Here is a 144,179-nt window from a genome sequence, read left to right on the forward strand (position 1 = left end):
ATATCTAGTTATCAAAATGAGAGTGCAAATAAGTGAGAAACCTCTTTATTGATCTCTTATTAATAACCAGTATTTTTAAGTATTCATCATAATGCAATAAAAAAGAGCAATTCAAGAACTTACCCGCTCTCCGCGTTGATGAAGGCCTTCAGCAATTTGGAAACTAGATAATGTAGTTAACATTTAGATGTGTGGTGCGTATTAATTTCTCTCATGCGATAACATTTACATTTAACCTTTAAAATGGGGAAATAATGAATTTTATAATCTAATTTTAAAAGGTAGTTAATTTCGATATACAATTTCCTTCCATAATTAATTATTCGTTTGATAAAATATCTTTGCAAATAAACATTTTACATCAATTTGAAATATTTTAAATTCCAGAAATATAACAATTTATGAAAATTCGACAAAAAAAAGTTTAATTATGGAAAGAATTGTTATGATATATCGTGTTCGCCATACTTAACCTATGAATAGATACTTATTCAATTTTCGATTTTTTTTTATAATTTAAATAATTTTGGATTAAAGGTTCATAACGTGCGTCGTAAATATTGCTTGTTGTTGGATGTATCCAAAAGCAGACTCAATTCATTAGGATGTAGATTTACTTCAAGTATGATATGTGATGTTCTGATTAATGATGATGTAACCTCATGAAACTGCTATATAGAAATGGTGATCATAATTTATGGCATGTGTAGAATCGGAGTTCTCAAGCAAAGTTAAGGTTATGGGCTATATTGCAACTTTTTGGCATCATAGATATCCTTGCTTCTTTTCAAATTTCTGGTTGGTTTAATTGTATATGGCGATGAGTTTCATGGTTCAAGATTGCGCAGTGCAGGTTAGGTTGTCACCATTAGCTCGCAATACTGGGTTCTTTGGTATATATTACATATTTCAGGTTATGAGGATCACAAGTGGATATGGGGATCCAATACTACCCTGTGGGTAGTATGGTCCGTGTTCTGGTATGTTTTTGGAACCAGATATAAATGTATGTTTTGGGAACCATATATTAATGGCAGCAGCTTAGTATTTGGATTCCGGACTACCCTATGGGTAGCGACGTATGTTATTTTGGAGAAAGTATTCGGAGGTAACAAAAAATATGTTATTTCCTCGTAAATTTTCGAAACAATTAGTTTTTTCCTAGAAAATCACTTTTTGTTACACACAATTTTCATTTTTTACAATAAATGGAATATTTACCTCCAAAATGTAGGTACAAAGTATCAAATTGTGTAGTTGTAAGCACAGTATATTATTCAAAATTTCAATATATTTATTGATTAAATAGATTTATAAAGATATTTTAAGATGCTGATGATGTTATCACTTCAATAGTTTTAATTAAAAAGAAAGATTAATTTTTCGACTTCAGTCAAGCTTAAGTTAGTTGCAGAAAAAATATGATCAAAATGAAATGGAAAAATAACTAAAGACAAATGTAGGTCATAATCCCGTTGCCAACTTTATATATCATATTGCTATCAATTCCCTTTGAATGCTATATCCATATATAATTTTTTTAAATACATGAAATATATATAATTAATGCCGTACAATTTCGTAATTATAATTAATTTTTTAATTTGATGGGTTTTGATGGTTTAATTATCATTAAAACAATGAGAATTAATACAAGTGATTCTACCCAAGACATCAACCACTACTATACGGTGGTGAATATAGTATGTGATAGATCGATCAATGGAGGAACAGAAGAATGAAATGTCACTAAAGAGAATAGTAACAAAAACAAAACTGTAGATAACCTCACGGAGAAGGAGAATTATTTCATTCATAAATATAATTAAATGGAAATTTTAGTGAATTGCAAGTGAGTGAAAGTGAAATATAATTGATTCTCTCTCTTTAGTGATGTTTTGTTTTATTGTAGTTGCAGAAAAATATATAAATGGAAAGAATACTGACTTGCTGATTAGTGCTTGTTGGGGTTCGGTAAACACAACAGTGGTACCCATATATGACGAACCAATGTTTACATTTATTGTTGTGTCCAAGTACGAAATTATTATTATGAGCGGTGTGATATTATTTTAATTTAGTTTGTTAATAAGTATATCGAATATACAAGAATAAAATATTTGGTGTATTCATCAAGAGCAGAAATTTTTTATAGGGTATGGAATATCCACAAGAGGAAAAAAGTAGTACATACGTTTATAATTTCTGTATCCAATTTTGCCACTGCCTATGTCTAGAAATTTGTGACTAAGTCCAAAATTTGAAAAATTGGGAAATATTTATATTATATTTCGTATGGTAAATAAATATGGGGTATTTAAGACCAAAACGTCCACCACATTTTATAATATTTGGGATAGGAAAGATCACAACAATTCTATGGGTTGATCCAAATGAAGACCAAACTAAGCAAATGCTAACGCTAATTGGAATTTCGCGGTAATTATATTTTGTGTTGCACAGTGTTATTATAGGGGAGAAGAGGGTACTTTGAACACTTTTTGCTTTCAAGCCTCATATAATTTTTTATTTTATTTTTGGGATAGGAAAGATCACAACAATTCTATGGGTTGACCCAAATGAAGACCAAACTAAGCAAATGCTAACGCTAAAAAAATAAACAAACTGATTGGTATTCTTACGGGACACCTAAGCCTGAAGGCACATCTCCTCAAAATTGGTTGCGAGCATAGCAGCAGGTGCAGAGCGTGAGGGGAAGAAAGCTAAAAGCTAGAACATTTCCTGTGCCACTGCCCAGCATTTACATGCTTTCAAAACAATTATTGGGATACGACACTATTCACGGTCTAACCGATCCGAGGGGATGTGAATGGAGAAGACTGAAGGAATTCTCAAAAAAATACAGAATTCCTAGAATAATAGGGGGAACAAACCCAAGATGCCTAATCAAATTTTTCACTAATTCCAACTTTCTTTTCAGGCCTCAACTGGTTTAAGTGTATGTCCTTCTTTTTGTCGGACATGTGGTGATATTATTCACATATTGGTGCTGTAAAAAAGATTGCCATATAAAAAAATTGGTAGCGGGTCGGAAAATTTTTAAACCGAGATTTTATGAGCGTCGTTCAAAGGTGCCCCCATCTCCCTAAGTTAAAACCTGCCCTTACCATGACGATTCCTTAACCGTGCTTCACATTACGCCTTTGAAGTAGTTTTCATTAGCAATAATGCTTATCGTCGGAGTGCAAATGGTTGAATTTTGATTCGTCGGACCCGATCTGACGTTTTCAGTCGATCACTGTTCAACATTTGGGCTCGTTGAAAACAATTAAACCCCACTATTAGTTAGGGTTTAAAATGCAGCATAAAAAATTATTATCATTAGCTTTACACAGCTACTGCTAAAAAATACTGACATTATGACTTAATCAAAATGTTGCAGAATATTTTTAGTAAACGGTATTTAAATAATTTTAAAAATGTATTTTCTTTAAAAAAAAACTAAGAACCCAACAAAGATTTTAAAAAATGTATTTTTTGATGAACTTTTTTACGTTATTCAAAAAATTGAGTCGTGTTTTCGGGGTTTCTTGGAGCTTATTGGCTATTTTTGAACATTGAGCATTGAACATTTTTTGAATATAATACTTATATAAATTTCGATGTTTCAATTTTTAATTTTAATTTTTTCGTTAAATATAACCTCGAAATATTAAATTAAAAAAGTTCCGAAAATACCAAAAGCATTGGCTAATAATGATACCCCAAAGCATATACTTTTATTGTAAAAGATGCCTAAATTCCCCAAATTAACGAAACGTAGGAGGTATAGTTATAATTTTTAATACGAACCCAAAATATCAAATTCAAACCAATTTGAGTAGATTGAATTTTATTATTATCAATAACGTATATGGGCAATATTGCCAATTTTTTAACATAGCTAAAGCGAAGGTTCAACCCTTTATAACTCGGGAATTACTTAATTGTATGAAAAAAGTGAATAGTTTTGGGTTAATTGATCTGTCGTTGCAAACTGCTCATGATATTGACCTCAAACCTTTATTTTGGTGGAAGCTGTGTCTACTTTAATGTACAAAATGTGTAAAAACAGGTTGAGGCGAACCAGTTTTTTATGTTCTCTATCGATTTGTGACTAAGCCACGCATTTCACGGTCTTCGTGTCAAAGTAAAACTAGAAGCCAACAAAATGGGGACTACGCCACTTATGTATCATTTTTCAAAATTTTAACTGCATCTACCTTTAAATGATGCTGAAATTTTGAAGCTCGATTTTGAGTGTTTTTTGAATTTTGCTTCTAGCTTTAATACGCAAACAGGAATTTTTAAAAATCGATTATAAGATTATTGTAGTCGCACAGCTTCAGAGAATACTCATCCGATGCTGAAAATTTTGTGCGATAAAATTTCTAAAAAACCTATTTTTCGGGCCAAATTTTTAGATCTGTTAACTGAATTATAGGTACCCGCGATCAATAAAATTTTTTACGTTTCGGGTGATATAAAATCTTCTTCGTGAAAATCCATCTACTAGAACGGCGGTAACTGGCCTTCCAAAAACACGAAATTTGGCAAAAAATGTTTTTGAAAATATCGTTGATTTATTTGCGTTTTCTGTGGATAATTTCCGCTTTAATAAATGACCTCATACGGATTTTGATCTTTTTTCGAAAAGAGAACTTTAAAAACTTCAACCGAAAGAGAGATGTACTAAATTTATCTCAAAAATAGTGTCCTCAATATCTTGTTTTGTTGTCGCTGTGATTTATAAACCGCTACACGGACTTGTGTGATTTTGATATCATTTGGTTCATGGTGTTTTAATTAAATTATTAATTTAAATATATCTAAATTAATTTTTAATGTGTATGTCATTAATATAATGAAAATATTGATGTAATTTGCTATATTTGTTTATTTTTCTCATATTTCGCGAAGATGTGCAACTTTATTGTGATTATTATAATATATACATATTCTTATTTTACGAAGGAAGATCTATATCAACGTTTTTGGTCAATATAACAAACGGCGTAATTTTTTGCGTGCATCAACCAAAAATTTGATTGCGAACGGTTTCAGAGTCAGAACATTTTTCTCTATACACGTGTACCAAAAAGCTGATTTTTTGAAAATGGAATATTAACAAATTTGCAATATTGCCCATATACTTTATGGGATCTCTGGCGAATATTTCGAGGTTTTGCAAACCTCGTTCTATTCGTTCTATTTCGTTTTGCTCAGTATTAAACCAATGTGGTATGAATGCTGTTATCATTGGTCTTTAAACATCAATAAAGAAATATCTCTTCGAAAAAAAAACATAATTTGCGTATACCATTTGCATTGATACATTTATTGAGGTCATATCCTCATTTCATTCCGACGGTTCAGTGTATTGGTATTTAAGATTCTCAGTGGGATCACCTTTGTCTGCACAAGCAACCAATAATTTATTAATTCATAGCGCAGTTCAAAGCTCTTATAACAGTGTCTTCTACACATTGTTTTTTTTATTAATTAATAGAAATAAAAAATAATAGTTAATATGTAATAGTAGATAATATTGGAGTTTTGCCCTTCTAAATTATATTATTATTCTCATTATTCCATTTCCAGGTAAATTGAAACAAAAATCACAACTCTACTGAAAATGTTAGTATATGTGTATTCTACCGAACACAGAAACGTACAAAACTTTTCAAATTTATAAATGAAAAGGATCAAATTTATAAATGAAAATGATCATAGTAATTAATTGAAAAAATATAATTAAATCCTGAGAAATTCAAAATAACTAGCTAATCTACTCATAACTCACATTTACTTTAAAAAAATCTCTCAAAACCTCAACATTTTATATTTTTTAACACAGTCTGCACTTAAAAGATTGCAATGGAAATTGTTTTTCTTTATTCTAAACATTTCTTATTTTAAGTGCACAATAAAATAAGTTAAGCTGATTATATGATAAAAACAACAACAACAACAACCGCCACGAAAACAAAGTTCCATAAATACTCAACTCAATTGTATGCAAATTCCACTTTATGAACTCCTTCAGATGGAGAGTGCCGCCATGATTTTTAATTTGCAATCCCAATATTTTGATGAGTCGTCGGGGTAGGCAAACAAACCTCTTCATGGAGTTAGTTTAGTGGTAGTAGTATTTGTGGAAATTTATCCGATTAGAAACACTTCAAGGGATTCTTTTTTCTGTGGGAATCGGTGTGTGTTTGTGGCAAATAAGTTGATGTTCTATTTTCGATGCGGTGGGAAATTGGGACATTAATGAGTTTTGTGTGGCATAAGTAGATTAGAATATTCCAAAGGATGTCATTAATAGAATATGTGTACATCCTGTTTTATAAGTTGGTCGTATAACATAAAATCATAGGAAGGGAAATATATCTCATATGTTATGAGTTAAATATGTAAAACTTATAGTTTGTGTAATTTCCATTGCAGTTTTAGTAAACACTCTAACATAAGATAAAGTTTAAAAAATATGGGCCATATCCCGAGAGTACTTTACTACCAAAGTTATAGGGATAATGAGAAGCAACAAAAATGTGTCTCATCAGGTTAGACCTCAAGTTTCTTTGTCCGTTGCAGACAATTTTGAGTCAATTTAGAAATTTTAATCCGTCTGCTTGACTAAATATTGTGCACCCTCGAGGGCAGTAATCGATTTGATCTAAACATAGCATATTGTAAAATTTATTTCAAACATAAATTAAGATCGAAGATGGAGTCCTTCTGGTACCTCACACACAAAAGGATCCAAAAAATTGGGAACCCAAAATGCCAAATCATTCTATACATCTTATAGACCTCAGAGGGTTTGCAGAGTTGCGTCACTATATGCGGAAAATAAAAAAACCGAATATTTAATGTTTTCGAATGTTTGCTAAGAAACCCTTGCCTTCTCATTTCAAACGAGTGGTGTGATTATACAAACAGGCTTCAACGCAACACCACAGGACTAACAATGACAAAAGCTATGCAATATTTCAGCTCAGCTACGCATTAACGACATAAATACACAAACACTGAAAACAGCTTCATGGCCAGGCCCATACTCAGAGCTTAATTATTCTCTTTGGAATTTAAAATGAGGTTGGTGGTCAAGCAGAGTTGTCGCAGTTAAATAAATGTTTTCATGAATAATAAAAAAGTGGAAAAGAATAAATAACAAAAACACTTTGAAACCGAACGGAGGATGGTGGTATGAAAGATTCCTTTTGAGGTTGAAAACCCTAGGCGGGTGTAGTAAGAACCAGAAAGGACAAACTCAGACTAGTAGGTATGGCGTGATTATAGTTTTGCTCAAGATCCTGTTGTTCATGTGTTGTCGCAATACTCATACGACTCTATGATCATCGGGGAAACTATTTTATAATGCAATTTATTAGAATTGGGAATTGTATATTGACTGGAAGTAGCTATACGTGCCAAACCTATTAAACAAGCTCGCTATGTTCTGACATATTCCCCATATAAAGTGGCCCAACCATTTTATCCGAGATATCAAAAATTTTTAACCAAAGTCTGTAATTCAGGTTTTTGGCATTCTCTACCGATTAAGGTATTTGATGGACCTGACCAGATTTAACGACATTTTTAGTTGCTGTACGCAAACCCTTTTTGTAGGATGTCAAGTAGTAGCCAAAGCGTATGTGTTGTGGCAATACGCATATGCCCCTTTGTCCAACAGTAAAACTATTTAGACATATTTCCTATTTATTGATCCTTGCCGATTTTTTCAACCTAAATGTGTAATTAAGTATTTCGTTTTCTCGGCTGATTTTAAGTATTTCGATTACCCAACTAATGGAGGAGTGTATAAATGTTCGATAACGACAGACGAGGAGTGTATAGAAGTCCGTCATGACGCATGAGTTGTGACAATACTCATACGCATATTTGGCCAAACTGAAAAACAATTTTGCAATGCAATCGATTATTGAAAAGGAATGCGATGACATCCCAGGTCCTGTGTGTTCCCAAGCTAGACCCCTGCGTTTTTGTAGTTCCAAATAATTGACGATACGATTGAGAATATAAAATAAAAAGTTTTCATTTTCATAAAGGAGATAAAGAATTATATATGGTCTTTTATCTGCTGGTTTATATTTTATTCGCCAGAGACCCCATTACATATATGTTCATGATTGGAATAAAAAATCAAAATATTTAAGATAGAGCTTTGCATATACATTCCTATACTTCTAGGATGTTTTGTAATAAAAAAGGGATAAATCGGTCCACCCTGTATTTTTGGTTCGCATAAGGTATAATCCTACACAAAGTTATCAATATTGGTTCATTTGTAGGACAGCATCCCTAAAACTGTACCTCCCAAAAAGCATGATTATGTGAAGTTTGGACACGATTTTAAAGATTTTGGTTCTCAGTTTCTTCCTACCAAAAACTATCAGGTTTTGTTGTAGCCCTCATATAATGGAATCGCTGTTTTCAACCGTCACTCGACATTTTTGCTATGATGAAGACCTTCTTTTTTTTGGAAAAAATCTAATTTTGTTGTTTTCATTGCGGACATAATTTTCGATCACTGGAACATCCGATTCAAAAAATTCCAAAGGCATTTGAAAAAGCACATGTCTTGTTCTGGTATAAATTAGGATTATTAACATCGTACAGAATAATGTGTTAAAATTTGGGGCCAATTGAATTAATAGGTTTCGTTTAAACGCGTTTTATGTTTGAAAAACACGTTTGCCTTCGCTTGTTGCTGACATAATAACATGACATTTAAAACCAAAATTCTATTTTTCCAAAGCGAGGATGTCCTTAAATTGTTAGATCACCTTCGGCTTTTTGCTAAAATAACTGCAGGTCCTTCCTAAGAACCTCTCCGAGCCTTTATAAAAAAAATTGGCCTATATGAAAATTGGCCATTGTAAAAAATTGGCCTTCTGTAAAAAAGCTATCTCTTGCAGAATATGTTGGAATTCTATGGGAAGTTCAATTAGTTTTCTATGGGATAACCTTCTGTTCATTTATTACATTTTTTTGACCTTCTCTATGAAAATATTTTTCTTATTGGTATCTTTGGTGAAGATCGCTTAGTTTTCCTTGATAAGCCTTTTCGATATCTATGAAAATACCAATACTATACACTTGCCTTATAGCGCTCATTTGTCTGTAAGACCTGCGTAAATCAAAAATTTTAATTTTTGGGTCATGTTCTGTATAAAATTCATATCAATATGTCTTACACACTCTGATTTAAAAGCTGTAAGATTTTCTGTGGTACACAAAACTTAAAACGCATTTTCCGCAAAAGCAATTTTTATTGGTTCATGCAGTTGTTGTAGCAAATGACCTATATGTGTTTAATATGCTTTCAGCGATTTTCTTTTTGTGAATCCTCCAGCATATAAATCGTAAATCTCCAATATCACGTTTTAAGTTTATGTAAAGTAATCGTGAATTAAAAAAAACATGACCTCGTTGTTGGTGCCTTGAAAATTATTATTTTGTAACCTACAGCCAAAATTTACAGTTACAAATTGACAAAAATATTGTCTATGTGGGCATTGGGTGGACATAGACCTAGCAACCGACCAAATGTACTACAACCATTTCAGTTTTCGGCCAATGCTGAAAGCAATTTCTTTCTATTCATAACTCATTGTGGTTTTGCGTATAATCATATCCGAATTCGAAAGCATTCTGCCTCAAAGGATGAAGGCAGTAGGCACAGCAAAATAGCAACTACCATGGTGACGACGAGACAACGAATACAATGTACAACTACAAAAATACAATAACAACAGAAATCATTGCAAATTATGCCCACTATTATACAAGCCCACCAAAAAAAGAGAGAGAAACAAACAAACAAACAGACGGGCTTAACATTGACAACACTTCAAACGCATTTCTCACCCACAAATGAACAGACACAACGGCAAACAAACAATTGAAGTCCTTGTGGCTTGCTGTTTTTACTTTGTCAGTGTTTGTGCAAAAGTCTCTGTGTGTGTATGGGTGTGTGCGTGAGCAAGAGCGAACGAGAGGCAGCAAATGTGTGAAAATATAAATTGAACGCAATATGCTTTAAAATGATAACAAACCGCAGGAACGTCGCTGCAGCGCACAGTGGGAAAAAATACCGATCTAGCGCGCAGAAAATCAAAAAATGAAGTTGAAGGAAACTTTATAACATTAATGCAGTTTTAAAGTAGAGTGTTGAGAGTACTTAAGTCCGTATAAAATAATCCGAATTAATAAGCTAGAACGGAATAACGGTACATTTAAAATAGAAAATTTTTCCAATGTTAAAAATGGCATTTTTTAGCTATAAAATTGCGATGGTCGTGTTCATTCTGTGAATATATTATTATAAAATTTTGTCCATTTTTGATATATAGTATTGGTATTTAATTAAATTGTATAGTTATATAACCCATAAGTTATTTTAATTTAGGTGTTCCGGGCTAAATATATGTAAGGTCCGTTTTTTTAAATTCCTTCAATTAAAATAGGGGTTTAGTATGGAGTGCAGTCGAGTTCAGCTTTGATTTTTGTTTTATTTTTCTTGTGTGTCTGTCTAGAACATCATACTAAATTTTTTCCTGCGACTTCCTGCGATTCTCGGATTTATGGCAATTTTTTTGAAAAAATGCCAATTTGGTGTAGGAAGCTTTTTTAAGGTTTCCTTTAAATAAAATTAAAAATTTGTGAATTTTTTTGATATAATTCATCAAATATGACTTGGAATAGATCACAGCATAGCAGATAAGAAAAAAACAAGTTCAAAATGTCCATCCTAAGGTTCCAGAGTACTGGGTGTGAGTAGGAAAATGAGGGTATTTAAGTAAGCTGCTCCAAACGTTGATTTTAAACTCATGCCCTGAATATACATTTATTCCAAATGTCTTTCTAAATAAAAATTGAAATTACAACGAAATCGGTTGTAAGAGTCTTCTAAAATACCGCAGGTAAAGGGTCCACATTATGAACCCTGGAAAAATATCATTGGTGTAACATTCATATATACACTGTTTTACCTATATTTATGATTTTCGTGGAGGTGGAGTTTATGGACTTTTATTATACCTGTTATGGAGTTTCCAATGACTGACATGACTTCGGATGACTTTATTTCTTTGTCATACGAATTTCGTTAGGGTCGGATACAGGTATCAGTTAATTATGAATGCAAAAATACATATTATTTATAGACTTTTCTACCTATGAATGAAAAATCCGCATTTAACAAATGTTCATTCATAGATTTTTCTCATTCAATAAGTGTCAAAGAACGGGATTATACAAGTTATAAACAAGTGAATGGCGATTTATTTTAGTTCTTAAACAAGTGAAGTGGAAAAATGTCAATTTTGTACAGAGAGCTCTTTGGCTAAAATCTAAAAATGGCTCTGATGTAAAGGAATATGCATTAAATAGACTTGGAGTTAATGCAACCGATTATGCAAACGCTAAAGGGATTTGTCGAACAGTTACCACGCTATGTACGCGATTTAAAACGAAATGTATGGCCGCCAGAAGGAACAAAAAACAAATGGAGCGTCAGCATGGAAATTGGCTGATATAATTAAATGTGCAGCTTTGCCCATAGGTATGTTGTCTGAAGAAGCCATGGAATCCAGAAATAAGGACTTTCGAAACCACAGGGAACTGTACACCAGACAAATTAGTCGTGAGGAAACAATGAGGGATCTTTTTAATAGGTTGCTATTTTCTTCTGATCCAAAAATATCAAGTTTGTCTCGTAGTACATCTCTTAATCATCGATATAGTGAGCCACTATCTGAAGAAGTCCTTAAACTACTGGTTGATCCAATGCTACCAACTAATTCAGATCAAAAATCGGATTCTGAATGTGATTAGTATTTAATAAGTAACGCCTAAATTTTGTAAAATATATATAGTTTAATGTTTTAGATATGTAATATTAATAATAATAAAGATATATATAATAACAATAGTGTTTGCCCTTAACCCACTTTTTACCCTCCAAATGTTTCGGAATTTTTAAAAGAAACTCCCATTTAAGTGTACTATTAGTTATAACGAAAAATGTTGCTTATAAAAAAAATCCAAAATGGTAATTTTCACCTAAAAATTTAAGTTTTTAAAAAAAAAAAAAAAAAATCGGCGCTTAATGGGTTAATAAAAAAAAATTGCCAAATTTTTTCATAAAATAATTAAAATTGTCCATCTAAATCTATTCTTATCCAAAATATCGATAAACATACAGTAAAACATCTACTTTGATTTTCTGCGCGCTAGATCTGCATTTTTTCCCACTGTGCAGCGCATTGACAAAAGCTGCACAGCAACAACGACAACCAAACAACACAAATGAGAAACATTTATCTTCAATGCATTTGCAGCTGGGCATCAATGACAAATGTATTCAGAGCCCTTGGCATATTGAAATTATACCCATACATTGTATGGAGGAGACCTGCCTCCTCCTTCTCCGCCCCCACACAACAAGGATACACTTTTGACGACGCCAAACCAAGCAAAATAAATGAAACACTCAAATGTATTTTGAAAGAAAGAAACAAACTGAGAAAAAAAAGAATCGAATTATTCATTCATCCAAAAAGGACAATAAAGAAATGTCTGAATTACAATTGAATTATGTATATGACGTTGTTTCATTGTTCATTTATTCTGCACCAGTGCAGTCTTTGTTATACACTCAACAATAGAGAATCAATTGTCAGCTTATACCTTGACCAATTAATTGTTCAATCGAGGTCCAGTCGCTGTTCAATTGCATCCATGTCCAATGAAAATGATTTCAAATTGTAATTTTTTTGGTTTATAGTTTATTTGTCTATTGTCCTGAATTGAAATTGTTATTATTTACCACATGATTATGTTATACAAATTAGACAAAAGTTTGTGATTTTACTAAAAAAAAAATAAAAAAACATGAAGTCCGTATTTAAAATAACTAAAATTAATCGGTATATTTATATGTGACCTTTTATGATCTAAGAAAACGAAATATCAAATACAAAAAATTGTCTAAATTTTATGGATACAACTATATTCATTTTGGTTATGTAGAAAAATGTACCTATACTGAAAATTCTCCGGGAAGGGGGTTTTAACCTTTTAAAGAACACGGAATCCCAAATTACAAAAAAAAAAAAAATCGAATGAGGGGGGACCCTTTATGCCAAAACATATTCCTATATGTTTTATCCCTTAAGACACCAGTCATATTACAACCACTTCCTTTGAAATGTGCAAAACATTGCAAGTACCGAAAATAGGGCGAAATCTCCGGATGATCGCTTTTAAATTCCCACAATGGGGGCTCTAGAAAACTCGGACTAATATATTTTTATTAGCAAATTGTCAAAGCTCTATCATAAATATTGCACTTTATATCGTGATTTTATCAAACAGACATACCGTAATGCAAAGTCTAGATAGCATTTTATTCGGATCAAGAATACGTATATTTACTTTATGGGTTCGAAGACGAATTTTTCTAATATACAATAACGAATCTGAACAAGAAATTATAGTTAATATCAAGTTTGGTATGTTACGTACATCGTAACATACCAATTTCATCGATTTCTTTGTGTGTTTGTAATAGGTAAAAAGTAACGATGTAGACCCATGGTTCCTTTTGCCAATATGCACAGGATCACTTCTGAGTCGATTAATGACTGTCCGTCTGTCCATGTTAAATTGTAAACTAAGTACAAGTCGCCTTCATGATCCGAACGAGGTGAAATTTGGTACAACCTACTTATTTAGGACAAGGACGAATTCTATTGAATTTTGTGAAGATCGGTTCAGATTTAGATATAGCTCTCGATTTGTTTGACCGGTTTTGTACAGTGTATTGAATTAAGTACAAATTATTGTTTGTAAAATTTCGTTGAAATCTGTGCAGATTAAGATATAGCTCCCATATATATTTTCGTCCGCTTTTATGAAAATGATGCAACAAACATCCAAGATTTGTCCGATGGAGACAACATTTTGTACAGCGTACTGAATTAAGCTCAGATAGACATATGCGAAGTTTAATTGAAGTCTGTTAAAACTCTCAAGGTTCGTGCGATTGAGACGAAATTTTACATATCGTATTGAGATGAATAAAAAAAAGAGCCCAAGTCTGCACGATTGTCATAACATTTTGCATACAATGGCATGTTTATGGGTTGAATAAAATTAGTATATATCTATGCAAATCACATATTTAATTTAGTACGATTCCATATAGATGGTCCTCTAAAGATGCTATGTCTATTCTATCGATAGGATATTGTACCCCTGAGCATGTCTGTATGTATCCAAATTGGTCGTATAGTCGTTCCCGTCCGACTTTTGAACTTTTCTTACTAGTTTTTCTTTGTTATGTTGGTGCTAATGTCTTGTAATATAAGCCATTTGAATTCACACATATTTATCAACAAAACGCAAAGACATTTGAAATTTGGTGTGACCACTATGAGCAGAACTCATACTCAGTATAACAAAGCCTGAGAAGACAAATGTCAATGGCGATGCTCGAGAATGCCAATGAATCTGTGAAAAAACTTTGTTTGAAAAACTCACCAAAAGTCAAAAAATATTAAAATTTGGGAGTACCGTTATACGGGACTGCCGTTAAAATTGGCCAACACTGATAATTGTTTAAAGGAAGATTTGCTACATATACTAAATTCCCGTTAATTCGGTTGAAAATATGCCGAAATTCTTAAAATACCGAATTTTGAGTGGTACCGCTATACCAAAACGTGGACCGATACATCATATTTACAGTACCAAACATCCTAGGAGTAGTAGCAATGTGTGTGCAAAATTTCGAAGCTCTATCTTAAATATTGTCATTTCCATACGGTAACAGAAAAGGTAATATTTACCCGTAATTTCAAAAAGTTGCCGAGGTCACTATCAGGCATCTTTCTAAGAAAACACAATCGTGTTCCGCATTGTTTCCCATTAGTTATAGCCCACTAAATTGAAATTGGTTGAAGTTGGTTTACCGTTGGTTACAATAAGGATGCTAATAATAATCTTTTTGTATATACCCGTCCAAATTTAGTATTTTCCTTAATGTTTTTTGTCAACTAACCAGATTGGCATTATTATATAACTTCGAACTTTGAAATTTCTCTTTATTATAGCGCATTCATTTTCATTTTCAATCTGAACAACATCAAACTATCGTGTGGAATATATCACATAATTTAACCCACATTTATATTATAAATTTCATAGTGCACAATTATTCTCCCCGTTATAACACATCTTCTTCAAATAGTCAAATAGACATTGTGGCTAAAATAGAAATTCAAAAGTTCTTTCATATTCATTCAACATTTTGCAATCATTTTTGATGCCATATCAACTTATTAATTATAATTACAAACTTGAGTTTGCATGGCAACCGAATGAATAACTCAGAAATGATTTTTTGTGTAGAGCAAAAAGAAAAAAGGAAAATGTTTTACAAAGTTCAACTGACATGTATTTTTAATTTATCTAAGGTCTGTCATGCTGGACAGCAAAGGGACGAAATAAAATTAAACTCACACTCCTTTCAAACTTCTTAAATATGCCAAGTCATTTACATGTACATGGCTTTGGAAGGCTTAATGTCTTCCTTCATTTGTGGAGCATCCGGAACGCCAGCAAACCAAATTCAAGTCAAGCCAACTCAATAACCCCCATCTCACCCCGAAAAAAACAGAGGCCATTGAAATTAAAATGAAATTTGAATGCATGTTTCCAAGCAGATGAACACTAAATGGGTGGAGAGTGGGGTGGAGGTTGAGGCTGGCCAAATGTTTAGGTAAGCAACCGCTCATCTGTGCCCACAATGAACTATTGTACGGTCGTAAAGGTGTACGATATCTATCTACATGCATATATCAATGCGACCTATAGACCTAACCACCCCATCTGCCCACAATTCAAGTGGCGTGTACATCTTTTCACAAGTACATAAATAGACACACGACACTCACTCATACAGAATCACATCAGAATCAAGACACACACACACACTTCTTCCATGGACAATGTTCAGGAGTCAAAAATGACTGGGTATTTTCGGCCTATTCCACCTCCAAGTATCACACACAGTACGGTACATGTTAGTCACTTTTATCAAATTTCTGGCCTGGTCTTGGGCTTTAAATGGGGTGGGGAGATTTTTGGTTGGTTGGTTGGCTGTTCGTTCATTCGGTTGGTTCGTACGCAAGATTGCCAAAAGAGGTGAAGGCTATTTCAATTTGGTTAAATTAACATTTAAAATGTCTCGAGGGTGAACATGGCTATTCAAACGAACAAAATGTTACGGAAAGTCATGACACAAATACGGCTAGCTATGAGTGTTTGTGCGTTTGTTTGTATGTATGTATGCGGCAGTGTAATTCATTCATAAGCACCTCTGTTCAAGAGGAAATCTGCATAAATGAAAGGAAGTGAATAATCATCAGTGGAAAAACTAATTTTCATTTTATTTTACTTTTTGTGTGTGATAGAACATCACAGTGTTATTTACACAAGAAATATTATTTCGTATTTCTATCATTAAAAATTGAATTTTAACATAAAACCCAAGAATTCTATATAACATGAAATATTAGGAAATTTTCAATCAATGTGACTGTGGTATACATATTTGGCCAAATCTATTCCATGCACACATGGATTTTTAGGCAAATACAATCCATTATGGAGATTCCCAGTCATCTTTAAGTTTACCAAATCTAACTGCAACATCGGCCCATAGCTATATCTCACCTACTTTGCTGGCTCGAGACAGAACATATGTCCCATACGACGAACTTAAAAAAGATTTTGTGGCGCATCGATCTTGTGCGCAGTTTTTCCAGTTTGAATGACCATGCTTTGTTATGTCAACCTCCACTTGATCTTTCTATTAAATTCGTGGCCTTCCCCTTCAGCCACCACCAGTTGGCTCGATTTTATATACCTTTTAAGCTGGGACATCCTCATGCATTCTCCTGGTCTACCCTCTGTAGTCGCTGTACCTCGATACGCCTGACTATGTCCATGTCCGTATATATATATATATATGATATATCTGGCATTTCGATATTCACCTTCGACGCAGATTGACCCGTATATCTTTCGGAGAATTTTTTTTTATAAACACCCCAAGAGCTGCCTACACGGCTTGCGAAACCAGAACGGGTAATATAAGCGTCATGTAGAGTGTATGTTTGGTCTGGCGAGAGGTGATCATGTTTCGAAATTGCTTACTTAGACCATAGTAGCAACTGTTGGCTAGCACTATTGTTCTCCGGATTTCAAAGCTGGTTTTTGTTATGGCGGTACCGAGGTATATAAAATTGTTCACTACCTCGAAATTGTTGTTATCAAGTTACACTGTTGGTTCGAGTCAACTGAACGTCTTCCGCGAGGATAACACCAGCTTAGTCTTTTCGCCATTTACTGTCAGACCCACTTTGGCAGACTCCTTCCCAATTCGTTCAAAGATGACTGTTACCGCTCTCAATGTTCGACCCATTATGTCGATGTCGTCGGCGTAGGCGAGTAACATATGCTGTTTGGTGTACAGAGTGCCACATTTGCATCTCGTATGACCTTTTTCAGCAGGATATTAAACAGGTCTCACGAAAAACCTGTGAACCTTGTCTGAATCCGCGTTCTGTATTGAAGTGATTCGAGAGGTGCTTTCCAACTTTAACTTCTGACCTTGTACCAGTTAGAGGTATCATAGCCGTATTCACTTTGCAAGGATGCCGAACGCAAACATGACCTTAAACGTGAGCGGATTGGGCTGTCAAATACGCTGGGCTGTCGAATGTAGAATGTGTCGATGTGTGGGTCTACTCCAGGATGCAGTGTAAAAGTCTGCTTTATGGTGGATTTACCAAGTCTGAAGCCTATAACGAGTGGTTTTAACTAAGGCTATGGTGGATTTACCAAGTCGTTACAAGCCGCATCGGTATGTTCCAATAATGTCATTGTTCACACAGTACGCTAGGTAGAAAATTCCAATCATTGGGCATGCCTTCCTCTAGCATAATTGTCCTGTCCATCTCGATTTGCTCACGCTTACACTTTTCTTGTTCATTGTTTTTGTTCTTGTTTTTTAATAGGGTTCTCAACTCAGTAGCATTATGAACTCCTGCTCGTATCTTGAGTTTCTAGATGGTGATCTCTGGTAACCAATTGTTGCTTTTGCTGCAGTTTGTAGGGAGTGGACAATGCATTGTCATTGTGCTTCTATATTATTAACGGGACAAGGAGTGCTTTTGTTAAGCAGGTGGGTAAGTTGAGCGGAGTAGGCTTCTGCTACCTGTTGTGTTTGCAGCTTGTCGACGTCAAGTTACCATGTTGTGGTAGATCACATTTTTGCTGTTATATTAAGACGTGCTGTTATATTAAGACGTGTGTTTAGACTTCTTGGGTTCCTAAAGTGTTTAAAACATTTTAGAATATGTGTGTTTTTATTTTTTTGGATAGTAACCTTTTAGTATTCCACTCTGCTGTTGATTTTGGACCTTTGTTTGAGTTCGGAGTCTGAGTTCCTGCAACTAGGATGTGCCAATATTGGCATTTCCTCATATTTCTTATCCTCATTTCCCACATATTTGTCCATTGACAGAGTACAATGTAAGGAGCCATTTTCCCAAAGACCTCTTGGTTACCGATATTAACGCCTATAAACTAAATAAAAGCCTGTTGGAAACATTCCCATGTATACTTAATCCAGGCGAAATTTTTTGTGAATGTCCGTTATAAAGTTCATCGATCTATGCTCTATTCTTCTTTGTCAGTTTTCATGACAAGCATGCATTTATTTAAATATATATGTTCAAATAAATATTCAATTCAGCGACTAGTCAGTCGCACGGCAAACAAATGACCTGGCGAACATTTAGTCATTTGACCCGAACAAATCACAAATCATTTGGGACAAATGGACAAAGTTGACAAATTGCAAACGATTAAACGTCAATTGTGTATTTTAATTTAGCCTACGGTTGTTGCTGTTCTCGTTGCCATTCGGGTTTCGGTGTTGCTTTGGGTATTTTTATGAATTTCCTAATTACTATGTCGCTTGTCGTTGTTGTCGTTTATTTTTGCTGACAATTAACTAAATGTTTGAATGACTAAATTGTATTCATCCGGTTGATGTCCCACATACCCTTTCTATTGCCGACCAAATATTTTGCCCCATTTGCAAATTCCAAATGTTGACAATAGTCGTTCAATGGACACCGTTCGAGGGAAGGGTACGATGGTGGTGATTTGTTGACATTTGCATGACAAGAGTTATTGTTTGTCAAATATTGTTGGCAGTTTATTTTATTAAACGTTTCATTATTATTATTATTATTATTGGAAAATGTTGCAATAGATTAAAGTGTTCAAAGGCAGGTGGGTGAATTTCTAAAGACATGATAGCATAAAAGGGGGATTTATGCGCAATAGTTTTGAGACCTGATTTTTTATTTAATTTGAATAATAATAAATTGATACTGGACTTTATGCCAATATTCAAAATTTATATTTTAAACAATATTAACAATATTATTTTTGAAAAAATACCCAACAAACTAATAATTATTTATACCCATTTTTCAGGTAGAGTTATCTGAGTAATTTTATATAGGGTCCATCTATATTGTAGAAAAAAACAACCCATCTTTTTCATTCGTTGATGGAAGCAAAAGTCTTGTAATGACCCGTATAATCCAAGGGGTTTCAATATAATAATATGTGGAACTCCATAGTTTAGCAGTTGAGCAACTATATATATATCAATATCAGTAGTATTCCCAACTACTCCTTGGTACTAGTATAATTATTCTAAAGCTATCAACCGTGCCCTGAACATATCTATGACACAGCTACTTCATTCTTGTTCATATTAAAAAATTAATTTTTAACCCTCTGTGGTGAGGTACTAGAATTAGTTGCTCCACAGACCCCATATTCGGATGTAATGCAGTTTTGGTATTTGGTATTCGATGTGCAATCAATGGATGATACAATTTTGCTAGAGGAATGCATGTCCAATGATAGGAACCTCCGCGTCCTGTGCCCCGTGCATAAAAGGGAGACAACGCGATATGTGTCACCTACATATAGAGAAATAAGTCTCCTTCCCATCGGATATTCAGAGTACTGCGTGACCGACTGTGAAGCCAACGATCAATGACACTACTGGACCATAAAAATGCGGCTTCATGCCTGGCAAATCCGCGATTGACCAGATTTTCACTCTGCGCCATCACATTTAACATTTTCGTCGACTTTAAAGCCGCATTCGTTAGCCCTATTCGCTCTAAGGTGTTTAAAGCCGTGTCTGTGTTCGGCATTCCTGCAAAATTAATACGGCTATACAAGATAACTTTTAACTGGCACAAGGTCAGCAGTAAAAGTCGGAAAATACCTCTCACTTCCGAACGAGGGCTCAGACAAGGTGATATCCCCTATTATCAACGCGCAAGACGTCCAGTAGACTCGGACCAACTGTGGATATTGAAAACTACAGCTTCGAGGTAGTCAAAGATTTTATGTACCTCGGTACCGCCATAAATAAAATTAATGACATCAGCTTTAAAATTCGGAGAAGGAATCTGTCAAAGTGGGTCTATGTTCAGTACAATGGAAACAAGCCCACATCTCGCCAGACCAAACTCACACTCTACAATACACTGCGATCATCGGCGTCGAATGAATACACGGACATCGACATAGTCAGTCGTATCGAGCTGCAGCGACTGTTGGTTCACGCAGAAGGGAAGGCCACGATTTCGATGGAAAAATCAAGTTTGGGAGAATATATCTTTTAAATTAAAAAAAATGTGTGCAAGATCGACGTTTTATAGGAATATTATAAAGAACAGAAATATTCTCCATAACATTTTAGTATAAAAGTTAGTTTAGACAACACCTTTTATTTTGATAAATCTCGATTTCATTGCCAAATCGTGCTCAATTTACCTCAATTTATCATACAAAATGGACATCATCATATATCTCAATTTGCAGCGACAATGGTCCATGTTTCTAAATGAGGATATCAAAAGCCGAATAAAAGCAACCCTGCATTTGCACCAAAAAAAAGTAGATATATCTGTATAAAACTGTGTGTATAATTTTAATACTAGTCGTAAAGAAATATTATCCATTTACAAATTTTAGCATAAAGGTTAGTCCAAACGCGCCTTAAACCACTATATACCGAATATACGAATATATACTAAATTTCAATTTAGGGCAAAAAAACTACAATCTTTTTCAAAAAAATTTCCCAGTTCTTTTTTTCAACAAAAGAATGCTCTCAGCAACAAATGTTCGCGAAAGAACGAAACGAAGACGATTGCAGCGGAATTTTATTGATCGTGAATTTTAATACTATGCGTAACAGCTGAGATGTCGAGAGATTACAAATGCTTGTTAAAATTCATTGTAACTTTATCATTCGCGATAAATTGATAACTCTGCACCCTGAATTTCATACTTTTTTCGAAATAAATTGGAAACTATCCCAAATATGTATACCATTCTTCTAAAACAACATCTAGAGGAAACAACTTTTACAAATACGAAATAAGATCGGTTTTAAGGCTAAAATAAACATTAATGTTTTTAAAATTTTTGACGTTTAGACTGATTTCGCGTTTTGGTATATTCTGAGATTTATAGTAAAACTTTATGGCGAATATTTTTGTATAATATTCTGACCTACTAAAACCCCTTTTTAAGTGAGTTTTCAAAATTTCTGGAAAGGGGGCCGAAAGACCTCTTCAGAGGTTCAACTGAGGGTTAACGTATAAGATAAAAATATTCCTCACATTTATATCCGTAATATTGTCAAAGACACCATATTCCTGAAATGAAAGGATTTCGAGAAATCATAATCCCAATAAATCATAATCCCAATGTCTTGGAAACAAGTTAGGTTAGCTCTCGGCATAAACTTTTAAAATGCCGATACACGTGTCTTCTATTTTTAGCCTCTCTATTATAATTTTTTGGAATTTCCCTATAATTATATGTCGAAATTACAGTTCTTTCCTAATGGGAGGCAAAGTGAATTCTGAAATTCCGGATTACAAATTACGAATTTGTCATTATACTATCGCGTAGCAATAGTACCACAATAGTCCCTTTACTAACCAGCACTCGAGTACTATTGCATTCTGTCAGAAAATGCCATTGAATGAAAACATCATTTTAAGTGCTGTCATTTTGATTTATTTAGCGATTTGTCACAACATTTTGTGCAGATTTAAGCGTAACGAACGAACGGAAAAAGCATTGGAAATGGCTTGAATATGGCAATTTTTAGCAGGAACAATTGTCTCCAGCCATGCAAAACAGTGGCAACATTCGCCCATTTTTCCAATTTATATTCAACAAAAAAAATATGAATTCATATTCACAACAAATACGTGTTCATAAACATACATACATGTATTTGGTGTGTATGTTTTTTTTTGGCGGGTAATAATAACAACAGCAAAACGAATTGGCAAATGACAGCAATAAAAAAACGAGTTAAATGTTTTCTAGATGACAATGACAATAAAAATATAAATTATTTCGTTTTATGGAATTTTAATATCCGGTTGCACACAAAACTCATTGGTAAGAGAGGACGACGTATGGTGGTGGAAGGGAAGGTGGAGGAACAGGAATCTGGTGAATAGTGGCAGGCCTGCTGTGGCAGCCATATTCAAATTATGTGCCATGACAAATGACAATCTAAATAACATTTGATTTGTGGCAACATTCTGGCGAAAATCCTAGTCAATTGCTTGCAGGACAATGGAATAGCAATGGGAAATTCAAGTGAAATTAGCCAAGCCATTAGCCTGTGGCCATGAAAATAAATTTCATTTTTAATGTGACAGTTTTTTCTGTGAGAAGAAATTATGGCGAAATCGATTAACTGCAATCCATGAAAATATAAAAATAATATATGAATGTATGTGTATTTGTATGCATTTTATTTTATTAAGTTCTGGCATGTGAAAAATTTGTTGCGAAATTGCTGAAATGATTTCTGGTTTATAAATTTAGTTGTGTGGTTCGGTTCGTTAATCGTTTAGCAGTTGTCATAAAATTGACGTAGTGTATAAATTCGTAAGGGAATTCATTTTTATTTCGTTTTTATTCACTGATACGTGAATTAGACAAATTTAATTACAAATGTGACAAATCGTTGAAATTGAATGTTGTAACTGTATTTGCAAACATATCAAAAAAAATCTTTAATTTACGTTATTTAAAAATATTAATCAATTATTCGAAAACATTTATTCAATATACATACTCCGGATCCAGAATACATACTTCGTTGAGAATTTTGAGATGTTGTGAATGGAGAAAACACACACCATCCATGGAATACGTTGAGTGTTCTGTGAAAATGTTGTTTACCCACCAGAGTCCCGGAATGACAAATTACAGCCAGCTAATAATGCTAAAATATTGTCACTTGCGTCGGAGACCATCTAAATACATATAAAGGGCTATACTAAAAAAATTACAGATATCTATAGATATTACTTAATTACTTACTTAGCTGGCTTGTAACAGATTTTTCGCAGTTTTTTTTTTCAATTTTTTTCCATATTCGGCAATGTTGTCTTCCACTTGGTCTTTCCATCTTATTTGTGGCCTTCTGCGTGAACCATCATCTGGTTCGCTTTTATATGCCTTCTGGGCTGGGGCATCTTCATCCATTCTCATAACATGACCTAGCCAACGTAGTCGCTACAGCTCAATACGTCTAACAATACCAATTTCCAAGAATATCAGGTACAACTCATGATTCATTCGACGGCGATATTCACCGTCAACGCAGATCGGCCCATAGATTTTTTGTCTGATGTTTCATAATGGAGGCTGAATTTTCCGACAATCATGGCCAGGGGCACGGTCATATGCTGTTTCTAGGCGCTCGTAAAATATGTCTTTGGTCTGTTCATCTTTATCTTCGGTCGGACCATGGCGCAAATGAGACTGATGCTTTTATACGGATTATAGCAATTCGCTCATCTACTGTAAGGCAATAATATCGGCTTCGTACATCTGGAGTACATCCGCCAAAGCGAACACTGCGCCTATTCTGTACAACGTGCGCACATTCCAAGTGCAGATTCGCAGATCGTGGTCCTTTATACGTTTGCAGGGGTCGTCAACATTAGGTGGATTTGGTTTTCTTTTTCTTTACTTTTTCATAGTATGTTCGGTTTTCCGAGTGTGGGCAACTAACCCGACGCCTCAACCCATTTTTTATAGTTCTTATGGGTGAACTCGCGGCACATATTAGCTCACTATTTCATCGGGTGATGAAAATAGCTACCCCAGAGCCGTTGCTTGGTATCTATCCATCTATAAATATTGGTAGGAGGTTATTCACTTAATGAGATCTCAAAATATTAACCACCGTACAAAGGGGGATACCATAATATGGGAGCTACCCCGAATCTTGGTTCAATATAGATCATTTTAAAGAGAGGAGGGATTTTCTACCCAATGATAATTCCAAATTCTAAATATTACTGGGGGAACTCTTACTGAAGCTCTATCTTAAATATTGCGAGCTCTATCGTGTTTTTTAAACAGACGTGCTTGTCTAAATCGATATACATAGGGTATAAATCAGGGACGGTTCGTGTGATGAATTTCTGGGTTTTGACTGTCAAAAAGGTGTAAACGTCGAAAACGTCATATACATGTATAAAATGTAATAAATGCAGTAAACGTCATTTATTTGAACATTATTACCATTTGAATGTGAATACTATTTGAATATTATTATTACCAGTTATTTTCAAGAATATATATTATTTTTACATATAACTGACTATTCCTTACCGATAAAAAATTTCAAACTTTTTGGAGAAGAAAATTTATATGGAGAAGAAAATGTTGTAAACGTAATTTTCAAATTGATTAATGGAAATAGCTATTTTGTCAAAAACCTAATAGTTTTGGGTGGGTGGCCGAATTTTCTGACGTATGTATTATATGTCGAAAATCTATGTCATTTACGTCACAGTTTCTGACGGACCATCTCTGGTGTAAATAAAGATACCTCGTTTGGAAAAAAATATTAATATATATTCTTTAGATAATTTGGTTGAAACACTTCGTTTGGAAAATACGGCTAAGACCTTCAAACACTTAAAATTCTTCCGCAATTTTAGAACCTTATGTTAGGCCTATATCAAAATATGAATATATAATCTTTAGATAATGTGGTCGAATCTTTAAAATACCGTTCTACACAAGCAAAATGCGACATGTGGCATTTTTTAATGCCACGTTTTTTATGAGGAAGAACAAAAAGGACTTCCATGTTCTCCTTGTTTTAATCCCCACCAAAATAAGACAATGGCGGCGTTTCCCTAAAACAAATATGAAAGAAGGAAAAAAGTGAATAAAGTCTGACCACAAGTCACACTCTATCGCTATCTTATGGTAGGGAGCAAATACAGATGTGTAGGAGAAAGCAAACATACAATTGTGCGAGTGGAGGTGAGTGTAAGAACTACAGGGAAGATCAATTTATGCACAACCTTACGAGAATTTTCACTTCGACTCCCCGATCACTGCACGATACTTTTTATATAGGATCGAGCTGTAACTGAGTGTCTGAACTGGTCTAGAAGGAATCATATGTGTACCGGCAAGTAGAAAGCCATTTACTTGTCAGAAGTGCTGCAGATCTAAACACTATAGCTGTGAAAAAAGTCAATCCTTTAAGAGCAACATGTCTCCAACTAAGGTCATGGGTGGAAGAGAGACCTGAACAAGTTCTATTAAAAATGTATTAATACCAAAAAAGAAGCGGAACTTTTATGTGCTGTTATATAAAAACTTGGACAGCACAAATGTGTATACAGCCTTCCAGAACCCTTTAACACTAGAAAGACAGAAGTTTTGTATATACCTACATTGCCCCAAATCGGTCAAAATGACCCCTTTGCAAAAGGATTAATAATGTGTAACGAATTACTTCAAAATAGATTTTATTATTTCTTGCATTGTTTATAGTAATGTATATTGTTATCAGTATGTACTAAAATATGTAGGAAGATTTAACACCACATAAGAATTTAATAAATCAAATTAGAGCGAATTCGGTTGAAAACATGCCCAAATCCCCCAAAGTACCGAATTTCTGTACTATTATATGGGGGCAACCCGGAAAATTGGGATAGTATTGATTATTTTTTACTCAATGGGAATCAAAAATATAAAATTACAGCTAATAAGGTTGAAGCACATGTCTATCCAAAATACCAAAATTTGGAATGCACCGTTGTATGGGAAATTCCCTAAACAATTTGACACCCTCTGAGACATCTCTAAATAGACCCAAATCTATTATATGAGGGTTACCCAGAAATATGGACCAGTGTTGATAAATTTTGGTAGGGACATTTTCTAATCAAAATATTAAATTGCTCCATAATTGGTTGAAAGACGTGCTCAAGCTCTCCAAAATACAGATATTTGGGGTGTTGCGTTATATGGGGACTCATCTAAAAGGTGGACCAATATTTGACAGTTTTTAGTAAGAAGATTTACTACCATAACACAACCCAAAATGACAAATTACAATCGACCACAAGTAGAAACATGTGCCCAAAATCATCAAAATACCGAATATTGGGGTACTGTTATATTAGGGTTACCCCGAAACATAAGTCAATACTAATAATTTTTCGTAGGCAAATCAGATAGCCAGAATCGAAATCGAAAATACTAAATAACAACCAGTCATACAGACTTTTATTCTCACTATAACCCAGTTTACAAATATATTTGCAAATTTAGTAATTCCTTTGTATTATGGTGGAGAGTATTATTTTAATAATTCATTATATATTAACCAATAGACCTTTCAAACCTGAAAAACTTTCTAAACAGTTCTGAAAATATAACCAATTTTATTCCCATATTTCCAACGAAATTATTTATAATGAAGCAACGTGTCAATATATTAACCTATTGCTTTTTTATTTCCAGTAACGCTCAAAACCCCAATTTAAGGAGCACCCACATTATAAAGCATCACCAGCGCCATTTCGTAACAACAACATCATCATCATCATCGGCAACAACAACAAAACGCGCAGCTAAAACATGGGAACCGGTAATTTTTTCTGGGTGATATTTTACTTTGCCAGTTTATGTAGCGCCTCACTGTAAGTACTTTTGAAGCCACCAATTACAACAATTCTTTTTGTCACAATTTTGCTCTTCTTTCGTCAAAACCAAAATAAAAAAAAAATGTACAGACATTTAATGTTTATTTTTCGTATTTAAGAAAACGATAACAAAAACTAAATAACTGTTTTGCACAGGATAACTGTTGTCAACACCGCTGTAAATAAACGAAATGTATTTCAGAGATTCTACAAATTTTTCAAATGCTTAATTTGTTAATTTTATATGAAATTAATTTAGTTAATTTTTTTAATTTTTGTCGGATTAGACATTTTGGAATTATTGCAAAAATTTTATTGAAATGAAATACTTGGAATTAAGCATATCTTTGATTACACACACACACATGCTTACAACAAAAACATCTTACGACTGGACGACTGGCACTCACATTCACAAACACACACTGAAACACAAGGATACACTACACTATGTAGCTGACACTTTTCAGTTCATCACTTAAGCTTTTGTATCACCGAACCACCTACACCATAGCTGCAACACTCACTTTACACGGAAGGCATGAAATCACACCTCTAAACAAAAACCACGACTCATGACCAACCGTCACCACCAATACACGGACACTGAAGATATGCTTAAATTTGTATGATATGTGCGGCTGTATAATATTCCAATAATAACAAAAATATTTTTTTCCTTAAAAAAAAACATCACTGTTATAATTGGATTGTCTGTTTTTTGTAACTTCCATGGCTTTTTTTGTTAATATTCGCAAATTTGTAAAAATTTTATTATTTTCACTCTATGTGTGTGTGCGTGCTATATTCAGTTTGCATAAAAAACTCTGTGCTATTTGTTGGTAGTTTTAGGGGCGGACTTAGCCATTATATGCTGATACAATTGTGGTCCAAAGCCATACTTTTGGGAGGTGACCAAAAACCTAAAAATACACGGAACTAGAAAGAATATCTCTTGACTTTATAGTCCTCATCTTGTTTAAAGTAAAGGCCGCTTGACTATCGACATATATTGTCACAGGCTCTATGTCACTAATCCATAGTTTATTGTAGTAGGATATACAATCATTGCAAATGTGTGGGATTCCAAATTTCCTTGAGTCTAATTGCCCATTTTTTTTAATAAACAGCTTATTTTACCAAGGGCCTGTCATCAGACAGGATGATGAACACAACTGTATTGTAATTCTTAAGGCTTCCTATGTTTTTGATATATGGCCTCTATTTTTACGCTCGTCCCGAGGCACAAAGCTGCCAGCCAGAGCTTATTCGCCCAAAATACGTACAATGAACTTTGGCATTTTCTTGGAGAGCGAGCAGTTTTCTTGAATGGCGGGAATAAATAGACGGCATTCGGTAACAGGGGCTGAACGACAGATGACCCATCAATTTGACGTTTTGGCCAGTTAAAAAGGCGCTTGTTTGGGGAGTTCGCATTCCCAGGCAAACAAATTGTGGTAATCACTCAGAATTGACGTCAGCTGTTGATCAAGCGGAATAGTCGTCATCTTTCCATCGAATTCGTGGCCTTCCCCTTCTACGGGCCAAATCAGTTGGCTCACTTTTATATGTCTTTTGAGCTGGGGCTTCCTCATCCATTCTCACAACATGACAAGCCACCATAGTCGATGCAGTTCGATACGTCTATGCTGCCAGACCCAGTTTGGCAGATTCATGCTCGATTTGTTCAAGAGAGGCTGTTATAGATCGCAATGTTCGATCAATTATGTCGATGTCATCGACGTAGGCGAGTAACATGTGTTGTTTTGTGTACAGAGGCCATTTCTGTTCACCTTTGTATATCGTATGATCTTTTCACAGTAGGATGTTATAAAGGTCACACGACAAACTGTCAACTTGTCTGAATCCTCTTTCGGTATTAAAGGGTTCCTGGAGGTCTTTCCCGACCTTGTGCAAGTTAAATTTTTACTGCATATCCCTATAAATTTTGCAGTAATGCCAAACGCAGACAAGACTTTAAACATCTCAGAGCGGATTGGGATGTCGAAGGCGGATTTTTCGTCGACGAATATGTAGAATGTGTCAATCTGTTTGTCGTGCGCAGTTTAAAAATCTGGTTTATAGTCGATTTGCCAGGTCTGAAGCCACATTGATACGATCCAATAATATCATTGACCCTTAGCTTTAGTCGCCCACAAAATAGCTCTTTATATGAGATGGGAAGGAGACTAATTCCTCTACACTGCGTTTTTCACCTCAGTAGCATTACGACACTTCTGATCGTACCATAGGTTTCTTGAGGGCAATTCTGCTTCTATATTATAATCGGGGTAAGAAGTTTTTTCTACTAGCAAGTTGGTAAGTTGAGCGAAGTAGGCTTCTGCTACCAGTTGTGTTTGCAGCTTTTCGACGTCGAATTTCCGTGTTGTGTTATATCGCGCCTTTGCGCGATTCGATATTCGCTCTTCGGATCAATCGAACGTCTAAAACACTGGATAATTGCCTTCCGTTAATCACAAAATGATCAATTTGATTTATCGTTGTTTGATCGAGAGATGGCCAGGTGGCCTTATGCCATGTTTTTTGCTGCCGCTAAGTCAATGAACCTTATGCCGTTGTTAGGCTGCATTCAGATAAGGCTACATTCTCCGACGGTGGGGGCCCAAAATATGTTCCCTTCCGATTTTTGCCTTAAAATCTCCTTGCAGAATTTTAATGTCATGGCCGAGCAGCGATCATACGCTGTCTCTAGGAGTTCGTAAAATATGTCTTTGGTCTGCTCGTGTTTGTCTTCCGTCGGAGCATGTGCGCAAATAAGACCGATGTACAAAAACTTCACTTTTATACGGATTATAACAACGCTCATCTACTGGAGTGAATCTGGAGACACTAAATCCGCAGCCATGTCTCGTTTCATGACAGCTATAATACTTTTCTGCCGCATTTCCTATAAGAGAAAAATATCGGCTTTGTACTTCTTGAGTACATCCGCCAAAGCGAAAACTTCGCCTGTTCTGCTTAACGTGCGCACATTCCAAGTGCAAAATCGCAGATGATGGTCCTCTATACGTTTGCGGGGGTCGTCAACATTTGAGGAAATTTGGTCCCTCTTTCTTTTGAAATGAAAAATGGGCCGACTTCGGAAATCGAGAATTGCACCAGAGCGACCATTCTTGGAGAGTGTAACATGGATTTTTTTATATAATCATAGAATATTCTATCAAAATTAGGATTACTTTGTCACTACTTCACATCCTCTATTAGCTGAGAGAGAAAAGTTCATGCAAATTGAATATAAACAACAAACACACACACATTAATCGTCACTTTTTTCCAATTTCTTCTCTACAAAACCAAAAATTTTGTTCTTCACTAAATTTTTTTATCACTCAAAATTAAATAAACAAAAAAAAACACTTATTATACGTTCGTACCTATCATAATTTCAGAGCTAATAATGCCAAAATAAATTTCCGAGAAAAGGAGAAAAAAGTCTTAGATCAAATTTTAGGTGCAGGCAAATACGATGCAAGAATACGACCATCTGGTATCAATGGAACGGGTAAGAACAACTTTTTTCCACCATACCACAAATACTACTGATCTTTATTTTTATATAAAGATATTAATATTTTTTCTTATAAAAAAAACTACACAATGAAAACTAAAACAAAATCAGGGAGTTTGATTTATAATTTTAATTTTATATATTTTTTAAATTATTATTTCAAAAATTATAAATTTTATAAAAAAATATTGGTTGTAAGTTTTAGTTAAAGTGAATAAAACAAAACTACATTAGAAAATAGGTCAAGATCAGGATTTATATACAATATTATAAAAGAAGCACTAAAACTAAAATTGCCGTATGCCACAAACTACTACTATTTAATAAACATAATTTACTATTTATTTATATATTTACAAGAATTTTATGATTTTAATTTTTTTATTTTTTATATTTTATTTGCATAATGAAATACAAACAAATATATATCTTTTAGATAACATTATTTTTATAATTATTATTATCATTATTATTACAAAACAACCAAGCCAAGAACATTTTATATAACCATATATATATTTATGCAGTATTGTATTTTATACTATATCCCAAAATTCAAATCATAAAATTGAAATAACCAAAAACAAAAAAATCAAATCAACCAACCTAGTTAAACCTTTCTACTAATCCAATAATTTCTCTCTATATTACTTACTTACCCACTTTATTTGTATTGATGATCAATCAAATAATTGTTAAATTGAAACAAAAAAAAAAAATCAAAAACAAAAACAAAAAACATTGTATCCATACTCTACCTCTACTACCTTATAAAACCAAACCAACCAATCAAACCAAACCAAACAAAAAAAAACGTCATACTGTACTGTTGTAAACCGAAACCAAAACAAAAAAACAAAAATACTTGTGAATCTGTCAAACTGATCAAAATGCAATGCAAATGCTAAATGAAAATGCAAAATCCAATATATACATCCAACAACAATGTATATATGTGTGTACAACTATTAAAATCTAACATACAGATGGTCCCGCCATAGTCAGAATCAATCTGTTTGTTCGAAGTATTATGACGATTAGTGACATTAAAATGGTAAGTCCTCACCAACAACCTGGCAAAACCCAAGAAAAAAAAAATCAAAAACCAAAAACCAAATCCATCAAAATAAAAGACACAATGAATTGTTTTGTTTGTGAAATCAAGCAGACAAACAATTTGTGTGTTTTTTAATTATTTGAAAATGCGAAAAGCAAAAAATCCTCCCCCCTGCCAAGTAATAACAACAGCATAAATATCGAAAATTATTGTCCCCTGCCCTCTTGACCAAATGCAACAGCAACAACTACAACCTAAATAGTTACAAAATCTCAAAGAAAACTAATCCTCCTCCATTTGAAAAATAAAAGTAATTAACATAGTTTCTCACTGCTCCTCCTCTGCCTCTTAATATGAAATTTGTGAATGTCTAACCTTGCCACCCAATCAATCAACCAACCACCTAATTAACTATCCACGTACATTATTAAATTAAGAAGTATAGATGCATTTGATCTAATAAAAAAGTATTCGAAACATAAATTATAAATTCACATATTCCATATACAATTAAGTTTCGAAAATTTCCAAGGCAAAACCAAACAAATCATTAAGCATCCCTATCTGTCTATCTCTCTTCAAAAGTTAGTTGCAATTTCCAATCTATTTGTAACGAATTTCGCCCCTCCCATCATAAATTAAATCAAAATCAGAAAAAATAGACCAACTTCAAATTGATCGAAAAAGAAACCACCTAACATCAGTACAAAGACCTTTAACACCACTATCACATGTAATTTCAAAATCAAATTATTTGAAAAGTATATAATTATTTTATGATAATTTCAAATTGCCGTACCGACCGATATTTGTATACCCTACACCTCAAGGAACAATAAAGTGAGCTACATAAAAATATACAGATATAAATAAAATTGACAACATTGCGGTATTTTATCCTATATCAAACAGAGATTTCAAATGTCAAACACTGTGGTTGGAGTGAAGTATGCAGGAACTTGGAACCTTTGTATGGAACATACCAAAAAGTTAACCATACCGACAATTGTACCAAGCGTTTGTTGTAGACCATAATTCACACGAAATATAAATTTGAGGAATTATTAATGGGGATTTTTCATAACATCTCAAAATCCCAAATGGTGGTCCGATATTGATAACGCATTGTATAGTTCAACATGTGTGTAAAATCCTCGAAATACTGCAATTAAGAGGCCAAATTTATATATGGGACTATAGCTAAAAGTTGACCAATATCGATTACATCATGTAGGAATTACCGAGATTTGGGAGTTATCATTATATGAGAAGATATGCCTATTTCAGGGCCAATATTTTCGTTTCGAATCCAACATTTTCGTTTTGTATCACAATACCTTCCATCACCCAAAATAGTAAATCGGTAGGTATTATTACATAGGGACTAGGCCTAAATGAGGGCCGATACAGTTATTGTCGAAGTTGTATCTCAATATTATCTAAAGTTAGAATGATTAAAACGGACTGTCAAATCGACTAGATCGTCTTAGAATTCCATACTTTGTACGATTACAGAATATCATCCCTACTATGGCGGAATACGGTTATATGGGGAAAACCCCAAAACGCGGAACAAATCAGTTAACTATTTTAATACAAAAAATGGGGATCAACATGGGGGACTAACTTCAAACGGGCGGTACCGAAAAAGTGGACCGAAATTTATAATTTTAAGTGGACCAAACTACAGCGAATTTGGTCGAAAACGCGCACAGTAACTCCAAAATATGGAAAATTGGGAAGTACCGTTATATGGTGACTATCCGAAAAAAATTGATCTACCGTTATCCTTATATGGGGGCTACCAGTAAAAGTGGTCCGATATTTATAATATTTGGTGGTGAAATTTGGTACCCAATAAAAACCCAATGTAGCAACTTTCAGTGAATTAGGTCGAAAAATGTGCTTGGGAGATGCTGGTATTTTAGTGAATTCGGTCGAAAAACGCATTTAAGAACCCCAAAAAAGGGTACCGTTAAATGGGGGCTACCAGAAAAAGTGGACCGATATTTACAATTTTCAGTGGAGAAACTTGGTACCCAATATAACCCCATTGTACTAAATTTCAGCAAAAATATCAAAATTTAGGGGGTACCGTTATATGGAGGCTACTATAAAAAGTGATCCTACCTTTTTAATTTGTAGCGAAGAAATTTCGTACCCAATGTAACCCCATTGTACTAAATTTCAGCAAGTTCGGTCGAAAAACGCGCTCAAAAACCCAAAAATTTAGGGGGTATCCTTTTATGGGCGCTACCAGAAAAAGTAGCCCTGTCCTTATAATTTTTAGTGAGAACCCACTGTACCAAATTTCAGGGAATTTTGTCGAAAAACGCGATTAAGAACCCCAAAATACTGAAAATTGGGGGTACCGTTATATGGGGGCTACCAGAAAAAAAGGGAACAAGTGCTAAAATTTATAAAATTATAAATTTTACGGTGGATATGCCTAAACGTGAACCGATATAGCTCATCTTCGAATTTGACATGTCTGCAGACAAAGGGCAACTCTATGCAAAAGGACAACTCTATGGCGATCTGTCTCAATTCGTTTAAAAGGTTAGAGTGATTACAGCAGACAGACGGACATGATTAAATCGTCATACAATTTTACGCTTACATAATTCTGAAATGATTATTTCGATGAGTTACAAACGGATAAATAAACTAATTATATAAAATCACATGCTGATCTTTATATGATTGCTATGTCAAAAAAAATCACATGCTGATCATTATATGGATGCTATGTCAAAACATAGGCACGCCTGCCTTGTAGCAAGTGGCACCTTCTTGTTGAAACCGCAAAACATGCATGGCAAGTGCTTGGATTTTGGGCAAAAAACATGGTGTGAACCAAGAATTTAAAATTACGATCAAATCAATGTGACATTAAAAATCCGACGTCGCCTTAATATTCCAGCAGATCTAGTACAGGCACAGGCTGTATTACTTATAATTAATCAACTTTTTTTATGGGTTTCCTGACAAAATATCGTTAAATTGGACTACACCTACATCTGAACCAATGGGTGTCCAATTTAATTCAAATAAGTTCGGACTTATATATACACCCTTAAATAGTTCTGTATGTCCGATTCACATGAAATTTTACGTAAATTATATTAGAAGGTGTGAAATTTGAAAGAAATTAATTCATTCTCTATGTATCTAATACATAGTTTTCACCAGATTTAATCAGTATAGCTGGTGCACCGATCATCCAGGCGACAAAATTTAGTCTAGAACGAGCTCTTGTAAATATAATTTCGTTGGAACTCATGTAATTTTGAAGTTTGTTCCGTCGTTGGGGTTCAAAACTTTAGATATTCTGTAGCAGAAAAGCTTTTTTTTCGATGTCAGCATTTGATACAGAACTTTATGAAATTAGTTCTTTAAATGACAAATACCATAATTTTAAAATTGCACATAAATGATATCACAAATTACATGTGAAAGTGGTGTTATTTCCATCATATTACTATTAAAATCGAAAATGAATCTAAAAAACAAAAACTTAATACCAAAAACAAAAAAAAAATCCAACGAATACCCAAAATAAAAAAAAAACCAAAACAAAAAACTGTTATTTACTTAATTTTAATGTAGTTTTATTTTCTTAGAGTTTTTCTTGCATACGTCTTATTATTTTGAAATGCATTAAAAAAGAAATTTTGAAATATCTCAACAAAAAAAAAACTTTCCATTAAAAAATATCCACTGAAAACTAAATTTTGAAAACAAAGTTCTTTAAATAATGTAAATGCCACCTAAAACAATTGATGTTATATGTACTTGGCAGACAATTAAAATTAGAGGGAAATATGTAACTGCTGGTGAGAGATGAATGAAAAAGAAATGAGAGAATGGACACTTAACTAATTTTTGATGGTATATTTTGTAAATTGCAAGGCAGAACTCGAATGCTGCACCATTTATTGCTGCATTCCTAGCTGTGATTTGGCAAAAAACTACACCCCACCCCCATTAGTTGTCCCCCATCGGAGATCGTTAACTATTTACTATGATTAGTTAACATTCTCCAGACTTGCAATTGACCCTTATATCCTTGTTTTGTGAATCACGGCATGCGAATGCAGGTGGACGAGCTCAGTTTACTCGTAGATGCCGCCCGTATTCAGTGGCATTTCATTCATTTTCAGTTGAGGCATTCGTTGTAGCCATTTTGTGAAACAAAAATGGTTATGGGATTTCTTTGAAAAGACAGTGCTGTTTTGCATTTTACAGAATATATATTTTTCTTGATAGAAATACTTTATTACGGACTTAGTAGAACAAAAATACATATAGAAGTAAAAGTACCCCCCGCGCACGAATATTAGAAAGTCGAAAATATTATTTCCCTACCGCCCAATGTATTTCGTATGCACCAATTAGAAGCTACACCTTTATTAGTTTGATCCATAGTTAAATATGCATCAAAAGTAGTGCTAATAATTATTTCAAAGACTGGACATTCAGGCAGATAAATACAATGAGGTTTTAGGTGATGATAAAATTTACATCGAACAAAGTACTTTCAGCCAGGCTAGAGTATCTAAGGCTTCAAGAATTTTGAGTCTATTTGAATACGGGTATAAATAAAAGAAATTTTCTAGAGATCTAGTATGGTAAAATCTCATTCGGATCTACTAAAGATAGAAGTGTTTTTTAGCTTCTCTGCAGATATCTTACTCACTTAGCTGGACAGAACATTTGTTTCAGGAGACATACTTAAAATAGATTTCCGAGTGCGTCGATCTTGTGTGCAGTTTTTCCAATTTGAAAGACCATGATTTGATATGTTATCCTTCATTTGATTTTTTTCATCGAATTCGTGGCCATCCCTCTCTGGGTGAACAATCAGTAGGCTCGCTTTTACATGCCCTTTTAGCTGGAGCATCCTCATCCATTCTCGATACGTATGCCTATGTCGAAGTCTGTATATATATGGTATATCTGGTGGTTCATTCGACGCCGACATTCACTTTCAACGCATATTGACCCGTATATCTTTCGGCGAATTTTTCTCTCAAACAATCCAAAGAGCTGTCTCATCTGCTTGCGCAAGTACCCATGCTTCTGATCCATACACCAGCACGGGTAGTATCAGCGTCTTGTAAAGTGTGAATTTGGTCTGGCGAGAGGCGGCATTGTTTCCAAATTGCTTATCTATGCTTATCTATCCTAAACTTGTGTCATAAGTTTTATTTATGGCAGTACAGAGGTATATAAAATCTTTAAGTACCTCGAAACTGTAGTTTTAAAATTCCACAGTTGGTCCGAGTCTACTGGACGTCTTGCCCATGATACCATCAGCTTGATCTTCTCTTCTCATTTACTGCCAGACCCATTTTGGCAGACTCCTTCCTTCTCAATTCATTCAAAGGAGGATGTAACCACTCGCAATGTTCGATCCATTATGTCGATGTCATCGGCGTATGGGAGTATCATGTGTTGCTTGGTCCACAGAATGCCGTTTTTGTTTTTTGCCTCTCGCATGACATTTTCCAGCAGGGTGTTAAATAGGTCACACGAGAGGCTGTCACCTTTTCTGAACCCTCGTTTGTTATTGAAGGCCTCCAAGAGTTCCTTTTCGGCTTTAAATGCTGACTTTGTGTCAGTTAAAGTTATCCAGCATAGCTGGTTTAATTTTGCAGGAATGACGAACTGAGGCATGGCAGATTGGTCCAATGCGGTTTTAAAGTCGACGAATAGATGGAATGTTTCGATGTGTTTTTCGTGAGCCTTTTCCAAGATTTGGAGCCGAGTGAAAATCTGGTCTGTGGTGGATTTCCAAGGTCTGAAGCCGCATTGGTAAGATCCGATAATATAATTGACCATTGGCTTCAGTCGTTTACACAGCACGTTGGATAGCACTTTATATGTGATGGGAAGGAGACTAATCCCTCTATAGTTGACACATATCGTCTTGTCTCCTTTTCTGTGCACGGGACACAGGATGTTGAGGTTCCAATTATTGGGCATGCCAAATTGGTATATTTCGGCTTTGGTAGTTCGGCTGGTAACCTATCGGCACCTGCTGCTTTATTATTCTTCAGCCGATTGATTGTTATTCTGACCTCATCTTGGCTAGATGATATACACTCTATAAAGTCCTCTCTTATTGGTTCCAGAAGCTTGATACCAGAAGCTTTGCAAAATGTTCCCTCCAGATCTGTATTTGTCACCAGGTTTCCATCTTCATCTCTGCAGGAAGATGTGCCTGCACCAAAGGCTTCGGTGCATAATTCGACGTCAGCCTTTTTTGAGCGATGGACAAATTGTAGGGGATCCAAAGATAAAAATCAATTTTACAAAAAGGTGCTCAAAACAACCAACACAACACATGCTCGTACGTCAAATCGTACTGAGTATTTTTATGAAAGAAATTTGCAATGGAAACGTCAGATATCGACACGCACCACTTGGTAATGCCTTGGCCTTGGCAAATACATATAGAAAGAAAATGACGTCTTCGGCTCCACCATAGATATGGGTCCTTTTATAGCAGGTCTGTTATTGAAATAAGTTAAATGTTAATAATAAAAAAGAACTATCTTTATATAGAATACATTCTTCAGGTTTTCTGCAAATTGTCTGTTTTCGCGCCTGGATGACTGGACAAGGGCAGAACTCCAGGTTATCCACAAAATGCCTTCTCTGGAAACTCTCCTTTTAGTATTTGGTTTCAATTACAAGAATTGGATCCATGTCGAGGACTTTGATTCCATGTTTTGTTCTACATTTCTAAAACAGATGTTTACAGATGTCCTATAATAGGTATTTAATATAAGTATAAAAACATTATCGATTTTCATCTACAATTAAGTCCCATTTTTTAGACATATGCTAAGAGGATACAATAGAATATATATATGGAAAGATAACTAGACAGTAGACATACAAGTACATATAACATCATTTTGTATTGTTTCTTCCAAATATTTATATGCATTTCATATTTAGAGAATTTGAAATCTTTACTCTTATTGGTAACTCATCATATCGCCTTAGATATCAAACCAAAGACTTTCACTTACCTTAGATGAAAAAAAAATCATAAAACTAAAAGAAAAAACCAAAAAACAAAAATATATTTTATATTTATTCTGTTGATGATTTTCAATGAAATGTTATTTACTATTAATGTTATTTCTTATAAACAAAATGCCTACCAAGTGAAAAAAACCAAAACAAAAAGAGTTAATTATTTATATATTTAATTTTATATATATTACATTCTTTATTTAATTACTTTAATTATTTATTTGTTTAATAATAGATTACTTAATATTTAATAACTTATTTCCAGTATTAATTCCTCTTTACTTTGCCAGTTTCATTCATTTTTCAACTTCGAATACCAACAAAACGAAAAAGAACCAAAACCAAAAAAAAAAAATAGTAAAATCAGCCCCAGCTTAAGTAACTTAAATCCTAGAGCAGTTAAACATTTCCAATATTAAATAATAAGATATAACTTTTTATTAAATTTACTTTGCTTTCAATCTTTATTTTATTAGTTACTTTTCATAGTTCCGTTTTTCATTATATTTTCATTTGTTTCGGTTCATATTTCATTTTGTCATTTCGACCATTTTGTGAGAATAAAATAAATTCCCTGTGGAATTTTCTACAATATTGTTTTAGGAATAATTTCATAAAAAATACATTTTCCAGAAATATCGAAGTGAGAGTATAGTAATTTATTTCCTGAACATAACTTCGTATCTTATATATTTTTCGCTCAAACCACACTGCTCCTTACTCCTCCAACAGGCAATGGAACGCATTTTTTTCTTGTATAGAAAGAATATTTTAAATATAGATGAAAATTAAAAAAAAAGTAACAATCAAAAAACGAGTGCTTAAATTTCGGTTAATTTTATGTTCAGTATTTTTATTTTTGTTCCCAAATTTTATTTGAAATATTTTTTATTTTCATTTTAGTACGTATTTATCTCCGACGTTGCTTCTATAACAGCCGTATTACTTAGTATATAATTTAAGTATATGCAAACAAATTTCATCCTCATAATTTTGAACAACACTGAGCAATGATCGAAATGTAGCCGAACTAAAGATTTGTGATAGAAGGGTACACATTTTAAACATTTATCAACATTTTAGCCAAGATAAGTTTTCATCAGAGAAAATTGTATTGTGCCACTATCTAGTCCATGTCATATCCTTACGTCAAAAATTAATACGGATTTCCTTACGGATCTTATCTAGTGGTCATTTCTTTGTAGGAAGGTATGGTGTACTGTAAATTAGGCGTTTACTATTAAAATACTGTAACGAAAGGTATCATCCGGTTGCTGGGATATGCTCGCGGGGGTAGTATTTGTCACAGAAAATTTATATTGAAGAAACTGAGAGTGAAAAGATGTATTTTTAGTTTTCGAAAACGTATACTGATATAAATTACACATGCTTGTATTACTGCGACTGAAGTCTACAACGTGAGGCTCTGTACTGCTGCTGCCCCGGTACGGCTGTTGGTACTACAAACAACTGTAAACGTAGGATGAAGAAATTGCTAGTAGTGATAATTCTGATTAGTTTCCAGCCCCCGGCGGATCCTTAACTTCATGTCACTCACGCTACTTTCAATGTAGGTCTCGACGGGTTTTCACGGTTAAAACACTTTTTCTTATAAAGGCCAACTACGTTCCGTAATTTCGACTCTGCTAAAATGACTTCTTAAATAAAGTTCCAAGACCGGTTTTTATTTTGGTTCGATTAAAATCACGTCACAGCAAATTTATATTGAAGTGTCCGAATGTGAAAACATGTTGTTTTAGATTTCACTGTTTTTAAAGGTTAAAGCACTTTTCCATAAAGGCCCACAACGGCTCTTTATTTCTGTACGCTTAAAATCACTTCGCTTTGAATAAAGGCCCACGATGGATTTTTTTTTTCGAATCGGTCAAAGTTACTTTTGATATAATGGCCCATCACCTTCCTTAGGCTTCCGGATTTTTATTTCGATTCGATAAAAATTACTTTTGAAATAAAAGCCCACGTCGGCTCTATATATAGTTCCATTAAAATCATTTCCCGATTTATTTGGTTCAATTAAAATCATTTCTAAACAAAGCCCCTCCGCCGATTTTTATTTTGACTTGTCACTTTGTTAGACTACTTGTGCACTCGCCTTTTCTTCTCTCCTTCATCGCGAATAACTCTCCGGTATTTTACGTAATTTTAATTCACTGCCTCATCTCGAATCCGACTTGCCTTTGCTGCCGAGCCGACCACGTGGTATAACTTGTAACAGGACCTAGTTCGCAAACAAGTGTCCAGCTTAACGGGAACGTGTTTACACCTTCATTAGAATTTAATTCTCAACTAAACATTTTGAGCACAACTGTACTAATGCATCTTGACCAACTTATTGACTAAAACACTGTTTAAAGATATTATAGACTTATAATTATACTTATTATTATTTCAAAAAAAAAAAAAAAAAAAAAAAAAAAACCACAACAAATTTGTAATTGAGGCGAAAATGAGGGACAATTTTCGTCCTCGCAACATTTGCATTAAAACAAACATTCAGTTCAGTTTTGGCAGCAACATCATGAGAATTTGATGCGCGATCGAGAACAGCTCTCTAATCAACATGTTATTTACACAATTTTCGGAATTTATAGAAATACTACATTTACTTTTCTGTTGTAGTTAGTTTTTGTTTTCCTTATAGGCTTAAATGTTGACTCTTCTCTCCTTTCTCAATGATTTATGGAATTCAGTGCTACATTTTCGATCATTGCTGGCATTTATTTATCTTGTCCACAAATTGTACGACATGCAACTCTACAGTAGACGTTTAAATAGAACGAGAAGGAAAGAAATCAAAACAGCAAATGTTAAAGGTTAATAACAGTTTGGCATTTATGTGAATCCATTGTAATTTTTTATTGTTCGTTTTATTTTACACTTTATTATTAAAAATTTATTGTTTATTAAAAAAGTGAAGAAAAAGTTTTATACAAACCAAAAGAGAACAAGAAACGTCCAATGAGGATACAACAACAAAAACACGACACACATTTATTTTTCTTGTCCTTCACGTAATTTATGTATGTATGTCATCATCCAACTCCTTTTACTTTGTACTCTACTCTCAAACACAGATGGTGCAGCTGTTGTGAGCGTCAACATTTTCGTAAGAAGTATTTCAAAAATCGATGATGTTACCATGGTAAGTGCGCGTTGGATAATGTATCGCTTTTCTAGAGAGATAACAAAGAAAACAAAGAGCAAAATGAGAAAAGGAAAACCAATAAATGTCCCCCCCACAAATAGATCAAAACTTACAAAGATGATACATTATCTTGGATGATTATTTTCAATGTCATTGCGTGTAGTAGGAACAGGAGGCCTAGAATTAGAATTGTCGTCAACGTCGTACACCTATCCTCATAAGCACGTATCCCTTCAAAACCAAAAATCAAACAAATGTACATTGTTTCCCAATAAGGTTTCTCTTTCACTACCTCCCTCTAATCGAAGCAACAACTTTTCGCTCTCGTATAATAAACACGAGTGCAATTGATTGACAACTTGTGTGCATATAGCCACTCTCGAACTTTGAGAAATCTCCTGCTATCAAGGCAAATCTCCATTCCCAAAGGGCCAACCAACCAGTACCACATAAACTTTTATTACAACTCTGTACATATTCGTTTTTTTCTCTCTCTCTCTCTCCTTTGAAATTTTGTCTAATTGTTAATATCAACATCATGTTATCGATTTGAGTTACAACGTCTGTGAATGCAGTGATCGATCCTTTTTGTTACTAATAATTAAAAAAAAGAAATCAATTAACAATTATTATTAATAATATATAAATTTATAAGGAAAATAACCACTTATTTTTATTTTATATTTAAATAATTTATTATAACAAAAAAATATATATTTTATAAAAGCAATAATATATTTCAAGAACCTGCAAGGAAAGTGCAATGCTCCTATGAATATTCTTTGAATTTTGGAAACGAAAAATAAAAGCTGTAACAAAAAAATTGTATTAATTCATCCAAGAGTGGCAATATTTTGCTGATATTTACATGAAATTGGATGAATTATTTAACAAAGTACTGAAAAACACAAGCAAATATTTATTAACTATTCTTTATTATAATTTTATACATTCCGATTGTTATTTTGAGCGGGAAATGACAGACAGAACTATGGTATGGATAGTATGTTTTACGAAAGAATAATATCTACGGTCATATATATTTACTAAATAACAAAATAAATACAATTACTCGCAATTTGGTGGTCCAAGGAAAAGTTCTTAGAAGAAAACTGAGAGGGGAAGAAGAATAGATTTTGTAAAGAAAATTTTGCTAAGATACAAATTAGACCATGGCAGCCTGAGTTCAGAAGGCGGGCATTTGCAGAAGTAACTGCTTTTGTGTATGATAGAAAATTCTGCTGTCTGCTTTACTATAGATGAACAATGGAAATTTTATTAGAAAACAATTTTACAATAAAAAAGTGTGACATTTATCCGTTGTATCAAACACTATCAGCAGTAGCATCTAATGTAAAATAGAGACAAGTGGGTGTTGAAATAAGTGAAACACAAGTCATGGTACCGCTCTGGCAAATGCTCTTTGTGCATACTGCAAATCGAATAGTTGAAATAGAAAAAAATATATTTTGATTATTAGTTATGGATTGGAAGCAGTACAGACCCTTAATTTAAACAAAAAAAAATCAAAGATAAGTGATCTGAAAGTGTATTTTGTTTTTAGAAATTATATTCGATTTGCCTGTTATCGATGGAGATGTTTTGAATGTTTATATCTACAATATCCTGTAGATATAGAAATTTCGCATACATCAGTCGTGACCTAATTCAGTACTCTGTGCAAAATGTTGTCTCAATCGAATAAATATTGGAGCTTCATTTACATATGGAGCTTCATTTACATAAAATTTGGCGACACTATATATAGCAGCTATATCTAAATCTGAACCGATTCCAACAAAATTTCACATACATCAGTCGGGACCTAATTCAGTACTCTATTCAAAATTTTGCATTAGTCAGACCACTTTTGGAGTTTGGTGCACTATTTACATTAAATCGGACGAAACTAAAAATCGGAGCTATATATAAATCTGAACCGATTTCAACAAAACTTGGCATATAACTATCTAGACCTAATTCAATACTCTGTGCAAAATTTTGTCTCCATCGGATCACTATTGGGAGTTTGGTACATCAATAAGTTAAAATCGGGCGAAAATATATGTGGGTGTTATATCTAAATCTGAACCGATTTTTCCCAATTTCAATAGGGTTCGTCCTTGGGCCAAATAAGTGATTCGTGCCAAATTTCATCCAAATCGGATCATAAATGTGACCTGTACTTTGTTTAAAATTTAACATCTACAGACGGACGGACGGACATGCATAAATCGACTTAGAAAGTGATTCTATGCATATTATCCAAAGGAACCATGTGTCTATCTCGTTTCCTTTTCCCTGCTACAAACATATGCACAAAGACACAATACCCTGTACCATAGTGAGGTGAAGTGTATAAAAAGGGGGTTACATGTGGACTACCCCTAAAAGGGGCGAATATTTATAATGTTTGGGATGGAGGTTTGTTACCATATACGACTACAAAAAACCAAATTACAAAGAATTTGGTTGAAAAATGCGCTCATGAACCCCAAAATACCGAAAATTGAGGGCCCCTTATATGAGGGTACCCTTATATATATATTTATAATTTATAGTGGAGAGATTTGCTACCTAATAAGAACTCGGCGTACTAAATTACAGTCAATTCGGTCGAAAAATACGATCAGAACCCCCAAAATACCAAAAATATGGGGTACCCTTATATGGGGACTATCAGAAAAACTGGACCTATATTTATAATTTTTTGTGGAGTTATTTGATACCCAATAAGAACCCAACGTACAAAATTTCAGAGAATTCAGTTATAAAACGAGCTCAAGAACCTCAAAATCCCGAAAATCGGGGGTACCCTTATATGGGGACTAGCCGAAAAAATGAACCTATATTTGCTACCCAATAAGAACTCAAAGTACCAAATTTCAGCGAATTCGGTTGAAAAATGCGATCAAAACCCCCAAAATACCGAAAATTGGGGGTGCCCTTATATGGGGACTATCCGAAAAAATTGACCTATATTTATAATTTTTTGTGGGAAGATTTGCTACCCAATAAGTACCAAATTTCAGCAAATTCAGTTAAAAAACGCGCTAAATAACCTCAAAATACCGAAAATTGGGGGGTACCCTTATATGGGAGCTGTGGCTTAACGTGGACCGATTTTTTCCAATTTCAATAGGGTTCGTCCTTGGGCCAATTAAGTGACCTGTGCCAAATTTCATCCAAATCGGATCATAAATGCGACCTGTACGTTATTAACAAAAATACATGGACAGACGAACGGACGGACGGACATGCATAAATCGATTCAGAAAGTGATTCTATGCATATTCTCAAAAGGAACCATGGGTCTATCTCGATTATTTTTGCATGTTACAAACATATGCACAAAGACATAATACCCTGTACCACACTGTGGTGAAGGGTATAATGACAAATGACAGAGTTATCGCGCAAATAACTAGTAGTGACATAGAGTTGATATACAGTTTAAAAATAATACTTATTGCAATTTGTTGCCCACACCCATTGAATGTTACGACTGGCTTCCCATGACTGCCCAGTGTGGACATAGTCGTATAAATAACCTTTCTGATATTGAGTCACTAAATAGGTATATTTTGTCGACTTTTGAATCTTTCGATTTTGTTAAATCCTTTAAAAGTGGATTTTGGAATTTTAGTGACTAACACAAAACATCGAAAGTCGATTGTGAAAGTGGACTTTGCGATGTTCAACATGACCGGAAGTCAACTTTGGACAATTGGACAAAATAATATTTAATTGTTATATAACAATAAAACAACATTAATGTATAATATATTAAGATCCCTTTATGATATGACCATCAACAAATTATTTTTTGGTATCGCTAAAAAAGTAGCATATGAAAAACAATCGTTCGCTATATAGGGGTATTAAATTCAGTGTTATAATTTTTTTTTATTAATATTATTATTTATTTACAATGTTTTAGTTTTAACAATATACGTTCGCCTCCGCGCCAAGTGGCTTTTTAGAGGCCAAAAATGCAACTAATATTATTTACAATAAATGATAATTCAATTTCTGATGGTATACTATTATGCTCATTTGGACCACATTGAGATATTCGCTGGTTTGTAGTTTCAAGACAACATCTCACAACATTTAAGTTTGTGGCTTGGGTTCTTACTCTCCCAGTCAAAAATACATTTCTTTGAAAATTAAAAACTTGTGAACTTATTCCTTGAAGGAATTAAAATATGTATATCTATACTTGATACTTATAAAGACCACCAAGTGACAAAATTGTTTTGACGTAATCTCTATATAAATCTAATGTATGTGTCCGCAACGGAAGATAATAAACAATTTTTAAGGCTTTGTTTTGCGATACCTGCAAATGTTTAAGACCCTTAAGTGTCTTAGATGCGAATGAACTAGGAAATGGTTTTAGGTTTGTATTAAGCTTATACCTAAACTTATTAAGAATTCCAATTCCTGAAGAAATTTTGGTTTTTATCTTATGAATATGGTTATGCCAAGATAAATTCTTACTAATGCTTATCCCTAGATATTTGACATATTCTGATTCCTCAATCAGTGTACCGTCTATCTAAACACCGAATATAGAATGATTTTTTGATACATAAAGCTGTGCCTGAAAATGGATTTTTATTCAAAATTTTAGTGCTGAAAGGGTTGAAGCATACATAAACTTCTGTTTCCAAAACCTGATGGTAGTTATAGTTGTAAAATATAGCTATATCATCCGCAAACATAAAGAGTTTCCCCATAAAAGGAATGTGTTTCAGATCATTAATAAATATTTAGAATAAAACAGGACCAAGAACGCTGGAACACCACACCTGACATGGAGCCTACTGCTTTTCTAGTCCCCTATTTGGACAAAATGCTCTCGATTTGATAAAAAGTCTTGAAACATTGACAGTGTAGTTGTGGAGCAAAAACACACTAAATTTTAATAATTTTTCTCTTGAAAATCAACTCGAGGGGTAAACATATTTATTTTCAACAGTTTATTGTGTATAAGAAATCTAATAAAAATACCAAGGGAAGAATTAGCTTTGTTAATTATTTTTGTAGTTGCTTAGATCCGTAATTCGTTTTAATTTTTGCCTCAAAATAGGGCAAATTATCTAAGTGCAATGTCTTCATGTGACCACCGAATGACTGATTTATTATTTCCAATGACTCTATACGAACCAATAAGAACTACTTATTTATTTTTTTTTTTTAACAAAATACATTGTCCATGATAGACTGTCATACCATTCTGTCTGTCTGTCATCTACATTACATTTGTACATTAAGCAAATTACACTAGATATTTTTTCTCTACATAATAATCAAATAATTATTGTATAAACAAAAAAATATTTTTTTTATAAAAATTAAACTTTTTTTTTAGTTATTAAAAATTCAAAGAAACATTTTAATATTACAACAATTTCAAATTCTATTTCATTAACTACGAAAGAATGACTGTACTGTAAGATAATAAATTTATTCCAATGCCAAATAATACAATTTATAATAATGTTATTATTATGGATACGTTAAATTAAAATTTGAGATTTTTATTAATTCAAAATGTCGTTTGGATCTCTGAAATCTTTTTTCTATCTATATTTTAATTCTAACTGTCTATCTACATATAACAAAAAGCTATCTTTCTATCTCTCTCTAACTTTTTACCACTCTCTCTCTCTCTCACTAGTCCTATTTCCCTCTATATATACATATATAATTGTCTGTCTATTGATATAATTAATATTCTGTTCATTCAGTTATTTCACTTATAAGCTACTCATTTTCTTTCAATTTTCAAAATAGTTAACCAATAATACAAAAATAAAAAAAAATAATATTTTTTTATTATTTATAAAAACAAAAATGCAAAAAAAAATGTATTTTATATTTCTATTAAATAAAATATATTAATTTATATATAATATTCCGCCATAGAGTATGCAAGTGTGATTTGATGTTAACACCGAGTTAAAAAATAATAATAAAAAAGAAACTACAACAACAACGAAAATACAACTAAGAATATATTTAATAATGGAGAGTACATTTAATTAATCAGTTTGTTTTTTGTTTATTTCTCTTTTGTAATTTATTGGAACTACAAGAACAACAACACTTATATACTTATTGTGTTTTAAAATATTTTTTTATTGGTTTTTCTAAATATGGAAACTACTCTATGAATAAATAAATGTGCTTTAGTCGTAAAAATTAGTTCAATATAATTTAATGGATTTTTAATTTTATTTTTTGTGTTTTAAAAAATTATAATAAAAATGTGTATTTGTTTTATTATTATTATGAAATTTAGTTTTTATTTCTTTTTGTAATGAAAAAAAAAACATTCGTAATTTAACCACGATAACCCAAGTAATTGTGTTTTTGCTTTCCATTGCATATATGGAGAACAAAGAAGAGTTAACAAGTGAATATCTAGCAGAACCTCTCCAGCTCCGAATGAAAATGTTGTGTGGCATGCATTTTTCGATTCCATGACAACCCAGTCCAAAATTAAAAGTTATTAAAAATCTTAATTTCATTTCATTTATTATGTTTTTGTTTCTCTTGTTATTTTATTTAAATGAGATCCATACAGACATTGTTTTTAGTTTTTCTTATATAAAAAAAATATTTTAAAAATTTATTTTAAGATTCAAATTTGTTTTTATTAATTATCATTACGTTCGTTCATTTTGTCATCTCAGCAACGGCAACAGAATATATATATCTGATACACCTTAAGAGGTACGAAATTCTAGTGGAGTTCATCATCTCAATGAGCAGACGAGCCCTAGTTTTAAGCCATATTTAGGTTTAGTTGTTAAGTCAAAAAACGCATTTCAACCAAAAGGAACAATATCAAATATTATTTTAATAAAAATATTTTTTTCACATTTTTTAAGTTAAGTGTTTTATATTGTTATTTTTGTTTGTATTTAACTCACTCACATGGAAGTCTACACATTATAAAAAAACAACACACCTACGAAATGGTCACTTCTCCAAAGGAGTCATCACAATTGAATCAATCATCTTTCTAATTTTAGTTTTGTTGTTTTTTTTTTCTTTCACGATTCGCCAAAATGAAAAAAAAAATAAACGATAACGCCAATTCTATAGAAAACTTAGCCACCTATGTCTATGTCAACATGTTCCTACGGTCAATTTCAAAAATCGACGATTACAAAATGGTGAGTGGGTTTCGTAAAGAACCAAAAAAAAAGTAAAATTACAACAAAAAACAAACCCTTCCTTCTATCTTTCTTTAAAAAAAAATAAATAATTTATCACTACAACAACGACTACTACTAACAAACTAACACTTCAAGTGTACAAAGTGTGTCTTTCTCTGCGTAATTGTGCCCGCCTGCCCCTCTTTTTCGCTGATGCAAAAATCCTTAACATCTGTGTCGAGCAATTACAACAATTATAAAAAAAACACTTTTATACGCTGTGATTATTCTGCTTCTATTTTTCGTGACGTTACACTTCAAACGTTGAGTTTCAATGTCTGTTACTAACCAACTCCCTGCAATAATTCCAATTACCGCCGCCGCCGTCATTATAGCGGCCATGGGTCACAAACTATTTTTACCTTTCAATCGTATTTTCTTTTATCAGCTAAATAAATATTTTTGGGGTATACCAGCAAACAAACGAAGTCAGTGTAAAATACGCTAAAGCGAGCTTTGTATCCTTTATACTTCCATTTATGTTTCCTTCCACTTTCCTCTTTTATATATTATATTTGTCTTTAGTTTTATCAAAAATACATGTCAATATTCTACAACATGTGTTAGAACAAGTTCGGCCTTTAGGTAGAATAACAATCGTTCAATATTATTGAATTAATCCAAAAGTTTTTTTAATCATATAATTTGCAGTTTTAAATAGATCCTTTAGTTTATCGAGGTCTATATAGAAAACGGTTTCATATTAAAGTCATGTTCAAATTAACAATCAAGACAAACTTGCCGGACGACATTCTAGACAAATTCAGAATATTATGCGAAAAAATCGATTTAATCGGACAATCATAGTCCTAATATCTTTATGTAAGTTTTATGCAACATTGATGCATGCCATTCTCGAATCGTTTACATTCTCTAGGCAAAATTACGTGTCACGATGCATCATATGTTTTTTTTTTCTTTAAATCGGTGGATGGAGTACTCTGTTTTCGTACCTACCTTCTAATAGAAATAAGTAGTCAAGCGCAAAAGTCGACTTTTTGATGTTTTGCTTTTGACCAAATATTCGATTTTTAGACTCTTCGTTTCGCCTCTGACCAAAAAGTCGACTTTTCGATCTTTCGATTTTGTCAAACCTGCTCAAAATCGATTTTCGGCGTTTACCGACAACTGCAAAATCGACTAAAAATTAGATTTTTAATATGCATTGTTGTCAACAGACAAAATAAAGTTCTGTATTGTGTATTTTGGTCTTAATAACAATTCAGGAGGAAAGTCGATCTTGAAAAGTCAACTTTACGATTTCCTCAAAGATAATAAAGTAGATTAATCGATTAGTCGAAAGTCGATTTACTATTTTATCCCTATCCTCGCAAACGAGCATTTAGTACAGGATTTCATACAAACTTAATATTTTTATCTAATACAAATAATATATAGTTTCACAAATAGAAGATGTACCAGGAGCCAAGCAATTAAGGATAGTAAATGTAGGCTGATAACATACAAAGAGGAACAAACTCAGAGATGGAGAGAACATTTCAAAGAAATCAATAACAAAGCACAGCAGAATCGAAGATAATTACTTCGACCTTACATCATTTCAACTTGGAAGAAAAGAGTTGTTGTGATGTTACCCAAAAATGGCGACTTGAAAGATTGTAAAAACTGGAGAGGAATAACCCTGTTCAACACCATATACAAAATTCTGGCAACCATAATACAGAAAAGAATTCAAGGTCAAGTAATAAACATTCTGAGATGAACAAGCTGGCTTTAGACCAAATAGAAGCTCTGTGGATCAGGCCAACACCCTACGAGTCATAATAGAACAATATATAGAATGTCCACCTCCTGTACCTACCGTACATCGATTCCAAGCCAGTTTTCGATACTTGACATATGGGAGGCATTGAGCAAAAAGGTAATCTGAATAATAAGAGCGATGTACGAAGATGCAGAACTCTCAGTCCTTCACAACGGGAACATAAGCCAACCGTTTCGCACCAACGTATGTGTAAAACCAGGGTGCCCTCTGAATGAGGTCTGCTCTCAGAGAGGAGTTTTTCACGACATTTTGAAGACTTAGACTATGCGGATTATATCTGCCTTCTTTCTCACAAGATATCCAACATGCATTCAAAAGTAAAAAATCAGGAGAGACTGGCATGCAATGTTGGACTTAAGATTTATATCAAGAAAACAAAGGCCATGAAATGCCAGTACGGCAAACATCATATTACAAGGCCAAGCACTGTAACAACAGGTGCTGGCGCAGAAATAGCCGTAATTAAAAAGCTAACAAAAGCGAGAGTAGCATTCGACCAACTGCAAGGTTTATAGAGAAGCTCACATATATCCAGGAAAACCAAGCTTAAAATATTCGAAGCATGTATACAGTCGTTTCTGCTACATGGCAGTGAAACCTGAATTGTGTCAAATACCACCACGCAAAAGCTACAAGTTTTCATAAACAGATGCCTCAGGATGATATGCGGAATATTCTGTGCCAACACCATAAGTAACGTAAGCTGTGGAACCTAACGAACTAGGAACTCCTAAATGTAGGAACATAGACTTATATGGAAACATTTCTGTGATCATCCAAATACTTATAAAGGAGCCGACAAATCAATCTATACTTATAATTTTAATGTAATGGCCGATTAATATGTTGGGGATAAAAACGGACCAACAATTTTATTTTTGTCTATTTTGTCCCTCTAAGGACCACAATTATGACCCGAATTGTTTAGTGTTCCCATTATCAAACTAAAGGTCGCAAATGCGACGACATTTAGATTCAGGAATTTGCGCTTAAATCGCTTGGTCGGCAACGTCCGACGATACAACTTTGCATACAGCTTTAATACATTTTAATTATTTATGTTGTTAGAACATTATGCTATGAACTTAGGAAATATTCCAAATGTTCTAAATATACAGCAAAAAAAAAATGGAAAAAATTGTCCCTGTAAGTTTTAATTCCTTTTTTATTCAAAATCACATTTCCATATTAATCGAACAAATATACCATGAATCTTTTACAATTCATGGGGTATCTATTTTTGTCTTTAGTTGGATTCCAGTAGGTTTTCCGGCTCCAATAAAATAATCAAACCTGGTTATAACAAACAAAAGATCCAACAAATTAACTAAACACATGTTGTAGAATATTGACAACTTTCCTCAATATTTCAAATTGATTATTGATTGTTTTATTCCATTGTCTTCAATTAATTCACAAACCAAAAAAGTAATCACTAAAACACATAATTATTATATAAATGTTATAAATTCTACGGTGTAATTTGTTTAATATTTCATTATTTTGTTTTTCGTATTTTTTATTTGTATACATACAAACAAATTATCATATATATAAATATTGTCTATACATATACTTATATATATTTTATGAACAACAACTACTATGTAAATTTGTTTTCAAATCTAATCAATAATTGGACAAAGACAAATAAAACAATTAGATTGAACAGAAAAAATTATTTTAAATCGTTAATTAAATAAACAATTTACACCAGTAACAATTTTAATTAAATCCTCAAAATCCATAATCAATGGTCATATCTTGTGGCGATTTAAAATAATTTTTTTTTATCAATCAAACCAAATTTCCAAATTTTGTTCAAATAATATAACATTTGTAAAGACATTTATCTAAAAAAAATGATTAAATGCTTTAAAAACAAAACTTTTTAACGAAATGTCTTTTCAAATAAATGAAATCTATCTAATCGTCTGTCTATATGCTAGTGTAACTCTACTCTATTCTATATGTCTGTCTATATATGGATCGCTTATCCAATATAAAATCAGTGTTTCATATAAATTTATATTTCAGTTAATTTTCTTTTTTTCTTTTCCCAAGTCCTATCCTACTCCTCGTAACTAACTCTCGCTGTATCTCTCTCTCTCTCCCACATACTATCTCTGTCTGTATCTGTCTGAATTTTCGTTAATTGTCTATAAAACAAAAACAAATCTGTTTGGCTCGTTTGAATACGTAAACGACAACTACTAATGTTTATTTGAATTATTCGTAACGACTTCCGTTTCCTAAACATTTTCGATTTCCGTTTTTCATTAAAATTCACATAAAATTTGTTCAATATTTTTTTCGTTTTTTCTTTTCCAAATTATATTTAATTTATAACTCCACTGGCTTTTGCTTTTGTCACAAATTATTTGTGTTTTCAATCTTAACTGTACAGATTCGATTTGTTCAAACTCATGAATTTATTACTCTTGTCATTTCGTAACAACATATTAAGAATATATATCACAACGTTATACGTCGAAGATGGTGTTGGAAAGTGACTAAAGAATATCTAATATCTGGATCAAAATTACAATAACAATAGTCATCCTCAATACATAATTTGATTATGGCAGCGAAATAGATTTCCACCTAGGAATCCGTTGCACCAGATACAACAACATCTTCAACGTATAAACGTACTATGAATTGATTTACATTTTGTTGCATTATCACATGTCGTTTTCTGTTTAGTTCTATTGTTTTTGTATGTACGTTTCCGTTCTATAGGATAAGTTGAGATTTGTAAATGGGGTTAAATACCGATTTTTTGTGTATCGATTAAGTTAGGTTAAATCAAGCATTTGTGTCCAACAAGTACAGTTGTTTGGTATAGCTTTTGCAGCATGTTATGAAAATGAAACCAATGCGTCGTGATACCTTCATCCAACGCGCACTTTTTGAAAATCACAAATGTGAAATTTTATATTTGAATTTATTTAAAAAAAAGAAGTATATAAGATGAACTATATAAAAAATTTTGAGTTGTTGCCACTGCTTAAGCGTACTTTACACAAATAAAATAATATCAAACTAGAATCTGAGGGTGCACTATAATTATGTATTTTTATTAATGAGTTTTTAAAATAATTTTTGACATTCATATCTATCAACCGATCAGGACATTTATGTATAGGCTATGCCAAAGGAAATTGCTCCAAAGAGGAAACGAAATACCAAATTGGTTGGGAAAGTGGGATATGACGTTGAATATACCAAAAATGTTACGACTGAATAGCATGACGGAAATCCTGAAAATAACAAAAATTGAGGACTGATAACAAAAATAAATGGACTGATATTGATATTGTATTTTTTTTTGAGATTACATTTGTGCAGTGAAATCGAATGAGGAATTTTTTATAGAACATCCTTCTGACTTGATTCCTTGTGTGACCTTTTCGTCCTTAAGATATTTGTACCGGTCTCCAATTATCACAAGATGCCTTTCATTCTTGTAATATTTTACAAAAATGTTTATATATATATATATATATATTCAAGCCATATCTCCTACGGTGAATTTCTCCTTCTGAGGCTTCATACACTCACCAGGTCCCAGTATGGATTTTCCACACCCCAGATCTATCGCGATTTCCTCTATCGTTATATTCCGATCCAGAATATATATATATATATTCTTTATGGGTCTTCAGTAAAAGTAGCTTCTGGAAAAGTAAAAAGCACTACTCAGTTCTATTACCAAACACTCGAAACTACACATCCAGACTAAGTGTGGCTTCTTCTAATGGCTAAAAACTAAATATGTCTGCCAATTCGGATGTAAAATGTTTCTAACTTAGGTTCTCAATATCAAATTTAAACATACAGTTAGGTTATTGAAAGAATTCAGGAGAGGTCTTTGTCTGTTTTTATTGTGGTGTGATAGTTTTTTTTTCAGGATAAATTATTGATATAGGGGAGAGATCTATTTCAAAGTTTATATCTCATATATCATCCCATAATGTTAGAGTTTATATCTCATATCTACCAAACATATGAATTTCCGTAGGCACGGTACCTCTTTCACCTGAAAAAAAAATAAATCTAATCTGACAAGGTCCTGTTATGATACATACAATACGTTTTATATCCCTATTTCCACGAGAGATAAGTGAGTTTAATATATGTCGTGAAATTAGGGGTCCTCCGAATTTGGGGTCTTATATTGAAATATCTACTTCGTCCCATCTCCAGCAAGCTCATCGGCTATTGTATCTTCTTTATAAAACCTTGTAACCATACTCACCATAGTCATAGCAAATCAATAGTCACGAAGCACTTTTGAATTGATAGTCCAGGATTTGATTGCCCTAACGGCCTTAAGGTCCTAAATCTATAAGATCAAGTTCATTGACTAGTTTCTATGAGTTGTTTTTAGATACTAGATCTTCACTCCTTCACTAGTTCCTTTCCCAACAGGGTATGTCAAGTATTTCCAACGAGAGCCCCACAACTAATCCGGACAGTACTGGTAGAGAGATGCTTGGAATTTTTAGTGATATAATATATCGAACTATGTGGGTAACATTTAGATCTTCGTAAGGTCGTACGTAGATTTCCCGAAGTTTCAAATTGACATTTCCAGGTTTATTGTGAATTCCCTAAATACCACACCTTTATTGGATGCTACTGATCTTGGTAGCATAGAACATCCACTAAGTATCGCCATATGTCATATCATTTCATTGTTTTATTCTTGTTAAGTAGGAGATCGGTCTGCTGTAAACTGTCCTAGTTGATGAGGCTGTCATGTATCGTTTGCTAGAAACAACATATTATGGAAAGTAATATATCGAACTTCGAGGGTAATATTCAGGGCATTGTAAGGTCGTACAGAGATATCCCAAAGTCAGAAAATAACATTTCCAGATTTTTTTTGAATTCCCTAAATGTCATACCATAATTTTCCTTCAATTACTCCCCTTTGTGAGCTTCCGCCATGTATCGCCATCTAATTTGATAAGTCCTTGTGTTAGTGACGTTCATTGTTTTCATTCCAGCTAAGTTAAAGATCGGTATAAGGTAGTCTGTCCTAAGTAATGTGGATGCTCTCTCTCTCTCTCTCTCTCTCGCTAGAAACAGCACATTATTGCATTGTATATGATGTGGCGCTGAGTGGCTGGGTGTGACAGATTGTACTTGGGGTTTTTTCCGAATCCGTACAATAAACATTATTTAAAGGCTTATTATTATATTAGGTTGGGGAAAAAGAAATCCATTACTTTTATATGAACTATAAGACTTTGTGTGTGTGGCCTAGCGTTTTTCTGGCGGAACACTACACCTCTCATGTTGGCCAATTCTTGTTGTTGACATTAGAGATCAGAATTTAGCGTTTGGTCATATGGAAGCAACTCATAATAAATAATCCCCTTCTAGTCCCACCAAATGCATAGCAGAACCTTCCTGGCCGTTAGTCCTGGTTTGGCTACCGTTTGAGGTGTTTCACTGCTCTTTGACCACAATAGTTTTCGCACAGGGTTATCGTATGTGATCCATTTCTCATCTCCAGTCACCATCAGTTTAAGAAATGGTTTTATCTCATTCCGTTTGACCAAGGCTTCTGTTAATTAGTGTGACACCCAAACATTGAACTTCTTTTTGAATCCAGCTTTGTGTAAATTTAAAACATTTAAAACAGTTTTGTGGTCGATTTTTAGCATCTAACATGACGGTCAACTTCGATAATTTCTCTGATTTTATAGACATATTCGACGACCGGTCTAATAGATATCTTTTTCCTAGCCTAATATATTACCCTAGCCTATCAATTACGTCCAGAAACCTATCCAAGATATTCCTATAGGAATCTAGCTAATTTATTAGCAAACACCAGTCGCACTTCACGCTGTTAATAATTATAGGCTTTTTTGATTAGCTGGAAACTTAACCAAATGTAATACTTACATTGGGCGCCAATAGTGGCCAATATGTTACATATGATATTTGGGAGTTTTTTTTTCCGAATCCACAAAAGAATTTAGAATATTGTACAATATTACAGGTTTATTATGTATTCACCAAAATCACACACCTATATTCAAAATTAATAGCTTATCAAATGAACATTTCATTGGGCGCCAATTGCGACTAGATACCTACCGCTGATGTTCATATGGGAATCTATAAAACGGGACAACTATTTTTTATTTTACAAAGTTTATACAGTGTATGTTTCCAATTTTGTAATACATATTCACGCATAAAAGTTGTAGCTTAACTTCAATTTTGTAATTTATATTTTTCACATTAAATTTGAAATTCAGTGCAACAACTAACAACAACTGCTGTAAAAATCAAACAAAACAAAAAATATCCCAAATGCCAATATATTTCACAAACACAAAACGCGTCGTCGTTGTAAGTCACAAATCATTCATTGTTGTTCAGTTTATTAAATCAACTCAAAAACGAAACTATATATAATTGACATTTTATTTATGTTTGTCCAAGTATTTTGTTGATGTTTTGTTAATATTTGTATAAAAAAAGTTTTTTTTTTAATAATTTTTTATATTTTAATATGAAAAACAAAAAACAAAATGCTTACCACACAGGCCAACAATGACATAGCAGCAAATAACCCAACTAACAAAGGTCAACAGCGAACATAAAAAACAAGTTGAAAAAACGATGACTCTTTTCCTAATTTTGTAATTTTAAATCGAAACAACTGAGCCAAAGCAATTTTTTCTTACAAAGACTAGAATTACAGAACAAAAATCACAACAACCAAAAAAACTTGTATTAAAGAACAACTGTTTGCTTCAAACACCCCCAATTTTTAATGAAAACAAAACAAACAAACAAAAATGTAAATTTAAGCTTTATTTGTAAGTTCCCTTTCAATAATAAATCAAATAAATAAATCTTAAGCAGAAATACCACCAACAACAATAACAATTATACGAAATCAGTTTAGGAGCACCAGAATCATCCACTTTATTTTTTTTTTCTAATTTTGAGTTTTATTTAATTGTTATTAAGTTACTAATTTATGTTACGCTTTTATTTAATTTAAGCTAAGTTTTCGTCTCAATGATGTTTTGTTTTTTGTGTGTCTAATTTGATGTATTTTTGTTTCTAATAAAAAATAATCTAAATAGAAAACTTGTAATAACTTAAACCAAAAACATGCCACTCAAATAAAATTAACTTAAATCTTTTTTGTGCAAAATATTTCATAAAATGGATCGAAGAACAAGTCACCCATTTATTGATCCTCTCTCTCATACCTCTCTCTCAAACAAGTTGAATAACATTGAAGTCTTTCAATTCCGGTCGGAATCCATGGCAACTCATAGAAGTTGCAAATCGATAAAAGTATTAACTCATAATGGGTATTGAGTACTCAATTTATTTTCATAATTTCATTAATATTTAATATAAGTTCCTTGGTAATTTTTTGTTATGTTTTTTAATAAAGTTTATTTTTTGGAGTATTAAAATTTTCGTTTCATTTTTATCCCCATTTTCGGTTTCTGTTCGGTTTTCTTTATTTCTGATTTTGGTTTATTCAGCATGATGTCCGTTTTCTGCCTCTCTATCATTTGTTTGGCTTGTTCCTCCAATGACAATGAACAATTAAATGATTGGTGTCAAATGCATGTTATATCAACGTTCTTCAATAAGGATAAGTTTCTTTTAATTTTATTTTAGAATTTTAGTCGTTATTTCTTAAATTTATATATTGAAAATGTTGGACAGTTTATAAAACAGTAGCAATAATAATTCTACCTAATTAATATTAAATATATTGTCTTTCTTTCAGCTTGCAGTGTTAACCAATCTTTTTCTCAAATGCTTCTAGACAATCGAGCTTCTTTAGGTTAGAAAGGAACAAACAGAGCAATTGCCTCAAAGAATGCACTCTAATTTTTTGGTTTGGTCCATTTATTTTATCGACATGCTCCAAATTCGGTGAGAAATCGAGATCATTTTAAAATGCAACACGTGTGTGACCACAGGAATTATAAGACCGATACTAGTCTAAACATCTACCATTTAGTTCGAGTTGAACTTTATTTACCTCGATTTATAATAAACAAAAACACTGGTTTTGAACTCGTCAGCATTACACATGTATCGTACGAGGTCTGGCTTTTTCAGGTAACTTGCATCGTCATAGACGATATTCAACAGCTCCCGAGCGAGTCGATCTTGAAAATTCAACTTTGCGATTTTGTCGACTTTTTGTCAGGGTGCGGAGAATGATTAAAATACACTATTTCTCATGAATGCCCACGGCGAGAATTCGAATCTTTTTCAATTTATAGCGAATGATAAAGTTACAATGAATAAACAATAATTTGCAATATCTTGCGAATGTTCGCATTGTACGAAAAATTCACGAACGATAAAATTTCGCTTCAAGCGTCGTCGATTCGTTCGTTCGCGAGCATTTATTGCTGAAGAACATTCTTTTGAAAAACTCAAAAAACAAATGTTCGTGAATGCTCGCGAGCACTGTTAAAAACAACCACAAACAAAAATATCATAAAAAAATAAACACACACACAACAAATGAATGTGTGAGTAGCAGAGAGTGTGTGGAATAACAAAACACATGTCCAACAACTATTGAGTTCACGAACGTTTGTTGTTGCTGTTTTGAGCATTCGCGAGAATTCGGAAATGTTTGTTTTCATTCGTGAGAGAATGTCAGAAAGAATTTCAACCACCAAACGAAACGAATGATCGTTGTTGTGTGCTCTCACTCGTTTGGTATATGTGTGCGGACAATCTTTGGCGAATGTTCGTTTGGTAAAGAATTTATCGAAAAGAATGTATTTTAATTCATTCGCGAGCGAATTTTTGCGCACTTTTTGATTTTTAGTACAAACTATTGATTAATCGATTAGTCGAAAGTCGATTTACTTACCCCTAGTGCCACTTACAATTGACAGCCCTACATTGCTTAAGCGAAACTTTCAGTTTTGCCCTAATAAATAGTCGACCATTTCTTCTCGTCTTGGAAGACTTACCCGGTAGATCCACGAGGATCACCTGTAATTTTGTTTCACCAATCGACACGATCCTTTTTTAACTGTTTGCCACATCCAACGGTATCCAACGAGAGCATTCAGGCATTGTCGAATGTATGCTGGTAGAAGAAATAACCAAGGATGCCATTATCTCGCGATGTGGCACATGGCGACGAATCATTTAAAGTACGTCATCAATGTCCTGTGTCACAATTTGGAGCATCTATGTCTTTGAACGGGCGTCGCACATGCTTCATCGCCATACAAAAATTTAAGTGAATCCCACCATATTTTCGATGGCTGGTATATGAAAATAAATTTATTTGATCTTCATATATAGAGGCTTAAGCGAACGACCGTGATTTCCCCTCACTGGAACATCAGAAACTTTAAATTCCGCAGGGATAGAATATAAATTAGTTCACGTTCTTTAGTTCTTTTTCTGATCTCGTTCTTTTAACTCGTTTGCTTCTCTGATCTCGTTCCTTTATTTCCATATTCTGTGGCACAAGTGCCGTTTTTTGAAAACCTATGTTATTGAACAGATTTCGGACATACTTCATCGTCATATAAAGATTTTAGGGGATCCATCTCCCCAATTTCGATACCTTGTAGATGAATATAAATTACTTTGATGGTTTGTAAATCTTTATATATATTTATAAGAAGACGTAACGGAACAACTGTTGTGATTTCCTCTCACTGGAACATCAGAAACTATAAATTCCAAATGGATTTGAAAAATTACGGAACGAACAAGCTCATCCGAATTATTCCGTTAAAGGAGCGATAGGAACTAGGTCCAGTTCGTTAGTTCCTATAGTTTCGTTTTCTCATATATTTTATTTGATCTCGTTCCTTTTTGTTATCTCCTTCCTTTCACAGATTGTCCTGCAGTTCTGAGGCTTCTAAATATTCTACAAAATAGAAATTAATTTGTTTTTCATTTTTGCTCAGTTTTCCATCTCTCAACAAATCAACACGGAACTATGTGAGCAAAACAATTAATACAAAAAGAGTTATGAAGGACATTTAAAGCAGTCGGAAATATATGGAGCAAAGGGACTATATTAAAAAAAATGATCGAGACAGGTTGATCCTCTCCGTGAACTAGATTTCCCAATTCTAGTATAAAACTGCGTTTAGATTTACACAACACTCGATCTCAAATGTTAATTCCATAGCGTATACGTCAAGTATAATAAAGAAAATAAAATGAACATAATTAGGGAGAAGTATACACTATGGAATTGACATTTGAAATCGAGTGGATTTAGCAGTCTAAACGCGCTCTAACTTTGCAAAAATTAACAAATGGGTTAAAAATGTAAATGTCATACGATAAGATAATGAATCCTATTCAGTTATTGTTGACCTATAGTTTTTCCATCGGACTAAGAGGGAGTTTACACTACAAAATCCGATCGATATTAAATGTTTTTTAACTTCACTATTTAAAATACAAATTAGTAATATTATTGCTACTGGTAAAATATACTGCCATTTCTGTGGTTTCCCTATCAACTGTCCAATACAAAATTTTTCATTTGTTTTTATTAAAATTCATTTAATTATCATTTGATAAATACGTATATAATATTTTTAATTTTAAAATGAATTTTAATTATTAATTTACTGTGGTTTTTATGTTTGTTTAACCACATTTTTTTAATTAAAATGAAAAAAATATAATTACATTAAAACCAAAAAAACAAAAACAATAAACATACAAATAAATACTTTCAATAATTGCAATTATTGCCTGCAATATAATAGGTTGGAAAAAATAATAATAATGTAATAACAATAATGATTTCCCATTACCTTTAAATAAACCTACAACAACAACCACAAAAACTATAATAAATAAAATATTTTTACATATTTCATAATAAGGACATTCATGAACTAATGTAACTCTGTCGGGAATGTCTAAACCAATTTTGATGTCACAATTCCGCATGAATTGTGTCAATGGCCTTCAGGCAGAATTAGATTAAAACCATGAATGTCGTTATTATTGCAATAAAATTTAAAAATCTATAATTTTTATTATATAATACAATAACAATAATTATTACAAGTTCTGCTAATGCATGTAAAAGTTAATGTGTTAATTATATAAAAAGAGTAATAATTATATTTTTTTAGTTGTAAATAAGCTTAAAACGTTTTCTGTATACTATTTAATGTGTGTTTTCTACCATTGTGTCTGTGTTTGTTATCAATTTTCTGTGAATGTCAGTTTGTTTAATTTTAAGCACGCCTAAAACTATGCTTTATGCCGCAAGTCACAGCAATGGATGTTTGTAATTGTTTTGCCTGACCGCCTGCTTTGCTTATTCTTTTTTCTTTTCTACTTCCTCTTCTTTGACTTCTTCTTCTATACTTGCTCTTTACTTCATTTCTGTTGCTTCTCGCTTCTTTAAGTTAATATTTAAATGAAATGCCTTAAACTTGAATTTAAATAACCAAACAAAACCGTAACCGTATTAACAAGTATTTAATCCAACAAAAAAAAAAACCAACCCATTAAACAAGTTGTTGCCATGCGCTTTGGAATGCTCGATAACATATCAGTAAACCAACAAGATACCCCAAATCAGAATCAGATCAGAAATTCGAATCAGACACAAACTCAAAAATCCTCCTCGCCACGTAAACCACAAAATTCTCAAATTCGAAATCATCATTGCTAGAATTGCCAAGAATGAAATGCAACCACCCCCCTTTTCTACTTGGGCCCAATCTGCATTAAACGATCGGTACTGAATATCGCCAACATTGTTTTGTTTTTCTGAAATTAGCAACTCACGACCCAAAATTGCTTATTGCCATCACATGAATCAAAACCAGTAAACGATTTGAAAGCCATTAACCGAAAATTCGTTTATCGCTAAACCCAAACCCTGCTACAAAAACCAAAACAAAAAATTCGAAATCAGAAAATTCCCATTCTTATGAGATCACTACTACTAACAAGCAAATGATCAAACCAAACCAAAAATATGACACCCCTTATTAGCTCTCCCCCTTTATTAATATTAGAATACGCATCTAACCTCTTATGATATATTTTTAATAGATTTATATTTTGTTGAAAACAAAACCTAAAGCATATTTATAATCGCAATATATTAATGATAACTTATGTATTTTTTGTATCCATCCCCCATTGTCCTTCCACAACTCAAATTCAAAATCGTCCGACCATCGCCATTACAATCACCAACAACAACAAAAAAAAATCAAAATTCAATCTCTCAAAAAATAAATCACCAACGTTCACACCACAACCAACCAACCAATCAATCAAAAAAATAAAACAACTACCAACCAAAATCCACCACCTTCACCACCAACAACGCCATACAGGAATACAGTGTACAGCTAACATTCCGTGAACAATGGACAGATGAACGTTTAAAATTTGATGATATACAAGGTTTGTATTAATTTAAGACAAGTTTACACTATGCGATTGAATCGTACGGTTTTCCAGTGATCCACTGAAATCACTTGAAATGTCTCTCACACCCAATACAAATAAAGAAAAAAGTAAAGAAACATTAACCACAAAGCCACGCCTATACACCACGCTCTCTCTCACCTACCTAGAAGACACACACACCTAGGGCACACAAGAAAAAAAACAAACACCCACATAGATGTCTGTTCTATAAATATATTTATATGTATATCCGAGCTATTCCGCTTGATTTCGTCAATATGTTAAGCCACAGTTTTATTTTTTTTCTTCTTATAAATGTAAATATTGTATGTATGTAATTGTGAAAAACATATGGATTTTTTCCAGTAACCCTGTAATAGGATTTTTTATGAAAAAGGGGGGTTCACAGTGTACCATAAAAACTAAATCCTTTAAATGTGCGTGTTTTTTTAAATTAACACTTTACTAATATATACATTTTATTCTTAATATTTTCACATTCACTTTTCTTTCGATGTAAATAAAATATATATGTATGTATGTTTGTAAATAACGAAAAATCTGGGAAGAATATATGAAATAATAATTACGAGTTATACAAAGCAGAACTTTTATTAAAGAAACATGAAAATAAACTCGAATCTTGAGGCTGAAAACTACCATTTCCCAGCGAGACAAATTTCTGATACTTTTTGTTTATTATTTTTCATTTGATAAGTCCGATCTATTTCAATTGGACTTACAAACGATTTAACAAAGAGAATTTTTATTTACATGAAAGCTATTTTATGGCAGAAAACTCTGATCAAAAACTAACAGTTGTCCAATGTATAAATCCTAAAAATTTATCTTTTTCCGATATCACAGCTTTCTGAGCCGAACTCTGACAGAAGTCTGAAGTAAAACAATAAGTATGCGTCGCATAATGGTGGTTTTTAACTTAACATCGATCATAAGGAAAAACATCGTTCGAAAGAGAGAAAATCCTAAATATCTATTTTTAGACATTTGGACGGCTGAAACATTTGAATCAGTAGTCGAATTTCATAAGCATGTCGTAATAGTCTCTTGATAAATTTCAAAATATTTGGTCTAGTTTAAAAGGAACCTTTAAGGTCTACTCAGAAATTGTACTGTTTCTTTAACAATAGTCTATCCTCATTTTATTACAAAAACCCCAAAATGTTAAAAATGCCACATTCAAAAGTCTTATCTTTCCTTTGCTAATTTATAGCAAGTTCCATGTTCTAGTTGTAACCTCTGCCGGATGTCAGGTTCGGTTTGCTGGTTTTCTAGACAATGCCAGGGTAAATAGTAAAAACATTCACCAATACAGACAAACTATCATCATTCAGCCACTAGAAAACATTATATAATGTATTAGGTCAACAATCTCTAACATAGTACAATTGTGAAGACATTTTTATTCGTAGTTCCATCGGGTGTAATAGTGGCTACTCATGCGCATATTAACAAGGATCATTATTATAACATTGTGTCCATCGTCATTTGAGAGGCAAGACAGTTTTTGTTTATTACATAACAGATCGTCTGATTCAGTCGCATAGTTTAAACAAACCTTTATTCCTTTCAAAGGCTAGTTTACACGATACTATTGAATTGTACGATTTTGTAGACGAAATCTCCAGCTATTGCAGAAACATTTTTTTATAAAATCTACTTAATTTAATATGGGAAACCTAACACAATGTTACTGAAACCATGAAAACCAAACATTTCAGAAAGAAAAGAATACGACTTGAAATCTTATGTACCGGGAATTCCTTTTCTGATGATACATTCCGTCGATATTGTACAAATGGCGCCCAACGTGGCGTACGTTAATAACATGGAAACCAAAGGAGGATACGTTTTTAAATGTTATTCAATGGAAATTACTTTACTGATGTTACATTCCGTCGATATTGTACAAATGGCGCACAACGTGGCATACGATACATCAAATTTCAGTACAGTGGAAATTGAAAAACGATAGATTTTCAATATTATTTAATGGGAATTACATTTCTGATGATATATTCCCTCGATATTGTACAAATGGCGCCCGACATGGCGGACGAGCGTAAATCAAAATTAATACTATTGAAACGAAAAGAGAATACGATTTTAAATGTTATCAAACGGAAATTACATTTTCGATCGGTATTACGCCATACTAAACGTGGATGTTAATATAAAATTAAAGCAAACTCGACTGAAAACGTACACAAAATATTGCAAATACCATCATTTGCACCAACATTGGAAAAATACCGAAATATGAGAATTAGCGTCACATGGGGGCTATACAAAAACGTTGACCCATAAATCCCATTTGTATTACCAAACATTCTTGAAATAACAACAATATATGAGTAAAATTTTAATACTCTGTCTCAAATATTGCGAACTCTGTAGTGATTTTTATATAGACGAACATATATATGCAATATAGGGTCTCTGGTGAATATTTCAAGGTGTAACAAACTGATAATAATTGATATATATTTTATTGATATATTTCTCGATATGCGAGAATTAAAAGTCATTGAGCGGATGACCCATCAATTCCACGTTTTGGCCTGTCAAAAAGGTGATGTAATGAACCAATGTATAAGACCTCGCATTGTCATGGTGCGCAATGATTGATTTTCTCAGTTGCTTCGAAGTGTATCGTCCACGAACAACCTTTGTTAGATTTGGTTGGCCTTCGAAGACCCACACGCTTGAATACCCAAACAAACTATAGTTTGGGTATTCGATCGAATTTTTACAAAATATATTTGCGCCAATCGACACAATCCTGGTTTTCGACGATTGTTAAATTGTGAGGTATCTAACGGGGACAAGCCCTATACGGACCATGTAATATAAAAAGTCTGCTATTGGAGGAAATTCCCAAGACAACCCACGATATGCCACATTGCATTGTCACTTAGGTTAGGTTACAGTGTGTTAAGCCACCAATCATTTAAGAGCTGCTTACACTCGGAGATCCTTGTTCTATTGTGTTCATATTGAGAAAGAGTAGACAGAATCGAGGAAGAAGTAGGGGAATAGAGAAAGCAGTTAGATTGATAGTTTTGGCAAGAGCAGGAAGTTAGAGTTGCAATCTCATATCTACCAAAAAGTCGGTATATTTTGCTACGTAGCCTCCATAACCGTCAGTTGTCCACTCCTTTGATGTCCCAATCCTGCTGTGATCGGCTATCATCCCTACAGCGAGTTTGATGTATTTTTTCCTTACTGACATCTATGAGGTAATTTTAAAAACTGGACCCAGGCTCTTTAGAGCATCTACTGCAAGCCTTTTCGCAGTAGATCTTGTGAATGCCAATGAACTAGCCCACAGTTGGTCTTACAGATCTCCCAATCTGCAGATTTATGGACCAACAGAAGCTGTGAAAATGGTAGCACAAAAATTAATTTTTTTCGCCAAATTTCAAGTTGCTGTAAACAACGCCAACATTCCAATGGAAAGTAACACCCTGAGCAACACATTTGAGGCGCGTTTAGATTACAGCCAATTGCTATCGATTTACATCGATTTACCATACAAAATTATATACACTAATATCTCCAATACTAAATCGAGATAATTTCAAATACAACCCTGCTTTTGTCCCAAAAAAATCATTTTTCCTTAAAGTATACTTTCTAAAAATATTTTTTTCATTTATAAAAATAAATTTATAAATAAAAGACAATTGTTTTTGCATGTCTGACCTAATGGAGAGCAATTCCTAACAATATTGATTAAAAATTTGCTACCCAAATTATGAAAGCAGTGAAATATGTATGTATACATAAACAAATATTATAATTGCTGACAAATTCCAGGATTTCCTTTAAATAAACTCAATATCTCGATTTGGTTTATCGAAATAATTTCAAATACAACCCTGCTTTTGCATCAAAAAATAATGTGTTCTCCTAAAAGTATGCTACAAAATACGTTACAACTTAAAATAGTTCCCTACCAAACATATGACAGCTAATGAGAAATTCAGATTTTTTTTTTAATTTACATTGAATATTACTATAATTTACAACAACAAATGTGTTTATGAATTTTTGACCTAATGGGTAGCAAAATTATGAAAATATTAATTGAAAAATTGCCACACAATTAAATGTGTACGTATACGTAAACAAATAACAGCTGACTTATCAACATTATACCATTTTAATACTAGTCTAAACAGCAAAGATTTGCTACATCGATTAACACATCGAGTCGATTTAGAAGGCATTGTCTAAACGCGCCTTTGGTTTCCCATATATGTATTCTACAAACATTTAATTTAGTTTACATAACTTCAAGTATAGGATCGAGCGTGCGTGGATATTTTTTTTGGCCAGAATACAAAAATCTAGCAATGCGTCAAAATATGTACATATATAATTATTAATAATTAACTTTACGACTTAATGAGAGCAAAGAGAGATAATACTACAAGTCTTAAGACTCGATTAGTAAAAACATATCAAATACAAACAATGTTGTTTGTACAGTACGCATTATGTACAACCCCTCAATATATATATTCTACAACGATATATTTCGACTAATCGAGCCTTTCGAGACTAATTGCACTACACTACTGGCCAGCAGCACTGACTGACCAACCGCATTGCAGAGTGTGTACAGCGTCCCAAGGTCTTATTTTTTGACCCAGTGTGTATTGTGAATACAGATCGTACGACTGGCATCGTGTAAACTAGCCTTTATTGTATTGTAAAGGTTATCTATATATTATACAAATCAGCTATGTTTGCGTTTTGTTTACATCAATTAAATGAAATCATCTGATTCAAACGCATTGTGTAAACTAATCTTATACTCTAAGTGAAAAAAAAATCGCAAATAAAAAAATCAACCTAATTTTCATTTATTTTTAAGTTGTATTGACATTTTTTTTTGTTTCCAGAAATAATCATTTTCCATAGAAAATGTATTTTTTTGTAGTTTGAAATTCTTAGTTATTAGTATTTCATGACGAATTTGTTTGTATCCTTTTTGGTTTATCGTTTTTCGTAGATTTGCGAATAAAATATATATATTCAAAACATATCTTATATTATTTCATTTCATTTGTAATTGTGTAATGTCTCTATATATAAGTGTGTGTGTATGTATGTGTAAGAATTCATAACAATTATTTAATGAAATATATTAATCCATAAACTTTATACAATTTTATAGGTCGTTTAAAATATTTGACCCTAACAGAGGCAAATCGTGTCTGGATGCCTGATCTGTTCTTTTCAAATGAAAAAGAGGGTCATTTCCATAATATCATTATGCCTAATGTTTATATCCGTATATTTCCAAACGGTTCTGTTTTATATAGTATTCGTATCTCATTAACATTGGCTTGCCCTATGAATTTGAAATTATATCCCTTGGATCGACAAATTTGTTCACTACGTATGGCCAGTTGTAAGTATAAGTTGCTCAAGTCTCTATCACATTTTTTCCGTTTCTGTTCTGTTTTCTTGTTTCTGTCTTTCTTTCGAATCTTGAAGGCTTTTCCACACTACGATTGTCGTTGTCGTTTGGAGAAACTCACATTTTCACAACCACACAATTCTGAAAAAAAAAAACAAAACAATAAATGTTGCAACCCGCCACCCATCACAATTTGTTTTATTAATAATCATTTATTTTCTCTCTTTCTCTTTTCGTCATTTATTTCCTGCGAATAGATGGCTGGACAACTAACGATCTTGTCTTCCTGTGGAAAGAAGGCGATCCCGTGCAAGTGGTAAAGAACTTACACCTACCTCGCTTTACACTCGAAAAATTCTTGACTGATTATTGCAACAGTAAAACCAACACGGGTACGTTGACATTTCTTCGTTTCTTTTTTGTGTCTTCAATGTTCTATTGTAATTCTTTCACATGTATTTGCTTAAAGAATTTACAAAAAAAAAAAAAAACTTAAAAACAAAACATCAGTTGGATTTGTTTGAAACGTAAACATAACCTAAAAAGAAGAAAAAAAAAACAAAAACAACATTCAGTTCATAATTTATATTTTTTTAATTAAATAAATTATTTTTATTCATTAAAAATTATTTGCAAATAATTTATATTGTTTTTGTTATAAATTTATTTATTTATTTTTTTTTTTGATTTTTGGAGTAATGTTTTCTGGCTCCATAATCGCATTTCTTTTTTGGAATATTTCAATTTAAAAGTTAATATTTACAAACAAATATATTTTCTATAAACTTTGTTCAATGTTAGTTCATTCCTTTTGAATTCATACCTTCAGAAATTAGTTCAATTGAGTTTTTCTCTTTCTCTCTATATATATATATTCTAATATAATTTCCAAATTTTTGTGCTTGTTTATTTTGTTACTGTAATTCCACATTGAGAGTTAATGAGTAAAAGAGAAAAGAAGAAAAAACATAATTTTTTATCATCAGCAGCTCCTCTATTGTCTATAACCAGTGCCCATAAAAGAAAAAGTTGTTTGTTACAATTTCAATTTATACACACACCATCATCACAAGTGACACCTATTACACAAAACTTTACACATTTCCAAATTTGCCACACGCTAACACTGTCATACGCTGTAAAGTTTCAAATTTGCCGAGATATGTATATACAATTCCGAATAGAATATTTTAATTCGCTTTAAAAACCTATGACAACTTTAAGGTCTTCCGGGGATAAAGTAGTATATATATATATAAGATTTGAGTTATACATCCATATATAACTCATAACGTGAACTCAGATTTGGGTGTACGGCCCACAATAATTAAATCGTTTATATATGATTCACTTAACTGAAACACTGTTTTCGATCCATGTTTTAAATAATGGGTGTTTTTTATTTGTTTCGAGAAATGGTTTGACTCTTGGTGCTCCTTTTTCATAATATCGGACGAACTATATATGGAGCTATATCTAAACCTGAACCGATTTTCTCCCATCATAAATGCGAATTGTACTTTGTTCACAAAAAATACATGGATGCATATTCTCAAAAGGAACCATGGGTCTATCACGATTCTTTTTGGCTGTTACAAACATATGCACAAAGAAATAATACCCTGTACCACAGTGTGGTGAAGGGTGTATACAAATCTGCTTCTCTAGGAAACTGATTTTATCAAATATATATTATTTTATAATTCTTAAAATCTTGGCAAATTTGATTATTTTACAAACACTTCACGCAAACTTTCGAATGAACTCATTTTTTGTCTAACTTAATATAAATCTTTTAAAACTGATTAGAAATTAGTTTTGCATGATGTTAATTTTTTTGTACGGCTCTTAAATCTAGAAAAGTCGTATTTTTGATTTTGATATATAGAATGATTTTGAATTTAAATTAAAAGTTGTTATTATGTTTATAAACTGAATGTTTATTAAAATGTTCAAAATTTTTTTTATTAAAATGGTAGTAGTATCTAAATCCGGACTTCGAGATTGATTATATGTATATAATCTTTTATATGTTACAAACATATACACAAAGATATGAACCCCGTACCACTGGGAGGAAGGAGTGGGTCTCTTATGTGGGGGCTATGCCAAAGTGTGTTACCAGGAATGATTTAATATTTATCATTCCCTTTCATTTGACCGAATTCGACGTGTTTGTTTGGGTTATTTACTCGGAGTTCTTAGAACTAGATTTACGAGTTGTTGATTCAAGTTCGAAGATGGGGAATATCAGTAAACTCCGCACAAAATAGTAGAAATTGTGCAAAAAAAAAAAAAATTATAATATCATGCGAACCGATCTCTACCAAACCTAGATCAAGTATGAAGAGAGGACCTATTGATCCACTTCATCGGGTACCTCTCCCATATTTATAAATTCAATATTAGGCGAAAGGAACGTCCAATTTGAACCAAACTTTGCACCATCTATTGTCTTTACCAAGCCCAGATAAAGCCCGAAGATGGTATCCATTGGTCCGCTACTTCTTCTACATCTAAAGACTTGTAAATTTAGTTTAGCGAATTGAATAACCGATTTGTTCAACATTTTATCTAAAACCTTTTTGATAAAAACACATGCCTTATATAAAGCGAACAATAAAACCTGTAATTCCGAAGATATGTCAGTCAGCAATACCGACTGACACTTTTTTACTTGTTTATATATAAATTTAACTCTTTGCCCTCAGCGTGACAAGCGTGTCAACATGGGCTAACGTTTTAATCAAAACTTGCACTTGTGATTTTTTCATCCAAACCTAAAAAATATCAAATCCCTCATCCTCTCACAAAGTGTTAACATTTTTTTGAACCTGTTATCGGATTATTTTGTATTTATGGCATATTTTTACACAACTAATATATTTACTAAAACTATATGTTCGCACGTGGAATAATTCCCACGTGTCCGCTCGTTTTGGTAACTTCAGCACAAATATTAGGATAGCCCATGTGCCAGTTGAATGTTGCCTGATAGGTCTGATAGGGCCAATACATTTCAAAACCAGTAAGGAAAGTAGTATAGTCGGACGGGGCCGAATATTTCGTATAATGAAACTCCCACATTTGCTTCGTGGTTCTATTTTTGTGGTGGTGAAATATGTTTTGGAACGTACCTATGTACCATTGGTTATCTGAAATCATCATAAAACTTAAATGTAGGTCTAGGATCAATATTTCGCGGCGTTACAAACTCTTGGGGCTGCACAAAGCTATAATAGTTGTGTAGGGTACAATAAATTTTCGGTCCATTTCATCTCAAAAATTTCAAAGTGATCAGAGCTATATTTCCGCCTTCTAGTGTGGTAATGGGTTACTAAATAATATCTTAGTACGTAAGCACCTGTAAATATTTAAGTGTAACTCCCACATCTGAGTACATACGACCATATAAATGGTATCAATTTAAAGGTCAACCACTCCTCTTGGATATACTATCAACTTCATGGGTCTTTGTTCTTCAGGGGTAAATATATACGCTATAGAATACAATTTTTGTCATTTTTCACACAAAAGTCAGGGTCCATTTGACCCGCTTAATATTGACCGATCTTTATCAAAACACGCATGCTTATTCTCTGGCCCGATCCCCTTCTCCATGCAAAAAATCGCGGTGTTTGGGCTATAATTGCGGCCTCTGGAGCGCCCAGAAAAACCGACAAAAATAAAGTTTTTGGTCCATTTCATCCCCTAAATATTAACCGATCTTTACCAAAAACAATAGGGGTCTTCATTGGCCAGAACCCATCCTACATGCAAAATTTCGTGAAGATTGGTCCATAACTGTGGCCTGTGTTTACAAAAGATAATGGACAGACGGACGGACACACATGTCTAGATCGACTCAGCTAGTCGAGATATAACGATCGATATACTTAAAGGTGGGTGTAGGTCCAATATTTCGCGGCGTTATAAACTTTTGGGGCTGCACAAAGCCATAATACCCTGACAACATAGTTGTGTAGGGTATAAATAGTTTAAAAGTTAGCCGCATAACTTTAAACCATTCTATGAGTCAGTTTGGCTCACAACCGTAAAAATAGATATTCCACATTCAATAACGTAACGTGGTGCTCGCCAAACGCCAAGTCTTATATTCCAAATTTCTTCGATCATTTAATTTTATTTTTTAATACATTTTTAATACTGTTTCTTTTGTAAATTTTTTTGAATAGCAAAAAATCGAACACAACTAACATTTTTATCTGTAAAAAACAAATTGCCAATCCAATGTGGATTCTATTACCAACAGAAAAAAATAAAAATCGGATATATGTATCTGCCGAAATTCTGAACATAATGGTTATTATTTTAATGGGAATATTTTCTGTCCATTTAGAATCTGAAAAGTAAATTACTGATATTGTGGTTGGATAATGCGGGTTCTAAAAACTGTGCATATTTTTTGAAGGAGGTCTTCTGACTAGGTATCTGTCTTATACATTAGAATCTGGCGTATACATTCCATAAATTGCCTAATTTGGGTGGTGCCCTTTTAAAATTATATATTATGTAGTATTTATGGTAGTTAATACATAATTCAATATTGTAACTACTCTGCAAAAGTAATAACAACTTTTTATTTAAATGCATGTAATTTATTTCAACTATCAAAGTGATTTTTCCACTAGTTTAGTTAATTGAAATGAATTTGATTTTTTAATAGTTTAGTTTTTTTGATTTCTTACAACATTTTTTGATAGATCACCCTCAGCTATGGTGTTTTATATAAAGTTTTTTGTGATCCTTTTTTTTGTATAATAAAATTTTCTCAAATATGTATATGTTCTCTCTAAGGATACAACATAATGGAGAATCAAATTTCCTTTTTAATAAGTTCATTCATTTATTTCATTTACGAACACAACAAAACAATTCATAGAAACAACAACAACAACAGAAACACCCAACAAACAAATAAACAAAACTCCCAGCAAAGGGAAACTACGACAGAAAACATCCGAATCACAATGCAACTACAACAAATAACTCCAAACAACAACAACAACAACAATAACAACAACAGTAACAGCAATCGATTGCAATTGGAATTGTTTTTTTGAAGGTTGGAATTTGGAAGGATTTGCCAGATGCATTGATGAGATAATAAATTCAACAACAATAATAAAAATATCGAATGTTGCTAATTTTTTTTTTTTAAGTAAATCAACGACTCGAAAAATGAAATCGAAAAAAATATGAGAATATACGAATACGAAACAAAGGAAATGAAATAAAAATCAAATGTATATATTTACATCTTAACAGCAGCAACAACAATTAAATAAATTTAATAAAAAAAACAACAACAACAACTTTGTCTTGAAGAGTATGGAACGCCCTGGCAACAAGTTAACGGAAATGAACGGAATTTAATTTCCATTTCAGAATTCTTTCATTTCCGTTAAATTTTTGTTGTCACAAACACATAATTTTGCCATGGATGTGTTGATTCTACTTGCCTATGAATGAAACGAAAAACAAAAACCAAAAGAAAGAAAAAAACCAAGATGTATAAAAATATTTATCTAAGTTGTTTTGTATTTTTTTTTTTTTTCATTTGAAAATATTTTTAACAAAAAAAAATCTTTTTAATTATTTTCGCCTTTTTTGTTGAGTTCAATTATATTTGCTTTTCTTTCATTTCCTCTTAGTTAATTTTAGTCTTATTTTATTTTTCAGTTAAAATTAGTTATTTTATGTTATACAAATCTTACTGACTGCCAACCAACCAACCAATCAAACAATACACCACCCTCGTACCCCGAGTATTTTACGTTTTTATCATTTGTTTCCGTATGTTTCCTTTCGTACCTTGTATACTTCATAGGTGAATACAGTTGCCTCAAAGTCGATCTACTATTCAAGCGAGAATTCTCATATTACTTAATTCAAATTTATATCCCATGCTGTATGCTGGTAATTGTCTCATGGGTGTCATTCTGGCTAGATCAAGGTGCTGTACCAGCTCGTGTTTCCTTGGGTAAGTTGTAACAAACAAGTTTTTGCGACAATCAGTGCTCGGCAGAAAAAAACCCACCGAGCACTGTTCGATATACCAAAACTCAAAACACCAAAACCCACACATTTAAACTTCAAACTCAACAAAAGAACAATCAAACATATCTCTCGAAATTTCTAATTTCATAATTCTATTAACACATTTCCAACGAAATCATTCTTCGGTTTCTTCGAGTTGTTTAAAATTTATTGAGAACAAAAGTTAATCATTTGTAGAGATGCAGAAGCGTAAGTAAGTTATAAAGTCAACGTGTAAACAGTGTTCAATCACAACGACAATTAATGATTACTTAGTTGTTCTCAGCTATTTTATATATTATACGTTGAAAAGGAAGATGAAGAAGTGGAATTGTAAACATTTATTTAATTTCTATTCTTTTCAGCTGAACATTTCTAGAAGATGAACAAAGTGGCTTATGCATGTAGTTTGATGTTTGTATGTTTGTGAATTTTATATTATAATATTCATTGAACATTCTAAATGTCAAAAACATTCAAGAATATCTTGAAACTATACGACATTAACATAAAAATATATTATCAATTTAAAAAAAAAAATAATACTTTAGGGGCATAAAAATGATTTTATTAAAAAAAAAAAAAAAAATTGAAAAATGTGCATCCTGATAATTGATTATTTCTAAATATTTATGGTATGTTTCCGTACCCAAAACGTTGTAAAATTTATAAAAGGGGAATCGAAAACAATTTCTAATTTCGATAAATAAATAATTATCCATTAAATGAACTATGCGAATTCAGCATGCTTTGATTAACTAAAATAACGTTTTTCACTTTCTTCTTACGTTGGAACCAAGTTTCGATGTCTCACAGTCACTTCAGCTGAAACTGTGGTTATTCCGTATTTAATATTGACTCTGAGATCATTCAATGAAATTGGAAGATCTCAGAAGATCTCTGTTGGCAACAGCTTTAAATTAATTGTACTATTTATCTTGTAAGGTTGTAAGCCTAAATCCTTACGCTAAATTCACCATAAAGGTGGATCTATACCATTGTCGATTTTTTATTTTTAAGATTTTAAATGGGCTGGTAAATGAATACCAATGCTTGTTAAGGTTTGTAACTTGGCACATATATATTTGAAGATTTAAAAAGGAAGAAAAATAATTTACCAAAATTTGTTGTTGTTTTGTTGTTGTTTTTGGGGTTCAAAGAAAAGTTCATATTTGGATCACAAACGATAACCCTGTGCGAAAACGGTCGTGGTCAAAGAGCGTTGAATCACCTCAAACGATGGCAAAACCAGGACTAACGGCCAGGAAGCTTCTGCTATGCATTTGGTGGAACTGGAAGAGGGTTATTTATTATGAGTTACTTCCATATGGCCAAACGCTAAAAATTCTATCAACGTATGTGCTAGAATTGGACAACAGGAGAATTGGCAAAAAATCATACAAGCATGTTTATATAAAAATAACGGATTTCTTTTCCCCCAACATAATATTTATCATTTATAAATTACATATTGCCTTTGAGTTTAATAACTTTAAAAATTGTTTTCATTTTGGGGTTATATTTTAGTCGAAACAATTTATATTTTAGTCAAACAAATTTCAAATCGTCGCCATTTCTTTAATTTTTGTACGATTTCAACAATCCTAGTTCCTACTAGAGCCAGGCTGTTTGATTCTTTTAGTTACAAAAAACAATTAGATATCAACAACAACAAAATAAATTTAATTAATTTTCTTATCCTTAAAATCTTCGTCTTCAATGTAAAACACGTCCATTTGCAAGTCGTTTCAAAATAATAAAAATTAGAAAAAAAACTGAAATCAATTAAAATAACTATGAATGCATATGCTTTGAATATTATGGAAATATACGACCTCCATTAAGTGACCTTTAAAATTATTAATGCCAGTCTGGGGACCAAATACGGGCTATATACCAAAATATTAATATGCACTGAAAATGTTCTGAAATGACTAGGATTAACCCCATGGGTTAGAAATTGATTCTGGGATTCCTAGTCAAACAGGATATGGGTATTGGAAAATAGGTTTTAAATTCATGGAAGGGTTTTTGCTCCCAACATATTTGGGGTTCAAAATCCATTTTAACACATAGGTGAGGTTATATAAAGGCGCTACGTTCATACCGCCCAAACTTACCACTAATTGATAAATTAGAAACTGAAAAAGTTAATTCAATATAATTTGACAAAATGTTCATTGTTTTTTCTCAATAAGTTTCAATAACAATTGAGAATTCAAAACCTAATGATCCAATATTTCGATCTTGGAAAAATATACATGTGTCGAAGAAACAATGCAAAGAATGGGTTATTTCAAAACATGGACCTATATTGAAAATGTTCTGCCAAGATGTTCATCGCCCTTTAACAACAAGGTTTGCAAAATTACAGAAACTGCGCGGTGGGTCCATCTATTCCAAACATCCCATAAGCAGTAAAAGAAGAAGAATTCAAAGATCAATCGTAAATATTAGCAGAGCTTGACTAATTTTAATGGAATGACCAATCTTCTCATGATGGAGGATATAAGTAATTCTAAATCGATATAGACATTTCCGTCTCTTAGTTTTAATCACGACATCTGGTGTATTAAATGAAGGAGCTAGCTTTGCTAAGATGTGTTTTGTTCAACAGCCGACCACATTCGAAGATCGGCACACGGGAAATAACATAGAGATTGATACATAGCAATATTTCTTTCATGTCTTTGAGGATCTTATGAGGGTAGTTTTTGTAAAAATATTAGAATGTAAATCAGTTTCAAGATGGACACACAAGGAATCGATTCGGAAGAATAAAGTGTTCTGCAAGAAATTATGGCCTGTAGTGTGATTACAATTCAGAAGGGTTATTTGAACGGACGTTTTAAAACAAACTTATGACCAAAACACACCACTTGTTTGTGTATGATATAAACCTAACATATATTTATTATTTCTAAACATTTACAATTATTTAAAAAAAAACAAATATTCAGTTGCCAATAACTTAAAAACATGAGTAAAAAACAGCGCAAAGAAAAAGATACGTATGTGCTTATAAGGATGTGTTAAGATAACATAGGATTATAAATATCAATATATTTTAGCCTAGCTACACCTACTTCTGGAGAACAATTGAAAACAGAAGATACAACAAAATACTCGATTGGTTCCATGAACCTTTGGCTTCTTAGATGTAGTTGCCTTTCTTTGTCCATTGTTTGTTATTTAATTCTTTACAGGTTCCCAAGTAATACCTCATAGTATTTATCCTACATCCAACCTGTTGGTATATTTATTACATGTACCATAACTGAAGACCCATTTCGAGATATATTCAAAAATTCAAGGTACCCGAGATCCTTTATTGGAGAACAGTCTCCATTTGCAAAACGGTACCGGGCCATAGCACTCTCCCTCCTAACCTAAGGTAAGTTCATCCATTGAAAGGTCTTTTGATTTTTTGCAAAAACAAACAAAAAAAAAGAGATTCATTGCATTGTGGTGATTTTCTTAAAATTTTATTTTCCACCCCCTCAAATAATCCCCGCTTTACTTCAGTACATGTATTATGCACAGGAGATCCGCTTCTTGGATTTCTCCCCGACTTGTTTTTTTTTTATTCATTTTTCTTTGTCTCAATTTATGTTCACCCGGCGAGATGGGCAATTCTTGTGTTGGTTGCTATCTGCAGAGGCATGGTGTAGCTATGGCGGAGACCAAACGATGTTGGCTTCGGTCTCAAAATTTGAGGTACGAAGCTCGTCTTCAGTGGAGATGTTTGACATCTCACAAAAAAGTTTTCTGTTTCTTTTGATTTGCAATGAGAATTGAGAATTGGAGAGAGCAATTGTTTGCTATATTTTTGTTTGCTAATATTAGAATATGCACCATGGTAGGCAAATGTACAAAAAGGTAAGTTACAACGTCCGTCGGAATACGGAAAATGTAGATCCCTCCTTTTTTCGGATTAGAACTCGATTCCCAATTAGACATGAACGAAAAACTCTTCGAGAGAATTGAGTACCAAATTCGTAGATGATTTCTTTTTTGAATACTTCACTGCGACCTTTGTCTCATGCACACACAAACACACACGAACTCGAACACCAACATGTAGCCACTTTGATCTTCTAGGAATTTTGTACACTTGAAATTCACAACATTGTTAACCCATCAAGCAAAAAACCACAAAAACCGCTGGTTCTCACATTGTTCCACTGTCATTTTCTAGGTGTCACCACACTGCTCACCATGGCAACGCAGACATCCGGTATCAATGCATCACTGCCACCGGTCTCCTACACCAAAGCCATTGACGTCTGGACTGGTGTGTGTCTAACGTTTGTATTCGGCGCCCTGCTCGAGTTTGCCCTGGTGAACTATGCGTCCCGCTCAGGTTCGAATAAAGCTAGTAATTGAGATTTTATATGCTTCTTATTAACTGTATTTAATTAATTAATGGTGTTTTCTATTATTATTTTTTTTCTTATGTACGTACAACTACTTACCACCACAAACACATATAAAAAAAATAATATTTGTTCGATACATACATATTATACATGTGTATATTATACATTATTTTGTGTATAAACATACAAAAACTAAATATATATTTTTACAAATTTGTTTGTAATTTAATATAACACACAATCAACTAACCACCCACCACCACCACCACCGAACATCCATCCTATCCCCCAAAAAAAACATCATTATTTTCATTATTTCACACACTTGTCACATACATACGTACATACATACATTTGTATATCATTTCTATCTCACACTTCATGACCGACTAACCGACTTTGTAACCGCACCAATGGAGCTAAAACATGACCAAGAAGTTAACGACCCCGGGTGGGAAGGACGTTACGTTACAACAATGTAATAAAATGCAATTTAGTTTTGACAACACCAGGGGAAAATCGGCAAAAACAACAAATGACAGATGATGACAAATTATATTTGAAATTCGATTAATATGAAAATCCATGTCATTCGAGTAGCATTGACATTGTTTTTCGACCAAATTCCATGATGAGATAAACTGAAATCCCCGAAAAAAAAACAGAAACTGAAATTCCAAATCGACACAGACACATGTCGTCAATTCAATTTCATTCAGAATACCATTCGAACAATCAACATCAACCTCCCAAAGCACCAAATATAATCAGAGAAAATAAAACGAAATATTAAGAAGAGGAGTAAAAGAAGAAATTGAAAATTCTTCTTTCTCTGTGGATGGAAAATCAGAGTTTGAAATTTGCGAACATTATCGAAAATAATGTAAACGGATACTGTCAATAAGAGAAGAGACAATGCACAGTCAATGAATATATTTCAAAATTATTAAACTATCTGAATTATTTACATTTGTTAGATACTTACGTCGTTTGATAGAACACACCGAGTAAGGGCGTTTTAGCCTGATTATATGACTTGAACTCTCTAAATGGAAGTAACCTCGTGGCGCCCGATTTGTATAACATCGATAAAATTTAAATAGGCTCTATGCTAACGGGAAAATAAACAATTCAAAGTCAAAAGTTTCAGATTAAAATAGTTGATTTTTTGCTTCTTCTTGCTTCTTTTTGCTAACAATTGACGTTCGGATTGAAAGAATGGTTACGATTGCAATAGGAGGATAATTTCTTCGCTAGAAAGTACCAAGTGTAGAGTTTACAAGTGTACTGAATATGATTTCCTGAAAAGAAGTAGAGAATTTAGTCGAATATGGCTCCTGGAAGATACGGCTAGAAGTCTATCAATTGATTATAAATTTCCTAGGTTAATTAAAGAAGGGAGGGACAAACAATGTGTCAGTCGAAGTTATAGCTACTTGGGTAGATAAGCATAATTTTAGCAGCTTTAATCGTTTGACTCAATTGGTTAACTAAATAACGAGGTTAATTAATGGTGGGAAGGGACAAGCCTTGAAAATGTATATGTAAGCGGGTCTTTTAATAATTTTAGCAGCTTTAATCGTTGACCTCGGGATTTGTTATTTAATTGTTAATTTTTCATTTAATTATAATATTCCCTAGTGCTGTAAGAGAACCGTACCGTAAGAGAAGACCTATTTGGAGTTGTGAACAAGAGTCAAGGTAGTCTCTTGATACGGGTTATTGCCTTAATTATCTAATTTACATTAGTTAATTGCCGATAGAAATATAAATATTTTGAAAAATTATGCCTACAAGTATACATCTTTCTGTCTAAAATTCCATTATTTCATTACGAAAAAAATATCAATCAAAAATCTAACTTTCTGCGGTTCTATGTACTGAGATATTTGCACTCTCTTGATCGATTGTAGGTCAGCAGCTCCCCTTTCTAACCCTGGCATATTTTCTAAATATTGTTTTCTCGAGGAGAAGATTTACGCCATAAAATAAAAATTTGGTCACTTTTGGTTTTGGTTGATATGATCCTCAGATTGATTTGCCGTTCTAAGTATTTTGTCAAATCCCCTTCAATGTGTAAAATATGTCATGTTCTGCATATATAGTAATGACCTCTAGAACGACTAGAAAATCTGACAAAAATAAAGTTTTCGATTTATTGCACCCCTTAAATATCATCTCAACATCACAGAAAATTTTAGACGTCATCCTCCACCATAACCAGAACTTCATGTAAAATTTCAAAGCGATCAGCGCGACATTTCCGTTTATTAGTGGGGTAATAGTAAAACTAAACACATAGACAAAAAATGTTCGCCCTCGTGCACAGATTGTACAATACTGATCCTAGAATGTGGCACTTCTCCACTAACCCGAAAGACATCGTAGACACACTTCTCACGCAATAATTTGGGAAACGTCTTGACCTCCCGATACGAGCGTTGGAAATACTCTTATGGATGTTTATGTCTACGAGAAACTTTTAAATAATATGGCAAGACTGTTGACTAAAATCGTGTGTGTAATAACCATTATGCCGAAGGCCTATATTCCGTCCGTCTCGTAGGAAATTTAGAATTTCTTTCTAAAATATAATACTACGAAATAAAAGCTTCTTCGATGTTCAGTCAAACATAAATCGAGGCAAAGACAACAATCGTGGTTAACAAAATTTCGTTCATACAATTATCTAAAAGATGAAAGAACGGCAATTGCCCACACTTCCACACGGACAAGTGAAATGTAAGTGGACGCAAAAAGAATGTTCCCTCTTTTAATGCAGTATCTGAAATTGGTCCCTGACATTTTAAGTTGTGTCTCTGACATTTTAAATATTGTAGTTAATGGTTGACACTGCCTTGAAAATTGTCAACTGTCAGTTCATGTTATGAACGTATCACGAATTCTCCAGCACTCTTTTTACAGCATGTCGAATGGTTTTATATCATCGGTACACTTGATATATGTGTAACAATATGTGTTCCATTCTGTCTGTATCATCGATATGCATAGTTTTATATATCTCATCACTAAGATTTCGAAAGGTGTTGTTTCCATATTACTAAATGTTAATAATAGGATATCCTGTTGTTGTCAATATGTCAATAATAGATGCTCAGATGATTTTTTACAATTTCGTTCGTGTAGTATATCAAGAGACTTTGTTAGCCTTCAAAATCAGCACATGGTTCTTTAGTTCTCTACGTTATCAAGAAACCATTGTCTTGCTGTTTATTTATATAACCCCTTATTGATGATTGTTATTTACATAATTTTTAGAGTTCTAACAATATTTCTCACATAAAGTAGTGATTCCTTAGTTTATTCTAGCTCGATGTGTCTAAACCTCATAAAAATAGTTTTTAAAGGTTGAAACATCTAACTATCCTCAAATATGGCTACTGGTTTTAGTCGCTTGTTAAAAATGTTGTAATGTTCAGATTAGTAACATAAAGCTTTTTTGGTGAGACTAGAACGTCTCATACCGTACCGTAGTGGACCTATTTAATATTAATATTTTCATTGCCATGAAGAGGATACTACTTCAATTTTTCATTTAGCGAATATATCCTGATTCTACATAAGCTCAATTATATAGAATTTCATTACAGACAACATGTATGAAAGACTTCAATTCTTCTTATTATTATCAACAATTTTGTGGATGTAAGAAAGCGGTACATCTTCAACTGTTCAATGATACAAGTTGCAGTCATGCATTACTAACAATTCCCGTTTTCAAAGAATATTTACTTGAACTTCTCAGAAGCTGTCAGGGAACTTTCAAGGAAAATATTACTCAAAAGGAATGATCTGTACTAGGTCTAGTACTTTCGTTTATCTAGTTCCTTTTGCTAGAGTTGTTAATTTTTGCTCTCCTTCACCTAGTTCCATCTCACTCAATCGTTTATCAAAATCTTTTCGTTCATTGGCTGAAAATTCTGAATGAACGATTGAACTAACATAAACAATTGGAACTGAATTGAATCACCTAGTTCGTTATAAGAAGTGAACCGAAGAAAATCGAACCGCTTCCAGAACGAGATTGCTCAACTCTACCACGTCCGTTAACGACTACGAGAATAGCAATCATTATTTTTATATTCCTTTTAATATCGACCATCTTCCCCGAACTCATAAAATCAAACTCTGATTTTCCATCCGTTGAAAAATAAATACAAAAACACTTCTATTCAAACGCTCCAAACTAAAACGCTCATACATCATTTGTTTGAATTTCATGAATGTAGATTTTTTTAGAAATTTCAAATATTTTATGAACTAACACAGTTTCTTTTATTTCCTTTCTTATTATCTTGCAACGTTGTGTCTACCCACATCGATGTTTTTGTACATAAACTACGAACAACAATAAAAATAAAAAAAAAAAAAAATACAATATTAATCATCGACGATCTCAACGATGCAAAAAAACTTTACGACGATGACAACCAACGACTTCAATCTATCAATGAATGAATGAAACCCACAATCCACACACTCGGACCCTGAATAAAATAATAAAAAATATCACGCTGAAAATAAATGGGACAACACATTTGCACACCACTGTACTACCAATAAAATAATTATTTAATTTTTTTAATTATAACAAATAAAAAAAACAACAACAATTGACACTTTACATACATCACTGACATATCCATCATTATTTGCTCACATCAAAATTGCTTTGCATATTTAAAAACTTTGTGGTTTTTTATGTTTATTTTCATTTGTTTTTCTTTGTGGCTTCTAATTGTGTCATTTTATGACTTATTTGCAATAACAACAACAAATATATATGTGAATTGCATTTGTATTAATTTTTTTACATGTACATACATATATAAAAAAAATATATATTTTTTTTTGTTAATTATAATTGTTTGATGTTCATTTGTGTGTCAATATCAATTATAAACAAATAATAACAACAACAACAAATGCTTTTGAATGCAACCGACAAATAACTAACAATTATTTGCCAATAAAAAACAACAACAACAATAATTATTATTATAATTAAACAATACTCATATATATTTATCTACATGCGTTTTTGTTTATATTTTCAAATTATTTACTTTGTGGCACCATTATTTATGCTTTATTTGTCTTTTGTTTCCATTTTTTTCGTTTCATGACCATCATCATCATCATCTTTGATCTACTTAATCATCATCAACAACAACAAAAATTAAAACAACCAAAAATTTGAAATTTTATTTATTTCATTGTAATCTATATATGTTTTCTGTAACTGTGTATGTGGATGTAACTCTCCATTTGTGTGTGTGTGCGTGTAAATATAAAAATACATAATGTAACGCGGCGCATCAATCACATAACGCAACGATCATTGTGACAAATTTCCTTTCATTTTTTTGATTTCCTTAATTTCATTTTAATTTCCTTTCATTTATTTCTTACTTACTTATCCGTCACTACCTATCATCTACAACTGTTAAACAACTCTACTACCATTTATTGCAACCATGTTATTACTAACCTCAACAAAAAACAACAACAACATCAACTACTACTACCACTACTATTTTGAACCACTTGTATCTGTGTGTGTGTGTGTATTTTGCAACAATGTTGTGTTAATTTTCGAAACCAAACGAATCTGCCAAACATTGTCTGTGTCACCCTTTCGCCGAACAAATAAATTCTTGTGCAAATTTTTCTATCATCCCATGCAACATATACGGATCGGGCCGCAGACATGCACAAGGAGAACATGAAAAAGAAGCGACGTGATTTGGAGCAGGCGAGTATAGATGCTGCTTCAGATCTCTTGGATACAGATAGCAATGCTACATTTGCCATGGTACATATAAATATTTGTGTTACCGTTTATTTCTGTTTTCATTTTATTCATATGTTTATATGTTGGCTGTTTTTGCATTTTTTTAGTTTAGTTGAATCATATTAATCATTGAAGGGACATAAATGTAAACATAGTATTTGATATTTTATAAAGTGATCATGAGTATTGCATACTTTTAGGCGTCAATCATATGCTTTTATTTGTGCGAGAATTTTTACTATATTTCTCAATTGAAAATTAAAAAAAATATTCAAATTTCAAATAGAAGTTCAGAAATTTAGTCTTCTATATAAGAAACTAGTAAGGACCAAAGGAGGAGTGGGTTGACTGATATGATACCGTAAATCTCTTTGAGTATATATGCCGCAGGGACATGAATGAAGATATAATATTTGATATTTTATACAGTGATTAAGATTCTTTCATATTTAAGGGCGTCAATCATGTGATCTTATTTGTGTGAGAATTTGCAATATTTTTCTCGATTAGAATATCATACAATAATGTAGAAAATATATAGTTAGATATCATTATTGGTTTGGGTTGTTGTAGGTGGAAGAACCTTAATTATTCATTAAATTGAAGAACAATGAACTTTCTAATAGAAGCTCTGGTATTAGTCTACTATAAATAAAAACAGTAAGAGAAGAAGCAACGTATACACACTCTTTTCAATGGTTTCATAAATTCTGTGTAAATTCTCAAATTAAATAAAAAAATCAAAATTCTCGTTCCGTAACGAAGTATTTCAAAGGAACTAGTCCAGAAAAGGAACAATCGGTACTAGGTCTGATTCTTTCGTTTATCTAGTACTTTAGCTGCAGTTGTTCCTTTTTGCTCTCCGTTACCCTGTTCTTTTTGATCCTATCGTTACACCTAACAGAAAGTATGGAACTAAATGTGTCCATCGAAAAAAGTGGGATCTTTGGTGCATTACCTACTTGAAGTTTGAACCAATTTCAACAAAACTCAACTCATGTCTCATAGTCTATGTAAAATGTTTTGTCAATTAGACAAACGTTCTGTCTTTTATGTGCCAATTACTTAAAATCGGGTCAAAATATATGTGGGAGCTACCCTCAACCTCATCATCAACATATGACGATAACACAAAATTGGCATGGCAGTATTTAGCGCCATCCCAAGAAGAATGGCAGTACTAAATGCTAGGCCCAAGCCACTGCACAAAATTTAAATATGTGCTAGCCATATTGCCTAGGGCAGGTTACAGCTAACCTATCTACTTAGCGGGAATAAAAAAATAAATTTCGGAGCCTAATGTAGAGGCGCTGTGATTGTAAATCGTCTGCTAGAAAGTTGTTTATTTCCTTATAAAATTAAACACCAAATTACAGAAACTCAGGTTGAAAACATGGCTTTAGCCATGTTTAGCTGCAGTCTTTCCTTTATGCTCTCCTTTACTCTGTTCCGTTACAAATAAATAAATGTGTCCATCGAAAAAGTAGGATCTTTCGTGCACCACCTACTTGAAGTTTGAACCAATTTCAACAAAACTCAACTCATGTCTCATGACTGTAGTCCATGTAAAATGTTTTGTCAATGGGACAAACGTTCTGTCTTTTACGCACCAATTACTTAAACCATTGCACAAAATTTGAATATGTGTTGTTTCAAGGAATCCATAGATGGCAGCCCTATTGCCTAGAGCAGGTTACAGGTGACCCATCTACTTAGCGGGAATAAAAAATAAATGTCGGAGCTTAATGTAGAGGCGCTGTGATTGTAAAACGTCTGCTAGACGTTGTTTTTTTCCCTGAGAAAATTAAACACCAAATTAAAGAAACTCAGGTTGAAAACATGGCTAGAAACCCCTACTAACATACAGAAAATTAAGCGGAGTCGTTGTCTGAGAGCTATAAAAAGCACCTAATTTGTTTTCTGCGAAGACATTTTCTATTCTTTAGGAATCTTGAATGCTTGTTCGGTAGGAAAAGGCGGCAAAATCCTCCAAATCCACCGGTAACGAAACGGCTCCTTCTTGTAATAGGGCAATCTCACGACATTAACCTTCATGTGTATCTGCCTACGAGTAGCCGGAATGCCAAATGACAATCAATTTGGTCTAAAATTTGGTTAAAACTTTGAAAATTTAAAAATGTTGTAGGGAACACACGTTTGAAGACTTTACCAAAATATGAATCTAAATCCAAAACTTTCTAAGGGAATATCTTTCACCCTTTAAAAACGCGGAATTCTAAATTACAGTGTCGAAATTCGAAGTAAAAAGAACATCGATTAATCGATTTTTAGTATTGAAAAGTCTAAAATCGAATTCGACTCTTGTTCTCTGAGGAATTTGCAAAGACGACCTTTAAAAAAACCCCAGAGTGCCAAATGACAGCTACTCTAGTGGGGAAATTCTTCATAGGTGTTTGTCAGCCTCTAAATTCCAGAATGATAAATTACAATCATTTTAGTTGTAAAATTAGGTTTTTGCCTTCAATATGCTGAAAATATGACGGAGTTATATTGGAACTATACAATATCAAGAATAGAACGGCTACATAAAACATTTAATACATTTTTTTCTATAGACATGTTATGATTCTACACAAATTGTAAATAGGTCGTCACTTTCAATGGGGGAGATTTTTAACATAATTAAAAATATATCCCTATTGGAGTTTAGAATACTCTATATATTTAAAGCAGTTTTATACCGTCTGAAAAATTAAATATACCCTCAAAAAGGTATACACAATTATAATTGACAGGTTGAATAAACATACTTTCTAAAATATTAATGTTCGTTCATCTTAACATGTTTATCTTGTGTGTAATCATTATCACTATCTACTCATAAGTGTTCATCAAAGAATTTAACAAATAAAATAATTTCATTATTATAATTTTTGGTTATTTTTAAAAAAAAAAAATAAAAACCATTGGCTAACAATAAAAAATAATTCTTACTAAAACATAATCACCTCTTCTTTGTATCTTTTAACCTACTTGTTTTCTTGCCTACATCTTCATGCTCTGTGTATATGTCAATATCATCATGTGTCCCCAAATGACATTCCCCAAAAATGCCACACATTGTGCATCTAATCAATGATCATCATCAACAACAACAAAAAAACAATAACAACAAAAATTTTTTAAATACAAATCTGTAAAAAAAAAACGAAAAAAAAAATTTAAAAACGCTCACTAATGTTAATTGGAATATGATTGGTAACAAATATTTCATCTCAATCACAACAACAACAACTCTCACAATCAACCTAGAAACCTTTGGTACGTCATCCGGGTGATCCATTGGCACTGGAAAAGTTGAGACAATGTGAAGTCCATATGCAGGCGCCTAAACGCCCCAATTGCTGCAAGACATGGCTGTCAAAGTTCCCCACAAGGTAAGCCAGCAAATGTTTTCCAAAAATTTTCGAAATTCCCTGTTTTCGTAATTTCTCGTTCATTGTTCGTTCTGCTTTGCTCATTTGTGAATGCCAATAATTATTTTTGTTTGCTTTCCCATTCGCTTTTTTACTTTTCATTTAATAAATTTTCTTTATCGCTTTTAGATTTCCTTTTTGATGTTGAGATTTGTTCTGCTTAATAATGAAAATAAAAATATTGAGTTTTAAACGTGTTGAATACTTTTGATTGATGGTTATCTCGCTTAATGCCTGTGTAAACTGCTTATAATATGTTTTATATTTGTTTTTAAATCTATTTATTAATGCTATCTCTTTTTTGCTCTACTATTTCGTTTGCTTGGTATTTAATAATGGTATCGTTGCTATTCTATATTCTATATTAATTACAAAAATTGTTATATTAAATTAAATATAATTAAATTATAATTAAAATATTTTAAAATTATTGCTTTCCAATTCGTTTAAATGCTTGATATTATCTTCCAAAATATATATATTTAAAATTTGTTTGTTTTATTAAAAATAAATAATTGTAAGGCATTACTATTATTATTAAATTTCTAGGTGTTTGTATACACTTTATTAAAATAAGGTATCAATTTTTGAAATTTATGTTTTATTATTTTAAGATACTCTGCACCATAATACAAAACCCAAGGCAATTTGTTATTAAAAAAGATTGATATAATATCATTTTACAAGATTCCCGATTTTAGGTAAACATAGGACCATATTTAAAATCGACAGGTATCCTTTGATAACATGAAATACGAAATTAAAGATACTCAGGTTAGATAGTTGTGATAGGAACTTCAAAAATTTGCTGGGTTATTTAACAATATCGAAAAAAAATAATTTCATCAGAAGCCCGGTACGTCAAATTATGTGAGTTAAAAATACTACTATAATTTTAAATCTGTAGATAATGTAAAAATATACATTTTCCGCAGAAAAGTTGTCAAAAACACGAAATGAAAAGATACAGCCTCTTCAGTTGGAATATGTGACTAAAACGTTAAAATATCTATATAAGCCAGGTTCACCCAGTTGCCATGGAAATTTTGTCCGCGCCCAACGCTTTTGATGGCTTTGCGTTTATGGCGACATCTGCAACACTTTCCTTCATAAATTGTTGTGGTAAGTCCTGGCTGAGATGGTTCATATCGCCTCGTCTTTCTTGGGGTTCTCTACAAACTGCCGGTTAAAATAACGGAATGCCACACTCATGGCAGCCAAATTCCCTAGTACCATGTTCTGGAAGTGGAAGTTCGAGCACAATACAATTTCGCTGATCTTGATGCGAAGACCATCATAAAATTAACTTCTATTGCAGTACTTCAGAACAACCTCGGCATTTCTTCAGCTTGGTTCACCCAATAATTTTAATTGTACCAAATTTAGTACTCTTAAGTTCACCTAAATCCAAATTGTATAAAATTTAGTACCATTTAGTACACAAAAATACGAATTTCCAAAACTACCTAAATTCCTTAATTCTACATTCCATCGATCCAAATCCAAATTGAACCATTTAGTACACCAGTACAAAGTACATCACCAGTACCAGTACATCAGTACAAAGTTCCATTACTATTCCCATCATACAATCTTACAGAAATCGGATTTCACAATTTCAAGATTCCAGCCCTATCACCCAAATTCAAATCGTACCAAATTTAGTACACATTAGTAGAAATTTTCAAAACTTCCTACAAACCTTAGTCTTACATCCCAACTCCAAATTTCACAATTCCAGCCTTATCGGTTAACCCAAAATCAAATTGTACTAAATATAGTACAGGGTTGCCCATATTCGACGGACCCATGTTTTTTTTTAAATCAAAGAAAAAATAAAAATTTGGCGGTTGACAATGTTAATCATTTAATTTGTTCCAAGTAGATTTGTTTACATCAATTTTTGAATATGATATCTCTCAAATGGTCGCCTCTGTCGTTGATGACGTATTGTGCCCTTTTTGCTGCATTTTCCATCGTTTTTGCCAACATTTCGGCCGGAATAGCGGCTATTTCTTCACGAATGTTGTCCTTGAGCTCTTTTACGGTCCTTGGCTTGTTAACGTAAACCTTGGACTTCAAATATCCCCACAAGAAGATGTCAGGCGGAGTCAAATCGGGCGAACGCGGTGGCCAGTCCAAATCACCACTTTTCGACATCAAACGGCCCGGAAACAAATTCTTCAGAAAATCGATTGCTATGCGACTTGTGTGCGGTGTAGCGCCGTCTTGTTGAAACCAGAACTGTCTCATACGCTTTCGACGAATAATTGGCATCACAAAATTGGTCATCATGTCGCGATAACGCTCCTGATTGATGGTAACAGCACGGCCATTTTCATTTTGGAAGAAAAACGGCCCAATGACCGTTTTCGCACTAACGCCGCACCAAACTGTGACTTTTTCGTCATGAAGAGGCACTTCTTGAATCTCCTGAGGATTTTCAGTGGGGTAAAAACGGCAATTTTGCTTATTTACGGTCCCATTCAATGTGAAATGGGCTTCATCGGACATGATAATTTTGTACCAAAATTGCTCGTCATCTTCGGCCATTTCGATGACTCTTTGGGCCCATTCCAATCGACGAGGCTTGTCCGCAATTTTGTACGGGAACAAATGCAAATCAATGCGAATAATCCGTTGTAAAGTAGATAATCCGTTGTAGAGCCATGCCAAACTGCTGAGAACGGCGTTTTTGGGATGTTCTTGGGGACCTCTCAACACTGGCTCGTACGGCAGCGATATTCTAGGCCGATCGACTTGGTCGACTTTTTTATGGCCTCTTCGGATTAGAAAGAGCCTTACCAGTCGAAAATTTTTCGTATAAACGCTTAATGGTGTTCTTAGAAGGCGCACTTCTCACTTTTTTTAATGTTTTAAAAGCACGTTGAGTTTTCACAATTGACTTCTTCTGTTGAATGTAAATTTCAACTATTTCAGAGCGCTCGCGTGGCGTGTATTGGTTCATGGTAAAAATCTGCTTGGACTGACGCTTCAAACGCGGTATATCATTAAGCGATGTGACATCTCTGTCAAAATTTATGGCGTTGCCAGATGGCTCCGTCAAATATGGGCAACCCTGTACAATAGTTTTGGAAAGTATTACTTTTCAAAGTTATATATTTCAAGATTTCAGCTCCATCCATTTCTCAAAATTCAAATTGTACCAAATTTATTTTCATGCCAAAAAAACAGCCTGACACCTCCGGACCCCACCCCAAATTTCAATATTCTAGCTTTAGGAGGATATTTTTCGCAAAAATTAGTTCGGAACAAGTCGAAGTATATGACCAATATTATGGCGATAGGCGAAACAGAAGCAAATCTGCCTTTATATAGGAAAATATTTCATTTGGACGAAATTCAAAATTTGAAACTATTTTTTTTACAATATATCTCACAGTTCAAGGACAGAGAAACAGACATTTTGAAAATTGTGTGTTTGAAACAAATACAAATACAACCAGTGAGCAGAGTAGACCATAAGATACCGTACACAACTACCTCTGAAGTCTAAGTTTCTGCGGATCTATATTGCGAGCCAGGCAATATAGGTCAATAGCTCCACATTTAAACCCTGGCATATTTTCCAAATCTTGTTATCCCGATGTGAATCATTTTAGGTTTTGGTTGATTTGACCCTCGGAATATTGACAGATCATCATCAAAACAGCCCTTCGAAATATTTGGTCAGAACCCCTTCACCGTATAAAATATGTGAAGTTGTGCATATAATAGTGGCCTCTAGAAGGGCTAGAAAATCTGTCCAAAATTAAGTTTTCGGTTCATTGCACCCCCTAAATATGATATCAACACCACGGAAAATTATAGGTATCATCCTTGACCATAACGGGAACTTCATGTGCGTTCAGCGCGACATTTCCGCCCTCTAGAGGGGTAATATTAATACTAAACAAAGGCCAGCCACAATCCTGGATATATTATCAACTTCTCGGGTCTATGTTCTTCAGGAGTAAATATATACGCCATAGAATACAAGCTGTGTAATTTTTCACACAAAAGATCTTCATCAAAACCGTCATGCTTATTCCATGATCAGACCCCTTTCTCTGTGTAAAATTTCGTGATGTTGGAGTCATAATTGTGGCCTCTAGAGCGACTAAAAATAACGTTTTTGGTACATTTGATTCCCTAAATATTAACGGATCATTACCAAAACAATGGGGGTTTTCTTTGGCCAGAACCCCTCCTACATGTACAATTTCGTGACTATTTTTCCATAACTGTGGCCTGTATCGTTTTTACAAATTATAATAGACAGGCGGGCGGACACACAGCTAGTCGAAATATTACGGATCTAGGACCAATACTTCGCAGCGTTACAAATTCTTGGGGCTGAACAAAGCTATAATACCCTAACATAGTTATGTAGGTTATAATATGACAGAAATCCTTAAAATACCGAAATGTGGACGAATATTTATTATACATTTTTTGGTACAGAGATTTGCTACCTAATGAGAACTCCAAATATCAAATTACAACAAATTTACGTAAGAAATGGGTCTAACATACCGTAATTTGTGATGTGTAGGGGATTTTTTTTTCTAAAATGCCATGGGTGGGGCACGTTTGAACATGCCCATTAAACTCGATAAAAAACGGAGTTTTCAACTTTTGGCTTCAATTTCTCAAAATTTCAAATGGGACAATAAGATTACGAAATTAACTGTATTTTTCACCATATTAATTTTTGTTTTTAAGTCATTTTATGTTTTAATAAATTTTGATGCAAATTTTTTAAATTTCGAACATTTATATTTATTTTTTAATGAATAAATCCATTTCTGATATGTATGAATAAATTACATACATATTTGAACATAAACACAGTAAAAAAACATGTCATTCAAAAATGCTAACCCCCCTGGGGGGGCAGTTTTGAACACTTTGACTTCGTCCACTAAAACAATAATAAACCAGTGAGCGGAGCAGTATAGTCGGACGGGGCCGACCATACGGTACCATACACAACTACCACGAACTCTAACTTTCTGAGGATGTTTATTCCGAGTCTGAGTAATATTTCGTTACATTTGCCCCCTCTTGTCCGATTAGAGGTCAACAACACCTCTTCCTTACTTTTTTCGAATATTCAGTACAGTCCTTCTAATTACTTGTCCAGATTACCTTCACGGTGGGTTGTGTTGTGATTTTCGGACTATATTCGACTCGAAAACACACAAAAAATTAAGTTTTCGGTCCATTTCATCCCAAAATTTTAATCTGATCTTCACCGAAAATTGCAGGCGTTGTTCTTGACCATAACTGGAACTTCATGAAAAATTGCAAAGCCATCAGCGCGATATTTCCCCCTCTAATGTGGTAATGGGTTACTAAATAATATCTGAATACGTAAGCACCTGTAAATATTTGACTGTAACTTCCACATCTGAGTAGATACATAACTATATTTGGTATCAATTTAAAGCCCAACCGCTCCTCTTGGATATGCTATCAACTCCTCGGGTCTACATCCTCCAGGAGTAAATATATATGCCATAGAATACAAATTTTGTAATTTTTCACACAAAAGTCAGGGTCCATTTGACCCGCTAAATATTCACCGATCTTTATAAAAACATGCATGCTTATTCTCTGCCCCGATCCCCTTCTCCATGCAAAAATTCGCGGTGTTTGGGCCATAATTGCGGCCTCTGGAGCGACCAGAAAAACCGACAAAAATAATGTTTTTGGTCCATTTCATCCCCTAGACCTTTTCCAAAAACAATAGGGGTCTTCATTGGCCAGAACCCATCCTACATGCAAAATTTCGTGAAGATTGGTCCATAACTGTATCGTGTTTACAAATTATAATGGACAGACGGACGGACGGACACACATGTCTAGATCGACTCAGCTAGTCGAGATATGACGATCGGTATACTTAAAGGTGGGTCTAGGACCAATATTTCGCGGCGTTACAAACATTTGGGGCTGCACAAAGCTATAATACCCTGACAACATAGTTGTGTTCTTAAAGTTCGTCATATGTATATTCATTTTAAAGGTTACATATGTACCTATTAGTTAAAATTTAAAAGAAACCAAAAATTATAGAATAAAAAATTTTATAAGGCTTGAAAGAAAAAAGTGTTCAAAGGTGCCCCCCTCTCCCCTATACCTAAACGTGAACCGAAGCAATAGTCAACTTTATGTAACATTTAGCCATCCGAAGCAAAAGTCAACTTTATGCAATATTTTAGCCAAATGTCTGTATTTGTTTGGAAGATATAGTGATTACAATATTAAGACAGAGCATAAATCTGAAATAGTTTGATCGATATTTTACGAGAAATTTATCAGTACAGTCATATGCCGAAAAAATAATAGATTTCTTTTTTCCAAACCTAATATTATTAAGTTAGATATCTTTAACTATGATGTCTACATAAAACCCTTGCTATATCATCTATAAATATATTTACAATCTATTTTGGGAAAATGATAAAAGCTATTACGAGTATAAATATGGTGTAGAGGTCTTAATAATCCAATATTATTTTCTTGTATATAACTTAAATAACTTTTGGTTATTTATTTTAAAAAAGGGTAATATTAATGGTTCATATATCTTTGCCTTAGTAAACGATGTTGCTTATATTAATTTTTTTGTAATTGTAACATAAAACAAACAAATTATTTATATTTAAATAAATGTAATTAAATGTCAAATACTATTTTTCTAATAATCTATGCAGTAGTGTTTCTAACTTTAACTTGAATTCAAAAAAATACAAATCAACACTCACACAAAAAGTCAATCTAAATGGTGATAATTAATCTGTGATATCCTTCCAAAATATTTATTCAAGACAATGTTCTAGATCGAAGCGGATCGATGTTATATCACGAATAACGTTCCCACTGGTCTTTGCCCTATTCAATTTGGTCTACTGGAGCACCTATTTATTCCGAGAGGAGGAGGATGAGTAAATGCCAACATTTTTTTGTTTGTTTTATTATAATTTATTATTGCTATTATTATATCAATATTATATGTAAAATTATTATAAAAAATGAGATGTGAAAGTGAAAGAAGAAAAAAAAAATAGAATGATGACAAAATTTTTAAATATTAGGGTTTCTCTATCTCTATTAAAAAAACCAATAAGGCTTAACTAACTACTAATCAATTATTTTAATTTTTTCTTTTCCTTTTTGTTTTGTGTTTTTTAATTTCATTTTTTTATTTTACATTTTCCATCATGATTTATGTTTTGTGTATGCGTCTTTGTAACTAAACAATAAAAAAATCATTAAAATCAAAATTGGGAAAAAACAACTGAAAAATTATTTTCTACTAACAAAATTTGCATGAAAATGAAAAAAAAAAAAAAACAAAACAAAAATCATATAAAAAATCTAGGACTTTCTAAAGACCATTGATGATCATGATGAAGTTCATAATCACCGCAATGACGATGATGATCAAGTTGTTGAGGCTAATACGGATGATTGATGTTAAAAAAACATGAGAATGGCTATGTAGAATTCTATCGCTAAAACCACTAACGAATCCAAATCTTCCTTCCATAAAGCGTTGAAATAAGCGACATCCTCTCTGCGTAACTAACAAACTTCGTAATAAATGCAATTAATTTCGTAATTCACGTCTCAAGTATTAAAACAACAAAAAGGTGTGATTTGTTAGAGCACATACAAAATAGTTCGTCTGTCTGTCCCCTCATCAAATTTACCTCCAACCATTGGTCCCGATTCTAGAAATTATTATACAAAAACAAAATATTTATAAAAATAAAAACGATTTAATTAACCAAACCAAAATGTGAGCCAAGGATGTTATATATTCTAGACGTATCGTACAGATGATATATGAATAGGTTTATAAAATACAAAAAAGAAAACAACAACATGACAACCTATGACGTAGTTAACAAATTAAGGATTAGTAATTAAGTTAATGAAGAAACTAATTTTCAGAAAACAAAAGAAAAAAATCCCAAAAAATCTCTCCCAACTTCCCCGCCTCCCCCGAAACAATTAATTTTAAGGCGATTATCCTCACAACCACAACTTTGGATGTATTCATGTGCATATATATGTTTGTGAATGGAAAAAAACAACCAAACAAAATGTATATGTATGTAGTACATAGTATTGTAAGTACATCTAATATATATATATATATATATAAATATTTTAAACATATGTCAAAGACAACAATAACATATGTATTTATTTTATAAGAATTTATATATAATTTGAAAAACCAAAAAACGGAAAAACCATTAAATTCCCATAATAAGTAAATAGAAAAAAACAAAACAAATTAAAATCATTTTAAATCGAATTTTAGCTTTAAGGCATGTTTCATAAAAAAAAAAACAATACATATATATTAAAAAAAACAATGTTTTTAAAAACTGAAAACTGTTAATTTATTGTTTAACAAAAAAACATATTGTTGTTTTATTTCTGTTTAGTTGTTACTTTTTGTTAAAATCAAGCATACCTAAAAATATAAACACAAATTAAAAAAGTCTTAAACTTTCTTATTTTTTTCAAATTCACACACACACATACCCACAAAAACTATTCCCTAGCTTGTGAATGCCTTACAATTTTTTCATTTCAAATTACGTTTTTAATAAGTTTGGTATATAAGACTCACTCTTTTCAGATACATAATATCTGCCGTTGGGGAATTTTTCAGACTTCATTCGGTGATTTCCATTTATTATAGGGTCATTTAGGGTAGATACACTTTTACCCTTGTTCTTTTTTACTATGTTGTATTTATGAAAGAGTATTCAACCTCGATTTACTATCACCCTAGATTTCAATTCCAAAAGATTTTTTTCCTGAATTTTATATATATATATACATATATAAACTCCTCTTAAATTTCATCATGATTGTACCTCAGAGTTCGCTTTGAATTCCCAACCGATTATAAGCAGAGGAACTTAGAGTTAGACCTCGCGGTCTAACCCACTGTCCTATAAACATCAGTCAATACAAAGCGAAAGCCAATATCGCCACACCAAAGTGCAGGTACCAATCCCTGATTTTTCCTGCACACGCTTACAAGACAACTTCACACCGAGCTGAAACTCATCCCGCGATTTGGTAATAAACCACCTACAGCCTAATACTCCTCAGAGGGACAAACTTCCAGGCTGACACAGCGCCAATTTTAACTATTTCCAATAGAATTCCAAACAATTCGAGACTGGCAACCCACATAATATAAAATCTGCTTAGCTTCATAGCCAAAGCTATTAGTTCAGAGTTCGCTTTGAGTTCCAAACCAATTATATTCAATTATAGTCCAGCCATCAATAATTCACACGCATTTGGACACGATCACCTCCTTGGCTGAGGAGTGAAGTCCATTATAAAACTCCTCCCTTTGATAGCATCCGGTTTCAATAGAATTCCACACCCAGTCGAAACTCTACCACAACAAGCAGGATACACTGTAAGGGGGCAACACCAAACATAAGGTCTTCAGACATCCATGCTATCTAAAACCTTCGGACATGTTAATAGCGAACAATATTTTTACTGGGTCTCCAAACAGTTCGAGACTGGTCACCCACCAAATATAGCCTCTGCCCACTAGAAGTGGTAGTATCTTAATCTGGTTCCAAATTAAATATTCTCCATAGGCGCGTATAATAGAATTTGTGTCATAACGCTACTGTGGATTCAGTGTATAGTCTCTGGATTAAAACTTAATTTAGGCCAGAAGAACTAGCAACTATGGCTTGTCTGGCCATTAATGCCCTAGACATCATCCAATAAAAAGCGGTATTCAAAATCGATTAAGCCTTAATCAGGTTCAAATCACTCCTCGCGTATGCCCATTTTACAGTGGGGATCTGCAATAGCGGTTAAAGGGCCCTTCCATGACCTTGATCGCGTATGTTGCAAGTGATCTATTCCTTAGCATATTGACTGTATGTCTTTGGTAAATCCCAGAGACGTTTAAAAATTGGACACGAGTTTCACGAGCCGGTATTATTGAAATACAATGGTTCGAATTACAAATCGAGCAATTCATATTACAAATAAAATTGTTTCAATTACAAATAAAAAACATAAAAAAATCGTATTAAATGATTTGTTTATACATAGAACGCCGTTGTGGGATCTTCTATAGAGAGAAGTTGATGGGAAAAGGAAAATAATCTTTTTAAGTGAAAGGATAATCTTTTTAAGTATTCTATAGAATGACAAGAATTGATAATCATGGAAGGGCTTATATAGATGGGAAATCCCTTTAAAATCTTCTATATATTCAGATAATTCTTGGGACAGAGAAGATCCCATTTAGGAGAAATAACTCGCTTAGGAGGTATTCTATAAAATGTGTACATTTGGCAGGGTTTTTTTTTAAATAGAAGAGGCCTCAGAAGAACCTAGGAGCCTTCAATAAGCAAACAACTGACTGGGACCTTTAAGAATTTCTAAGGTAATCTGAAAAAATCCAGATTCCTGGGGAGCCTTTTACAGAAAGTATCTGAAATATGATGAGCTAAATTTTTGTGGAACTATTTCGTATTGTGATAAAAAAATTTAAAACTTCAAAAATCTGCCAAACTTATTACCACCACCACCACCACACAATTAAAACAAAGTCAATTATTTTTTTTTTAGTTTTTGTTTTAGTACTGAATGTAATAAATGTATTTTTAAAACAAAACACCACACCTGATTTTCCCCAAAACTCGCCTCCCAATAAATGTACTTAAATTTATTGAAAAGAAAATAATTGTTATTGTCAAATCAACATACTATTTGTATTCACACTGCATATTTTCCCAAATTCTGTTAATGTTTTAATAATGAAATCATAAGTACCAACCAACAAAAAATTTTATAAAAAATTCATATCTGATAAACCATAAAACAAAACAAAAAAAAAATATTATATCATATTATCTGTACGTATGTATGCTTGTTTTTGTTGCATTTTGTTGTAAATAATTTTATTAAAAACAAAAATAAAATACCAAACGTAAAAAAAATTAAATCACAAAAAAACCAAAAGTAATGTAAACCAAATAATTTATTTTCTCATCTAACCGATAAATATGTTTTTTTTCTCTTTAATTTTAAATGTTGTAAACTTTTCTTTAGATTTTATTAAATAAAAAAAACAACAAATTGGAAAATGTTTTATATGTAAATTAAAAAAACAACAACAACTGAAAACGAAATAAATTGAGTTAAAAACAAAGCTTTTCTTTGATTTATTTTCTTTCTTTTGCTTTTGCTGTATTCTTTAAATGTTCCTATCAATCAGAAAAAAAAAACGATTTAATGATATCCTACACCACTACAATGAAGAGAAAATCATCTGTGCTTAGACCAAAGATTCGTTGGGATCGTAGAGGACTTGTTATATATGAACGTTTGCTGGTTATGAATATGGAAATTGAAAATAAGACTGGGGTACATATTTCGTCTGTTGCTAATCATAACACGAATCATTTATGAGACTCAGAGAGTCGATGTTTTACAATCAGAGCTACAAAAATTTATATTTCTCAACTACAAACATCAAATTAATTTTTCTCACGAGTGACCAAGGACTTTTTTACAATTTGGACATACATAAATGCTTATCTTGGCCCTCTTTGTGGTATAGGATACTCAAAAATAAGTAATATAAACGCAAATACTTACATATGTCTGAATGTATGTATGTGTGTGTACATGTATTTGCACGTCTACATGTGTAAATATTTTTCAAACGGATACACGGTGGGTACTATTTCCTATTTCCCTTCCATGACTTGTAAGAATATCCGTTCCAATATTTGTGTGAAATGTGTCAAAAATATTGTCAAGAGTGAGAAATACTGAAATTCGAAATTTCTGGTAAAAGTTCTTTACAATATTTTCGAATTCAACATACACATTTCACTTGTAACTCTTTATTTACAATTTGAAATTTTCAGTTTCTAATTTTAGATAATCCATTTGTAAATTGAATTTTTCTATTAGAAATGTTATTTATTACAGGGTGCATATGGTGTTTGAGAATCGTCATTTTTGTAGAATATTTGGTTATCAACAAATTTCGTCTTGTGGTATTTAATTGTAGATGTTACAGTCATAAAAAATATTTATTTTTATATAAAAAATCTGTTGTGAAATCTTCTATAGAGAGAACTTGCTTGGTTGGCGGCCGTAAAAATAATCCTCTTATAGATTGGACACACTTGGGAACAATTCTGTAGAGATAACCCCCTTGGAGGTCATCTATGAAAGGATGATCTTGTTAAGTGGTATTCTAGAGAACTGCAAGAATTGATAAATTTTGAAGGAATTATATAGTTGGGAGATCCCTTTAATATTTTGTATGTATTTAGATAATTCTTGGGACTGAGAAGATCCCACTTAGGAAAAATAATTCCCTTAGGAAGTTTTCTATAAAATGTACAAATAGAAGAGACCTTTCTATAGACAAACAACTCTTGAATGAGACCTGAAAAATCTTGATTTTTGGGGCTTTTCTACAGAATATAAGAACGTGAGCTAAATGAGACATGGAGGATATGCTCCTCATTTAAAAAAAGAGTTGCACAGTGTAATATTTAAAACAATTACAAAATAAATTATTCACACAAAACCAAAATAACAATTTTCGTTTCTTATGTTCAGCTTTTTAAGTGTTGTACAGTTTTTTGGGAATCGGAATCTGAAACCCACTCCGCATATATTTATCCACCTTCATATTTTTCAAAATCTTGGCTTTGGCCAAGAAGCGCTTCTATACACCTCATAATCACTCACTCTTCATTTCCAAAAGCGAAAAATTTACTCTCTCAACTCTTTGCCAAAACTTTTAAGGTTTATTGAAACTCATTGACGAAATACATTCGCTTTTTTTATTTACTAAAAATATGAATGGCTTTCTATGTGCAACGTGAGCATGATTCCCATTTATTCTGTATTTGCCGAATTGAGTTCGGGCAAATAATATGTTGAATCTGCTTTTTACGCTTTAAACAAAAGCAATAATTCATAGACAAGATTGCATTTGCATTGCATCAGCGGAGTCCAATTATTTCATTGTTTTGGTTTCCAAAAAAAGTGAAAATTTCGTTTTCGCAATATCAGCACACATTTATCATATATTTTCCACCACAAAAGATCTGTTATTTCCCGATATATCTGGTGATTTACATGACATGCTGGCGAAACAATTTATACAATGAGTTTTAATCCTTTGAACACTGGAATCTTAATCTTGGAATTAAATTGATAACGTAAGTATTTAATTTTAGAAAGTCATAATAATGTTGACATACATATATATATAAAACCTCTTAAGATTAAAATGCTCCCATCCAATTTAAAAAAAAAATAATTATGTTTATGATCTTTCGACCTTTCGAATGATTAATAAATTATAGATGGTTGATCGAGCTTGAGGTCAACATTGACCTTCAGAACTTACAGAACGAAAATTCAATCAAACAAATTTCCAAAACAATAAAATTTCATTTACTTATACGATTTTAAAACCACTTGATTAACGAAATCCAGAAAAAAACGTGTTTACACTATCTTGTATACATACACATTTCCCTGCTTTCATGATTTCTGTGACAAATTTCCATCAATATTTTCATAATTTTGTTAGGAATCCATTAGGTCAGAAATTAAAAAAAAACAACATTGATTTTTTTATTATATTAATATTAGTTTAGGGAAAAATAAATCCATTTTTTTTTTTTTTGTAAATGGTTTTTTAGCTCGTGGACGATGTTACGACTGCTAACATGTCGGTCAACTTCGATAATTTCTCAGATTTTATCGACATTTTCGACGAGCGGTCTACCTGGGCGAGGTGCATCTTTAACATCAAAAATTCCCGAACGGAATATACCAAACACACATATTTGGCTGTTACAGTATCGGAACCATTCACAATTTTAGCCGCTTGGCTTGCATTTTCACCTTTGTCAAAAAAAAAACTGTAAAACGTACCGAATTTTCCCTTTGTTCACTTCCATTTTTAACACCCTGTAACTCACAACTGATTCCCCAAACAAAAAACAGCAAAATATTTTTGTTACTGCGAAATGTCACCCCTCCAACGAACATAAATCTGAAATTGTTTGATCGATACTTTGCGAGAAATTTATCAGTACAGCCATCTGCCGAAAAAATAATAGATTTATTTTTCCCCAACCTAATATTTATTATAAATGCAACAAACAAATTAGTGAGTTATTTAAAATATTGACTAATTTCAAATCATACTTTAAGGAAACATTTTTTTTGGGTGGGAGAGCAGAGTTGTATTTGAAATGATCTCGATTTAGGATGAGATTTGGAATTTGAGATAATTTCAAATGCTTTTGCAGCAAAAAATGACTTCTCCTTAAAGTATACTACAAAAAACGTTACAATTGAAAATTAAAATATGACATCTGATGAAAAATTAAGATTTTTAATTTATAATAAATATTACTATAATTTAAAACAGCAATTTTTTTATACACATTTCTACCCTAATGAAGAGCAATTCCTAACAAAATTTTTAAAATAATGATTGAAAATTTTTCACTGAAATTAAGAATGCAATGCAATGTGTATTTATAAGTAAACAAATAACAGCTGACAAATCAACTTCATTTAATTTTAATACGAGTCTAAACAGGTAGGATTTGGTACCTTAACAAAGTCTAAACGCACCTTATGTGCATTTATTTTTGCATAGTAAATCGAGGTAAATTCAACTCTATTACCTGAAAGTGTATATTCCATCTGTATGTTGACATACAATGTTGGATTTTTCCCGCCTATATCCTGACTCCTCAAAAACATATGTAAATGTCGATGCCTTCTCCAGTGGGATGTATTTTTCGTGCACAAAAATTGAATAATTTGATCAGTTCTGCAATTTAGATAATGCATTCAAATAAATTTATATCCGAGATTACGTATTTTTGTATGGTATATCATGAGAAATTTGTCATGATTTAATAAAATAACCTAGCCTATCCGCCGCTTTATTAGTAGTTGTGAAAAACACTTTTAGACTATATTTACATCAAACCCGTTTTAATAGATCTTGTCAGTGAAAGTTAATGTATTCAATTGTCTATATGCCAACAATAATCAGCTGTCAGACATTTATATCACTTAAGGTATGTCTAAATGGTTAGGGTGTATTTCTGTATTTCGATAATCGAATCGATTTTAAATTCTATATGTAAATGTACTTTTACCAATTGTTAGTGGCAGTTATAATTTTGTCACTTTAAAGAGGGCGATGTGGGTAGTCGATAATTACCCTAATTACTCGTTGTTGGTAAATTTACATTTAAATTCTTTATAGATGTTCAATAAGCATAAAAAATAGTTTCCAACAATAATATGTTTACTCTTAGGTACTATTAGTCTCTTATAAATTTAGATTTTACAATAACGAAAATTATTTCAGCAATACATGTTTTATAGTTGTGTTCTATCAACTTCAATATGTTCTTTTGTACAGTTTAAGACACTACAACTCCTTGCACTCACATAACAATAACAAAAACAAAATAATAACTAAAAACTAATTGTTATCAAAAATCAAACTGTTCCATTCACACCTGAACTATGTAGTTCCAATTTGCTAAGAAAATCAAATAACACTGGTTTCATATACTACATATGACGGTATGTAGACCAAATTAACTCCAAACCACAGAATTATATAAAAACCACTTAACAAATTTCAATCAATCACGTCAAAAATATGCTTCAAAACTCAACAAGCGATTCTTTTTAAACAATTCTACATAGCACATTTTAAAACTGTTCTTATAAATGAAATCAAAAAAACTAAATTTGTTTGTAATATTTTTTTTTTTTTTAACTTTGAGTTCATATTTACAGACATTATTTATTTAGAATTTTTATTTAATTTTATACCAAAATAAAACCGATTAACCAAAGGCTTTCACAAAAAAAAATAACTGATTAGAAATAAAATATAAAAAATAATAGAAAAACAAACCAAACACTTTCACTTCACTAAAATCAAAATCGAAAACTAAAAAACAAATACCCCAATAGTTGATGGAAATAGCAAATTAAAAAAACAAAATAGCAGCAGTATCCCTAATAAATGTAACAATATTTCAAAACCCCATAACAAAAAATATGCTTATATCATGTTTACACTATGGTGCATAGTTAGCCAAAGCATTTACCACACCTGTAGTGTAAACACGATTGTACTTATCGTCTAGCAGCTAAAACAAAACTTACAATAAATAAAAACAACAACACATAGAAATGAGAATGCTAATACTCCCACATTAGAAAAAATAAGGTGAGACGCGAAAACGTAACGTAGAAAATAAGAACAAAATATGGAATAATAGAATACCGTATAAGAGATTACGCTGACGGCCTCGAAGAGGCCGATGCTGATGATGGGGGTTGATGTATTGTTATATGATGCTGTGTAAATTCAGCATTTAATAAGAAAACATCAACAACCAACAAATTTAAAACAAAACAAAAAATTTAAAAAAATATACAGGGTTTTAAGAGAACAAAAGTCGCTTAAAAGACGCCAATTAAATTAAACCAAAAAAAGAAAAAAACAAAGAACCGAAAAATAAGAATGTTATTGCCCAGATTATGTCCTTATATATGAGTCTAAATGTACTAAACAAAAGAAAAAAAGGATTACAACAAACAAATACGTAGTTTATGTATGTATGTAAATGTAGGGTTTATACACAACTATAACAACACAAGAATTTTAATACAATTAAACAAAAGATGAACACAAAAAACAACAACAACTCTAAAAAATAATAAGCATTTTACAAACAAAAGCTTTTAAAAAAGTAATCTCAGAGAATTGGGCTTAAATAAAATATTTTTTCCGAATACACGAATTTTTAATAAATATCATTTTCGTTTTACTTGTTTTCTATTTACATCGATTCGCACAGTGTTACGACCGCAGCGAAAATGGTCAAAACCTTGCCAGTTGACCTAAGCTGCTCAATTATTTTAAGGAACATATTCTTTTTTGAATGTATGGGATAGAAAACAGGCATTTAAAAGATTGTGCCTTCATTTTGTGCTGAGCTTTGATGACCTAAAAGTTATAAATTTTTTCTATGACCACATCATTAAAAAGATATGGCATAGTTATAAAATTGCGGGATCGATGTTTGTCATATGTTATGTAAAAATTTAAAAATATTTATATTGAGGGCCGAATAGGAGAGTACTGTTGAACACAGGAAATACGATAAAAAGCTTAAAGTTAATTCAATATTTTGTATACTGCGTGTCGGAACAGTTTTAGCATAGAATTTGATTTTGAACGCATTGTTCATATTACAACAAAATTTTAGCGAACAAAAATAAAATTAAGATACATAGATCACTATTATCGTTTTGTTTTTTATTTGAATATCCGATTCATAAATTAAAAAAACGCCTATTTCTTCCTCGAAATTAGTTTTTTTGGCACATTTAGACAAACTGAATATGTTTTTAGAAATAGTAATTGGACAGTTCTTCATAATAAAGAATATATTGAAAAATAATATACTGAATATAATAAAATACATACACAGTTTTATTAACATTGTGAAAATAAAATTAAAGCGTTGAAATATCGATATCTCGCCTTTGAGGACTCCATCTAAAATCGTATGAGCAACATTTTGAAAAAAAAAATGAAAAATGGATGAAAAATCACATATTGTGATAATTAGAGTCCGGTTCGATAAGTTAAGGACAAAAAGGACATACAAGGAGTCGATTTAGAAGAACGAAATGTTCTACAAACAAATTCCACCTTCTATTTTACTGAAGAAATATAATCTTCAAAAATACATACAATGGCTACAAATCAAAATATCAGGAAATCTCTTCATATATAATACGGTCACTAGCAAAAAAACGATCACAACATAATATTGATCTACGTAAACACTTCCTGTTTCCTTTTGGTCTCCAAGTCGCCAAGGTCTTTAATTCATAAAATGAATTTTCCCCATCATCCCCAGACTATGCCCCCGATTTTATCTCACAGTGAAACCGGGCTAAAGACCATAAATTTGACGAAAATACTGTTCAACGTATTTTTACAACATTGAGGTAGTACCAGATATTTATTTTGCAGATTTAATGTTGTCAGAGATTTATAAATTAACAAAACTTCTCATTGTTTCATACCCAATACCACGAACATTCACAACATTCGAACAACGAACATTCTTTTCACTTCTGTCAGAAGATGATATCGAATGTACGACAAAAAAAGTAGGAATAACCGTTTGAAAGATACCTGAAATATGGTAGACCAGTCCAAATATACACAGAGAAGGATTATGGTTGCCGCAACTATATTCGATGAGCATAATGTTATGGTAGGGATATGGCTGCAGCAAACATAGTACTATGTTGAAGCAACCATATTATATACAGAACATTATTGGCATAAAATGTATGTTTTTAACAACATAATGGTCACTGTAAAAATAATTGATGTTCTCTTCCAAACATACTGTTATTCCAAACTAACCATGTAATGGTTTTTTTTTCTGTATTACATTTAATAATAAAAATAAAATGAATAATAAAAGAAACATTGATTTGGTATGTTCCCAGGGAACATTTAAGTTTCCTGCATGAATACATTGCCCTATATGGAACTTGCCTAAAAATTATAAGGAATTTGTTTCTAATTTAATGAAACTTTGCATTACTTACGAATTTTCTTCCATTTTCTGTAATTTTTATACAACTTAACTTCAAATTGAACTTTGCAAATTAAAAAAACACGTTTTGAAGAATTGTTGTGTTTGGTCATAAAACAGCTGATCGAAAAATGGCTGAGTTTTCAAAATCTTACTGCATAAAATTCTTTCAGTAAACTCCAGTAAGTTTGTTGTTGTTAAACTGTTGCTCTCTCACTTGACTCTCTTTTACTAGATTTTTGGGTAAACAGACAACATTTAGTAACAATTGTTACCAAATATCGAGTAAACAGATAGCTAATATGGTTACATGCAATAAAGTACCTGTGAATAAAATGCATTATTTTTTTAAAAGAAATTTTATTTTATTTTATACATATATATATATATATATATATATATACATTTTACAACAAATCAATTTTAAAAATAAATTATTTTCTTTAGATACACAAACATTACTTACATAAGGAGATTCAAGGCACTTTATGTTAACCGATCAGAAAAAAGCTTGATTTTCTCTTTACCCACTTAGAGAGTACATCTACATCAACATCTCCTCCTAAACTGTGGCTTTTTGAACTGCAATGAAAACAGAACAAACAAAAAATAATGTAATCAAACAGACAAAATCAAATTTCTTATATTTACCTTCATCTATGAACAATTGGTAATTGTTAACATACAAAATGACAGGATTTGTAACCATAAAATACTTTATTGATGCAAAGAAGTATTGTATCGGCAACTATGATAATAGTTTCTCTGATAATTGTATGGTTTTTCAATGTATCCATACTTCAGATTTTTTAATGAACAACATTATTCCGACAAAATATTGATCAGATTTTTTTTTTTTTTTTTTTTGTAGAAAAATGATGTGGTTGAAACAAATAAAAATGTGCTTGAGGAAAGAATAATATGACTGTAGCGAATATTGTGTGATTGCAGTGAAAATGTTCAACTATATTTTTTCTCTGCGTGTAAAAATTTAATTCAATTTGAATCGGACCCTTTGATACATTAAACATGATTTGATACCGGCAAACATGATGTATACCTTATAGTGACTGATATTTAACGATTGAGGTCTTTGTCTCCATTCCGGTATTCGCTTAGTACCACACCAAGGTAGCTAAATTGCTCGACTTGTTTTAGGTTCGGTTAAGTTATCATGTATAATTTGGTCCACTTTTATTTCGAAGTTATATCATCATATTCTGCAGTATTTCGCAATGGGATTCCGTAGTGCCCTTTTGAGTTCTCTAGTAGCCAAACTCCGTTCGAATACAGTCGGTACCGTGACTGCAAACCATTACAAACAGATCGGTTCGATGCTTAACACTGCATCGTTAAAGAATCATCATTCGGTGCATAGAACTGGGAAGTCATAATGGCTGGGTGCCGAAATAGGTTGTTTATTTGTTATAAATTAACGACGTCAATTTTCTTTATTAGTCGAACAGGACATGTCCGATCTTACTCTCCCGGGTATTGATTCTGGCATCTTCTATTATGCTCTCTTTTCCTACTTAAAAAATCACGACAATAGTGGCGTACAAATTGTACAGTACAATGTAATTTTTATTAGTCCTTTGCAGGGCCAGGAGTAAATAAAATATTAAACTACAGCCGCAATGGTTTGGAAATTGGTCTGGAACCTTAAACATATCGACGAGTGCGTTTGTACTTACTTACTTAGCTGGCTTGTGACAGAAGTTTTGTTCCATAAGCCGAGCTTAAAAAAGATTTCCAGGCGCGTCGGTCTTTTGCGCAGTTTTTCCAATTTGACTTGATCTTTCCACCTTTTCGTGGCCTCCCCCTTCTGCGTAAACCATCAGCTGGTTCGCTTTTATATGCTTTCTGGACTGGGGCATCTTCATCCACTGTCACAACATGACCTAGCCAACGTACGTCTAACAATGTCGATGTCCGAGAATAGCTGGTACAAATCATGGTTCATTCGGCGGCGATATTCACCGTCAACGCAGATCGGCCCATAAATCTTTCGGAGAATTTTTCTCTCAAAAACTCCAAGAGTTGCATAAGTACCCATGCTTCAGATACATATAACAGCACTGGTAGTATCAGCGTCTTGTAGAGTGTGAGTTTGGTCTGGCGGGAGGTGGCCTTGCTTTTGAGTTGTTTGCTCAGACCATAGTAGCATCGGTTGGCCATCACTATCCTTCTTCGAATTTCAAAACTGATGTTACTCGTTTTATTTATGGCGGCACCAAAGTATATAAAATCGTTGACTACCTCGAAGCTGTATTACATAAGTCCCACATTTGGTCCGAGTCTACTAGACGTCTTGCGCGTTGATACTATCAGCTTGGTCTTCTCGCCGTTTACTGCTAGACCCACTTTGGCAGGCTCCTTCTCAATTTGTTCAAAGATGGCTGTTACCGCTCTCAATGTTCGACCCATTATGTCGATGTCATCGGCGTAGGCGAGTAACTTGTGTTGTTTGGTGTACGGAATGTCATTTCTGTTCACTTTTGCCTCTCGTATGACCTTTTCCAGCAGGATGTTAAAAAGATCACACGACAGACTATCACCTTGTCTGAATCCTCGTTCGGTATTAAATGGCTCCGAGAGGTCTTTTCCGACTTTAACTGCTGATCTTGTGCCTGTTAAAGTTATCCTGCATAGCCGAATTAATTTTGCAGGAATGCCGAACGCAGGCATGGCTTTATACACCTCTGAACGGATGGGGCTGTCGAATGCGGCTTTACGCGGTCGACGAATAGGTGGAATGTGTCCATGTGTTTTTCGTGGATTTTTTTCCAGGATGGATGGTGGATTTGCCAGGTCTGAAGCCACATTGGTATAGTCCAATAATGTCATTGACCATTGGCTTCAGTCGTTCACACAGTACGCTGGATAGCACTTTTATATATATCATACCACGGATTTCTTGATGGTGGTCTTTGGTACCCAAGTGTTGCTTTTGCTGCAGTTTGTAAGGAGTGGGGAATTCTCTGCCATTGTGCTTCTATATTATTATCGGGACAAGGAGAGCTTTCGTTAAGCAGTTTGATAAGTTGGGCGGAGTAGGCTTCTTCTATCTGTTGTGTTTGCAGCTTTTCGACGTTAAATTTCCGTGTTACATTAGATCGCACCTTTGTTGCTACATTAAGACGGGTGCGTACCTTGGCTGCATACAAAATCGATATTCGCTCCCCGGATCGATCGGACGTCTAAAATACTGGATGAATGCCTTCCGTCTATCACAACATGATCGATTTGATTTCTCGTTGCTCGATCGGGAGAAATCCAAGTGGCCTTGTGTATATCGAGATGCTTGAATGTGGTGCTGATATCTACCATGTTTTTTGCTGCCGCGAAGTATCTTCACGAGGCTGAATTTTCCGACGGTGGCGCCAAAGATATATTCCCTTCTAATTTTTGCATTAAAATCTCCTAGCAGAATTGTAATGGCCAGGGCAACGATTATTTGCTGTTTCTAGGCGCTCGTAAAATATGTCTTTGGTATGTTCATCTTTATCTTCGGTCGGAGCATGGGAAGATAAAGATGTAGAAGAACTTCACTTTTATACGGATTATAGCAATTCGCTCATCTACTGGAGTGAATCTGGAGACGAGGTCTTTTATTCTCCTGTTAACCATAAAACCGCAGCCAAATTCATGTCTCGATTCATGGCAGCTATAATACAGGGCGTAATCATCTGATTTACTTACGCCAGTCCCTTTCCATCGCATTTCCTGTATGGTAATAATATCGGCTTTGTAATTCTTGAGTACATCCACCAAAGCGAACTGTTCTATACAACGTGCGCACATTCCAAGTGCAGATTCCCAGATCGTGGTCCTTTATACGTTTGCGGGGGTCGTCAACTTTAGAGGGGTTTGGTTTTCTTTGCTTTTTCATAGCTGGTTGAATTTTCTGAGAGTGGGCAACTAACCCGACGCCTAAACCCATTTTTTTTTTTAGTTCTTATGGGTGAACTCACGGCACATATTAGCTCACTATTTCATCGGGTGATGAAAATAGCTCCCCAGGTGGCACCGCGGGGAGGTCAGTGTTCACGATTGAGATGAAAGAGGGACCAAGATAAGCCAGGACTTCGCCATGTCGCAATCAAAGCCGTTGCTTGGTATCTATCATCCCCTACGCCACCCACGAGTGCGTTTGTATGGGACTTATATTGCAACATTGACTTATATTGAAAATGTTCTCTTAATAAGTTGTTCGCCCACTAAAATTCCGGAACGTCAATTTAATGCAATAATTTCGTTTAAAAAATGTGCCGAGAACAAAGAAAATTTATATAAAGTAATTGGGCCATTATAGGAGACTGTACAGAAATCCGCGGATATTTACAATTAATAGATTTGTCACTAAATGGTAACATATAATATAAAAATAGAGCCAAATTTCGGGCTATACCAGAAGTGGCCGAGATATCCAATACCAAATATTGCTATTCGTTCAACAGTTAAAATGAACATAGAATTTTGTTTTGATCAAGAATATATACACTTTATTGGGGTCTTCAGTGAATATTTGGGGGAGTAGGGAACGGAATGATATATATATATTGACTTCAGGACCTACTATTCAAAAAAGAATCAAGAATTATCTTTCCTACCGAATACATTTATTCGCTTTATGTATCTTATTTACTTTTCTGGATATTGTTGTTTCGTAGTTATTTTCAGTAGATGGTAGTAGACTAGACCTATTCTTCATCACCAATTCTCTGAGATTAACAAAGAAACTACAGTGAATAGACGTCGTCATCGCCGATATGACGTTGTATCCTTATTTTTTTCAAACAAAATCAAAAAAAGTCATACCGACAAATTTATATATAATAAACTATATGTAAAATGGGTTGTACTTACAAGAAGAAAATAAACAAACAACAAAAACTACAGACTAACTCATTAGCATAGTTTAATATATAAGCAGAAAAAAACCAACAAACAAAAAGCAACAACAATGGTTTAAGCCTAACTTTCATTTTAGCTAACAATAATTTTACCAAAGAATGAATCCTCGTTTAATTTTAAATTTTAGTTTAAAGGATACATTTCACATTTAAAAAGTTTCTACACAAAAAATAACAATACGAAACATATCTGTTATAAAAAAAATATAATGTAAATGAAAAATGTTGTGTTAAATATTTTATAAATTATTATTAACAGTTTTTTTAATTAGTTTAGTTGATTTTTAGTTTGGTTTTTTTTTATTTTATGAAAAACAGATTTTTATAATAAAATGTATAATTTACAAAACAAAAGCGTACTTATATGAAATTTTGGATATAATTGAAAGGGCAACAATAAATCCAAATAATGTAAATAAATAAAAAAGAATATAAACAATGTTTAGAAATAAAAGAAAAATGCCTCAATGTATAAACATTAAATGGATTCAAAGGAAAATAAAATGAAAACAAAAAGAATACACCAATTTATGATCATCCAGAAAACAAGTCACCCTTTATCTTTATGTAATTTATATTCTAATTAAACAAAATTCTTGTTTATATACCCTCCAGATAAAGTAAATTGGCAGATGCCAACAGGTTGCGACATCGACAACTGGTCAAAAATACAGATCAATGCGCGCGAAGTTATTGCGCCTGTTTATAGGACAGATGTCTTAATTCGCTATATTTAAATAAATGAACACTAAGTCACGCTGTGCGGAATTTCATTATTATGAGATAATTTTTATACCCTCTGCGTTATGGTTAACGAGGGTGTATACATTTTAATACGCCAAAATGGGCTTCATCGAAATGTTGGGTTTATACCCTTTGGGCCAAAACGGTTCAGACAATTTGGAGTCGATTTAAAAAGCTCCGCTTTTTGTTATTTTGGCAACTATATAAATATTTGTTTTATTTATTTTCCTGGTTTGGTTCCTCTGTTTCCAAAGTGATTCTGGAGGCAGATTAGTGGATTTAACAGGGCAGTTGAAGAGATGTAGCATATCGTCAGGTCCAAGTTCACACCAAGGACATGTGTTACGTATCGTGCTGTCAATTCAGGTCCTCAGGAAGCTGTCGTTCTTCTGCTGCTATAGGTGGTGGGTGGACTCCAAGAAGTGCATTCACTTGGTATTGGTCCATTGACTGGGTCACTGCTTCCGAGTGAATGCTGGTAAATCGTGCTTGATAAGCCTCTCTCTTCTAGATCATGTAGGTCTCTCCTTGCATGGATAATTCCAGCGACGATATACGCGTTAGACTATTGCCTCCTCGTATAAATGGTCCATAGGAGGCATCCTGTCGCAGTTCTCAGTGCTGCATTCTGACAGGTTTGAATGTTCTTTCACTGCGTATCGTTTACATTAGCGAAACACACTGGCGGCGCATAGCTTACCACCGTCCGACCTATTGCTTTGTTGGAAGCAAGAGACTTGAGGATCTTGTTCCTGCTTCTCATCTTATCGTAAATAGCGGTGGCTTGCGCGGACGAATTAAACAAGCTATCGAACGTTGCTCCCATGGAGTAGTTTGTTGTTGCAACAGGTTGGCTGTTGACTAAAGTTCTTTCCTGAAAAATGTTGATAGAAGAAAACGGAAGAAGGAAAAGGAAAATATATTAATTAATTAATTAGGAATTCGGATTTGAAGAGGGTAGTCGGAGAAATTGTGCCACCTCTATTGGCTTTAGCCATAAGTGTATGGGCAATAGACTCGTAGGCTCGGACGGACAATTGCATAAATGGTGTGTGTCGTGAGGGCTTTGCTGGCAGGAAGGACACCTGTTTACGGTTCCGGGGACAATGCGCTGACGATACGAGTTGAGTACGTTGCTGTATGGGGACCTTAGTTGTGCCAGAGTTGAACGGGTTTGCCTAGGAAGAAGCCTCTCACTCTCCGAAATTGCAGGATGATGTTGTTGTAGGACTTTTTTGCATCTGTTGCCATTTATGGCCAGTTGATGCACGGGTTTCATCGCGTTCGCTATCGATAATCTGTTGCCGTCCGATGGAATGACGTCTTGGATGCCATCACGATAGCGCCTGAAGTACTGGCGGATGTGTCGCGGAGGTGGATCTGCCATCACAGTGTGATGGTTAGGATGACACGGCAGATAGCATGCCAGCAGGAACTGTCTAGTCAACAACACATTATGTTGCTTGACTGACAGCATCCTGGTCTCCTCATGGAGGTGATCGACGCTCGTCATCTGAACACACCCGTTTGCAATTCGGAGTGCATTATTTTGGGATGTTGGGATGTTATTTTGTTGTCGGAATTAGTACACCATCGACCATGATGTGGCTGTGGATCCATCGGCGGACATCTTCATATTCCTCAGATGAAAGAACTGTACTAAATCAGCTATATAGGCCTTTAACCTTTCACAAATGTCATCGATAATAAGAGCCGACTACATGATCGTACAATCATCCACATATCGTACAATCACCCTTTGGGAACACCCTGTTTCACTCTATGGGTTTTAGACTTCTGGTTTCTGAATTCCATATATGACTGGCGACCACATATGTAATTGATTATCAACGTTGATCGGAGGTTGGTCATCTCTAAGTCCTCGAACAGTTTAGCGTGATTGACAGTATCGAAGGGTTTCGATAAGTCATGAGCCACTAAAACTGTTCTGTCGCATGGCCTTTTCTGGCAGTTGTGTGTTGAGGAACTGAAAACGGCATTTACATTAGAACTTTTTACCGGGTTAACCTACTTTATAAGGATTTATTTGGCATATATTCAAAGGAATTGAAAATTTAAACCTACTGGGTCAACCAAATCCGGTTAAATGTAAACGACCTTTTATCCAAATAAACCGTATGTAGATTTATGATTTATAAAATATATAACTTTTTATACCCTCCGCCTAGCGGTGCACATTCAAAATGCCTAACACCGATCGGGACTTTTGTATTGTAAAATGTGGCTAGGTCTTTAATTGAAATATCAAACTAAAGTCTCTCAGACTATAAAATAGGGATTTGACCTTGAACATACCGGAAACCTCAAAATACCATAAAAATTGGTTGTTACCATTATATTGGGGCTATACCAAAACGAGGACGGATTTTAGCGATTTTTGGTAGGATGATTTGTGATAAAGGAATATGTTATTTTCTAAGAATATGTATTACCAAATTACAGACACTTCGTACCGCAAAATTTTTCCAAAAATATTTAAAAATGAAACAAACATCTACAAAATTTCAAGTCTTTCTCCCTTTAGTATATGGCGAGCTCTATCTGTGATTTCAACATACTGTTGGCCAAATCAATGTAGAATATTACTTTTAACAAGTAGACTTTGGCGCTTTATGGGATTATTATATTTCCATATAAAAAATATTTCCATATAAAAAAGTCGTCATAGGTTTAACTATTTTGCTGATTTATTTTTCTGGAGAGTATAACATTTAAATATACTATTTCTTCAATATTCAATCATAATGATTATAAAATTCAAATAAACAAAATGTGTCATTCAAACATCAAACTCAAAATCACATAAATCACAAAAAAGGGAATAAAAACCAAATATTAATTGTTATAGATCACAAATAAAAGACAAATAATCATAAATAAATGTAAAACTATTTCGTTTTTTAATGTCTCACTGTTTCGCTATGTCACTCTAGTACTACTATTATCACACCCTTTTATCCATTACCCACTTCACAATCAGCGAATTTCACCAACATCACACTCTAACTAGGAATACATTCACCTTTGTACCACTTTCACTGTATCACCCCACTCACCAGATTTAGAAACTGAATATGAAATGAAAATAAGAAAATATAAAAATTTGAATAAAAAAAGAAAAATATAAGAATAATAAAAATGAAACTGACAAAATGATAAAATCAAACAAATGTTTATATATTGTTGATGAAAACAAACAAAAAATATATCAAATAAAAAAACAACAAACAAATAATAAACATTTATATAGGATACACAAGGAAACAAACAAACCAAAAAAACACAAACATACACAGGAAACGGATATGCAAAATAATAACAATTACAAATAACATAAATAATAACAAATAGATAAAAAACCAACAAAACAACAAATTAATCAGAAATCCGTTAAATGAAATAAATAAAAGAAGAATGAACAAAAAAGAAAAAAAAAACAAAAATAAATAAATGATAAATGTTTATGAAAACAGAAAATGAAAATGTGAAAATAAAACCAAAAAAAAAACAAAAAAGATTATAGAAAAGAAATTGAAAACAAATATATTGTATATAAAATATTGAAAAATGTAATAACAAGTATTTCAATTTTTTGTATGTGAAAGTATTTAGCAAAAACAACAAGGTTATTTCTCATGTTTTAATGTGCTGTGATGATTCTCCACTCTACATTCATTCTAAATGGTCACCATCAATAGCATCAACTCAAAGGAAAATAGTGCAAAATGTGTCGTCTCATTCTGTGACTGGATCCGTAGGATATTAATACACCATCGTTAAAGTACTGGCCATATAAGAATTCAAATTGCGTTAAGTTTCTACAGGATGACTAAATTATAATTTTCATTTAATAAATAATATTTGAAAGTAATACAATAACCTGCATTTTTATTATTTATATACCAGTAAGGAAAGTATAAAAGTTGGATGGGGCTGACTATGTGATACCCTTCTTCAATTTGGGTATATACAAGAGATGTTAATAAGATTTTTATTGCAACGGGCGTAGCTTTTTTGAAGGACCATTGCACTCTGGGCCAGAGATCACATTTTTGGCCATAATTAGAGGAGTGAGTTTATGAAATAAATAGATATCGGATATAAGGGTTTCGAGAACGCTTATTGCTATTCTGCAATAAAAAATAAAAAACTAATAGGGTGGAGCAAACACGGCTTTCTAAATTAATTAAAAATTGAATTAAGCAAATTATTTTTGAACACGTTTTGTAGAGCTATGGTCACTGATTACAAATGTGAAATCAGATTTTGGAAATCATTAAAAATGCATCCTTAATAGAGGATTAAATATAAGAAAAACACAAATATTTAATTTCATGGCAGTATTTAAAATAAGAATAGCATGAAGTCGTATTTTTTATGTATTATAATCATTTCTTGTTAATATTGTGACGCATGTCAATGTTATATAACATTTTTAAAATATAAATTATATTCACAAAACTATGAAACTTTGAATTGGACCTTATGTCAATTGGAAACCGTGACCAACAATGAAATATATAACATTTTATTTGCTCTACCTAATGATTCCTGACACACAGTGCATTGTCATGAAATTGAATTGTGTCCAGATATGAATCGTTGATTTTGAAATTGGTTTCAGTCCATTTTAGGTTCTCACACAAATCTTGGGTTTCTAGTAAAATCTTACAAAACATATTACGTTATATATTATATCATGTTTAAGAGCACAAAACCACTTAATAATATTTTTGAAACAAATCAAACCCAAATCTTTAACCCTTTGTGGCCCAATGTTGCCCACAAGGAACAAAATGTTTTAGAACTTATGTTTAATATGCAGCTAATAGATATATATTCTTTGAATTTCATTTGTCAAGACCTGATTATGGACTAGAAATATAAAAAAAGGAAAATCATAAAATTGTTCTATGATTACGGAAAAAAATTGGGGCACAAAGGGTTAAATTTCTCAATATAAGATAAAAATGGATTTAAGCCACTTTCAAAATAAACTACTCATATACCAACCAACTTCTATCAATCCATACATATGTGATAAATTTAGAACTAAATTTAGTACTTTGTGCAAAATTTGTTAGCAACCGGTTATTCGGTGCACCATTTAGATACATTTGGCTGAAGAAATACATAGGAGATATATCTAAATTTGAATCAATTTCCATTAAACATCACAAAAGTCATTCTAGTCTCTTTTCGGTATGTTGTGCAAATGTTAGTGCTAATCCCCCACCCCTACCCCTTTCACGGTTTCAAAAAATTGAATTTTTATTTTCTGTTTTCACTAATTCAAGAATGTCCCTTTAAAATTTCAAGTGAAAATCTGAACAGGTTGGAAGATATAGCTAATTGATTGTTAGCATCAAGCGACGGCAAGAGTGCTTCTCAAACTTTAAATGTGTTTTTCTGTAAGCCATGTTTTTACAAATGGCGGACAGGAACACTCAAAAACTACAATCCGTTCCAAATTTTATCACGTTATTCTGTACGTATATAGCTATCATACGAACTAGGATAAATGCAACCGGTCAAGATCTTCTTTATTTTCTAACTCGATTTGTGTTTGAAATTTTCAAAAATTAAATTTCATGGAATTTCAAATATTTTCTCAAATATCTCTTAAATTGTTAGAATAATATTATTTTCAAATTGATACATGGAAAGACACATGTAGCATGTTAAGTGTAAAATTTCAATTTAATCGAATAAAAAATACAAATTTTAAAATCTAAAAACAAATGGGTATACCACATTACCATCACTTACTATACCGAAAAGCAGACAAAATTATATATAGGAGTTATAATTAAATCTGAATCGATATCAAGATAACTTAATACACCTCATTCTAGCCTCAATTCGGAACAATGTGTAAACTTTCGTCTCAATCGGACAAAAATTGGGGGTTAAGTGCACTATTTACGTAAAATCGAATGAAAATATGTATTGGAACCATATCTAAATCTGAAACGATTTTCACAAATTTCGTTCTTAGATCAAATAAATGAGCTGTGTCAAATTTTACTTCATTTAGTTAATAAATGCGAACTGTACTTGGTTTACAACTGTATATCAACATATCGGACAGACGCAGAAAGTCATTCCAAATATATCCTCAAAAGAAACTGCGAGAACAGTGAAAATTTTTAATTTAAAGTCCTATCCCAATTTTCCATCCTGAATATGTGTAGTTTGGTATTTCACCTGAGATATAACCCTCATATAGAATTCTTCCCAGTTAAAGTGGCCGAAGTTTGCACTTATTATTGTTTCCTTGTCCAATATATTTGTCATATAAATTTTGCCTGAATTCATGTCTCAGATAAAACAAAAATAAAAAGCGTTATTTTGGTCCTCGTCATAGTAAATAGTTTGAATAATATTTTTCATTACTTTATCGCGTATTACTCGAAAGTTTCGGAGTGAACGATTACATTTTTAATAAAATTATTACGAAGCTTAGTTATACTAATAGTGTCATCTATTGTTGATTTACACTTCGTACTGCACAGCCATCTACCGGTGAATAGTAAATACTTAGTAGTGGGAACACTTCATAATGAAGACATTAAAGAGAATAGCGAATTTGTGAACCATTGGATGCAATTTGTTATGTACACATTTAACAAAACATTTTCAGTGGCTATTTCGTCGTAATAGAATCACATGTCGTCCAAAAGGCTTTTAGTCTCCGTTACATACATCTCGTCAAATGAGTGTTAAATGATTTATAATTCAAGAAACACCCACACACACATTAACAATATTTGTTGAAGTCCAGATATATTTCAAAGTTTAAAACAATGTCAAGTACGGCTAGGTATCCATGTCTGAAATTCAGAAAATTGGGGAGTGGACCAATATATCCTATTTTTAAAAACAAACATGACGGTATAAGCTCTATCTTTAATAATGCGATCTCTGACGTGAATTTAACAGACTGACGGAATTAGCCAAATCGACATAGAATATTACATTCATTAATATTTTATGGGGATCTCCGACGAATATATCAAGGTTGCAAACGAAATGACAAATTTAATATAAACACCGCCTTTTTTCTGGAGAGTGTAACGATGAGCGATCACTAAGCTAAGACAACATAAAGTCGTTAAGATCGGTCGGACTGAATTTTGTATAATCTCAGCCGATATCGAGACACTCAAGGTAGAAAATTTGACATTGAAGCATTCAAATTACCCAAAATCGAGCGAAACAATCAAGTTATAAAATTGGGCATTAAATATTCCGGAAAAAACGTCTGGGCTCTATATATGGAGATTTTTAAGAGCTATAGAATTTTTTTTTTTTTTTCAAAACAAAAAAAAAAAACAACAAAATATTCAGAGAAATTAGTGAAATATTTATTTGAGTCGCTCCATATAATTTAAAGATTTAAAGGTAATCCATTTGTTCATGGTATACCCTCTTAATTCAATTTTTACGTATTATGTCCAATATCTCACGATGTCATCTTCTAAACCATCAATTGAAGCGGGCATGTGGCACCGTCTTGTTGAAAAAATTCCAACAATACATCTATCTCTAGATGTATACTCGTCATTCTACATACACAAAATGTATATCAAATTACTCAGATTCGCGAGTACAACAATGCTAAAATTAATTTTTGGAAATTCATGATTGCACATTGAAACTAAAAGAAAAATTCAAAATACTCAAAATCGAGCTTCAAAATGTCAGCATCATTTAAAGGTAGATGTAAAAAAAAAATTCCAAAAACGGCACATATATTTATTTTTTTTGACATATTTGGCATAACTATATGGGCATTTCCGGAAAAAGGTAAACCTAAGTCGACGAATTTGTTTCTTTAATTGTGCTTAAATGCGTGAAGTAACGGCAAAAAAATACAAAGAAAGACCACATTTGTCACCACAAACCGGTTTATGTAAACCATTGAGTACACCAAATACAAATTTCTGGAGGTATGATTATATGGAGGAGATGCCTAAATGCTGGCCGATATATTTCATTATCGCCAGGTTCGATTTTTTTATCACGATTTCCTTAGAAAGCGGAATGATTACAATTTTTAGTGGAGACATTTGGTACCCAAAAAGAATCCAATGTACCAAATTTCAGCGAATTCGGTTGAAAAGCGCGCTCAAGAATCCCAAAATATCGAAAATTGGGAGGTACCCTTATATGGGAGCTTTGGCTAAACGTGGACCGATAGGCTTCGAACTTGACCTGCCTGCAGACAAAAGACTCTATGCAAAATTTTGGCGATTTATGATTTTTGGTACATAGGTTAAGAAAAATATGCTGATTCGAAATCGGTTCGCGTTCACAAATTCGGATGCTGCGCACAAAAGTTATAGTGGTTTTAAATCTTGTATTTCAAATATAAATTAAATGAATTCCTATTTATTGTAATTCGCGAATTTCTTCACAAATTGATAAACACATTTGTTTTCTTTGTACACTAGTCAAATCACATTGAAATACGGTTCAATAGTCGCGAAAAACAAATAGAAGCATATCTTCATGCTGAAAATAAAATAAATTAATTTTTTTAATTAAGACAAAACGTTTATTTGTATTTTCGATTTTTTAGTATGGTTGAGGGAATACGGTTTTGACTTAATCTTCTAAAATATATGACGCTTTCTTCTGCAAATTCTTTTAGATGATTGTTAAATGCCATTTAGATTCATCTGATAAGAGTTTCGACGTTAAAAATAACAGAATATATTGCACTTACAATACATAAAAATGGTCAATATTGAAAAGCATGCAATTCGTGTGTTAATAGCGTAAGAAAAAACAGCAAGAGCCTTTGATAAACATCCGAATATAGTCAGGTTTATTCACTAAAATATAATTTTAGGTTACAGATTGAAAATGAAAAGATATCAAAACTTACAATTGTAGACCCTTCTACGCTATTCAACAATTCATGTTACAATGAAAAATATTTAAAAGTATATGAACAAATTTGAAGTATAGAACAAATAAAAATCAAAACATACTTAGTTTAAATTATGAATAACAAGTTTTAATTTCACACAGTATAAATGTAACATCCCCGCCCCCGTGAATTGACCACGGAAATTCACTAATCTTGTAAGATATCCAATTTAGCCAGCTTCAAAATGGGTCTTCTTAATACTCCGTCATTTGTTTTCACATCTGCAGACCGAGCTACCCCATCCGAGCCATAGTATAACTTCAACACTCGACACCGTCTCCATTTTGATCTAGGCTGGTTTGCGTCACATGCTATTACAACATCTCCTTCTTGTAACGTTTTTGAAGGTAGACACCATTTAACTCTTCTGGTTAAATCTGGCAAATATTCCTTTATCCATCGTCTCCAAAACCCGTTCTTCAAGTTTTGAAGGATTCGCCATTGCTTTCTTAAGTTGATCAATTTTATGTCATAGTACCTTGGGGCCTGCGTTGAATTAGTGGATCCCAACAAAAAATGATTTGGAGTGAGAGGCTCTGGATCGGCTGGGCTCAAAGCAATGTGCGTCAGTGGTCTCCCATTTACTATGTTTTCGGCTTCTATTATTAGACTTTGGAAAACTTCTAATCGGGGATTAATATTTCCCATTAGAACTCACAGAGTTTTCTTAACGGATTGTATCAATCTCTCCCACGCTCCACCTGAACTTGGATCAGCTGGCGTAATAAAAATCCACTTTATGCCCAGGGGCGTAAGATTTCTTGTAATTTTATTGTGATCCAGAAAATGGACTTCGTTTCTTAACTCCTTCTTTATGCCAACGAAATTCGTTCCATTGTCACTTCTAATTTGCAGTGGAACCCCTCTCCTATTTATAAAATTTCGTAAACATAATAGAAATGCATCGGAAGTTAGGTCGGTAGCGACTTCCATGTGAATCGCCCTTGACGTAAGGCAGGTAAATAACGATATCCAGCGTTTTTCAATACGCCTTCCTATTTTGACATTATAAGGACCAAAGAGATCGACACTGGTATACGAAAATGGGCGAACGAAGGCCGTAACTCTGTCCTTTGGTAATGCACCCATTTGAGGTTGATATGGCTTGGTTTTCAGAATTTTGCATACTGTGCATTGGGCTTCGACTGTTTTTAAAACCGTCCTAATTGATGGTATCCAAAACTTTTCTCGTACGTTGCATATAACTCCCATTGAGTTCTGATGACAATTTTTCTGATGATAATATTCAACAAGCAGTTGAGTGTATTTGTGTTTTTTGGGTAAAATCATAGGTCTTCGTGTGAACTCTGGTAGTATTGTTGCATTTGTTAAACAACCGTTCACTCGCATAAGTCCCATTTCATCTAAAAATGGGTTGAGGGATACGATTTGGCTCGTTCTATCTACTGGCTTATTATTTTCTAGCAATGCATATTCTTCTTTAAATGACGTCTTCTGAATTTCTCTCAATATGCGCCTTGTTAAGCCATTCAGACTCGGGACGGTAAAGAAACTGTGGACCATTCTTCCATACATTGTCGGGCTCATAACGGACGGGATTTTGCGAATGTTCCAGAATTTCTGCTACCCTATTCGCTACGTACTGTTTATATTTTCGATGATCCGATTTTATCCACTGTATAACTGTATGGGAATCACTCCAAAAATGCGTTTCAAATTTTCTAACATCGTGGTTCTTTTCAATCGTGTTTTTTAAACGAACTGCCATAACTGCTGCTTGGAGTTCGAGTCTTGGAACGGAATGATAACGAAGCGGTGCACAAGAACTCTTTCCTATGACAAAGGCTATATGAACGTTATCTTTTCCATAGTCGATTCTCCAGTACGCTACGGCTGCTAGTGCCTGTTCACTAGCATCGCAGAAAATGTGTAACTGCAATTTCTCATTAAGACCGTTGGTAAAATAATGTCGTGGAATTTTAAAAGCTTCAAGTCTTATCAACTCTTCCAACCAATTTCTAAATTTTTGGTATATATCTTCTGGTAGTTTTTGGTCCCATCCTATTTTGCGTCTCCAGACTTCTTGCATTAATAATTTGGAACAAATCATAAAATTCGCAACAAACCCATATGGATCGAAAACTGACATTGAAATGCTTAACAATTCTCTTTTGGACGGAGCTCGCTTAAATGTAATGACTCCATTTGAAGCCTTGTGGAATTTTAGAACAAATATAAAATTATCAGTTTTGGGAACCCAGTGCATTCCAAGAATTCTCTCTGTGGTTTTATCAACATTTACGACACCTTCCTCCATTTTTATCCCAAGCCTCTCGGCTACATGATCTGAATTAGTAAGCAAATTATGCATTTCAAATCCACCCGATTTGTGAATTGCCCGTACTGCTTCAGCTACAGCGACAGCTTCCTCTTCCGAGTCGAAGCAGTCCACATAATCATCTACATAGTGTTTTCCACAACTCCTTTCACTGCTCTCGGATACATATTAGCAAATTCTTGGGCATTCTTATTCTTTACAAATTGTGCAATTGTCGGGGAACATGTTGCACCAAATATGAGTCGTTGCATTACATATGTTTTCAAAGGCTTAGACGGATCACCATCTTTATCAACATATTCTTGAATTTTATCCCGATATTCTTTGGCAAACGTTTCATTCTTTTCCATTTTTCTTTCGACCGTAAGGAGTCTTTTAATTGCCATATCGTACGATTCAGGAAGAGCGACGTTATCATCTTCCCAAAGTAATCCAGACTCAAAACGATCCCCCTTTTTTATTGTTGTACGATCCAATATTTCTGAAGCTCTCTCATCTTTCTTAGATATTAAATTCTTTACAGGAGTTTTTACTCCGAAAGTTTCTAAATCAAAATAACTCTTCATCATTTCATCAAGTTCCACTAATTTTTTAACATCCTCTTTAAATCCTCGATAGTGACAGGAATAGCTTTTTGCCTTTTTATTTTCTATCGGGCCATACAAAATCCAACCCAATCTACATTTTAAGGCTATTGGCCCTAATGGGCCAAACATTTTGGGTTCTTCCAACGGGACGGTCAAAAAGGCGTGCAAAAGGCTTATTATCATCTTTGGCTTTACATTTTTGTAGTCTTTCAAGTTCATTTGGGAATGCTGAAGATTCGGATATCTTACTTCTATGTAAGTCGAGCTAAAACTCTGCACAGGTAGATCTAAGTTTGAAGTAACATACACATTTTTCATTGGATATTTGGGCGTATCCATGTCAGCACTACTAATATAAAGATCAACGACCTGTGTTTTTTCTCTAGAAACTTGACTGTTGATCCATTGAAGCTCGAGCACATCTGGTCTGCCAGTGATACCCAATTTCCTTACAACATCTTCGTCAACCATTGATACATTTGCTCCATCGTCTATAAATGCATATATTTCCTCGTATCCCCTTGGTCCATACAATTTTACAGGGACAAATTGGAATAAAACAGATCCGCTCCCAGTAGTTTCGTCTACTAAGCAATTACGTGCTGCGTTATTTTGCAGTTCAGAATCCTCATGAACTACCTTCTTCACTTCGTCGAGTTTGTCATCAACAGCATGCAACAATTTATGATGAAATCTTTGGCATGAATTTACCACGCATTTCTTTTTAGAAAAGCATTTCGCCATTTGATGTCCTCCTTTTAAACATGAAAAGCACGTTCCCATTGATTTAGCTTTTTCCCATCTCATTAGGAGGGGCAACTTTTTAAATTTCTCACAAACTGCCACATTCTTGCACTGATGACCACAAATTCTGCAGGACTTGTCTTCTACAGAAGAACTCACACAAGCATATCTCTTGGACCTTTTCTCAAAAACTTTGTCCGAAGCAGCCAGTGAATCAGTTGCTGTGTTAATTACTTTGCGAATACACTGCATCCAATTCGAAAGGTCAACTATGTTCGGAATACTTGACATACTAAGACATTTTTCAGCCCATTGAATTCTTCTAGATATTGGCAATTTTGCAACTAATTCACTTAGTAGAATAGGATTAGCCAGATGATAGTCACCACCAGCCGATTGTACAAATGTTGTCATATTAATTATTTTGATTGAAAAGTTTAAGAGGCCATCAAAATCTGACTCGGCAATAGATGGAAGCGCCCTTACCTTTTGAATCTGAGACTTTATTAACTGATCAGGTCTTCCATAAGTTTCAGCAAGGATATTCATAATTGCTGACACGTTCTTTGAGTTAGATAATAAAGGTTCCACGGTCTCATATGCTTTTCCTTGCAAAGAACTTCGTAATCTCATGATGTTGTGCAAATCGGAATATTCGAATTCTGTCGTGGTGCAGTTAAATATTTCAACAAACGTTGTCCACTCTTCAGGGGAACCAGAAAACTTGGGCAAATCATAAATCTTTTTATAACTATGTGGCACTACGTCGTTAATAACTTGAGATGAGGCTTCAGGCACCGTGGTATTTGAAATAGAGGGTTCCACTAACTTATTTTGCATACCGGGAATACGCCCATTTATTTCAGAACCAGCACAACTTGACATTATTCCAACGGCATTCGAAAATGATGACGTTATCGTAGATGGAAGCACATTTACGGTTGATATTGGTAGCTGATTTATTGACGTGGCAGTATTAGTGGTGGAAACGATCGGAGTAGCCAAACTAAGAGAGGCTGTTGACTGGACAGAATTTATAGGATTGCAATTCGGTAAATTACGAAACGTTTCTATGGAAGCTAATGACTCGCGGATTTGCGTATTATTTGTCTCCACCAATGACAGTACAGCGCTCATTTGACGGGCTATCGAGATTTGCATTTCTTCAAACTGTTTAGCAAAATGTTGGGTTACCTGTTCAATACTACTGAATGGTCCGTTTGTTGTTGTTTCCTGACCCAATGGTGAATTCGTCGTTGTACTTTCCGAATTTCGTTCAATTGGTTCGCTATCAGATATCATATTTATTACTTCGGACCTTTCCGAAGTCGGTTGTCGTCGCGGAGAACGATGTAGCGGCATTTCGGCAGACGTAATTTTGCCACTACGTAGAAACATATATAAATTTCGCCTTTGATTAAAATCAATTGACACAAAATCCAATCCAAAACGCCAGGCAATCGAAGGCCGATAATTATCTTTGATTCCAAGATATCAATTTTTGACTCGTAACTACACCAAACAAGGTTAGAGGCCAAATTCTATATCCAAAATTCCAATTTGAATAAAGAAAATGTTAATAGCGTAAGAAAAAACAGCAAGGGCCTTTGATAAACATCCGAATATAGTCAGGTTTATTCACTAAAATATAATTTTAGGTTACAGATTGAAAATGAAAAGATATCAAAACTTACAATTGTAGACCCTTCTACGCTATTCAACAATTCAAGTTACAATGAAAAATATTTAAAAGTATATGAACAAATTTGAAGTATAGAACAAATAAAAATCAAAACATACTTAGTTTAAATTATGAATAACAAGTTTTAATTTCACACAGTATTAATGTAACATCGTGTATTCGTGGAAATCAGTTGTTGCCCATGCGGTTTTCGTATAAACCGAATCAATCTATTCCAATAATTATGAATTTTTCGAGGTTTCATTTAGCGGCCAAAGTGTGCCGCTCGATGCACCACTTTACTATCCAAAAACCCTAAAAATGGCGCAACGTGCATACGTTTTTTATGCGCATCCGATTTCAGTAATCTCCTATGAAAATACACAAAAGGACACCTATTTTAAAAGGATCGGTTAAGAACCGCGGATGTGCCTCCACAATCGATTTTGGATATTTTTGATCTATTTTCACACAGATTCGCGAATACGATAAAACAAGAATGAATGTATGTGAAATCAATTCGAAGAAAAACGCGATTATATACGCGAATTTGTCAAAATAAGTTTTTGCAGTTTTTCCCACATTCAAGGTACCTATGTCCGCCGTTTTATTGGGCGGAATTGAACATGGATGGGCTCATTAGATCCGGCACGTAAAAAAACTAAAATCACGCGGGGTTCCACGGAATTTGAATAGACCTTCTTAAATTAGGACCCAAAAAATAGGGTTTTTTTTTTTAAAAAAAATTGGTGTTTGGAATCAAATTGCAAAGAAGTTACGGTGAGCACATTCATGAGATATACACTAAACGAAGCAAAATTACAAGTTCTACAATCCTATAATAAGTTTAGTCCATTATCTGGATGCGCGTCCTAATTATAAGAAAAATTCAAAAAACACCAAAAATCCGGCTTCAAAATGTCAGCATCCATTTTGGGTGGATGCAGTGATTATATCAAAAAATCATACATTAGAACCATGTTGTCCATGGGGTATTCTGCAACTTAGTCACTGATCACATATGCGTGCGTTGTGTAGTTTAGCCCCAAATCAGGAAGGAACACAAAAAAAAACTCGTTGGGTTCAACGCATTTTCACCCATTTTTTTACATTACCACCATCACAGCTTCCACTTAAATTATTATTTATTACCAATATTTTAAGATTTTGACAAGAACACTTCATTTTATAGAAATGAATTTAAATTATATGCAATATGTTCATATTTCGCGAGTTATAACCTTGCAAACCTCAGTTTCAAGGAATTTAAAAGATTTTTGTAATTTCCCATATATACTTTATAGGGTCGGAATGACAAAATTAATATACCCACCATACTATGGTGGAGGGTATAAAAATGTCGCGTGAGTGACCGAGAAGTGAAAGTGCAATAATAATGCTTGATATATCTTATTCAGGTAAAGAATATAAAATGTTTAAAATATTCACACAATATTTGTTTTCGATTTATTTAACATTTAAAGTTGGATTTTAAAAACTTTAATAACAATAAAGTTCAATAAATCCGTGACAATAATCCGTGACAAAAAGGGCCCACAAGGACTAGAGTTAGAAGGACGAAATGTTTTACTAAAAAAGCTATCTCTTTAAGTATAATAGGTCATCAGCATAAAATGATCACGGCATACCTCCGAACTTTTACCTATGGCGAATTATTCCATTTCATATACTCCACAAGGTCTTTCATCCCCAATAGAAATTGTCCAACCCCCAAAATCTTGTCGCATAGTGTAATTATTGAACGAGAAAAGATTGTCGGACGGTGCCGACTAAATAACACCCTACACCACTTTGGGTACACACTTCATTCTAGACTTAATTCGTTACGTTATGCAAAATCTTTCAATGGAGCTTTGGATGTTTGGTGTACCATTTACATAAAATCGGACGAATATATATATGTGAGCTATATCTGAATCTGATTACTTACTCAATTAGTTAAGCCGTGCAAAATTTTGTTCCAATTCAAAAAAAAAATTGGTGTTCTGGTGCACCATTTGCATTAAATTGTGCAATGTTAAATAAATTACCGCAAGTATTTTTTTTAACTAAGCAACTAACGTAGAGTCTTTAGTGCGCCATATAAATGAAATCGGACGAATTTATATATGGGAGCTATATATAAATCTGAAACGATTTCCACGTTGTGAAAAATTTTGTCTTCATTGGACGAACGGTGAGCCATTTGTGCACTATCATAAAATCGAATTTAATCAATTTGAAAAGGGGTTTTCCCAGAGCACTCATGCACAAAATAGTGGTCAACATAGTCAGTCATTTTTGACGATTATCTCTTAGTTACGCTCTCACACGCTTACTAACAATTTAGTTCTGTTTAACTCTGTCCTAGAGCTAAAAATAAGACGTGCTGCAGAACATACAAAACTGTATGTCCAATTAAGAGACTTAATTTTTGTTTCTAATATCTCCTGCAAAGAATTTCATAAACAACATTCCTTCTGCAGTGCCTTTCTGTGACATTTCATATTATAATGGATCAGTGGCAAAAGTGTTAGACTGCGAACGCCTTTCATAGTGAATCCAATCGATGGTAATTAATATGCCGATGAATGATAGTGCTGCCAATGGTGATGTATGTACACGACAAACATGTTGTATCGCAAAGTACATTGTTCAAGTTGGAAATGACCACCGGAACACTCAATGGTACCACGATCGACCGACCGACCACCACCTGCTTCTATGTATTTTACAAAAAGAAATTTGTTAAATATTTTGTTTGCTCAAAGCGTTACATCGGCGATGAATGCCACAACAAGTGCAACAAGTGTCTTTTCTGTTTCATTTTGTTGTTTTCCTACAGATTTTGTGACGCTGATAAAATTGTACAACAATTTCTGGTATTTGTTGTAGATTTTTGCGACAGCTATAGGGGAAACAGTATTGGATGGAATTGTTACAATTCAAGACAAGTGTCATAATGTGACATTTGAAATGGTTGATATGTAAATAATAATTTGTAATTGAAATCTGGTAAAAAACTAGAACGGAAGAAACAAAGTCGAACGGGATTGATCAGGCTATCCTACCTCCACCATTTCGGATATATACAAGAAGTACTCTATGAATAGCATTGTAATTCGAAAGCATATGCAAAATATTGTCGCATATTTAGTGCACCACCAATCAAATCATATGAAATTATATATGGAAAATATATTAACTATGGGAGTTATATGAAATTTGAACTGATGTAAAGCAAAATGAACTAATTTCATTCTAGACTTAATTTGGAAGACAATGCATTTCCACTATATTGTTTTTCTTCTTCTAACTCCAGGTTCAAAAAGGATACGACCTGTATCCGTTGTGTCCAAAGTGAAGATGGAGTTAGATGAGTGGGTTTGCCTGGGCAGTTGAAGAGCTGTAGCGTGTCATGTGGACCATTACCACAAACCGGGCAGTTATTATCCACCGTGCCATCAATTCGTGTCCAATATGAATTGAGGCGGCTACGCCATCCAAATGTCAATTGTGTCAAGACAACTCTGGTTCGTCGTGGTAGCTGCTGTTCTTCTGCCGCTATCGTAGACGGCTGATCTCCGAGAATTGTATTTACTGCATATTCTTCAATTGCTTCTTTAACTGCATCCGTGTGAATACAATTCAAGGCCTGTTGATATATAGGCTTTTTTGGACCTCTCTCTCCATATCATGGCTACTTTTATAATATTGCATCGACAACATCTTATTGTATTGGCTTATAGGAATGATGTTTATCTCATCATGTAAGTGACCTATTGGAGTCATGGGACATCCTGTTGCCGTCGCCTGACCTTGCTGTACGCCTGACCTTATCGGAAATAGTTGTGGCATGCGCGGACGACCTATATAGGCTTTCGAATGTGACCCCTAGAACCTTGGGGTAATTGGTGGCCGGAAATGTATACACATCCACCTACACATATAAAGGTAGTCGCATCTACGCATTCTATGTGGTAAACAGCGTGACAGTAGTTGTTTAAAAATTTCCGCAGATATCACACTCCTTGGGGAACTCCCCTTTTAACTCTACGGGCCTTCGACTTCCTATTTCTGAATTCGGACCAACCTGTCCATTTTCCAGGCATTGGGAACTATGAGGGTGGCTAACGACAAGTTGATTCTAATCCTGGCCCATCAAGCTGCTTCAATATCACCATGGAGATTCCATCTGAACCAAGCTTCTTGCATGATTTTGCGTTTCTGATGTTTCTGAATTCTTGCCAATTGGCTTTGCCATGGTTAAGGAAAGTACTGCGTTTAGATGTTATGGCATCGGCTGGGCTGACCCCAATGAAATGACGAATTAACAAGCCACGTCAATTGTCAGACCTGAAATGTCCAGTGTGCTTTGGCAGTATCCCCTTATTCTGGTGGGTATGTCCTCATTCACCGTACAAAACGTTGAGCTATCTATTTGCTCGGCCAGCATCGTGTCGTTCTGGTCATTACCCAGGACGGAATGCCATAATTCATGATGTGCATTGAATTCATAATTTTTTTTTTAAATTTTGATTGTGGGTGAGATACCAATGTAGCTAGTACATACATATGATTCAGCATTCGATTTATATACATTATATTTTGTATCAAAGATATGACCTTCTATAGACCGATATTCCTCATTATGGGTAAATCCGCAAATACAACACACCACAACAGTGCAACGCCTATAAAAACCAATAACAATATACCCAACCGATACTGTTTCCAAAATGTTTGACTCCATTGATTACCTACCATTGAAACATAAACGAAAAAACATGAATGACAAAAATCAATACACCGGTCGGACGAGCCAATGAAACCCACCTTGATATTGACTGTGAAATCGATAAATAACAAATTATTTACAAGATCATAAAATCACCAACTGCTTCTGTATTCGTGCGTGGAGGTACAATAGTATGGAACGGTCAGATTTCCATGATCCATTGATCATTAGGAAATGGATTTGGCTAATTTTTAAGTTTTCAGAAAAACTAATTTTGATTTTATCGCACACAGAGAGAAAGAGAGCTACAGAAGGAAAAAAATAAATAAATCCGATACAATCACAACAAATAGAGATTGCGAAAAAAATAAAGCATCGTATGTATAGAGTTTCATATGTGGCAAATACTCGTATATGGGTAACGCTTACCGCTTGGCTTGACTGGCGGTAGCATGTTTTCATAGATCTGTTTATTTTCATGTCGGACGTGGATGTTAAAAATGTACCGGTCTGAGCGTCTGATTTGGTTTTGGTGGCAGCATGTTGTGATAACTAGCCGCCATTCAGATAATCATCCTGCTGCCACACATACGTGGATCGTGTCGAGTGTAATTCACCACCACCATTCATCCCGTGCTGATGTTGACGAAGATGCTCCGTACATGGGTGTGGTGCGGCGTCGAGTAGATTCCAAATATTTTCATGTGATCGGTGATCATAAATGTTGGCAGCAACAACAACAATGTCCGTCCGTCCCTCGATCGTCTGTCTGTGCACTCATTTGGCCATCAGTCGGCCAGCGCTTGGTTGGCTGGATGGCTAGCTGACTGGCTGGTTAGTTCAAGTCGCACCTGATTTGGGTTAACATGTGTTGGTTGTCGTTTAATAACACGTTATTTTCACTGATTAACTGATTAATTGGACCAAATTGTATGGCGGATTAACCACCTCATTCTTCTGGTCATTGCTTCTCTATTACCGCTGCTCGTTTGGCCACAACTATTTATCTTGTCGTCTTGTTTGGTGTCTGCTGACTGTTGTTGTTGCGACTGCCAACTAAAGCCACAACAACAGCAACACTTAATTTGTCATCACATTAAAATTATTGTAGTTGTTGTTACATTTTCGCCATAAACTATTTGCGCCTGAAGATAGAAAATTCTTCGGCTATTGAGATTCGCGTATTCACATTCTAAGATTGAATTGTGAACGATGATGTTTTCTTCATTCCAGTTGCTTGTTATGATATCGCAAATTTTATGGTCCAATATAACATAGCCTAATTGATAACTTCCTGTGGACGAAAAAAATGAAAAGCTAAATAAATTTAATTTATTTAGCTTTTCATGGTGTCACAAATCCGAAGTCATCAAACTGGTAACGGGCTAAACATTTTGGCAGTAATTGCCGTTTTTGGAATATCATCAATTCATGCAAAATAAAAATAAAATCAAATAAGTTAAACTATGACGGGCCAACCAAAAGGGTTCATGTTTCGGCCAAATAAATAAGCATTACAAATAATTTTAGAAATTGAAAACAATTGCCCTAAAAACCATTGGCAAAAGTCCATTTCAGGTACGGAGGAAAAACGATTGAGCTTCACATAAGTAAAATTGTATATCATTGTGGGTCAAGGTTTACAAATGACATAAGGCCAAAGTCAAAATTTTCGTATTTTTGTGAATATAATTTATATTTGAAAAATGTTATATTTCATATTAGAATTGTAATCAGCGTACTCGAAACTCTTATTGGTGATATTCATTTAGTTCATACATTCAATGCTCTAATTATGACGAAAAATGAGATCTCGGACCCACAGTGAAATGGGAGATTGGAAAATATATTAGGGGGAAATATATAAATCTGAATCAGTTTGATGCTAAATTGGCGCATATCATTCTAAGCTCAATTTTTAACGTTGTACAAAATGTCGCGTCAATCGTATTTAGTGCTTCAACGGTGCACCCTTTACATTAAATTAGCCGAAAATATATGTCAACTACATTTTAATCCAGGGATGCACGCCCTTGCACTCTAGCGGTCAGCTAAACTCACACGGATTCTTACGCTCATTTGTTTAGTCGTTGTTGTGACTTCAACAAGTAAGCGCCCCACACACGTCAAAAATGTACGTTTGATCGGTGAGAAGCTGATAGGCCACAAATGAATCAACAAAACTTTGGTTTTTAAAAAATGAAGATGGTCCGCGATAGTGACGACGCAAAAAAGACCGATCAATTTTATTTATTTTAATTTTTTTTAATTTAATTCACACCGATGGAAAGCACATGTTTAACGTGTGTGGCCTGTTTTAACTTTGTGTGCTAGTCTCACACATACATTTACAAATTACCATCCTCTCACCGTGTGCATCACTGTTTTAATCTGAACTATTTAAAAATACTCTGCACACATCTCCCAAGTCTCTAGTTTTCAACATATTATACAGCAGAGCGTTAAACTACTAGAGGTGTTCTACCTAGTTCAATTAGCTGATTGCTGTTTATAGTTCAGCTCTTTTGAGTGAACTAGGTCGGTCTTCTAGTTCAGTAGTTTAATCGTTCGTAATTAAGCTCTTTTATTCTGTTGTCGTTTTAGTTCGGTCGTTCTTTTAATAGTTCATCACTCTCCGAGTCGTTCAGTTGATATTTTGCGTTCTTGGTAGATTATGTTGTGTAAATAAAACCAACTTTATTTTTTTATTTTTCTTTTTGTTTATTTGTAAATGTCGAGGATATTAAAAAAAGAGGACCTATAAAGTGTGGATTTTCAAAAAAAGTTTCAGGAGATTTTAAAATTTACTTGCTTTTAATCACAAAAATACTGAAAAATTAAAATAGCCTTCATAGTTTGCCAACATAAAAGATTGGCAAAATTGTTGTTGTTTTTTGGGTTTACTAAATGAAAGCCCTGTTAATATAACATTCAAAATAAAGCGCGATCTGCTTCGTTTTCATTTAGATCAAATCGAACTAGGTCAGTAACAGTTCGCATTTGAACTGAAAGCAACGATTATTATCGTTCGATCTTTCAATGAAGTAAATACAACGACTTGGTCGTTGTCGCTCTTTTCAGTGAATCCTTCATTTGAACTAGTTGTTCGTGAACTGTACAACTCTATAAACTACACCCAAATTAATAGGTCATGCCCGAAGCCTCTTTCTCGTCAAAAGGATTATAGTTTCCAAAAATTTTATTGAATTGAAGCCCATCATTATAGCCTTACTTGTGTCAAGTTTTATTGGAATCAGTTCAGATTTAGATATAGCTCCCACATATAGTTTCGTCCGATTTTATGTAAATAGTTCACCAAACTCCCAATATTTGTCCGATTGAAACAACATTTTGAACAGCATACTGAATTCAGCCCAGTTTTATGCCTCTGAATTTTTGTTCAATTCGGTTCAGATTTAGATATAGCTCCCTTATATATATTTTTTTAATTTCACGCAAACGGTGCACCGAACAGCTTATTTTTGTTCGCAGATTTTAATGGATTGATATTTATTGAAATCGGTTCAGGTTTAGATATAGCTTCCATATACATTTCCATCCGATTTCATTTAAATGGTGTACCAAATAACCATATTTTTATATGTGTACCACTCGAACAATGGATTTGATATATAAAATGCCAATATTTTCACACATACTGCAAAAATATTCCGGCTTTCTTCAATGAAGGCTTTCGAAATCGTTTCGTTCCTTTAGGGGTTTTCCTTTTTATTGTGTTTTTATTTTAAATATTTACTAATTTTAAGAGATATTTATTGTTTTGTACTAATTCTAGCAATTTCTGGTACATTCGAACGTTTATTTTCTATAATAAGTGTGATTTCTCGAATGGTATGTGTACTGTATAAATTGTTGCATTTTATTTTTAGATTTCACAGTTACTTACTACTTAGCTGGCTTGTTACAGAACGGTTGTTCCATAAGCCGAGCTTAAAAAAGATTTCCAAGCGCGTCAGTCTTGTGCGCAAGTCCACCAATTTGGAAGACCACGTTCCAAGATGTTGTTTTCTACTTGGTCTTTCCACCTAATTCGTGGCCATCCCCTTCTACGTGGTTCATTTGACGCCGATATTCACCGTCGACGCAGATCGGCCCGTAGATCTTTCGGAGAATTGTTCTCTCGAACACCCCAAGAGCTGCCTCATCGGCTTGCGCAAGTACCAATGCTTCTGATCCATATAATAACACGTCTTGTAAAGTGTCAGTTTGGTCTGGCGGGAGGTGGCCTTGTTTCTAAACTGCTTACTTAGACCATAGTAGCATCTGTTGGTCATCACAATCCTTCTCCGAATTTCAAAACTGATGTCATTCGTTTTATTTATGGCGGTACCAAGGTATATAAAGTCTTTAACTACCTCGAAGCTGTAGTTCTCAAGTTCCACAGTTGGTCCGAGTCTAATGGACGTCTTGCGCGTTGATACCATCAGCTTGGTCTTCTCGCCGTTTACTGCCAGACCCACTTTGGCAGACTCCTTTTCAATTTGTTCAAAGGTGCCTGTTACCTCTCGCAATGTTCGAACCATTATATCGATGTCATCGGCGTAGGCGAGTAACATATGTTGTTTGGTGTACAGAGTGCCATTTCTGTTCACCTTTGCGTCTCGTATGACCTTTTCCAGTAGGATGTTAAAAAGATCACACGACAAACTGTCACCTTGTCTGAATCCTCGTTCGGTATTGAAGGGCTCCGATAGGTCCTTTCCTACTTTAACTGCTGACCTTGTGCCACTTAAAGTTATCCTGCATAGCCGTATTAATTTTGCAGGAATGCCGAACGCAGACATGGCTTTAAACACCTCTGAACGGATAGGGCTGTCGAATGCGGCTTTATAGTCGACAAATAGGTGGTATGTGTCGATGTGTTTTTCGTGGGTTTTTTTCAATCGCTTCAATCGTTCACACAGCACACTGGATAGCACTTTATATGCGATGCGAAGGAGACTTATTCCTCTATAGTTGGCACATATCGTCTTGTCTCCTTTTTTGTGCACAGGACACAGGATGCTGAGGTTCCAATCATTGGGCATGCATTCAACTAGCCAAATTGTGCTAACCAGCTGGTGCATGCTCCTGACCAGCATTTGGCCACCAGTCTTTAATAGTTCGGCTGGTAACCCATCGGCTCCTGCTGCGTTGTTGTTCTTGAGCCGATTAATTGCTTTTATGACCTCATCTTGGCTAGGTGGTATACACTCTATACCATCATCTCTTATTGGTTCTGGGGTATCTTCTTCATCGCCACTATTTTATACTAGAAGCTTTTCGAAATGCTCCTTCCAGATCCTCAACACGCTGTCTGTATCTGTCACCAGGTTTCCTTCTTCATCTCTACAGGAGGATGTGCCTGCACCAAAGCCTTCGGTTAGGTGTTTTACTCGTTGGTAAAATTTCCGGACTTCATTCTGACTCCTGTACATCTCGATTTGCTCACGCTCACGTTTTTCTTGTTCTTTCTTCTTTTTTTCTGAAAACGCGTTTCTCCTCTCTCCTTTCTCCCGATAATTCTCCATCACGTTACGTTTTGCTACTGTCTGCAGGGTTGCCCTATACGCTGCGTTTTTCACATCAGTAGCATTACGACACACCTGATCGTACCATGGGTTTCTTGGTGGTGGTTTTTGGTACCCAATTGCTCTTTTGCTGCAGTTTGTAGGGAGTGGGAAATTCTTTGCCATTGTGCTTCTATACTATTATCAGGACAAGAAGTGCTTTCTTCAAGCAGATGGGTAAGTTGAGCGGAGTAGGCCTCGGCTACCTGTTGTGTTTGCAGCTTTTCGACGTCGAGTTTCCGTGTTGTATTAGATCGCACCTTTGCTGCAACATTAAGACGGGTTCGTACCTTGGCTGCCACAAGGTAATGGTCTTAATCGATATTCGCTCCTCGGATCGATCGGACGTCTAAAACACTGGATGAATGCCTTCCGTCTATCACAACATGATCAATTTGATTTCTCGTTACTTGATCAGGAGATATCCAGGTGGCCTTGTGTGTATCAAGATGCTTGAATCTGGTGCTGCTAACTACCATGTTTTTTGCTGCCGCGAAGTCAATCAACCTCATGCCGTTCTCGGATGTTTCTTCATGAAGGCTGAAATTTTTGACGTTGGGGCCAATGATATTTTCCCTTCCGATTTTTGCATTAAAATCTCTTAGCAGAATTTTAATGTCATGGCCTGGGCAACGGTCATATGCTGTTTCTGGGGGCTCGTAAAATATGTCCTTGGTCTGTTCATCTCTATCTTCGGTCGGAGCATGGGCGCAAATTAGACTGATGTAAAAGAACTTCGCTTTTATACGGATTATAGCAATTCGCTCATCTACTGGAGTGAATCTGGAGACAAGGACTTTTATTCTCCTGTTAACCATAAATCCGCAGCCAAATTCATGTCTCGTTTCATGGCAGCTATAATACAGGGCGTAATCGTCTGATTTACTTACGCCTGTCCCTTTCCATCGCATTTCCTGTAAGGCAATAATATCGGCTTTGTACTTCTTGAGTATATCCGCCAAAGCGAACACTGCGCCTGTTTTGTGCAACGTGCGCACATTCCAAGTGCAGATTCGCAGATCGTGGTCCTTTATACGTTTGCGGAGGTCGTCAATTTCACAGTTAGTTAAATTAATTTAAAAATTTTAAGGTGTTTATAAAAATATTTCCAAAAAATGCAGTAATGTAAATATTCACACAATGTTTTAGTTATGTGGCCATTTCAATGTCGATGTTTTTTATAACAACCCTTATTTATCGAAAAATTGCTGACAATAAATTTGTTCTGTGTTGTTTTGTTCGACCTTTTGATTCTTATATAATAAAACAATATATTTTTTCGAGCTTGAGGTCTTTTTTATTTTTCAGGATCAATATTTCGCAATTGTTTTAAATTGCATCTTCAGGATAATCTACAAACAATTTTGAAATTAATGACATTAATTATACAGAATGAAGTGACAAAATCGCTTACAAATAAACTAGTGTCAAAACTATGATAGACTTCACTATCGTCGTCGGATGTAAATATTGCACTGAGTTTATTTTAGTTTATTGCACGATCTCTCTTTCTGTGTAAGGTGTCTGTAACAGTAAGCTGCGTTGTCTGTGTCGCTCTTAAAATTAATTCTCTTTGTTGTTGGTAGTTTGTTTATGTGTAGCATTTCCAATGTAAGTCTCCTATTGTAATTGTTTTCTGTTTGAAGTATTTGTACTTTATCAAAGTTTGGTCTATGGTTGTTGTTCTTACAGTGTTCTGCAAGTGCTGTTTTTTGTGTATTATTCTGATTCCTTAATTTAATGTCAGATTTGTGTGCCGATAATCTGGTTTTTAATTTATTTTTTGTGGTTCCAACATACACCTGTTTACATTTTTCTTCATCGTTTCCATCACATTCTATTTTATAGATAACATTGTGTTTTTCCAATTTTTGTATCTTGCTTTTCGTGTTGGAAAATAACGTTTTTAGCGTATTATTTGTTTTTTGGGCCACCTTATATTTTTCTTTATCAAATAAATTTGCATTCTGAAATCTTTCTGAAATTATTGGGATATAAATCATTGATTTGTAAGTTCTTTCCTCCTCAGTTCGTGGCTGTTTCCTTCGTAGTGTCTGATTATTTAGTATTCTGTTGATTACTTTGACTGGAAAATTGTTATTTGATAGAATTTCTCTAATTTTAATTTTGTTGGTTTCGTGGAACTTTTCATCGCTTATTTTTAAAATTCTGTTTGCTAAGTTGTTTGCCGTGTTCATTATTATCTGCTTTGGGTGTTTTGAAAAGAAGTTTATGATCCTCCCCGATGCGGTGGGTTTTTGGTACCAGTCTAGTTCTAATTTACCCTTATTTTGATACACCAACGTGTCCAAATACGGTAAGCATCCGTTGTTCTCTTTCTCCATTGTGAACTTTATATTGTTGTTGTAGCTCAAAAAGATCGTCAACATATTTGGTTACTAGTGTAGGTTTCGTCGTTAGTTGTTCCATACAGATGTCAAGAAGTTTCTCCATCACTATATCAGCTACAATTGGAGAAGCTGGTGAACCCATTGGCAGTCCTTTTTTCTGAGAGATTTTCCCTTATTTAAATTCATTGCGGACGGAGAGGATATCATTCAAACCAACAAAGACAAAGAACAACAAGAAATTTTGAGAACTAAATTTACAACAATGATAGACACACATTTGAACAAGAAGAGAGAAAGTGAAAGAGACAAAGTAATTAACCGCACGGTGGATCAAACAAGAACTTTTCTAAAACATAACAACGACATATTGATACTAAATGCGGATAAAGGCAATGTAACGGTGGCAATTACCAAGGAAGATTATCAAGCAAGAATGAACAATATAATATCGGACATGATGTCATATCAACGTATTAATAAGGACCCAACAACAAGTTTAATTAAAAAGAACAATGAACTAGTGGAAGATTTATACAAGAATAACATAATTTGTGCAATAGAGAGACGAAAACTTAAATCAGACGTGGCCACCGCACCAAGACTATATGGACTTCCCAAAATACACAAAGAAAATTATCCATTACGGCCGATATGTTCCTCCATAAACTCACCTTCCATACAACTTTGCAAATACATGGTTAGAATACTCAAGAACTTGACAATTAACTCAAAATACAACGTAAGGGACTCAATTGACTTTAAAAAGAAGATAACCAATTTAACTGTCGGTGAGAATGACAAAATGGTATCGTTTGATGTGATATCACTGTTCCCGAGCATACCAGTAGACCTAGGAATAAAAATAATAGAAGAAAAATGGGACGAAATACGAGAATACACTAATATGACAAAGGGCTTATTTTTCAGTATTCTTACGTTTTGCATTAAGGACAACCGCTACTTCACGTATAATGACAAGGTTTACAAACAGAAAAAAGGACTGCCAATGGGTTCACCAGCTTCTCCAATTGTAGCTGATATAGTGATGGAGAAACTTCTTGACACCTGTATGGAACAACTAACGACGAAACCTACACTAGTAACCAAATATGTTGACGATCTTTTTGTGATACTGGGGGAAGATGCAATAACAGATACCTTGACTATTTTAAACAGCTACAACAACAATATAAAGTTCACAATGGAGAAAGAGAACAACGGATGCTTACCGTATTTGGACACGTTGGTGTATCAAAATAAGGGTAAATTAGAACTAGACTGGTACCAAAAACCCACCGCATCGGGGAGGATCATAAACTTCTTTTCAAAACACCCAAAGCAGATAATAATGAACACGGCAAACAACTTAGCAAACAGAATTTTAAAAATAAGCGATGAAAAGTTCCACGAAACCAACAAAATTAAAATTAGAGAAATTCTATCAAATAACAATTTTCCAGCCAACGTAATCAACAGAATACTAAATAATCAGACACTACGAAGGAAACAGCCACGAACTGAGGAGGAAAGAACTTACAAATCAATGATTTATATCCCAATAATTTCAGAAAGATTTCAGAATGCAAATTTATTTGATAAAGAAAAATATAAGGTGGCCCAAAAAACAAATAATACGCTAAAAACGTTATTTTCCAACACGAAAAGCAAGATACAAAAATTGGAAAAACACAATGTTATCTATAAAATAGAATGTGATGGAAACGATGAAGAAAAATGTAAACAGGTGTATGTTGGAACCACAAAAAATAAATTAAAAACCAGATTATCGGCACACAAATCTGACATTAAATTAAGGAATCAGAATAATACACAAAAAACAGCACTTGCAGAACACTGTAAGAACAACAACCATAGACCAAACTTTGATAAAGTACAAATACTTCAAACAGAAAACAATTACAATAGGAGACTTACATTGGAAATGCTACACATAAACAACCTACCAACAACAAAGAGAATTAATTTTAAGAGCGACACAGACAACGCAGCTTACTGTTACAGACACCTTACACAGAAAGAGAGATCGTGCAATAAACTAAAATAAACTCAGTGCAATATTTACATCCGACGACGATAGTGAAGTCTATCATAGTTTTAAGTAAACTTGACACTAGTTTATTTGTAAGCGATTTTGTCACTTCATTCTGTATAATTAATGTCATTAATTTCAAAATTGTTTGTAGATTATCCTGAAGATGCAATTTAAAACAATTGCGAAATATTGATCCTGAAAAATAAAAAAGACCTCAAGCTCGAAAAAATATATTGTTTTATTATATGACAATAAATTTATATTTTCAAACTAAATCTCTTAAGTGCAGTATATATAAGTGTTCTGAATTAAAACAGATTAAAAACACTTCCAACGAGGGCTATTCAAAAAAATGTACCACAGTAAAATGGAATATTGCCCATATGCCTAATAAGTAAATAATTTGTAACTTATCGTAAACGAAGGTTCATTGAAACATGTTCATAATATAAAATCAGATACAACTCCTAAATTGTAAGTTAGAGCTTTGGTAACCTGCACATTGAATGACATTGAAATCCGAATATCCCTTTCCCAATTGTGACACCTAGATAAATTTCATAATGGTCAAAAACATTTGAATTTTTAGAGCTTTGATTGATTTTAAAATGTTGACGAAGACGCTACTTGAAAATAACTCAAATATAATGACACTATAGTCACAAATTTACTCATAGTTACAAATTTCGACCATCTGTTGCTACGTAATTTTACTAATCTTATACCGAATACGATCGATTAAACGTACGGTTGGTTATTTTGTATTTATTTGTATTTGTATTCCCACAAAAAAACAAATGCTAAATATTTCTAAATATTCTGAAACATTTGTAAAATAATTAAATTTATTGGCACTTCAAATCGGCATTCTCGTTACGGAATGATAACAATATTCTTGTACTATCCCCATAATAACTTATCAATAAAATAAGTCAGAGCATACAATGGCGAAAAAAAGAGAGAAAGAGAAAACCCGTGTTCCCTTCTCCAATATATCAGTGCATTCTAAATTCTCTTATAAATTGTCGATATCGTCCTTATCTAAGGTATTTGTTGAACTGACGAAGGTAAACTGGGCAGTAAACAATATTTTAGTTGGCTAATGTCTTGCGTTTGAGAGAGACACACATAAAATATTTTAGCGGGTTTGCAGCGGATTAAAAGAGGTGCTGTTGTTATGGAACGTTTACATACACAATTTGATAAATACACGAAAATATGGATGGGTCCGAAGGCTACGAACTTCTTTGACTCGGATTGTTCTATTGGTAAAATTTTGTATGCCTTTATGCGAAATAATCCGAAAAATATATGCCAGGTAATTGCCAGAGGTTTTGGGGTGTGGTGAAGTGAGGTGTGGAAATTCGAAATATTATTTTATTACATTTGTTTTTTTCCTTCTAGATATCCGATACTGAAGGCACGGCCCTAACCAACAATGAAGCCCTGACATTTGGTATACGCATAGCTCAATATTTTAAGACAATTGGTTTGCGACAAGACGATGTTGTGGGTATTGTGGGTTCCAATACCACCTACCTTATGCCCGTAGTCTTGGGTTGTTTGTTCAATTGTACCCCATTCCATGCCATTAACTATAAGAATGACGAAGGTAATTTTCTGTGATTTTTTCATTTTTGGAAATTATAATCGTCATTGTGTGATAAACAATTTTATCTACGAATTTCAGCAACCATAAAACATTTATTCCAAGGCACGAGACCCAAGGTGATTTTTTGTGATGGCGCTATTTACGCCAATGTGGCGGTGATTGGTAAAATTTTAAAGGCCCAAATGTTTACCCTGAATCAACATCGTGTGGATGTGTCAAAAGTCGAAGATCTCCTGGAGCCGACAAATGCGGAATTGTTTTATGTGTAAGTAATGGAATGTGTGAAAAGGACCTTATTTATAAATAACCGAGAATGGTTACAATACAAAATTTTGTATTAAAGATTGGATACAAATGCACGATATGTTTAAGATATAGGTACATTAGATCGTATGTATTAATAATATTTTACACTCACACACAATGTAAAACCATTAATCGGGTAACTTGTGTTTCCGTTTGACCAATTCGATTTCAAAACAGGTGATTTTTTACCAAGACCCATTATTGGTCAATATCGGTATTGTACACTTACACGAAATTCAACACAAACTACAACTACAACTACAACAACAGTT

General features: G+C 33.4%; 2 protein-coding genes across 23 annotated transcripts in view; both read left to right on the plus strand.

The window, feature by feature from the left end:
* The first annotated feature begins 27,089 nt into the window (after positions 1-27,089).
* On the plus strand, positions 27,090-96,165 carry LOC133328289 (glutamate-gated chloride channel). Of its 22 annotated transcripts, none has more exons than XM_061536839.1 (12): positions 27,090-27,200; positions 30,614-30,726; positions 49,125-49,195; positions 63,398-63,467; positions 68,680-68,916; positions 69,183-69,317; positions 74,777-74,929; positions 79,184-79,363; positions 85,094-85,200; positions 88,453-88,577; positions 95,453-95,569; positions 96,007-96,165. In XM_061536839.1, exons 1-12 carry the CDS (start codon positions 27,139-27,141, stop codon positions 96,014-96,016), a joined length of 1,380 nt encoding a protein of 459 aa, XP_061392823.1. In that variant the 5' UTR covers positions 27,090-27,138; the 3' UTR covers positions 96,017-96,165. The 22 variants fall into 22 exon arrangements, with proteins under 22 accessions (XP_061392823.1, XP_061392844.1, XP_061392825.1 ...); XM_061536841.1 differs by lacking the exon at positions 49,125-49,195 and adding an exon at positions 31,719-31,786 and having other exon boundaries at positions 27,102-27,200; XM_061536845.1 differs by lacking the exon at positions 49,125-49,195 and adding an exon at positions 31,719-31,786 and having other exon boundaries at positions 27,102-27,200; positions 79,184-79,348.
* A 47,001-nt stretch (positions 96,166-143,166) lies between these two features.
* The window catches only part of LOC133328288 (uncharacterized), a 4,079-nt gene continuing 3,066 nt past the window's right edge, over positions 143,167-144,179 (plus strand). The window contains exons 1-3 of the mRNA XM_061536838.1: positions 143,167-143,307; positions 143,394-143,601; positions 143,680-143,866. Of these exons, the coding sequence (XP_061392822.1) occupies positions 143,167-143,307; positions 143,394-143,601; positions 143,680-143,866 (536 nt within the window). The remainder of the gene's footprint in view (positions 143,308-143,393; positions 143,602-143,679; positions 143,867-144,179) is intronic.

Source organism: Musca vetustissima, unplaced genomic scaffold, assembly GCF_032173495.1.
Source record: "Musca vetustissima isolate MV318-11 ecotype Yass unplaced genomic scaffold, APGP_CSIRO_Mvet_v1 utg2961, whole genome shotgun sequence".
In the NCBI taxonomy this organism is placed as follows: Eukaryota; Metazoa; Arthropoda; class Insecta; order Diptera; family Muscidae; genus Musca; species Musca vetustissima.

What these genes read in the sequence shown, in the direction of transcription:
- LOC133328289 (XM_061536839.1), top strand. Translation starts at nt 27,139, where the DNA reads ATGGGAACCGGTAATTTTTTCTGGGTGATATTTTACTTTGCCAGTTTA. An exon ending in AGTTTATGTAGCGCCTCACT is followed by an intron (nt 27,201 to 30,613) that starts GTAAGTACTTTT and finishes TCATAATTTCAG; the next exon opens with AGCTAATAATGCCAAAATAA. An exon ending in CTCAGGTTCGAATAAAGCTA is followed by an intron (nt 79,364 to 85,093) that starts GTAATTGAGATT and finishes ATCGGGCCGCAG; the next exon opens with ACATGCACAAGGAGAACATG.